Source organism: Pezoporus occidentalis, unplaced genomic scaffold, assembly GCF_034315485.1.
Source record: "Pezoporus occidentalis ecotype Australia unplaced genomic scaffold, CSIRO_AGI_Poc_V1 ctg11, whole genome shotgun sequence".
Taxonomy (NCBI): Eukaryota; Metazoa; Chordata; class Aves; order Psittaciformes; family Psittacidae; genus Pezoporus; species Pezoporus occidentalis.
The window spans coordinates 11,498,369-11,636,662 of NW_026912886.1; the positions used below are offsets into that span (position 1 = coordinate 11,498,369).

The window sequence follows — 138,294 nt, forward strand, 5'->3', positions numbered from 1 at the left end:
TGTGCATATGTAAGGCTATTTTGAAATAATCTGTACTTTAAAAACAATTTTATAGATAAGAATTCATGGGCAGAATTTGCCTGCTCGTTTACCGTGGGCCTGTGCACCATCTGATCATTACTTCTGCAAATAACTGTTTAGATATTGAGCTGTTTATTGTCACACAGAATTTAATTGTGCAAGATGTGACTGTTAATGAAGGAAGAGCAAAATCCCTTCTAAATACCTGGACCTCTGCTGATACCTACCATCTCTGCATGGCAGCAAATCTTCCCATCTCTCTTTATTTTTAGATGAATCAGGGCAGTCCCCTCTTCTCAGCTACAACTGTAGCATGCTGCTTTCAACACCCATCTCTTCTACCACAAGCAGCAAGAACATGGAAATTCAATGTTCTACAAGCCTCTGAGAGGTATTCCTATGAACAGCAAACACCTAACTAACCCACCCTGATATAATTTGTCAGAAGACTAAAAGAGAGGACAAGGACAGCTCCAGAAACTTAACACATTATGGAGGGTATAGGTGTTTGTGCAATACTGCTTTGCTGCCCATTGGAACAAAGCACTGTGATGATTATTGTAAACGTAAGAATGAAGACATAGACTAATCGCCTTCCCTCATCTATAAAGGGTGTTGGTTGTTTTCAACGTTCTAGTGTTTGTATGGCTTGTGTAATTCAGCAGACTGTGCTGAAAGACTGAATGAAGAAGGGAGATGGTTGTGTTTGGCAGTAAGATGTGCCTGATGTGTCTTGTTGCTATGGCTTTGTAGGATCACAGAAGTTAACATATATTAGATCATGTATCAGGCTTCCCCACACCCTCTCACTACTTCTGCTAGTCCAGTTAGTTCCCTAAAATCCCTTTTTAGTGTTTTCTCAGTTGAACTTTAAGTATTTCAAGCGATGATATAGCCACCCTTTATTTTGCCCTCAGAGATTTCTATGATCTAACACCTTGCAGAGCTGTGTCTGACTCTCCTGCCTGAAACCCTTTTCTTTGAAAGCCAGGTAGCCATTTGCATGTGATCCACACTCACTAGATGGAGAACAGCACTTCATTTTCTTTGCATCCTTTATTTGGCTCTTGCTTGCCTCAGAGCCCCGAGGGCCGGTCACGGTAAAGCCATTACCTCTGTGCACGTGCAGACCACATGCCTTTCCGTGGCAATTTCCACTGTAACTCAGCATCAGCTGCTTAACTCAGTGGTTGAAACAAGAACAATGAATTAAAAAATAGGGTAGCAGGAAGCATTATTAGTCCCCAGGGAATTTGCTGCCTCCTAAAGCATTATTTCTTGAAGCTTTTGGAGCAGTTCTTCCTGCTTTGGCTTTCTCCTGATCCTGCTGTCATAAGGAGCCCAATGTCATTTGCACTTTTTCCATCAGTTACTCCCATCCAGCCAGCCACTGCCTCTCCTTGCTGCTTGCTCTAGACAGACTCTTTAAACCAGGCTTACACCCTACACTTGTGGGCTGTGCTTTTAGCAGTGCTCTTCACAGGGTCCCCAGGGTAAAAACTGTTATAGAAGATAGACACTATTTGTGAGTCTGCAGGGGCAGCAGGACTATCACCTCTGGTGCTCTGATGCAATAGGAGCAACAGACAGGCTCAGTTCAGTTTTATGGGTCAGAAGTACCATTCTTCAATTCTGTAAGTTATTCCATAGCCAGCACTGATGGTGCAGCATCAGTTGATTAACATTAGTTCTTTACTCAATGTGCCCATGCCACTCCCTGGTTTGAATTGGAAAAGGAGTGACTGCAAATGTACAATATCCCCAAGGAATATAAATGTTGATAGTCCCCTGTGGGCCTAATTTTCTATGGAAGGGGACTGAGAGTTTGGACTTCTTGTTTGCAGCATAACATGCTGTGGATAAGTGAGCTACCGATCTCCAGAAATGAGATGCTTATGCAAAACAACTGAGATGATAATACCTGTGCTGCTGCACATGTCCTTTCTATTTAGGGGTGAAAAGGAAAGTGGTAACTGCGGATGATTAGCTTCTGTGCTTGGCACCACCTTGGCAGCAGGTTGTGAAGTCACGCTTTCAGTCGTTGAACTGGGAATGAGATTATGCAAGGACATAAATGGGAAATGAAGTGACCCACCTACATATCAATGATAGAAATCAGTTAACACTTTCAAACATGTTGGAATAGCTAATCAAAGAAGCCAGAATTCCTGAACAGATAGGTAAACTGAGGCAGAAATGAACCTTCGCTTCACTTAGCTTCTAAGTGTTCTACAAAGTTGGTTTCAAAACTGAGAGTACTCCAGGCTGGACTGAATCTACATCCAGCAGCTTCTTTGTTAGGCAACACGCTAATTCAGTGTCTGGATCCCAGAAGGCCCTTTGGGAAGGCATCTCCCCCACACATACACACCCTCTGACGACTGCATTTCCACTTGGAGCATGGAAGGAGGTGTAACATCAGCTGGAACAAGCTGAATGTACTCAGCCACATTTCGTTATGACCGAGACAGGCTGGGGCACAACATCTCCATCCGAGTACGCTGTGAAAGCACTCTGTTCCTCCTGGTAGTGGAAGTAATGAGATGATAAAACACAGGCACAAGGAGCAAGTTTGCCTTCATAAATCTAAAAGGCAGACATTGAAAAAATGCCAGATTTCTGAAAAAATAACACCCTCTTTCATCATCTAATGAAAAAGACCCCTCTGTCTCTTGACAAAAAAGACCATTTTAAGCTATTCTAAAACATATTGAAAGCTATTTAAAGAAATTAAGTTGCTTTAAAAAGAACTGTTGACTTTACTGATAGTGCCCTACTTGTTTTTTCCACATTGGTGCCTTTTTCAAGTGTAGCAACTGGCATTTACAGTCACCTCTCTGTTTATTTCGCTGAAGTAAAGGCACAGCTCAGCTTCATATTCACAGATTCAAGCCATTTTGAACATCAGAGGCACCTCACATATTGCTCCATCACTGGGTACATACAAGCAGACCGGAGCTGTGAAACTGCAGCAGGGCAGCAATATTTTTATGAATTTCAATATTCAGTCCTCTTTATATATCTTTTTTATATCATCTTAGTAAACGCAAAGAAGGTTAAAAGCTCTGACAGGGGTCAGCCCAATGCAACATCATCCCAGGTGGAAGCCATGGACTGCAAAGAGGGCAAAAGCAGAGTATTTGGGGCAGGAGAGCAGACCATACCCATGTGAAAGGTGGCCATGTATTTTAGGTTACCATGTCTGACATACTCCAGATTTCATTTTGCTTGCTTGCTTTATATTACACAGTTTTAAACCTATCTGGGTTGGGGTGCAGTAGCCCCTTGGGAGCCTGCATTTACTAGCACTGGTTACTGACGGATCGTCTGGTGATGATGGTGAGTTCGGAGGCAAGGAAGGGAGGGACACAGCCACTTACATCACCCCTTTGCAGTGAGCAGAAAGTATGGCTCTGACCCAACACTTTGCAACACGCCTGAGGATCCTGGAGCCAAGACATGACACCACTGAGAAGAGAGGAAAACACACACCGGAGTTAGGAGCATGCTTGGAAGCAAAGACCATGCCAGGGACCTCAGCCCTGGAGTTGTTTTTAAAGCATACAGCAGTGGCCTCTGCTGGCTCTGATCAGGACATCAGTTTTGTTTCTTTTTGCTGTTTTTCTCCCTGCTCTGATGTGGCTGCCTGCAGCAATCACCAGGCTGTGCAGGGAGCAGGTTCCCATTTCCCAAGGGAAAAGCAAGAGCTGGAAAGGAAGAAGTGAGTTTGCAGGATATCGGCACCACTAAACTAACATGGCTATTTTGGCACATCCAAAACGTGACTGGGGAGGGATTTGACAAAATTTGGCCCATGTTGCTGAATAGTTACCTGAAGTGAACTTGTGATGTGCTGCCTTTTTGGGCTGAGCAGCCAGGACCTTTGCTCTGCAGCTTTCCTCGTGCTTGTGCCCAACCTGAGCCCTACTCCAAGCCTTGCCACTCAGCCTGGGATCAGGCCCTACGCCACAAGTGTGGTGCCAGCCGAGTCCAGCTTCCTCCCTAATGCTCCCCCTGCCCATCCTTCCACCAGCACATCTGAGGGATGGGGCTTTCAGGAGCTGCCTTTTCCTCCGAAGGACCTCCCAGCCCCACACCATGTTTCTGCCCATGCTTCCTGCATTCACAGAGCAGTGGGATGTGCAGGCACCTACTTTCATGTGCACATCTTTAGTTGCAAGTCCCATTTCTAGAATCACTACTCTGAATCACAGGTCCTTTGGCCACTGACTTTCAGATAGCTTTAAAAGCTGCTATTACTGACCTTCCTGGCCTCATTCTGCCATCGCCATGGGGAGCATCCCACAGTGCTCTGTGTCTTGAGGCGAGGCATGGGCAGGTGAGTGCCATGTCCAGCATCACCCAATATGGAGGGGAACAGCAACCAGAGCCCCCAGCTCCTTATCAATGCCTTGCCTGCTCCTCCCACTACCCGCCGTCTCTGCTGTGACCCTCTCAAGAGCACACACCAGGCACCTTCCAACAGCACTAACTCCTTTAAGACCACGTTACTGCTGTATTTGTGTATTTATGACCAGCCCAGAGCAGCTGATAAACCCTAAACACTAGGGCTATAGGCAGACAGGCAGTCACACGTCAAAGGCTGCCTGCATCTGCTTCCCAGCTGCTCACTCCCGCAGCCATCGGAGAGGATATTGGGTAACATGGCTAAAGGCTTGTGGGAGAGCTGTAGCAAGCTTCTCTCCATATTAAGCAGTCCTTAATTCGGCCCTGGCTGGGAGGAAGTGACAAGGACAATGCCGAGATCAGACACTCAGAATTTTTGTGCTCAGTGTGAATATTTTACATGCTTGTCAAGCTGCGCAGTAAGCGATGAAGGGCTGTAGCCAGCTGTAATTTAACACAGTGGGATCAATCCAATATGAAGAGCAACAGACTGTATCTTTCCTCCATATGGACATCTAAACAAATGTTTTATTGATTGAAACATTTCTCATCATTTATGGGAACAATTTATCACCATGGGCTTTTAAAGCATCTCATTTTGTACTTTAAAGCTGTAGATGGGTTCAAGGATCATACAAGCTTTTTCAACTTAAAATGATTTAAAAATTGCAGCAGAACAGGGGATGGCCCCATTCTGAGGACATGTGCATAATTATTGCTCTTAATTACTTGCTTTGCACTGAAGTTGCTTTTAGCACTCAATAGGACAAAAAATTGAAGCAGCTCCAGATCCAAGTAAGTTGCGGTTGAAACAGGAAAGCTGGAGCAGATAATGTGTATGGGTCTGAGGGCTGCGAGCACTTGGGACATCTGTCCATCCCTCTGTCTGCTTTGTGGGACTCCAACACAAGGCTTCCTACAGCAAGCATGGCAAATGTTGCTGGTTTACATGCACATCCCGCATCTTCTAGAGCACTGATGTACCAATGCCATCCACACGCTCTAACCTCAGGACAGAGGCAGGTTATCTACTGGGCTTAATTCTCTTTCGAGGGAGTCTCAGTCTTCACATTTTGAATTTCACTGCTCTTAACACAAAAAAGTGCTTTACCTTAGCTACTGAGCCTGAATGTTCTCCCTTTGCTGATATATCTGCCAGGACAAAGCAATGAAAACCCAGCTTATTTACATTCCTGTTTTCCTTCTGCAGCATCTTCTCAGCTGAGTCTATATTTTACCTCTTTAAGGGTCTCCTTCAGCTGCTGGCAGGTTCTACTTCCCAAAATGTTCAAAACTCAAAACTCTTTCTCCAAATAATATTGTCTTAGAAATTACCAGGTTTGAAGTGGTTTATTTTCTTCATAGGTTTGAACCTGTCCCACTCACAAGCTTTTCTTCTTAACAGTAAGGGATAGAAACCTCTATCAAAATCAGAAGGTGAGTTGCCCACTTAATCCCATGGCTCCAGAAGCTGGGGCTTTAAGCAAGGAAAGCAAACGCTGTGAGGCTTGTGATAACATTGCAGGAGCTGGCAGCAGCGCTGGTGCTCAGCTGTGGGTGTTGCTGTGAATTCTGGCTGCCATTCGGCTTCACGTCTCGGCAGGGGATGGAAAATCCGGCAAGATTCTTTCAAGTGTTTTCTCTGCCTTGTCTGTTGTTGCAGGAACAAAAGTGTAAATCACAAGTCCTTGGCACCGGGTGGGATTTTGCGCTCCGCTGGGTCCTGGTGCTAAATTACATTCCCTCAGATCATTTGCTCCCTTGTTCATCAGCCAGCAAGAAACATGAGGCTCTGAAGGGTGTCTACACGTAGGAGTGTGTGTCTGTGTGTGACTGCCTGTTTGTCTTTGGTCCCACACCCAACGTGGTCATGGCCAAAACGTGTTAGAGAAGTGTTTAAAACTTCCAACTATTGTAACTTGGATCACTTTACCTCCACTACAATAATAACAACACCGGGGGGTGTAGCAGTGGCCTGTTGGTCCAACCAAGAGTTAAAACGTGATGCTGTGCAGTGATAATTGGAAATAGGCAAGTCTGACCAGACCCAAGGCCCTCCGTGCATTGTAGCTGTGCCACTGCATCTGGCCATGGCATAGGTGTCCAAAGAGTGACTGAGGTGTCTCTGGTCCAATCTTAAAAGGTGACAAAATCTTTAAACGTGACACTCTGAAGGGCCTTTTTGCTACCACATCTTGCTGCCCATAGGCATGATGAGGTCTCCTTATCCATCCCTGGCAGCATCCCTGTGACATTTCAGTGGGCCAGCATTCCCCCTGGTAGGGGCAGGCAGCTCAGGAGATGCAGCTCAGCCCTGTCTGTGCAGTGTCCAGGCTACTGCTCTGACCCAGCCCCACTTTAATCCTGTTATTCACTTGAGCCCATTTTGCCACAGTTGTGTTTAAGCTGCACTTTGGTACCTGTTAACATCTGATCACTGGCCAGGAAAGATGAAATCTGAAAAGATGCTCTGAGTGCAAGTAGCTAACACCAAACTGGAGGTGGCAGAGGTCCCTGCACCTGAACTAGCACCATGCAAGGATGTGAAATAGCCACACTTCTCAGTTAAATGTCACTAAAGACCTGAAGGCTGAAGAAGGAGCCAAGCATATCATCCCACCTCACACTAGACACAGCAGCAGAAGCAATAGCGATGCTGGCCTAGAGAGAGCAGCCCCAGCTGCGGACACTGGCTGGGATGAGCTGGATAATGTGATTATCCAGTCTTTGTTATTATTTTGCTGTTTCTTCAGCACTGAGCTCACAGCCCAGCTGTGCCAGGCACTGCACGCACTGAGAAGAGGCGTTGCCTGTTCAAAGCACAAGCAGTCACAGCAGAGAGCAGAGCAGTATTCCCATGGGCAGGAGAGGGATACCTGGGTGGGCAGTGAGCAGACCCCTGCATCCAGATCCCCTCTTCACCAGGAAGAGGCAATTTGCAAGCAGGAAAGAATTGCTGAGTGCCATCTGAATATAGAGCTAGGAATGAATCCCATGTGTTCAGCATCTCTGGTTGCCTCTGTACCCCTTCAGACACCAGCAGTAGCAGGTTTTGGAGTTCAGGTAGCACAGGCACAGCCTGATGGGAGCTCATTCCAAAGTGACATCATTTGCCAACAATTCCTAAGAAATAGGTCCCAACTAGCAGCAAGGAGTTGTGCCTCCAGGCAAACAGATGCTGGTTCAAGGCTGTTATCAGGTAAAGCATGTGGGTGAAAAACCTTCCCCGCAGCTTGTCTGTTGCCATGAGAAAAAGCAAACAAAGCAGGGACAAGGCTGAACTCCAGGCAAATGAGGCTGATGAGTGGCTGGCCCCATATCCATGCTAGAGACGGTGATGAGATACTTCCTTCTGATGAAGGCTAGGGCTATGCAGCATTGAAGTGTCTCAGCTTTGGACAGGAAGCTACTCCAGCGAGGGCAAGCATCTCCAGATCCAGGGATCCAGCAGTTCTGGGAAGATAACTGGTGCTGAGATGCTTACAGAGGGAAGGAAAGGTGGAAAAAAGTTGAATTTACATTTGCTTCACTTTTCTATAACTATACACACACAGCAGCAGCAGGGCTCCTGGGCACTGCAGTGATGGGAAGCATCAGCCATCTGTTCTTGTGTTCTCTGTTCCACCCTGTGGCATGGTTTCCACCTCTCCTATCATTCATGCACTGAATTGCTGCTGAATCATGCTGAAGACTGCAGGTCACCACAGAGGCGTGCAAGTCTCCAAGCAAGCAGATTGATCCAGCGAGCACAAACTCCAGCTCTGTGCTTGTGTCTTGGCTGAGAGGTTGTTAAAAGGCACCAGAAACCTGTTTGTGACCTGATCTGTTGGTCCAACCAAATTCATGTTTTCACGAGGGCATTTTGGAGTCAGAACACCTGTTTTTTTTTAACTTAAACAAAAAAGACAGCAATGAAAACTTGTTCAACATTTACTCAGGGTTGACTCTTCCAGCTCTTTACCTTCAGGCAGCCAAGACATGGGGGGAAAAAAGCCCAGAAAGATGTTTTACATGTGGATACAACACACTGCAAGGATTGCCAGCAGACTACAGGGCAGTGATTTCAAGCAGCGGGAGAGGAGACACCCCTCCTCTTCCTCCCCTCTTCCCTTTGCCTAAGGAAGTGCTGTGCCTACAGAGGAACATCACAGCTGATTGTTTTCAGCGCTGGGAAACCGTGTGCGTTGGAAGTAAAACTTCTTGACAGCAAGTACACATCTGGGCAGATGCACACATATGGTGGAGGGAGATGATTAAGCAAGTGGGGATAAAGGGGGTGGGACTGGCGCATGATCTGCTTCCCAGCCTGTTAGAGAGATTGGCAGAGATGAGGCTGCAAGCGAGTGCTGGAGAGGCCGGGAATTGAATCGGCAGTGCTCTGGCGATCCCACTGAGCTCATTTTCCTCGTTGAGTCTCCAAAGCCTAGGAAAATCCATCTGCTTACATGGCTGGCAGGGGTTCAGCTACTTAGACCAGGGGACTCAGAGAAACCTGGGCTGATGGGGGCTGATAGGGTCTGTTTGTCAGAGAAGGATAAGAGCATTAAGGGCAGTTTTGGCTGCAGTGACCATGAAATGATGGAGCTTTTGATCCTTAGGATGGCAAGGAGGGTGCACAGCAAGCTGACTGCTCTGGATTTCAGGAGAGCAGACTCCGGCCTCTTCATGGATCTGCTTGGTGGAATACCATGGGATAAAGGCCCAGAGGGAAGAGAGCAATGCATCCAAAGAAAGAGGAAACCGGGCAAAAACATACAGAGAAACTGTCCTAGAAGTTAGGGATCAGGTTAGGAAAGCTGAAGCTTTGATGGAATTGAACATAAAGGAAGGACTGGATGGGCTCACCTGCATGAGAAGATTGGAAACTATTTCACCAGGAGATGGGGAATCCACAGAGTGGGCATCATAATCCCACCATCAGGGGGGTTGACAGGGACCCTGGTGCCTCTGGATGACATGTATTCACATCACATGTGCCAGGTCATGTCATGGGGAGCTTTAAGCTGACTATACTGGATCTGTGCTATGTTGTAGCTTCATGGAGAGTGTGCTCCATGGTCCATACACAGGAGGAAGGAGAGGAAAGATGTGAGCTGTGATCATGTCTGGGAAAGATGGAATCAAACAAAAGCTTATCAAAAGAAGCTCAAAGCATTTGATTCCTTGGGAAATCTTGTGTCTTACCTACTGACAGGGCTGAGTCCTTGTTCAATTGGTACTCAGGTATCTATCAGCTACTATGTCCAAGCTCTGTTTTCCATTAAGCACGAATACTCGGTTGTTCTACAGTGGTGCTGCACTGTTTAAAGAAGCCATCTACATGATGTGGAGCATCTGCCAGCTACCTTGTCTCCCTGAGTACTCTCCCAGTGACATTCAACCGTGGACTGCACTCAGAGCTTGAGCCAGGAGCAGCAAGCCAATGGATGCTCCAGAAGCTTAGAGCAGGACTGGGACCTATCTCTAATGTCATTTCAGATTATGTGATATGAAAAACAAGGTCTGGAAACCACATCAGAGCTAGTTTCTCATGGGGTATCCGAGTCCTGCTTCCAACTGGACAAAAGGACAAAAGCGTCTCTATCACCATTGAGCAAGCCTGTGTACCCATCCCTACCTAGAAGATCAAGCCCTGTGTGTCTTGGCAGTGGTGTTTGTGGTCGCATGCTGACCTGTCACACTGTGTAATGAGAGCTTCTGGCATTGTGCTTTTACATGTAGCCAGAGAGGATATAACCATGAGGCATGTAACTCCCAAACTGTGTGTTTTCTTCATTAGCTTCAATGAAGAGCCATCACACACTTGGCAAAAAGCCACAGCCTAAAGCTTGTGGGTTTCCTTTTCTTCTTGCCTTGGGGGCTGGGTGAAAGGAGGAGTCTATCTAATTCCTGCTAATGAAATGCCTGTTGCAAAGCCCAGATGCACTTGCAACTGCCATCCAGATGGATCCCAAGGATGGGGAGAACACCTTTTGGGGAACGGTCAGCTAATTGTGGGGCTTTGGAGAGCAGTGAATGGAGTCTTGCATCTGAATGGCTGGATGGCTCCTCATTACGTTTGTTTATATGTAATCTTAATATTATATAACATGAGTATTGTATCAAAACCAGACTGAAAGTAGGAAATCAAATCTCCTCCCTTTTCTTGAAAGTAGCTCATATGCTGGCCCAGGATTGCAGCCGAACGCTTGTATTCCCAATGCACCACATAGTCTGATACTAACAGAAACATCGCATTCAAAAGATGAGCAAACCTGGGGCAGGGGCTGAATTCTCAGCACAGCCCCACTTGGTCTTCCCTTGCTCCCAGCCCCAGGCGACCGTGACTCCTGGGTGCTAGGACAGAGCTATTGAAATAACTATAAAAGATAACAGCTAGTGCCTATCTGCTGCCTTGGTAATGTAATGCTTTTGTCTGCTTTTTATACTGAGTGATCTGTAGATTTTGTGACTTTTTTATTATATAAGATGAATTCCCTGAGGCCTGTGTGGTGTCCCACATGCCCCCATCCACCCATCCATCCATCCATCCATCCATCCATCCATCCATCCATCCATCCATCCATCCATCCATCCATCCCCAGCTCACTTGCTGCCACCTGCTGAAGGCAGGTCCCCACTGCAGCAGACCCGGCCGTGCTTGTGGTTTCATCTCTGCTTTCTCCACAGAGATGCTCAGGATGCCGATGAAGCCTGGTGCACGTTAAACGCAATAAAGTCCCTTCTGATGCAGCTTACAGCAGCCATGTGTATAGGATGTGAGGCAAAGACATGAATAAACAGCTAAGGTGTTTTTTGTTCGAAATCCCAAAGTCTCCTTTTTTCCTCTACTTTTCACTGAAGAAAGGAAAGGCCCCTCTGCTTCCCTTAAGGAAATTCCACAGAAAAGGCATTTCCACACAATTAGGAAAAAAAAAAAACAAACCCAAACCCTACCTTCCTCCATCTCTTTGCATCTCGAATAACAGGCTTGCTTTTAATTCCACTGTAATGTAATATAGCACATTTTCTTACACCCTTAGATGCCCACATCTAACAATGCTCCTGAAAACTACTCAGATGAAATGAATGCTGTACACCAGGCTTAGATGATTTGCTATAGTTACAGAGTAATCATGGAAATATGGAAAGGCTTTGCAAGTGTAGCATTTATGGGCAATTTAAATTGAAAAACAACCATAGCTCTGATACTTGGAAAGCCACTGACAATGCTGATATCTATTCTGTACAGGGGAGCAGGATGGAACTGGCTATAACCATTAGCTGCATTACAATGCATACAGAGGAAAAACAGGTTTAAGGTCAATACTTATTCAATGTAACATGTAGAATAAATCTGTTTATCTGTATATATATACACAAAAGAGAAGAAATGCTAATGATGTAGGATTCACACTCTTAATGTACTTAGTTGTATCACTCATAGGAAACCTGGATAAAAGATGTGAGATAGAAGTGTCTGTGCTAGGAATGTGCTAGGAAAGTGTCTGTGCACAGTCTCCGCTCTTTCTCTGGGATTTCTATGTCCTACTGTTGCATGAATAATCATGAATTTGCAGGGGATATATGCTTGGTTTAGGCTCTTAGATTTTCTCCTTAATTTCTCATAAAATTAATACCTATGTAGGCATATAAAGTGAGAGTCAGCAAGCAATAACATTAAAGAAATCATTTGGTGAAGAAAGCCACAGAGTTCCATTGGGGTAGTTTCTTGTATATATTGTACACTATACATAAATGCACAGCTTCTTGAAAATTGGGCTGCCACACACAAAACCAATGGCTTTTCTATCTTCCAGCTTCCACTCAGAGAAATCCCACAAATAATGCTTATTCAATTCCAAGATCGCCTGACTCAGCCCTCTCTGAACAACAGTCAGGCATGTACATAACAAAGGATGTTAAATATTAATGCTGAGGGTTCTGTAGCTGATTGCGCTATTAATGCATAGGGAACCATTCATCCTTTCCACATAAATAAACTCCACCTAACGCATTAGAGCCCTGCAAAGTCAGAGTTAACCTGACAGTGTATTCCTTCATTTTGAAAGATGGAAATAGGGGAAGAAAGAGATGCCATTTAATGGTTCACTGTATGTGTACTTGGGATTTGAAACCTGAACTAAGAGAACCATTAGAAAAAAGAGGAAAAAAAAGGAAGAAAATGAAAGATAATGTTTAAGGTGATCCTGGAAGATGTGACTGTCAGGTGGGGCACTGCCTTCAGCAGCAACAGCGCTACACTTGAGTGGCTCCAACACTGTCAGTACAAGTCCTACCGTGCTCGGTAGCTTGGCCTTTGCACCAAGACCTGCCAATGTATCCATGTTTTTCTGCTCAGGCCTGCCTCACAGAATGGTTTCTGCTGGATTAGAGAAATTTAAGCACCCTTATCCCTTTACATGCAATGATTTAAAGGCAGTGATGCTGCTGATGGCCATCATTGACATTGCATCTCCCTGGCCTGTCACAGCCCACATCAGTGGCACCTTTTAAGTTAGGTGGCTCTCTAGAGAACCAAAGCTTCTATGTTACAAATAGTTCTCAGCTAAGTGCTTACTCTTATGCTCATTCTCTATTTTTCTGGCTTAGTACAGCCTCCCCAGCTCATATTTTCCATCTCAGGTAAATTGATACTGCCTCAGTGGCTGCACTTCTGCCCCGACATCTCAGTGTCAGTGGGGTTGTGTGGGTTTTAGATGCTTCAGGGGCCCTTTTGGTTTGGAGGGCACAAATGTGCATCACATTTTGAAGCCGGTACTGTCGTGAACTGCCTCTCTGAGGAGGCAACAGGGCTGACATTCAGGCGTGCAGGCTGTGCTGGGATTCCCTGGTCCTCCATAAGCTGCCGACTCTGCAGCAGTTTGAGTTGCTATGATAATCAGGAGCTGGTTTCAAGCAGAAAGTGGCAGGCTCATTTAAGGGAAAAACTAAGGAAAGTATTATTATGCTTTGTGAAAACAGAACCTTAGTCCAATAAGCTCATAATTCTAGGGGAAAATATAAAATGCACTGTGATTTTTCCCCATTTCTCCTAGTTTCTAGCAATTAGTCTCTCCTTTTAATATTTCTGTGCAGCATGTTAGTAATGTGGGTGGCAAGTCTCACGCTGCAGGCATTACAGCACCCAGTGAGGGTCTTTTTCTGCTTCTGACGAGCACTGAACATGCCCCATCCAATAGTTTTATTGTGTGATGTATATATCCACATTGACTGGGGGCATGGAAAGCTTTCACAGACCCAAACCCTGACTTCAGCATGATTTCACACTGCAGTGCATTCAGTGTAAAACCCCTTTCTGCCCACAATTAACCTGTTCATTCCCCCAAAGCACGCAGCAGCTCTGTCCTTTTCTGGCAGAAGGCAATGCAGCTCAGCTCTCACCCCTTGCTGGTTGCTGTGTTTGTGGGTCTTGGCAGTGTAATCCCTTTGCAGCGAGCCCTGTGGTGCGGAATGGCTGACAGCTATGTTCTTGATATCCAGATTTCTTCCATGTGTGTTCTGCCTATGTCTGCCAGCAAGCAGGCAGCAATACCCATAATGAGACTTAACACTTGTATAGCTTTTTACATTGTATTCCTTATCCCTATTACTAATGCAAATTATGAGGTATAATAGCAGCAGATGCAATCTAACACTGCCTGGGACTCTCCCTTTTGTTAAGGCTGGATTCTGGCTTTTGTAAGCCAAGTTTCATTAGCAGAAGTGGTGGAGGGAGGGGAAGGAAAGCCTGTTTCTGGATGACACGCTATCACCAGTGGAGAGCAGCAGCCACCAGCTTGCTGCCACTACATACCTCAGAGAGGTGGCGATGTCCAGCTCCTGCTGCAAGCCCTGTCAGCGCAAGGATTTACAATATCATCCCTCAGACTTGCTTAACCCCTGCTAGGCATTAAAGCTGGCTTCTCCTGGATCCTGTTTGGATAAGGACATCTCCAGGGCCAGGGTGCAGGGGTGTGCGCTGTCACAACTCAGCACTGTTCTTGGGATCCTTGTCTCTTTGTTGGGGCTCCTTATGCAGACCATGTGGAGAGGGACATGTGAGTGTGCAGGTAAGTGTATTCACACACACATGCCTATGTGTGGAAGGGACCCTGAAAACCAAGCCCCAAAGCCCTGCCCTGAATGCGTGCTGGGCTCTCAACACCCTGTGATGCTGAGTGCCTCTTGCAGCAAGCGCCTTGGTGTGTAAATGATGGCTCTGGCAGAGCCATGAAATATGCATTGTTTGTGTGGTTTTGGAGTCATACTTTTCCTCCAATTATCCTCCTTTCACTTGACAGCCCGCAAGCCATGGAAGAGGCTGCTCCTTCGCCCCTGTGTAACCATGTTGATATGTATACCTGCATGATCAACATTTACTGACACCTATTTCCCTGCAATATAAGAGCCTATATCATTTTATCCATCTTCATGTCGGGTCCTTACACATCAGAGCTCAGCTTTGTTTTCCATTTACTTCTTGCAGCTCTGGATTGCTGTGGATTTCATCAGTGTGCTCTTTTAAATACAAATATGTTAGGCCTCCCTATCCTGCTGCCTTCAATGCTGAGCAGCCTGTGAGGCTCAGGTTCCCCACCAGCACCATATGGCGCTATGGAAAATGGTTCTCTGTCTGAGATACCTGGATACGGCCAGTAGTGATTAAGAGAGATTCACTGTTGTGCCTGGGGTGCAGAGGTAATTAGAAACGTTGATAATCACAATGCAGTGGTAAAGAACGTCTCCCAGATTTATTGCCTCCCTCCCGCTGATCCTGCAATGAGATTTATACAAATTTACCCAAGCTAGAGCTATCCTGCGTAGGAAATAGTAAGCAAAGTGGATACAAGGACTGATCTTGGAATAGAGAAAAGCCTTGCAGGAACATTGGGGTGCTTGTGTGACCAGTCCACCCCATCTTCCTGCACTTGCAGAGGAGCAGAGTGGCCTTCTCCTAAGGGAAGCTGTGATGGAGCTTGGAAAGTATCTCCAGCCCTGTCCCAAAGCCCTCTCCAGGGAAATGCAGTTAGGAATGGTGCTGTGCTTCCTGAGCATGACTCATGTAAGGTTCAGTGGGTCTGATGCACACAAACAGAACTACTGTGATTTGAAGAAGCTGAAGTATTAATGACATGGAGAACACAGAGAAATGGTGATAGACAAGCAAAGTGGCACTCTGTGCACTGTGACAGGCTGGCTTGCTTTTTAGTTTTGCCAAGGCTTTGACACTTGGCCTTTAGCATACAGGAGTACTGATACTAATTTGACTTGGGAAATACTCCCACATGAAAGCAATCAGTGCACTGTACCAACACAAAATGCAGTTTAACTAATGTGTTGTGGGAGGGAGAATAAAGCTGAACTTCAGATTTAAGTTCCAATTTTTAAATGAGTGGGTGTGAAAACATATAAATTAATTGCTCACTGCATTCTCCATATAGAAGCAGTACCAGCAAGGAGTCAGATAAATAGAGAGTTTTCAGGCCCAATTTGTAATGCTGTCATCAATTACAAACACCTGAGCTAGAGATTGAAAGCAGGTGAGCTGAGGGGAAGCAGACTATAAAATGGAGGTCAGAAGGGAAAGACAGAGTTTAGGCCTGGAGGAGCCCTGGAAACAGCTGAAGAAGTGGTGTCTAGCACTGTCTTTCAGGTGGGTAAAGTGAGGCATAGAATGAGAAAATAAGTTTCTAGGTGTTTTCTGCTGATAGAGACAGTATGGCTGGATGGGCTTTTGGTTTCACTTTTTTGCTTTATGTTTCTGGTAAGTGCAAAGGATTCATGCTGTCTTATAAATCCACCCCATTCACTTTTCAAGGAGCCTGTGGTTCTCTGTGTATCTTGGGTTTAAAGTTACCAGAAGCAGCCATGGAGACCTTCCAATGGAAATCTATCTCTTCCATGATTGGGTTAACTTGGGTATTGCTGCAGTGGGAGATGCTGCAGGGTGTGGATGTTTCTTGCCATGTACTCTGACAATGCTTTCTTAGTTAGGAGCTGTGTGCTTTCTTCCTCATTAAGACACTTCTTGTGTTACCTTTATATTGTGTTTAATAACGCAAACTCATTGTGGATGGATTTGTGTAGCAGACCAAGTTTCACGCTGTTCTGTCCAATGTGTTCTTTTGTAAGAATGAAATTGAATGAACAGTAGGGTTTTTCCTCCTGCTGCTCTTCTGCCAGTGGACTTCTAAATCATAAACAAAGGGAATTTTAACTGCCATAGGCTTATCCTGCAGCACCTTTCCCACCCTCGCTCTCTAGCCATCCTGGGGAAGTTATCTTGAGTGTAATACATGAAGGGAGAGGGATGAATTGATACACGGATTGACTCCACAACTCATTAAAGTGGTAAAGTAGTATGCTTCATTCAGCTGCGGTGCATGGGGGATAGCTCCTCCAAAGGCATGCGCACCCCAGCGTTGTTTTCCCTCTACACTTATTCTCTAAAGTGTTACATATGCAATAGGTTACACAACACGCCTATACATATTCATATCCTTTTCCTGCTTCATGTTATAATGAGCTAAAGCTTCCTTCACGCCTGCGCAGTGCCTCCTGGTGGTCGTGGGCAAGGGTCTCGAGATGAAGTAAACGAGTCTTCCTCACCCTTGGACTTTTCACCTCCGTCTTGCACGTATGCTCACTAGTCTCCTGGCTTCGGCTCAAACCGAGTTCCAGTCTCAGCTGGGTCTTAACCAGATGGATGGTGTTGCAAGTGGAAACTTTGACCACCAGTTCCCCTTATCTGATGTTCTTTCCTTTCTTATACAAGTTTACATTAAACACCAGCTGCACTTTTAGGCAAATATTGTTAACTAAAGAGATTAAAGATAATCAGAAGAATAACATAGGTTTAGCATTCGATTATTAATTCAGGCTCCCTATCAGAATGATGCCAGCATACCACCCAGTCATGCTGGGATTCCTTTCTACTTGCAGATAGAAACATTCCTGTATGACAGCAATTAAAGAAAGGAATCCCCCATCTAACAAAGAGAGCCGCAGCATTCAGGCGCTGGGTTGGATTTTATTAGTGTGATGAAATAGGAAAAGGAGAAGCTCGTGCTGCTCCTTTTAAGCAGCTGCTTGTTCTCTCCCCTTCTCTTTGGGTGCCTCCGCATGCTCCCTCCCTCTCGCTTTGCCGTTGGGGTAGGGATGCAGGTAGGACAGGCAGCCCTAGGCTTCCTCCCTGCCCCAGGCTTCCTGGGCTGGGATCCCCTGGGCTGCACCATTGGCATGCGGCTCCCGGCAGGACTACATCACCGCTAGAGGAGATGCCAGCGCAGACCCGCGCTGCGCCGCATGCAGCCCGCAGCGCCGCCGGCAGCTCGGGGTCCCCAAAGGTAAGAGCGAGTCGTTCCTTCTGCTTCACTGGAGAGTGGGGAGAAGCTGCTGCTGGAGCAGCCTGTGGGGTCTCGGTGCTGAGAGATGGACAGCCGGGAGGCAGCTCTAGGGTCAGGAGAAAGCTCTATTAAACTAAAAGATGCTGCTGAAAATGAGGATGCTCAAGGGCTCGGAGTCAGTGTCCGAGTTGGGATGGATCGGTGGGAGCTATCAGGGACTCTGTTAGCTTAATGGGATTGGAGGGGTCAGAGCAGTCGTGAGCAAAGCCGCAATTTAAACCTGCCCTGCTGCTCTGCCCAGCTGCCCTTGTCCTCTGCGGAGTGCGGAGGAGCTGCTGTGCTTCAGTTTCAACTCGGGCTGAAGCAAGCTTTAAAGTACTCCGGGTGTGTGTCCAGGTTGTAGTGGGCTGGGGGGGGGAAGAAGGTTTTTGCAGGGGGTATGTTGTGTCCACGTGGGAGCTGTGTGTGATGGTGTGGTGGTGGCACCCAGGGGCATGGGGGTGTGCTGGTGCCACACACCCACTGGCCCCAGCATCCCGTTTTAATTGTCCTCCATTATCTTCCCCAGTTTCCAGGGGAGCATAAATGCAGCTAAAGCTAAAAAGTACAGTTAGTCACCTCTGTTAGGAAGGAATAAATGTACAGTTAGTCGCCTCTGTTAGGAAGGAATAAATGAAGCTACAGAGAGAAAGGGGTGATTTGGGGAGCTTGTGGGGCTCACTTTCTGAAGGGCAGCTGTTATGGGACATGGATTCTCTGGCAAGAAGTTCCTGTACGTGTGTGCCTATAGAACATCAACACATCCAGACGCACATCTCTGCAAGGACTGTTTTCTTTTAGAGGACAAGTGTTGTTCCAGGGAATTTTTTATTAAGTGTGTCAAACTGCAGTAATAACAATATGGTCAATAACACCAAGATCCCATTAAAAATAATGGGCAGGAGCTGGCTTCACAAGGATGTTACTTGTCCGGGATGACCTCTTCTCAGGAGGGAAAAAAAAGGGAGTAGCAATGTGGTCATTATAATGTGTAGGTGAGGAGCATCACAGTGCTCTGCGCTGAGGGGAGCCCTTGCTGTGTTTAGTCTGGTCACTTGTAAGCACATTCTGGAGTTTAAAGGGGTGCTCTGCCATGGGGAGTCATGGCAGCGATTTCAGGTAGGATGAAAGTAAGTCATGTGTCTGACATGGCATAAAAAATGCTGTTTCATCACTCCTCTAGAGCCCCAGTATTGGGGGAAGAGAAAGGAAAAGGGTTAATTCTTTGGCTTATCCAGATATTGTATATTCCATAACGCTGTACTGAGCCAGACAACTGTGGGCACCAGCTTCTGAAAGCACAAAGTGAATGTGAAAGGTCCAATAAGGAGAATAAAGGCACATGATCTAGTGTTGGTATGGGGGGGTGTGTGTTTAGTTTCAAAACAGGAATTGATCCAACCTGCACCTGCAGGGAGAACTCGGGATGCTGAAGATGCATCCCTTTCTTGCCTGTGATAACCTCTAGGCTGGGAGCATTGCATTTGAAGCAGGAGAGGTGGAAAAAGCAGGGAAATCCCGTGATCCATGTTGATGCTGTTGTGTCCAGCAGTGTGCTGTATGGGTGCAATGTGGTGAGACAGGTCTGCACCTGATGCAGCACAAGCCTGGTTCCCTTCCTTGCTTGTGCTGAGTGCCAGCCCCCAGGTCCTCCCTTCTCTGCCCAGGGTGGTCTTTTCCTGGCCTGGCCACAGAGTCCCAGGCTTGCTAATGGTTCTGCTGGGGAAGCCAAAACTGACCTTGAAAATCCTCTTCCTGCATCGTCAAGTCAGCAAATTGATTTTCCAGATCATGAGCTGAACCTCTGGAATTGTTCTCTTCTGAAAAGATTATGGAATTACTCCTGTGCTAATGAGTGCTTTAATGTTAATGTGACTAGAAGTCCCAGGAGGACTTTAACAGCCAAGAATAAAAGGCACTGTAGGAAAGGGGAGCTTGTGGTGCCTGTGTCAGGCCTTTATCATTTGGGGTAGAGGGGAGGAGGAAGATGCCTGAAGTTGGGAAAAGAGGAGGGTGAAGGGTGATGCGTGGTCTGCTGGGAAGCTGATAAATCCATCAGGCATACCTTCCACATCTCCCATCTTCACCCCTCTTTCTGAGAGGGAAAGCAGGGAAGGTAACATGTTACCTATTGCTTTTCCTTTTCACGAGCTCTCTGGCAAATACCCATTCCCTCTGGCAGCAGGGATAACCCAGCTCTTGGTGACCTGCTGGGACAGCCCCAAGGACAGACAGAGTCAGGTCACCATCCCCAGCTCTCAGGCAGGCTGTTGCAGCCTGCAGTGGGATTATCTGAGTTCAGCACTTACCCTTCTACCCTCCCAATGCTTTGCTGTCAGGCTCTGTAGTTCAGGGCCATGATACTGGTTTCCAAATACACAATAAGACTTTCAATGCTGTGACCCCACCAAGAGTGTGGCATTTATTAGGGAGAAAATGTGCTTTTGGGGAAGAGTCTGCCATGATCCTGCTGGCTTTTAGAGCTACAGTCTCTCCTCTGCTTTACTAATCCCAGTTTTACTGCGTTGTAACCCCATGGGTTAAAACCAGGTTGTCCCAAATTTGAGCCAGAGCAGAGTTAACCCCCTAGAGATGGGAGGGTGAAGTAGCACAGGGAAAAGGTCTCCATGCCACACAAGCTACAATGCAAGGGGAAGGCTGGCCTATATTTAGGTAAGGGCTCTGCACAGAATGGGTAATCCTCTTTCCCCGAATTATCCAGCCTGGGGATTAGACTGCTTTAAACTCCCCCAGGGCTCAATGGAAGTGGGGGTGATGGATAGAGGGAGGGAGGGAGTGCAGGCAGGCTGCTGGTGACTCATGTGGCTGCTGTAGCCAAGAGGTCACCATGGGCCCAGACGCAGAGTGACACACGAGTGACGTGCAAGGCGAAAGGGAACATTATGGCACCCCGATTAGGAAAGAACATGGAGCTTTGTAAATGTGGAGATGAGGGAGTGTGGCAGCAGGTAGGAGGAGGGACAAGAGACCTCAAGCAGCAGATCTCCAAAGTGTAATATCCTTGCTAGACTTTTTCAAGCTGTTTCACCAGAAAAAGGGATGCTTTTTGCACTGCAGCTGATCTAGCTGAGAAGATGTTCCAAACCCACCTGCTTGGGCTGGCTCTGCAAATACAATTATGGGGGTGCAAGTAGGATTAATCAAGTTGGAGTGCAAATGGATCACTGTCAGTATTCCATTAGAATGTTGAAGGGCGGCCAGTGACACAGCTCAGGGACAGTGGGGGAGAATGGGATGCGAGGAGGCAGGCAGGATGGATAGTGCCCAATCCTGAATGTTTGACTCACAGTTATGGAGCAAGTGCCCTGTGCATAGAAGAGACAGATTTCTGTCCCTTACGTAGAGCACAGTGGCTAGAATAAAGGAGTTCCTGTAACTAATCTCACCCTGGGGACTTCTGTGTGCCACAGACAGGATATTCTTGTCTCCCTTGCATGTGGGTTTTGGGTCTTTTGATAGAAAGAATGATGAAAGGCTGTGGCTGACACCCAGCTGCAAAGGGGCTTTTCCTTCCAGTCCCGAAGGTAGCAGAAAAGGTGTGTTTGTGTGATCCGTTTGTGAAGCAGGAGCAGAGTCCTTGTCTGGGAGCCTGGGATAGCTGACACTGCTGACTTTGTGTCTGGGTTTGTGGTGGGACCACTCGTTTATTTCTCCCTTATTCTCCAGAAGCTAGGAACTGTCTCAAAGATGTTCTGATTGAAGATTGATGCTGGGTGAAGGAAGATGCGATTTATCTGCTTTCACTCAATTTACCAGGCTTTGACTGGGAAATCAGTGCAGGAGTTTGATTTCCCCAACTCCCTTCATATTGCTGCCTGGGCATTTTGTCTCCTTGTTCTGGAGTTACACTCTCCTGTGGACCCTTATAATACAGCTGCCATCCTCAGGTTCACCCTGGCCACCCTTGTCAGAACTGCTGAAAAATCAGGTTTATTCAGTGGGAGGTGAAATGCACAAAGGCACTTTATTTTTCCTTCTCTTAAATCAGTTTATCCTGTCTACTCCTTATCCTACATAAACCAAATCGGGGTTTCTGTCCTGTTGTATTTTACCCCGCACAGAACTAGGACAAATTGAAAGCCTTGTCCTGCTGTTCAGCATTCCCTCTTACTTACATCTGGAGAGTGTCATTTAAATAACTTCAGGGAAGTCTGCATTGAAGAGGGATTAAATGACTGGTGTCCCAACTCACTGCTAGGACGGGAAGTGACTTGTCTGGCAATACAGCTCCTGCCTCGCCCTGCCACACAGAGTCAGTGCAAACCCTTGCTTGTTTCTGCGTGTGAGGTTAGAGCTAGAAATCACTGGAGGATGCCTGCATGGAGAAAGGGAATCAAAGAAGGGGAAAACCAGGGAAAGTCTTTGCCTTTAATATGTGCCAGTGTCTTTCCTCCCTGTGTCAAACATCCCCAATTTCCTGTTTAACTTAAAGTCAACACATCTGTCATGTAGCATCTCTCGATGCCTGGTTCCCCCAAGCCACCCCCCTCCCATCTGCTCTCCCTCCTGCCTCCAGCCTCCCTCCGCTCCTATTGCCTTGCGGCTGCGGGGGGGTGTCTGTGCGTGCGCCTGTGTTTGCTGCTGCCTGATGGACTTTTCCATTGCTTCCGCTTCAGTACGTGGATGCAGTCGCAGCGGGATGATTGGCTTGGCTTGCAGAGCATTTACTTCTAATCTCCGGCTTGTGACATCCTAGCGGAAAGGGGAGACCCTTTCAGGAGCAGCTCCACAGGGTGGAAGGAGGGGAAATGGCTTGTGCATGGCTGTGGTGAAATATTTCCTAGTTCTGGTAAGTGATACTTTTCTCTTTGGTCCCTTTCTGGACAAGCAGTGTGGATGCGAAAGTAATAAGGCTTAATGGGGTAAAAAGCAAAGGGAGGGGAGCTGAAAAAAGAGACAGAAAGTCAATGAAACACATTTGGTTTATACTGAAGCTTTTCTAGAGGTCAGTGCTCATTAAAGCAATTTAATTACTGTTAGCAAGAGGCTGGGAGCTGAGCAGATCAGACAATGCGTGTGCCTCAGCACTTGGAGCAGCTTTCACTCGCATGTGTTTTCATCACCCACTCTTCTTATTTCCTGTGTGATTTCCAGCTTGGTTTGGGGTACGTTTGGAGCTCATGGCCAATCACCATGGGGTAGTCCTAGGTGAGCTGCTACCTGACTACTTCTTTTCCTGCCCTGTGCTCTTTCCTGCTTGGAAGGTCATGCATGAATTCTTGCCCTTAAGCTGATGCATGAAGCCCCTCAACTTTTCTAGCTGATAAACTGCCTCCATTGTGAAGTCCCAGTTTTCCTCGGAAATCAGTTTGCTGTGTTCTGAGAGTAGCTGATACATACAGAGGTGCAGACAAATATGTTGGGTAGGAAGAGGGTCTAGCTGGGCTAACACACTGCTGGGACTGTGAGCTATCTGATGTCCTGGATATTGCTTTACTCTCAATCAGAGGTTTGTGAGTTGGTTTATCTTGCATGACAAAATGGGTGTCCTGCTTCTAAGTTGAGTGACGGTAGAGCTCTTACAGTAGCGATGAATTTAGGGACCTTGTTTAAAGAGGATCAGGGAATAATAAACCTAAGAGCAGCCTCTGCAATCTGGCTGTATTGAATCTGCAAAGGTCTGTACATAACATGCCTCTTGACAGAAAAACAAAGGCAAAATACAGTGGTGAAGCTTTGGTAATTTTGGTGACAGGTACAAAGCTGTGACTCTTGACAGACCTGTGTTCTACCCAAAAACTGGTGCAAAATTTGATTTGGGGATCAAGACAAATTCTTTCTGTATTTATTTATGAGTTAAAAATTACCCCTGGAGAGCACTGCAGAGATTATTTGTTTATAAAAATATTCCTCTCATGATGTATTCATCCAGAAACCTCCACTTGCTGAAACCTCACACATTTTCTACTCTTTGATGTTAGAATCTGTGGCACTTAGGAGTGGGGCACTGTGATTATTGTGCTTATTCTAGAGAAGCCTTGAAGTTTTAAGCACCAATTACATCCAAAGAGAAAGATCTTCCTCTCCTAAGCAGCAAGTTTGGATTTGGTTCATATGTGTTTCAGGATGAGCTTTTGTGCCAAATCTGTGCCTGGCGAACAGTGGGTGAAAGGAGCACAGGGAAGTGGAAGGGGTTTTGCGTGACTCTAAATCCCAGTGCTGTGCAAGAAGCAGAATGCAGGAATTGCCAGACTGGTTGTCTTTGAGGGGTTGATGATTATATCTGCGAGGAAACCATAGATGGGGCATCTTTTGCTTCCTCTAACAGGAAAGTCATGGTTTGCTTTGAAAGGTTAAAATACTTTATTCCATATTTCTTAGGGAAAACACTTCTAAGCACCAGTAATTTCTATTTGTTCTGTTGAATTATCTTCTAAAACATGCAGAAATGTCATTGTCAGCATCTTTCCTGTTAGTTTTGTGTTTGTGTACTTGACTTTTCTCCCACATGGAGTCTGGGATGTGGGGTAGTGGTGACTGTGCTTTCCTGGTCCCTGCTGCAGTGCTGCCTGGAAGGGTTAATTTCCCCTGTTTAATTAATGGGTCTGTAATATTTATAAAGAGAAAATCCTCATACCCATCTGTGGTAATTCTGCTGTGTCTGCCAAGATGAAATTCTCGGGCCAAATGAATATTGCAATATGCTAGATGTACAGATTTTTATAGCATCCTGAAGTTATTTCCTGGGAGATGCTGGCTTAATGTTGTGCAAGAGAAAGATTGATCCGAAAGTCTTTGTCTCTGGATGGAAACAGAATTGAACGTGCTACAGAATTAATGTTATGACTTCTAATTGAGTTTTAGTCTCTTTTAATGGATGTTTGGGTTAAAAAGGGTGGATTTCCCATGTGAATAATCACTTGGTAAGGACAGGGAGTTGTATGAGATATTAAGTGAAGAATAGTCCAGATTGTTTCTGTGAAGACACTTGGCATCAGTGTATCCTCATCCCTTCAAGACCTTCAAGGTAATCAAGGAGATGGAAGATGAAGCTTTCCCTTGCCAGGGAAACTTCCACATGATTTAATCCAGTCACCTCATGCTTGGCTCTCCAGATCTTTACCGCATCTGCTAGATTACCACCAGCTATTTGCGTTTTAAATGAGGGCTTCCTCCCGCACAACCCATCTGCTCAGCCTGTTTGTTTTTCCCTTGCAGTCACGACTTTGAACACATTTATGTTGGTAGAAACACAGTGGGTTTTGGGGGAGAAGGACGAGGGGAACAAGGAGGCCTCACAGATTCCTTTGGCTGGGTTGAATGTGAAAGAGGAGTTGGGTTAAAAGAGGGGGAAGAACTTCTCACAAAGGAGAATTAAGCCAGGGCAAGGGAACCACGCAGTTCAGGCCACTTTGAGGACAAATCTTCTCTTTTACTTTATGATTAATATTTATGATTAGATGTCATAGACCCTCCCACATCTAAGGTGAGGCGGCTCACCCGGGCGTGTTCTTCACTTAATGCCAGAGAGGAAGGAGAAAATAACGTAGAATCATAGAATAGTTAGGGTTGGAAAGGACCACACACTCATCCTGATGGATGAAAGCTCTTTTGGATTTACAAGTTGTCCTGGGGGGGTAGATCCTGAGTTTAGTCAGGGTTGTAAAGCCAGTAAAAGAAGCAAAATTCCTCTGGGTTTTCACCAGAGTAAGAGATACATGGACTATTACAAGGGATATGGCACCTCATAATGCAATAAACACAAAAAGTGGTCATTCTGCTCTCTGTACATGGGCCCCAGGGTGCTTTTTGCCCTGAGACACATGAAGGAAGAGAAGAGGGGGGCGATTTGTACTCATGGCTGCTTGAGGCCACAGGAGGTGTGGAACCTCTTGCAACTGGGGCTGGTTCTCAAACACTTTCAGCCCGCTTTAAGGGAGGAAATCTGACCCAAATTCCTCTTACCTATTCCTGCTGAAGCTCCGAGTGGGCACTATTGGGACTGGCCACTTCTTGACCTAGTGTGTGTTAATTATGAGTGAGGCCAACACTGTGCCCTTGTGGGGGGATGCATTTGTCCAAGATGATTAAGGGAGTGGCATCTCCTGCATCCCCACACCACATGCACTTGCAACCCAAATTCAAGCATGTTTTAGCAGGGCTGTCTTATTGCAGGGACCTAGTGTGTGTTAATTATGAGTGAGGCGTTAAATGATTTATACATGCACCAGGACTGAGAAAATCCCAGTGGTTTCTTCTCCTAATATGTAGCTGCTGTTGGCAATTAGTCAGGTTTTCCTGGCATTCAGGCATTTTTGCTTATGATACAGACCCAAAGTTGCTGGGCTTCGTGGAGGCTGAGCCTTCCTGGTAAGCCAAGGCTACCTGTGACCAGTGTGAAAGGAGTGTGGACCCATTTCCATGCATGACAAATCCTGCCATCACTGCTGCCATTCATTAGCGCTCTAAGGATGGTGGTGATGCTCTGACATCGGGCGCCCTTGGGAACATGGGGAATGCCTTTTGCATCCTCAGACCCAGAGGATGAGAATTCAGAGCACAGTAATTTTAATTAATCTTGTATTTATTATTTAGCACTAATTGAATATGCTTTTGGTGCTGCTTTTTTTTCCCTTCTTTAGATAAGGGTGTTTCTGGTTGGCAATTAGTACTTACTTTATAATGCTAGCAAGATAGGATCCTTTATTCTTAGGAGCTCACACGCTGCAAGTCATGAGAGATACTGCCTTTGTTGTAGCTGTGCTTGGTGCGGTCCCCATGGGTGCAGGGCAGCACAGGCATCTCCAGCCCTGGGTGTCCAGCAGCAGAGGAGAGAGAAGCCAGAGCTTTAATGGGTGCATGGGCTGGAGAGGGTACAGGACTCGGGTACAAAATGCTCATGGACCATTTCAGACCAGAAGGCATTTGGTATTTTGACCCTTATTGAAGCCAGGCATGACCCCTGACTAAAGCAGGTCACTTTGGGGTTCCTTCTTAAAGCTCTATTTTAAAGCAACTCTCCTTTAGTGTAGTGGCTAAAAGCAGAGACTGCACTGAATGCAGCAGAGCCAGCCCACTAAGGGATGATGTCCTTTAACCCCTCTAATCCCCCTGATATACACAGGACAGGCACTGAGGGAATGAGGAAAGATTAGGAAAAGCCTGAATTTGCCCCCACACACGCTGCAAGTTCTGCAAAGCCTTGCCTGGAGCCAAGATTTACGCCCTGCCTGCTTTAAAGCCAGGAAGAAGTGAGAGAGAGCTCGAGTCCTGCTGACTTACAATTGCAGGGCACTGAGCACAGCAATTTCCCAGCCATCAATAGGAAAGTAAGATTTACACCTGGGAGGCAGCTGAGGAGCTGGAATTGAGGAGTGAAAAATAGGGTGTTTCAAAGGCAAGCTTTTGAGAGCTGCCTGGTCTGAATCAGGGCTCCTGTTTGGATTTATACCTTAGCGAGTTTGGAAAGGAGGTGATGCTCAGGATGGAGGGAGAGGAGGATGGAAATGCTTAACCCCCTTGTCTGCTCTGTGCCAGGCAGCTGCTGGTCCCTGCTCTTTCAGGCCATGCAGCTGATTAAATATTGAAAGGGTTTGGTTGCTGTTGCTTGAAAGCTTCTGTCTGGATAAAAATGAAGTTATGTGAGGGCAAGTTTGTGCTGGTGCAATTAGACTGTTTAAATACAGCTGACTATGAACAGTCCAAAAATAGCTGGGTAGGTTTAAACATCAAGGCACCATCAGGATGTAGGTTTGGGTTACTCCTCTTCAGAGCCAAGGTGTGGGAGAGCTCCAAGAGGAGGGTATTGCAGATGGGGGTCAGAATAAGTTATCAGAGGGACCCTGTGGCATTCAGAGGCTGCTGTGGGTGCTCCAGGGCTGGCTGAGATGGAATCTAATGCCTGAGGTTTGCATGTTCACACAGCAGCCTTGCTCCAGGCTCACCTCCCACACACCCTGGGTGAGCTGGTGATGGATGGAGATGTGGAGAGTGGAGAGGGCGAAGGGATTTGTGGTGCGTTATAGGATTAGGCAGGGGTAGGAGGAGAGTTGGGATTATGGGGAGGGGCCCAAAGTGGATGGGAGGGTATGATGAAAATGCTGATGTTTTTGCGATGCTGCTTATAAAGAGCAGGAGAACTCTATGGAGAATCAGGCACTGGAGACCTAAATTAACTGAGCAGTGGTAAAAGCAAACCGAGGGTAAAGGAAGGAGGTCCTTTGCTGACTCGTGGCACAGCCAGATCTCAAGCACACACCAGAAGAGTTCCTTTCTTGCAGAAGGAGAAAACCTGACCATTTTTCTGCTTTCCAGCCAGGCCCACTGTTGCACACTCATTTATGAGATGATGGGGAGTCAGGAGCCTCCTCAGCTTTATGGCTTGGTACCTTCCCAGCAGAGCAGCACCGAGTACTAGAAATTTCCATAGCTTTTGCATAACATGGGTAATGTAGTCGCCAAAATCACTACTAACACCCATTTGTGGTTTCATGGGATCATTCAAAATTGATTCTTTCATGCATCCAGCCCCAGTGAGGATGCAGCGATTTCTGTCTCTTGTGACATTCCCTGCAGTACACAGCCCACAGAGTCAGAGCAGCAGGGCTTGGCTAAAGGCATTTAGTCAGTGAGCAGCACCCAGCAGGCAGGCAGGGCATCTAGCCTGGGGGACAATAACAGGCTGGGTAAATAGGTGCTGGTGCCAATGGATCACACAGAGGAAGAAGGGAAAGTGTTTCCATAAATGCATTGGGCTGCATTTATTTTGATGTGTAATCATCACTGAAAATTGCATTCCAGTTTTAATCTGTAAATTCACTCAAAACTGCTCTAATTCAGTGGTAGCATCCTATGGTAGAGGAGCCCTGTAGAAACTCCTGGGAGTAAATGTGCAAACAAAGCTTTGCTTACTCACAATTTAAGTGAACTGGGCAGTATTTGCTAAACCCAGCAAGGAATTTAGCAGCTGATGTTTTTCAATGGACAGAAAAAAAGGCTCGTATTTATCTTTCTTGTTCTGACCGAGGGGCTGTGTCTGCAGCAGACTTTGCTGTTCCCATCTTTGTTATTTAGAGCTAATTGAAACTTGATTTCAAAAATTACATTTATCAGTTCAGCTTATAGCAGCCATTAATCAGCTCCTAAGTGGTTCTTTTAATGGTGTTATGTGACAGTTGCTAATTGTACTTGATTAGAGGAGCATAATCACCGCAGAGCTGATGGATGGGCTCTCAGCTGAGCAATTCTGGATGAATTTACAGCCCTGAGGTTCTGATCTGTAACATATTTGGAATCGGATTAAAAATCCAGACTGGAGGTGTTAGACTGGGATGTGTGTTTATGGTGAAAGTAGTTTGATAGAGTTTTGGCACCTTTTGTTTTTTCAGAGCTTCTACTGTAGCTGTTCAGTTTCAATTATTTTCTTCCTAATTGTTACTTGAAAAGTTGCCTTTGCACTGGGAGATATTCCATCTGGAAGGTTTCCAAAACAAAATATTCCCTTTGACATTTAAAAATCAAATTCTACAGCAGATTTTTATTCCTACTAGATTTAGATAAACCATTTGAATAAAAAACCATCCAGAATTCCCATCTCCAGTGTGCTGTGAAATGCAGGACCTGATAGTCATAATTTAATTAACCATTGTTGCTGTGTTTTTTTTTCCCTCATATGTGCTATGAAATAATGATTTTTGGCAGGTTTAAAGCATCTGAGACCATGTGGCTCAGCAGAATAGTGTAACATGTAAGGAAGAAATATAGCCCAGTACATCTGTGCTACACAGGTTTTTCCTCTAATGGGAAATAACATGGGGTCTGCCAGTGCCAAGGAGTTGTGATTAGAGCTGCCCAGGTAAACCATTCAGCTCAGGATAGATGTTTCCCAGGGATCTTTATTTCCTCTGCCTTTTCCTTGTGGACAGGACTCGCTGAATAAGAGTTTTTTTTTCCCCTTTTGATGCTTTGTGAAGGTTACTTTGGTTGTGGGATGCCCTGCTGTGCACAGCCCACTGCTCTCACCAAAAGATGGTCTTTAACTCCCACAGAGGCTTCGGCACCTGAATTGTTAAAGATAATCTTTGTCTTTCAGTTAGTAAGTCTAGCTGCTGCTCAGCTTCTTCCTTGCTTTCCAGTTTTCTTTCAGTTTAAGGTGCATGGGAAGGACTCGGTGCAGAAGGATGAGAGGCTATCGCAGAGGGATGGCTGCTGGACCAAGTGATGCAGGGCTTGGGGCCATCCACCCGCTGACATCCACACCCCTGCTAGGCAGCCAGCGGGTGCTTCAGTGACCTTTTCACAGTAGCAAACCCCAGCAGCTCCTTACAGCGGGCAGGGTGGTGGCAGCTGGCAGGTCCCTGCCCTGTGGGGGTACAGGGGATAATGGAGTTGCTTCCCTGATTAACTCTGGCAGCGGCTGCTGTGTTAATTAGTGGTTGAATATGGGATGCCAGCAAAAGGCATTATTAATTCATCCACAAATGCAGCTTGGAGCTGCATAGGTTTGGGGTGGATTTCATTCCTGCTGTTAGTGAAAATAGGTATCCAGCTCTTTCAAAAAGAGTGTTTGAGCAGGACATGCTATGGCTGTTTCCACTGTGAGGGTCTATCATGGGATGCTATGTATATGTGATTTCAGTGCAGAGTCTTCCTATGTGACTTTGTTTCCCATCTGTGTGGCCCTGTTTGCCCCTGTCAGGATGGTCATTCAGGTTTCCTCTTCCCACTAGGAAGAGGAATCCTACTTCCTCCGAGTGAGGGAGACCTGGTCAGGCAAAAGGGGCTCCTGAGAAGTGCCTAGAAGTAATTTACTGTGGTTGCAGAAGCAGACGCTTGCTATGACCATCCATGTGTGTTAGAGCACAATAAGGCAGTGATCTCTCAGGACCCAGCTCGCATGCAAAGGACAGATGGGATCCACAAAACCTTTAGTAACTATACAAGGAGCAACCATTCAGGTTTGCACGTACTTGGAGCATCCCAGTGAGCATGTCTTCCCTTGTAGCTGGAAAAGAGCCATTAGCAAATGTTCATTACAATAGTAACCATTTAGCCATTGGCTTGTCTCCATGGTAAGATCTGTGCATCAACAACTGTTTCCTGCCAGTTCCAGGTAGACAGATGTTTTTGTTGGGGGTGTTATGGAGACTGTAAATGATTTGGATCAGGATATTGTCTGTGCTGTGCCTGCTTTCATCAGATGATCTTTCCAAAGGACCTTGGAGCTAATATCTCCTGAGTGGGTGATGAGAGGGGGGAGGAAAAGGTGGAATGGCAAGGGAGAAAGGGTGAAAATGGATTTGCTTGTTCAGGTACTGAGCAAGGAGGAGGGTTTGACTTTTCTCAGTGACTGCTGAGTCAAGTTTGTGTAGTGAAGTTTACTGAACAAGCCCATTCTGCATCCTTATGCAAAACCTTGCTTGAAGGCAGCCAATTACAGTGCAGGTACATACTCGGCTCTAGGAGCCTGCCTCGCTCCTATCTATATTTCATGAGTTTCAATGCTCCCTGAGGCTTCCTGCTCTGTGCCTGCAGTGAAGGGCTCCTCAGCTGCGAACGTGATGGTGACTCAAGAAAAACAGATGAAGTTCCCTGGATTTACCTCCCCTTGGCAGCCTTGGCCTTATCCCCTTTATGCTGGGTGACATTTGGATGCACTTTCAGAGCCTAACAGCAGTCAAGCACATGCAGTAGCCACCAGCTGATGCTCAATCTACCTGCCATTGAGTTGACATAGAAAACAAGCTGCTTCTTGCACCCTGTGCAGGTTGGTAGCCAATAACAGTACTAACCCCCTCCTGCCATGCTCTGGTGTCTTTCCCATCTTTAATTCATGGAAGGGTTAAGGCAAGGTCTCTTGCATCTTCTGGCTCAGTCATACAATCAGTGCAGGGCTCACTTACAGGATATTTCCCAGCAGGATGCCTTTGATTTTCAGCATCCCAGTGATGAGATTTCTGTCTTTCCCCTTAAAGTCCTATCCTTCAGCTCCAGAAATATTGCTGTCGGGAAGCTTTGTCTCAACTGCAGCAGCAGCTTGAATTCCTGGCTTTCACATCTGCTGCAAATGTCCCAGCACCTGGCCAAGCTCATTGCTCATTGCATGTCACTGGGAATCAATCGGCAGCAGTGCAGTGCTCCAGCTCGCTCCCCTGGTGTATTCCCCATGCAAATGTGGCCAGCTCTGCCTGAAAAATAGGCAGGGTGGAGTTTCACAACTTGTTGACTGCTTAGAAACCCTTTTTATTCCCAATTGAAACGTCTTTCCAGTCAGTGCTCATTCTTGTTCTTGCATTCACATTAGATCCTCATCCGTGGCTCTCAGCGTAGCTGGGTCCAGCTGGACAGTCCATTTGCACTGTCAATGAAGCCAACTGGTTAAAAATCAAAGAGAAGCTCCCATGTCTCTTGGGAGAACACGCTCCTTCCCTCTGGTCAGAGACTGTTCAACCAAATGTTCTTAGAAGAAAAAAGATATTTTATGGACAAGTTGGAAACATTTTCTTTTTGTCCATTTGCACTGAAAATGACTAAACCCGCTGCAGAATTCTGAAACTTCCAGGAAAACCTGCTGAATTTTGAGGAAAAGTATTGACTGATAGGAAGAAAAAGCTTTTTAACGCCTCCATTTTTCATAGAAAACTGCTTTATCTGCCTGAGTGAAACAGGCAAGCAAAGAGCAGAAAACACTTCAGATCTTTAATATTCAGGGTTATTCTACTTGTTTCTCATAGATTCCCCATTTTCTGGGCTCTCTTAGTCGGAATCATAAGGAAGAAACAATGTCTGTTCCTATCAGCAGAGCTGTATTTTTAGAAGAGATACAGAAAATAGAGGTAAGGTTGTATTTCTTCAAGTAATGTGTGGGCTTCCAGTTGTGCTCCCCCTTCTTTTCTTACTTTGAATTTAGGGTTGAAATGCTGTGGGTTTTGAAGAGTGTTTGGACCCAACTGTGCCTATGTAACTTCTTTATGTGGCTTTTATTGTGGAAAGAACAAATGACTCATCAGAGTTAAATCTTCAGCTTTGTATTCTTCCAGCTGGGATCAAGCCAAAGGAATAATCATGTTTATTTATGCAATGTGCATCACTCAAATCTGCAGTTAGCATTGCTCTGGGGTCCAAACCCAGGTGATTTTATGACAGCTAATAACTGCTGTAATTAGGAATGTAATTAAATATCTTCTGATCTTACCCCTCTTTGAGCTGATCAGCTCAGGGGGCTGACTTGGGTTCTCCATCTCCACACAGTCTCATATAGCAAGTAAAGCACAGATTTCTGGCATCCAGATACCAGATACTGCTCATGAGCATCCCAGAGCCCAGGGATGAATAGACCAGCAGCACCAATAGTGGCTACAAACTTCCTATGAAGTATACTGAATGTGTTAAATCACACAGAATGACTGAGTTAGAACAGGGCCAGGAAGGGCAGGAAAGCTTTGCCACCTTCCAGCAGAGGAAGTCAGCAGTGCCCCAACCATCTGTAGCAGCACAGCAGATTTGTCAAGTTAGTGTTAAAATGACTCTAAGAAGGATCTAATCCATGGCTTGGGGCAGGTGCTGAGGGTGCTGTACGGAAGGATCAGCAGTTTTGCCTTCACTTGGCAGCCAGGGTTACTCTACCAGAAGGAATCAGCACTGTCCATGAGCCAAGGGAGCTCTCTGTGTGATGTCAAGCTGCAGAGACCATGGGCAGTGCTCTGCTCCTGTGAAAAGATGAGAGAATCAAGACAAGCTGGGCAAAATTCCCTGCTTGTACTGGGGGGCTTTTCTGCCTTAGACTAGGTGTCAGGGGTAAGTGTGGACCCTGAATGTGCTGGGCAGAAGGGGCTGTTGATGTGTAAGAACAGAACTGAGGCACCTGGGGATTATAGTGGGCAAATATCAGGCATGAATTTAGTTCATAAAGCCCTGCTGTGTTTTGCAGTCACTGTAATGAGTAGAACACTTGTGCTGGCCGCTGATGTCTGACCATGGGTTTGCTCCCCCAGGTTTGTTACACAAGCAGGCTGGGGACTCTTGTAGAGAAACAATTCTCAGTTTCTAACCACTGAGGAGACTAATTTCTAAGAGATCAGGTGGAGCTATTTCCCAGAAAGATCCTACTCATCTCACAGTAGAATGTCAAGGTTCACTGCTTGCCAGGAAATATGTTCTCAACTCTGCTACCCTAGATTTAGGCACTGTGCAGCTGCTGTTGAACAGAGACCTCCTTCAGAGCCTGGATCTCCACCAGCCTTGGAAGTCCAATCTAGATGAGGGTAGCTGGGCAGGTGACACATAAGCAGGTAAAGCTGTTACCTGCCCTTTGTAGGGGGTGGACACTGCTTTTAGACACCAACTTTTGAGATACATGGATTTATTAAAACCCCCCTAGAAGCCACAATGCACCAAATATCTTGCCTAGATGATGCTGTATCTGGCCTGAGTTTGTCTGGAGGGTGTGTTGTGCCTGTTTATACCTCTCTAGTTCTAGGGAAAATATATTGTATGTGGATGCTGTGTGGTGGGGAACAGACTTACACAGCAGCGTGTGGCAGTGCAAAGCAGTGAGCTGTAAGCATCCATGTGTCATGTCATGCTGGGGCAGCTGTGGCATGTGGCCCGCGAGTGCCTCCACTAAGGGCTATGGGCCAGTCCTGGGGGAAGGTCTGGGCACCAGCACTGCAAACAGTGGAGGTCTTGGCAGGACCTAGCCCTGGTCATGGTTTATTAATATCTATGGAAGCCTCTGTTATTCAAGGCATGTCTGACCCTCTGCTTCTCCATGAGGAACTAAGAAATGTGTTGTATTTGGAAATAAAAGCTCTTTCCACAGACCAGTTCTAAAACCCATCTCATCCCAATCACAGCAGCAAACCCATTTACTGTTGAATAGAGGCAAGCAGTGCTTGGCCCCCTTTCCAACACTGAGCTTAAAACACAACAATCTCATTAATGCCTTTTGCTCACAGCTCTGTGCCTATCACTGTGGGTCTTATGCACACAAGAACAGTAGAGAGTCAGAGCTGTCCTTGTTCCATACTCATTACCTGGGCTCCTCCTATCTGTGCCTTGCAGGTGAAAACTAATGAGTGAATTTGGTTTCAGGCAAAGCACCAACTTTACAGCCCTGAAAACCAGCCTCCCCTGCAGCACAAGCATACCAGCTCTCCCAAGAGCAGCTTTGGGCTGCCGTTGTCCAGCTGAGATACAACATTGCCTGCCTCTCTTCCCATGCATCTCACAGCGCATTTGAGAGGTAGGAAGGTCTCGGTTCCATTCCCAAAATGGGCAATAGAGGCAGAGACAACAATCACAGAGCCTTACAAAAATTCTGTTGTGGAGAAAGAGTATTATATTTAAAACATCCAAAATTGATCTGTTAGTCATGGGGCCGTATTTCTCATCCCACCATACTTCCTTCCAGGGGTCTCATGCCAGCAAGAGAACTGGCCAGCTCTTGCCCCTTCTGCTTTGCTTGCAGGGATGGGATCTATTACTGCAGACTTGGCACTGTTGGATACTGTGCTCTGCTTATTCCTGCATAACCAGAATGATTCTGCAACCTAGCAGATTTTGCATTCATCGCTAAAGTGCCATCAGAACAGTCTTTTTCCTTAGCCAGTCTGGGTTAGATGAAAAGCTTGATATCCACCCACTGTCTGCAGGCCATTCCCTGGCTCCCTGTCAAGTAAGTCTGATGTTACACTTTGATAAATAACTTTTGATGATCATCTCCTTCTCGCCACTTTCTTCACCTGGGATATTCTATCCTCTTTCCCACCAAGAGGCACTGGCATGATATGCCTTGAACTATTTGTTATCCCCTTGAAATCTGCCAGCTAATCCCCTCAGGCTTGTCATCTGGAGGACACCTGCTCTCACACTCCACTTCTTGCCTGCCTTCTCCCGTATATCATCCAGGTTTCCTGCTTCTAGCAAAAGCCTTGAACTTATTTTATCTTAGGTTTATTCAGGATGTGATAGACTGTATTTCTCTCTTCCCCCTCGGGAACAGAAGCCATTTGCTATGACAGCATTGTCTTCTGGTGTCATTTCTCTGTGAATAGTACTAATGAAGCTGGTCAAGGGAAAGTCATTTCAAGCCTTCCTGTTACTGCTACCTAGAGAGCCCGCTAGCCTGGGATCCCCTCTCTGAGAGCGGGCACCAGCAAGTACATCAAATAAACAGTTACAGAATAGCCTACAGCAGAGTGAATTTCTTCTGATGCTTGCCTGATGTCTTGAAGAGCAACTTTTTTCTCTGGTAGGAGAAAAAGTGGTAGAAACTCTAATGAAACTCATGTTCTCCTCTCCCTTGCATCCACCCAGCTCCCACTTTCAGTGCTGCCAAGGCCTTGCCCTTTATTCCCTAGAAGCCTCACAGGTTAGCATGTAGGTAGGGATTTCCTTGTCCAGGATTCCCATCTCTTGCCTTGAAATTTCTTGAATATGCTGTTGTCTCTTATTATGAGACCAGAAGTAAGTGCATCTCATTTACATTTTTAGGACAAAGAGACTGATTTTTTATTCCTTTCTTATTATAAGAAACAATTCTCGTGTACCAAAGCATCCTTTGAAACAGAGCCCAGACTAGGGGTATGGAGGGCAGATACTGCTTGGAGACCCCTTACCAAGCCTGCTGCCTCGTCGTGCCTTCCCTTCTACCCAGCATGGGGCTTGTGTCTGTGCACTTGCTTAGCCACCCATGCTGTCTGCCAGCGGGTATCTTCACGCAGCCCTGAGAAGGCATCTTGCAGAAGTGTTGCCAACTGACTTGGGGTTGAAGGGAGGAATGAAAACAGAGCTTTGTGCAGCGGTGCAGGACGTGATCCCTAAAGCTAGGTGGGGATGAATAGTATCAACAGTAGGAGTAAGTGTGAACAACACATCTCGGGCTGCACTGGGCTGCAGACGCTGCCAAATTCAGGAGTTCCTCTATGAGTACTGGGGAAAGCAGGAGCTAGAGGAAAGCTTGCACCCTCTGATCCCCCTCATCTGCTTATCAGAAGCCCGGTGCAGGGATACTGCTGTGGGGGCAGTTGGCAATAGGTGTTCTCAAAGCCCACATCATGGCAGGCAATCCTTAGAATGCTTTCCAAGAGTAGCTCTCCATGCTCTTTAAAGCCCATTGTGCCTGGCTCCGCAGCACACAGCATGGCCAGCTCTCTTAAATCTCAAGTCTACAAAATGATGGGCACACAGCTACAGCCTTGAGTCCTGTCTGTTGATGACATGCACCAGGGCACATTGTGACAGCAGCGGTGCAATACACCATGCCCCTAATTCCCATCAGGGAGGAAGATCTTAAGTTCCACATGGCTTATATCTTGCTAAAAGCCATATTCCTCCATTAAACTCACTTTCAGGAAGACAGCAGCTGGAATTTCTGCTGTACAGCCCTCAGCAGGCTTGAGCTGAGTAAAAGAGACTGGGCTTTGGGAGGGGATACAGGGATTCCCTTCTTTTCAATATCTGCAGAATGGAGCATGCTTACACCAGGTTCAATAAGGACTGGTCCCCAGGTCACAAGATACCTGCCCTCCCTCTGTGAATGCCAGGGCAGCTCCTTTGCATGGGGATGCCAGGGTTTCCATTGACTTTCCATTTTTACAAAGCCTGATGACTATGGGTGTCTTTAGTATGTCATCATAAGGTAGAGCAGAAATAAGTGGAATGGAAGGACAACTATGAACCTATATCATTGATTCTGCTTAGAAACAGCATATTGGAGATCATTCAGAGGAGACTGTGTTCTTGCAAGCATAATTTAAAGATCACTGTGGCTTTGGTGAGGACTATCTGAAGTCCGTAAAGCTGAACTGTTGAGCTCTGTCAGGAGTTACAAGATGCACTTTCCAGTTATGGCTGTATTTTCCCTACACTGTCTGTGACAGGTAAGGAAAGTAAGTTATTACAGTTATTTTGCAGACAAGGAACCAAACAGCAAAGTAACTGTCTTCTCTAAGGTTAATTGAGCCATTTCTGCCATAACGAAAACTGTATGGATTCTTGATGCTGCCCGAGACATTAAACCATCTTTCCTGTAACCAAACCTGAGCCTGACAAATGGCTGCATAGGCATGTATTTTTCAAGCTGTTTCCTTACCCTTTTTCATATTTTTCAGACAAATTACAGGTGAAACATAAAGAAGTAGCCCGAGTTCAACTCTCCTGGCATAAATTACACTGACAGCAATTTGACTTTCACTCCCACCCGTGCTGCAGTGCCCCTACCCACAAGCATGAGTCACACATAGCAATAAATAACAGCCAAATCCTCCTGCCTCGACAGGTGATTTTGAGGGTTTTCTTCCTGCGTACACTTGAGCTATGGTGCTATATCCTGGTGATGTATTGTAGCTATTAATTTGGGGAAATAAAGCTTTTTCATCATTAGTGCCCAGCCTGAGCATGAGAATTTATTAGGCTGCTTGGGAGGCAAATGTGGAGCCTTCTCACTGCTACAAACTCATACGCCTAATTGCTCTTTTTAATTCTCTCTTACTGGCTCAAGGCAACATTAGTTTTCAAGACTGGGTACTCCAGCTACTGTTATGCCTTCTCCCTTCTTTTCTGACCTTAACCTTACCATCCTTGCCTTGTCCTATCCCCTTTGCTGTATCTTACGCTTTGCTGTTGCTTTCTCACTCTGGCATCTGCAGTATTTCCTCCTTATTTCAGTGGTTTCATCCTTTTCTTTTCCTCTCCTTACTGAAGAGGCAAAAACATCGTTTCAGAAGACTGAGAGACAGTAGATGACCATTGGCACAGCTGAGAACCACACAACTTAAGGCTTTCAAGATACTGCCCAAACCTAAGGCTCTGTGTAGATGAGCTGCTTTTGCAAAGAACTATACTAAAGGCTTCTGCAGGAACAAGAAAGGAATATGGGATGTTTAGGAAAAACTACTGCCAAGCAATCCACCTTTTCATAATGTTAAGGGGCCCACTCCATGTGCTCAAATTAGCCATGCTCCTCTTCTGCTGCATGGTGCAAAAGAAACTGCCGTGGGCTCTTTTGAATTGAAAGTCTCCATATGGGTATAAAACACAAGTATAAATGTAGTGTTGCTATATGTGAGGTCTTATGGTACTGTTAAGTCAGTGCCAACATATTCCAGGTCCCACAGTAATTTTAGCTTGTGCATCTATTCAACACAAATACATGTATTTTTGGTGATTTTTCTGCAAGATGCCTGCTTCAAAAATAGGTTCGTCAAAGATCTGGGAATCTGACATATTCAAGATGCAGTCTCCCAGCTAAGACAGGTTTTGCAAATTGCTGTCTTAGAGAGGAAAGCGTCACTTTGTGGTTTTGTTTTATCAGTGGTGTATGTGATGCACACGGTGAATTTGATAATAATGGAATCTGTTGAATTACCATGGATGCTACAAAGTTCAGGTTTTCTGTAGTATTTCATATGCAACAAAAGGGCCAAACTAATCAAAGCGCTCTGAGAATGGATGGAGCAAAAGCAACTGCTCCAGTGTTTTCCCTGCTACATAACCTTGAAAGGAGCGTCAGAGTGACCATCTCATTAAAGCTGTTGCTGCTTGCACTTGCATTTCTCCACAGACAAGGCGCATAACGAGCGGTGCATTTGCAGTTTTGAAAGCTCTTGTGACCACAAAGCAATCATATTGCAGGGCTTATGCAGAAAAAAGAAAGAGGCTGAATTTAGTTTGAGAACCACCTCTCTTATAATAATAACTTATAATAATTGTGCTCCTCAGACTTGGCTGTTGAGCAGCCATGAAAGGAAACCTAAGCATCAAACCTATTAAAGAGCATCCGGAAGCATAAGGCTGGCTGTGACAGGCTGTAGCACAGGGGATTTCTTGGAATGAGATTGTATTCTGGCACGGTTAGTGCCTTGGTGTATGCTTCCCTGGAGCTAGCAAGCAACTGTCTCTAGAGATGGATGCTTGAATGTCCTGAGCTGGGAAAGAGCTCTTCCCAATAGCAGGAACAGTTCCCTGCAGGGAGATTTCTCAGCCTTTGGAAATGTCTCTGCTAAAGCTCTTTCTTAACGTGCTCTGATACCATGGTGGAAAACGTGAGGCAACCTTGAAGGGCTGCTATGAGGTGCATGAAATGATTTGTCCTTCCCTCTCCAGTTTGTGGTGAGTTTCGCTGGTGCCCCAGCAATGGGAAGGTAATCATGGACAGTAACTGAGGATGCTTTTCAGTACCTGAGACACTGCAGCCATTTCCCATTGGAGACAGGAAATAAGATGATGCATCCTGGCCACAGCAGTGGGGTAACTCTGGGCAAAGAGTGATTTTGTGGCACAACACATTGAGGGCACTTTGCATGGAGCCAAAGGAGAGGGGAAGCTTCAGCAAGGAGGGAAGGAGTGCTGGGGGGTCCGGAGGCAGGATGAGCAGAAGCAGCAGACCTTGCTCTATCAGAGGCTGGGGAAAGAATGAGGTATTTAATAAAGACATTTGCAGGAAAAAGATCCCTTCTGTAAGAAAGCAGCACTCAGAAATCACTCTGGGCTGGGTCTGCTTTCATGACACCGTCACTGGAGCAAATCTATTCATCAGAGCCATATATTAATTAGTTAATTAAGTGGCTCATTATTTAATAACACAGGTTGCAAGTGTGATGAAATTAAAGTCCCCTTTATAGCTAGAGGCACGTTTTGCCAATAAGCTAAGCAGTTCACAGCTAATCAGGCATGTTTGCTGTCTGGCACAGGCAGAAGCTGCTGAGTTGCAGACAGTTTATTTCCAAGGTTATTGCTTACACTCATCTCTGGGAGCTTGTCAGGGCCTCCAAGCCCCGTAAGGTTAGACCTAATAAGCTGTCCAAGGGCAAATGCACAGAGAAATGCTCATTAAAAGGCACCAGGGCATCTTTGTTTATGTATACATTAAATTACCTCTTGGTTTATGCTGCCAGGTGTAATGCTGATGGAGGGATTGGTTTATTAATAAGCAGTTAAGCCTCGTACTCTTGTACTCTGTGGTACTTAAAAAGACAAGGATGTAACCGAGGCATGTGTTGGATATTTGGCACCGATATGGCTTCTCCAGGTAATTTTGGGGAAGTTTCTTGGGGATATTCCAGAGTATTCCCTGGTATCCAGGTCAGGGTTTGTGCCTCAGCTCCACATCAGCAAAAGATTTATGGGGCAGCAATGCTCACTGTTATCTTGGTTATCGTATCAAAGGTAGCTGGGAGTGAAGGAGAATCAGATCTTAGCTTGCTGGTCTGCAGGTAAACTGGGAGTATGGGACACAATGCACAGCGTTTCCCGTTTCAGCGCTCAGGTGAAGGTTTAGCCTCTCTCTCTGTTAGGTCATGATGTGCAAAACAAGCATAAGGACTTTTCCCGGCCTTTCCCGGGAGGGGTGAGCACTGTAGCCTTCTTAGGTACTGTGACAGTGGGAGAGGAGAAGAGGGAATTGAGAGATCTAGGAAAGATTAGAGACCATGAGTATTTTCTCAGCTAAAAGACTGTTAATCTCCGAGGGTCAAATTCCAGTTCAGGCATACGCCTTTCTAAGTTCTCTTTGGGTAAATTATCATTTCCACAAGACTCTGGCACTTGAAACCAGACAATCCTCTCTCACACCCTCCATGGTTTTGTTCTTTTCCCCTTCACCACCTCCCTTCTGACTAAGCTCTCAGCTGTGATTTCTCCATGCTTTTGCTCCTTGAAGCAAGTCTGTTCATTATTTATTAGCTACCATACTCTTACACCATCTGTCTCAACTCATTATCCATATTCAGCTTGTCAAATTGACCTTTTAGGGCCTTTCTCTGGAATTCTAATGTGTAATCTGTCCCTCCTTATATAGCTTTGTGCTGCTAAGCCATTGCCTTCCAACTCCTACTGTTAAATGTTCCTGTCTATCTCACGAACACCCAACTTACTTGTCTGTGTCCTTATCTTCAGAAAAGCTGTTTATTCTGCTTGACTGATGCTTGTTCCTTTTTTCATCTGCTACACATTCACTGTGCCAGCTTGCTGCAGCACATACTGTCTTAGATATGACCTTTAAAGCATCTGCACCAAGAGAATATCAGGCTTTAAGATATAATCTCCCTTTAACAATCTGGAGGACTTTCTGTCCCTTTGTTCATAACAAAGCATAGCGGATTACAAGTTAAATTCAGCCCACAGCCTCTTTGCTGGGGATGTCACCACCACATAAGGCAATGGCATTTTAGTGCCCAATGTGCTGGAAACCAGAAACATCCCCCAGTGCACTCAGGATGGATTAGTATGAAAAAGTATAATGGCTTTAGAGCAGTACAGACAGATTCTTACTTATCATAAATCAGGATAGTTCAATCAAACAACTGAACTGTGTGTTCATACCGCATCCGGCTCTGCCCCCCGATTCATGAGGTACTGTAGATGCCTCATCTTCAACCATTATAGCTCCTCTTCACAGAAAAATGTGTTGCTGTAGCAAAGTAATGCAGGACTCTAGGACAAAATTACACAGTAGGTATTTTATTGTGGTGGAACAAAACACACACACACTATGCACCTACACAGAAACACATAAAACCCACCACAGATCAATAGGGATTATCCAGAAGCCGTCAGACAGCTTAAATTCAATTGACTCTGTAGCAGAGAATTTGGAACTGAAACGCTTTTGTTGTTAAATTATTAATCTGATCTGCTGGCAACACACTAAATTGCTTCAGCTCTGCTTTCCTCACTTGTCTCAATATACCAGGGCTGCATCAGCACCTATCTTCTTTCAGCTGACAGCATGGGAAAAATGAACAAATGAGTCTCGTCCCAGAGCCCCCAGCAGCATCTTAGAGCAAATCAATGAGCTTTACACCAAAAATGGGACTTTTACCTTACATGTCCTGTCTGTGCTGCAGAGGAGCAGTCATTAGGTGCCATCTGAACTGCTGAAAGTCAGTTCTTTGAAGCAGATGATTTCAAGCCAATAACTTTCAAATATCTTGCTTTTCACTCACAGCTACTAATACGGAATCTGTGGCGCACATAGCTTGCTTAATAAGCTCCATGGAGAGTTTTTGAACCTGTGTTACACATCTATTTAACAATAAAAAATAGTCTCAGGAGAAACTTGTTTTTATCCTTAGTTCTCACTTAACGCAGCGCTTTCCTCTGAAGCCATGACAAAAGACACCTCTTTATCCGGAGTTCAAAGCAAATCCTTTTCAAGGTTAACCTTGCTTACAGACTTTGATTTTTAAATCTCTTGTTGTCCAGACCCAGTTAGCTTCCTGTAAGTATCTGCAGCCATAGTTGATTGCTGTAGCCATTAACACATAACTTTATGCCTGTAACCCATATATTGACATGCCCGCACCTATAAGCACTGTGTCTTTGTTTTGGCAAAGTGGCTCCATTTTGCCTCTAGCTACCATGTCACTGAATAAGGGAATCAGAAAAGTCACTCATCCACCTTGGTTTTCCTGAGCAAGAGCAGAAAAGGGACTTAAGAAAATACATCCAGAGCTGACGTTTCCAACCTGGGACTGTGATTTAGTCCTCCCTCAAGAATGCTTGCCTGTGGTTTCTTTTGGATATTAATTGCAAAGACAAATTCTACTGCCAGTCTTGTGAGCCTGGAGAGGGAATGGGAGGAACCAGAAGGCATTTTTATTTGGGGCTGCATGTAGTGCTCCATACTAGGCTCTAATCATATATAAACTTGCTTCCCAAGGGCTGACCTGTATTTCCAAAATAGAGACCGTATCTCCAGCTGCTTAAATCACACTGATTCAGTGGCCAGTGTTCAGATCTGAGAACACCCTCCTGGAAATTCCCCAGGGGCTCATTTCTCATCACCACCATCTGATGAAGATATCTTATAGAAAGGCAAAGTAAGGAAAGTGGCTGCTGAAGACCTGCAAAACACATGACCTATTTTGGTACAACCACCACCTTAAACAGCAGTCATTACTTTTATTTCCTCACAGCTATCTCCTTCCTAAAGTGTTTTGGAGTTCCATGCTCTGGGACTTTCTTCCCTGTTTATTATTTTGTCAGTGACATAGAGTTGCAAAAGGTGAAGCAAGAATTAGTAAGAATTAGGGCTGAGCTCTAGTAGGGATGGCCTGAGTTGGGGTGATAATCCTTAGATATGGTGAGAACTGCTGTTACTCATAAGCAGTGAGTGTCTTTCCCCCCACAGTTTGTGGATCAATAATATATCATGGCTTTCATCCTTCCCTGCCCATTTCCCCCTTTATTCTGAGCATGATTTGGACCATTAATCCCTGTCCTTGCTCCTTGACTTTCAGTTTCACTCGGTTTCTACCTCTCTGCATTGGAAGCCTCCTCATTTCTTTTTTCTGACTTCCCTCACATATATATTCTCTCCCGATGTGGCAGCTTTTCCCTCTGCAGGATCGTTGCCAAGAGCCCAACCTTGCCGTCTGCCCAGGAAAGTGATGCTACTGCTCAGCTCCCTTCTGGATGTTGTGTGGCTGCAGCAGCAATGTTAATGTTAGCAAAAAAAAAAAGGGGGGTTATCAGAGCCCTGTGGAAGAAAAGCCCCTTTTCTGCCCCACAGCACAGGTACTTTCAGCCATATGTGTATAACTGGCAGGGTTACTTTCCCTATATTCCTTCTCTGTGTTGCACCTGAGATAATGTTGTATCCGTGACAGTAAAATGGAGAGCTTCCGATGCAACTTTTCTTAGTAAGAAAATGCCAGTTTTTAAAACACTGTGTTTTTCTTAGGGGAAAAAAAATCAGTTTCAACAGCTGTTTCCAATAAAAAGTGGATTAAGCAGCAGCCACACTGGCATTTCTTAAAGCAAATGTTTGGGTTTTGGTTTGAAACAGCTCCCCATGAACCCGCTTTTTTTTTGTGCCAATGAAAAGGGCAACCTTTTCTAGTATAAGATGAAATATTTTTAATGGATGGTGATCTGAAAGTGTTGTTTTTGTGAATTATAGGCTTGCAGGCTAATATTGTAGAATTTTTTTATTATTATTTATACTGGTTGGAAAGAGGAAAAGTTTCAGCATTCTCCTAAGGGAAAACAGCACTTTTGTTGCTTAATAAAAGGCAAGAATTCAGTGAAAACCTGACAAAAACTCTGGGCAAAACATTTACTTTTCCTGGGCCTCAGCTGTAAAGGAGGGAGCACAGGGACCTGTTTTCTCCAGTTTCTGGTTTATTTAGGCTTTCAGGGGTACACATTGCCATCTATTCAGCTGTAAAGGGTTTGAGTAACTGATCTGCAATTCACACCAGAGGAAGGCTGTGCTGTTCCCATTGTGCAGCCTGGAGAGACACAGAAATGCCGAGAAGCCAAGGGACAGACCCAAGGATGCTCAGCCTGCAGCACAGAGCAGTGTCCCGGGCACGGCAACACTTCACCTCCATATAGCAACATGACCATCAGACATTGCTACAGTACTCGGTCTGTCTAATAATGTTTGTGTGATTGCTGGCTGCCTGCCTGAAATCCAGGATACTGCTCCCCTGGGAGCTGTGAGTTGTTAAGCATCTCAAAAATCTGGCCCTTCGTGTGTGCAAATGGATCCCCTAATTGCATCCTCATTAGGAGGCTGAGATTGGAATTTCACAAAACCTTATCTGCACCATTTCCTTTCTCTGTTCGCAAGGAAAATTTCCTCTTAGGAATTTTTTTTACAGTCAGCTTTGTGACTGCAGAGTGTCCTTATGGTCACTGTAAGATGTGAGCATCTTCCCATCCGTGCCAGCAGAAAGCAGCTCTGGGGGTGAGGGTGTTTTGATAGAGCAGTTGTCCTTCAGGCAGAATACTAAACTGCTCTGCCATCTGTTTTACAGGGGTTATTCTGGTGAATGCTAAGGATCCCTGAAAGCATTTTTATAGTAGCCCTGTACTGCTTCTTATCCTTAGCAGTCACATAACCTCTCCCTTCAGCTGCTGACTTGTGATTTTTCCCTTTCCAAGTATGCAAAGAGAGGGATCCATATGTCAGCTCCAAGCCTTGGCAGTCTCCCCACTGCATACATATGTGCACCCACACCTCCCTTCAGGCTCTGGCCTGGCTCCCACAAGACAACAACCTTACTCTCTTTACCTTCCCAGAAACTCCATCATGTTCAACATATTTCATAACACATCATGTCTTCATAACTGCCCTGCTCACTGATTTGCCACAAGTTCTGTTCTCTGCTAGAGCTCAGCTCTCTAACAAGATCCAGACTCTCTTCATTTGATGCCAGCTACAAGAAACTCACCCTTCCCAGCTTTTCTTCTAAGCTCTGCTGCCCCTCAGCCCACAGTTTATTACCTGGGCATGCCAGGCACCTCTGTTATGTACTCTTTCAGGGGCAAACATGGGTGTTAAGCTGTTCTTAAAAGTCCCTTTTCCTACAGGAGATGCCATTTCTCTCATGAGTATATCCAAACTCTAGGTTACTACTTTAAACTGCAGAGCTCAAATGAATTCCTGGCTAAGTATGCAACATCTGAGCTGACTAAAGGGCTTAGGAGTGCAAGAAAACTGCAAGGTGAATAATGTGTATTAAGGAGTTGCTGTTAAAGTGTGCAAGATACAGGACTAACTGAAGGAATTACAAGTGAGGAAAGGAACTGTATTCCCAGTACTTCAGGTCTTTGTGTCCAAAGCTCAGTTTAATGGGTTACTTTGGGGAGACCGATAATGAAGCTTTCCTGCCTCTCCCCTCCCTCCCCTGCAGACTTTGCCCTACAGAGCCTTAACGTTTGTTGTGTGTTTAAACTTTGCTTGCATGCTTCAGAAAGATAACTTGGTTTAAAAGGGTCCAAGGTTGTAATAGAATCATAGAATCATTGAAAATGACCTCTAAGATCATCAAGTCCAACCATTAACCTGGCACTTCTAAGCCCATCACTAAACTATGTCACTAAGGGCCTCGTCTACACATCTTTTCAATGCTGCCAGCGATGATGACTCCACCACTTTCCTGGACAGCCTATTCCAGTGCATGACAACACTTTTGGTGAAGAAATCTTTCATAATCATAGAATCATAAAACAGTTTGGGTTGGAAAGGACCTTAAGATCATCAAATACCAACCCCACTGCCATGGGCAGGGACACCTCACACTAGACCATGTCTGTGTCCAAGCCGGCCTTGAACACTGCCAGGGATGGAGCATTTACCATCTAAATCTCCCCTGGCACAACTTGAGGCCATTTCCTCTTGTTCTTTCGCTTGTTACTTGGGAGAAGAGACTGACACCCACCTCACTACAACAGACTTGATGTGATGTGTATATTTGTCTCAAGCTCTCATGCATCACTGTGAAAGGTAATTATAGCAACTCAAGCCTGCAACGTATATGAGAAGTCATGATTTCGTATCTAAATACTAAATGGGGCTGCTAATATGAGTGAGTGCAGCTCAGCTTGAGTAAAAAGTCATTAAAGGATCAGGCCTAGAGTGAATCAGCCTATGGGTACGTGGCAATGAAAGGAAACAAGCAGTGTGAAGTATCAAAGTAAAGCATTCAACAGTCTTAAATTATAGCCTGTCTCTGGGCACTGCCTGCCTCTTTTCCCAGGGTGATCCCAGGAAATATCCACCCTACAGAGTGGATGGGAGACCAGTGAATACTATTAGCCACAACCTTTCTTCTGAATTATATGTTCTTCCCAACACAGGCGGCTGTCATTGGTCTATGAGAATTGTCAGCTCATGCCTTTATTTCCTATGATGCCTAAGGTGTAAGTGATCTCATATGGTAAATAACAATTTTTGTGTACCAGGGAAAGAGTGTGGATGCTTCAGTGGGTCTTTCCTAAGTTTGTGATCTTCTTTGGTCCTGTTGTTATGAGAGGTAAGGATTTCAGCTTCCAGCCTTGGCAGCTGTTTAATAGGGAATGAAAAGATTCCCAGCACTTGGCCTTCAAGAACATACTTTTACCTTTAGAAAAAGTAGGGGTAGGGCCTGTGGAGACCCAGAATCTGATCAGTTCTGTTACTGATCATTGGTTTTCTTATTACTTCATTTCCTAACATGAGTTTTCGATCCACTTGTGTAGCGACCAGAAAGGGACAAACATGGTGAGGTCACTGTGCTTCCTGCTCCGATGTTTGAGGTCGCTTTGACACATAACCTGCCAACACATGATGTTTAAAAACTTCCAAAGCAAGACCTAATGTTCCTTAGCACATATTGTTCTTTTTTTCTGTTTGGAAAAGAAAGGTTTTTCCTCTTACTTTTCAAGAGAAAATGTATCTCTTTGGAACTACATTTTTATTGCCTTGGAGAACACGATGTTCATTCGTGACACAAATCTTTGTGTAAACAAGAAAGTTACTTCAAGACTGGGAGGTTCTGAGAGTCAAAAGTTCTGCTGGATTTTTGAACCGTTAGTGGTGACGCTCCAGCATTGCAACTAAAGCTGTAGAATCTTCTTACATGCTTCTCATGGCTGTCAGATGTATTAACTCCCTTGCACATTAGCACCTCCATTGCAGATGCGGAACTCTCTTTACTGCTGCCTGCACCAGGGTCTCCTGGTCTTTCTAACCTGATCAGAATACCTTTGGGATTTCTTTATTTATTTATTTATTTGTTACTTTATTGATTGCTCTTTTTCAGCCCTGGAAGAATGCCCTGCTGCCTTTTTAACTTCATGCAAAATGTATTGTGTGATTCAGCATGAAGCAAGGGAAGAGGAAATACATTGAATGCAATGACAAATGGCAGAGAGGTCAGAGAAAAGGAAGATACTCTGGCAGGGTCTGCAGAGGATGTCTTGTAATTATGTGCCATAAATATATAGGTCCTAAACAGAAATGCAGAGGAAGGTTTTATGAAGTTTCTTGGAACAGCGTAGGCAAGGCATGGCCATGACTCCATACAGACAAGTCTGCTCTTTGCTCATCCTGAATGTTTGGGCTGCCAAAAATTCACAGCGTTTGCAGAAGGAGTGATGTCCTCCTGAGAGTGTTTCTACTGAATTTCTCCTCCAAAGTCATTTTAGCTGCATGTTACCCATGCTGTCTGCCAAACAAGATCATGAAGTGCAGAGGTAGCGCTGTTATTTACGGTGTGTGCATTTGCGTACTCTTCTATAGGTCAACTGACTGTGTAGGTAACAGTGCCCACGTATATACAGACATGTGCCCAACCATGTCATTTCATAGCTCATTCACGCTTTATTTAGGCAAGTAACTCAAAGCTTAAAGGGAGGTCCACATTTTGTGCATGCCTACGCTGTGCACGCTGTAGCGTGACTCTACTCAGTTTCCCACATGAGTCTCTTTGCAAACTCCTTGTCTACAGCTGTGTGTAGCAGCAAATGCAGGAGAACACTGGAGAGCCAGCTGGCTGAAAACTGCCTGAAAAATAATGGAAATCAGGTGTCAAAAATGAGAATGTGCTTAGATGTGACTTGGCTTCCCTTGGTTTTCCCTGCAGAGAGCAGTGATTCTATATTAGCTTTGTTTTTTGCTCTCTTTGAAAATCATCCTCCGTTGATGGGTAGATATGGGAAGAACAGAGCTTGGTGTGACTTTCAGTGACTTTATCTTGGCAGACACTGCATGCAAGTTGTGCATCTGTCATACAGACGGAGAGACACTAGGGAAAAAATGAAGCCATTAAATAAGATTAAGTTTGGGATCTGGATGAAAAAAGAAAACCAAACTCATCTTTTGTGTCATTATGATATTAGGCAGTTGTACGTCCCCGGATAGATGGATAGAAACCTATTTATCAGTCTGAGAGGTCTGTTCCAGCAGCCCAGCCCCATACTGTTCTGCTCTCTGTAGCAACCAGGACCACATGTGGGAGGCAGGATTTCTGGGAATGAAGAAATTGGGATGACACATTACTTTACATTCTGCTTTAGGTTTCCACTTAAATTGGTCATTTTTAATGCTCTTTTTCATTCTAAGGCTTTGGGTTTTGATGATGCAAAAACATTCCTCAAACACTTTGTTGCCATTTTTTTGAAATAGAAAAGCGTGTATTCAAAACGTTGGGTGTTAAACTCAACACGAGTGCTTGCAAAGGTTATTGCTGCCTCACTGCTATTGTTTCCTCTTTCTCAGGACATGACCTTCACCACCACAATGAATCAGGAAAAACCTGTCAAATCCTCCTAGCTCCCGGGCTGTGCAATTTGCTGTTCCTTGCTGCTCACCAGACAGCAGCTCTTCCCACCCAAAGCACAGAAGAAGCCAGCAAGTTACAAATGACAGCTGAAAAGTGAAGCATTATCAAAAGCTGTGTGAGACTCTGTCAAAGAGAAACTTTATATAGTAATTCTCCTTCTGAGTCTGGGAAACTGTGTATCCCGTCAGTTCCAAAGAACAGAGAGAAGATATGTTCAAGTAAGCAATACCAGAAATTGCTCAAAATAATACATATATTAGAGTATCTACACACAGTGATCTACAGCAATTAGAAATTTCCAGTCAGAATGGATGATGGATATAGAAACACAAACCTCTATCAAGGGGGCAGAGATGCAAACCAAGTCTCAGATGACTACAGGTACCAGGATGGTAACTACGAAGGGTATGCACCCAATGACGGCTACTACCGTGGTGGGGATGAGCCTGCTCATGAAGAAGATGCCCAGAGTGATGTTACGGAAGGCCATGATGAAGATGATGAGGTCTATGAGGGAGAGTACCAAGGGATTCCACACCCAGATGACATTAAAGAGAAGCAGAAGAAGCGAGCTCCTGCCATGGCTGATGAATACAGAGACCGCTCTGACCTTATGGCAGAGAGGATGGAGGACGAGGAGCAACTCGCCCACCAGTATGAGAACATCATTGAGGAGTGTGGCCATGGACGCTTCCAGTGGACTCTTTTCTTTGTTTTAGGGTTGGCACTGATGGCAGATGGGGTGGAGGTGTTTGTGGTTGGATTTGTTCTTCCCAGTGCTGAAAAGGATATGTGCTTATCCAGTTCCAACAAAGGGATGCTAGGTAAGTGCCACATGCAAACAGCTCTTCTATGCAGTTAACAGTAGCTAGAATATCTTGTAGTGAACAGCTGATTTCAGGATCTTCTGGTGTCTCTTGTATTGCATTTCATACATAGTCATGGCTGGGTGGATCTGACTCAAGGGGGATTTGCATGTTCCTGAGAAGGCAGCTACTCAAAAGCAGCTGAATTTCACCACATCAAAGCCCACCTTATGAATGTGCTGTGACCCCAGTACTGAACAAGGCAGCTCACAGTGAGCAGGTCCACAAAGCAAAACTCACAGGGGTGGTCAGGGACAAACCAGTGAAAGGTTAAAGGTGGCTTTTCCTACTTGAGGATTTTGTGACTCAGATTTCAATGCATTTAGAAACAACACTGTAATGAGAAGTCCACACAGCAGTACCATCCAGGCATGGCAGTTATAAAAGACATGAGTCTGTTCACTCTAGATCAAACATTGTGGCTCTTGATGCTCTCCTGCTCTCCAAAGTTTTCCACTTTGCCCAGGTTTCCCTTCTCTTTATCCCAAAGTCCCAAATGACTGATGTGTGCAGTCTGTTCCTTCTGCACACTAACTGCTCAGTCAGAGCAGTTTGCTAGTGAGTACTGGATCAGAAGTAGTGGAGGTTTGTCTTAGGTCTGTGGAAGGCAATTAATGTGCTGAAGCTACTGGCAACACCCTTTTTACATAGCCATTAACATCTCCCTATGGTGAAAATACAAAGGCTTTGTTATTGGGAGTGAAACTGAATGGAAAGGTTTGGATGAACAAGTTTTTCCCTTGAACACTAAGCCAAAGACAGCAAAGCCTCCCAAATCTCCAAGAATCAGGAAAGGATCCAGCATGGCCCATAGTGAGAGCCAGCTGTGCAATAGTACAGCACATCTGGAAGGAAAATAAAGAAGCTCTCAGAAAAACCTCTTTAGGAAAGGGAGAGTGTGTCTTGATGGACATGTACTGGGGTTGTGGGGAGATCATCAGGGCCTGTATTTCATACAGTCTGGCCTAGAAGCCCTGTCTAAAATGAGGTAAATGCAGATTTTGGATTAGACTCTAGCCCTTGATTCAATTGTATTTGCATTGTTTTCGTATGACAAAGGCAATGGATAATTATCCATATATAAAGCTCTCACCTTGGGGTACTGAGGTCCTACATACTTTTCTGTTTCTCCTTTTTTCTTTGCACTGGAGGATCAGGATGTTGTTTTCTATAGTTAGCGAGGTTTGGACTGAATTCTGTGCCTTAAAGGTTTTACTGGTTTTGGTTCAGAAACCACTTTAAAAACCTAGCTCAAAATATCTCAGGTCAGATATCTAAAAGCAAACTGTTCGCAGTTGAGTCCTGGTTTCAAAGGGACTTCCTAATTCACTGGCTCCCTGTGGGACACTGGGCTGGGTGCCTCAGTGGTGAGTCCTTCTCTGGAAAGCAGGTCATTTATTTTGGTGTCTGTATGAAAGCTGAGATCTTCTGAAACCCTGACCCCATAAATATCCGTCTCTGTAGAGCTCAAGCTCTCGCAGGCACCAGAGTCAGAAAACTTCGAATGTCACAAGAAAATCTCTCTTTGAAGTATTTCTGGCCCAGCCACAGGTAAAAATGAACAAGAAATCTCCCCAGTGAGCTCGTTCTGCTTTTCCCAGCTTAATATTTCCCAGGCGGAAAGTTCAGGGTGTTCTGATAAGCACTGTAGGAGAAAGGAGACATTTGGGTTCATATCCAGTCCTAGCTCCAGCCTCCCGCACACCGACCAAGCTAATGTGGAACGGCTAATTAGGGGAAGAACAGTCTTTTCACTGCCTTTCCTGCCCACTTTTAAAGACAGCTTTTGAGAACCTGGTTTTGCAGGACATTTTCTTCTGTCCTTAGATTGTTCTTAGGGGGATCTGCTGCCAAAGCTTGTATTTGCACTCTTTTGTGGATTAAGTATGAGGAAAAAGAAGAATTTTCTTAAAAACAATAATCATCTTAGTTTGAGGCAGAGTGGAAAGTGGGTATTTATTTGAGTACTCAGTTGTTACTGATTGGCATTGTACATGAGGCAGCTCTCTGATTCAGACCATTTTATTTGTTAAACATGCTTTCTTGTCTGCTGGATACTTCTCTGCTGTAGGTTTCCTCTTGGATCTGAGGTTTGTGAGATGTGAAAATGAATTAAGCATGGCTTAGAAAGCCTTAGATTGCAGAGTGATGCAGGGGTGTGAGTAAAGAATCCCCAAGGGCATGAAAAAGTGAGGGTGTGAGGAGGATGGAGTGGGTATGGGGCTGCCGGAGGATGTAACAGGGAAGAGTGCAAGCCACTGGGTCTGAGAAGGACAATGAGAGCTTTCCGCCAAACTAAGGGCAGCAGCAGGGAGTGGAGGGTGTTGGAGGTTTGGCAAGCAGCAGGGCAGTGCAGGGACACAAGGTCTGGTTACAGACCTGCCTCCAGCACAGCCTGGTGTGCCGAGAACTGCCCCTGCAAGAGGGTTTCATTCCTTTTCTGAGCAGCTGTGGGCGCACAGCATGATAAGGACGGTCGGATATCAGCCTCTGAAGGGAAAGGGTGGGAAAGTGCTACTGATGGAGACAAGAACATCATCATCCTCAAAACCTTTCCTAGATTAGCTTCAGCGCCCATCCACATGCAACTAGAAAAAAGGTATCTCCTAACATAGCTCTGAGCCTCCAACACATGCTCATTTCCCTCTGTTTCCATTTCCTCAACACTCTGCATGTTGTGCTATTGCAAATTTATCTTGGCAATGCTCAGGGTTCAGTGACTGGTTGACTTGGTGGCAGTCAGAGCTCTTCACCTCAATTTCTGCCTAATGTCCAGTAACGATCTTGCAAAAGTGTGTCTGCACATAATGAACGGAGGGACTGATCAGAGAAGGCACAGATTTCCCTCAAATCATCACGAGTTTTTAAGGAAACAGGGTTGTTATCCACACGTGATTACTGCCCCTTTATTTACCCCTATGTACCAAGAAATATGTACAGACAAACTGATCTTTATTCCCAAGTGACTGCTCACCTCAACACATATTTTGCTAAGGAAACATACTGAGGTTATCCCAGGTGGAGTTAAGATTGTTTCCAGGCAGCTGCTGAGATTTAAACACACAAGAAGGTCTCAGCCATAATAGGAGAGACCAGGAGGGGAAAAAATGGGAAGTAAGTCAGATAAGTAATCAAACCCTTGCAGGAACAGAAAGGAACAAATAAGAGAGCTAAAGTAGATACCCCCTAAAGACCAATCTAGTAAAATTCAGCTTCTACTAAGAGGATGCTTTGCATTAAATATTCTGTATAGTGCCTATTTTCCCTCCTTCAGAAAGCAAGAATGGAAAAATATCAAGCAAATTATGGCCAAATTATGCAAAAATTACAAATAAACAGATGCCCACAGTGTTTCATGAAATGTGTGAAATGGATATGACACATCTTAGAAAACGTTTACATGTTGTTCTGAAAATAAACATCTCACCATCAGATGCAAATTAACAGCTATTTCAGCCCTAAATATCTCTAGCGGGACAAAACACGTAATTGGAGTTATTCTGTTACATGAAATGCTATTCTGAAGACGATTACAGGGGTATTACAAAAAAAGAGAGAAAAATAAACAGTAACTGTATAGATTTTAACACTTTATTTTTCATTGATTTTTACCACTAGTTGTTAAGAATAAGTTTTGTGCCTTGTAACAACGTTATTTTTTCCATATTCATTGGCTAAATCTGCTTTGTTGAGCTTTCACCAACAGTAGTCATGCTACTAATAATAAATGTCTGAAATTTACTGGAAGAGGATATTCCTTTTCAGTATAATGCATCCTGCCAGAAGCAGAGGGGTTTTTATCAGCTAAGGGTAATCATATGAAAAGTCATATGATTTGTAATTATTTACTTGCTGAAAGGCACACAGTATCATGATTTGGAGAAATAGCATATAAATGTATATCTTCAAGTGCTTTTAATCACCTCTCAGAGGACTAACCATTCTATGACTAAATATCATGTTTACAAGCGTAAAGCAGTAAGTACGCAGCAAGTATAAAAGATGGTGCCACAGTGATGTTTTAAACTTCTTCACATCCTGCACATAAAGAACTCAAGGCACAGATAAAGAGTCAGCCTTTCCCAGATCCCCAGTTGCGTTATCATCGTTTCACAGTTCAATAAACTGAGACAAGAACATTTTTAAGGGCTTTGCTCATAACTGCAAAACAGCCACACCAATGCCGGGAATAAAATGGAGTTTTCAGGCACACAGCTCCCTTTTCCTTTTTATGATTTCATAATAATATTTTAAGGAGAATATCATCTTACAGACTCTTAACCTCACAATGTTAGATAAAAGTATAGGAAAAAGATCCTATTAGTAATTACGTAGTTAGGTAGCAATTCAAGCTTGGCTGTGTGAGTCAGGTTAAATAGGATGTGTAACTATATCCCTGCTTTTAGTCGTGTGAAGAGGAAGTTTTATTATCAGCTGAGATAAATTCCAGCCTCAGCTTCTCATTGACCTGAATTCACCTGATATTACAGTAAATCCTAATCCCTTTGCAAAGCTTCATGGATTTTCTCCATTTCTTGATTTTTTTCTTCCCTGGATAAGCACAGACAAGCCCAGCCGTGGCTCCCTTGCTCTGCCATGGCTTGTATTGCACCTTCATAGACACAGATACCCACCACAGCAACCAGCTAAACCCTGATGAGACCTGCCCGTGTCTGCATCCCAGACATTGGGCATGAATTCCTGGTGCAAATTTGCTCTTGGGCAGAAACACTCCCAAGGAGCATCATCACCTTGAATAGCAGGGACATATTAGGGGAAAAAAAGGTGGTTTTGTAATTTGGGATCACCTTGTGCAGGTCTGGTATGGGGATGGCTGCATCTCCATTTATATACACTGCAGGAATTTCATCTTAGGGGAGCCAGCACGAGCAGGTTTTCATTTAACAGCAAAGGGTTTGTTTGGCTTCCTCTGTTGAAAACTTTGCTTTAGCAGAGGGGTTGGGTGGGGGGAACCAGATGGTCCCATGAATATTGTAGTGATGGACAAGTCCCGTGGGGGGGACTGTGAAGCTGGCTGAGTGTAAACAGCCACCCACAGCCTGCTGGCAACGCCGGCTGAAGCGTTGGGCGCGCGTTGCCTCGCCAGTGCTGCGTCAAAGCGCGCATGGATTCATGCATCCACCTTTGGCTTCCGTGTGCAGAATCCCCTTGATCTCAGCAGCCGGATTCACCCGGTATCCACCCCCAGAGCTCTGAAAATGGAAAGCTGCCTTTCGCATGGGTGATCCGTTTCTCCGTGGCAGAGTCATCAGCTGTAGATGAAGTCTTTCTACTTGTACTTAATCAAGAAGGCAAGCGCAACGAGACAGCCTTTTCATTCTATTTCTATTTACAAGGTCATGGGGAAAGCACTGATAAGCCTACAAGGAAAAGCAGATTAGGAATTTCACGAAGAAAGGGTGAAAAATGCTACTCAGCCCTCAGGTCATTCTCTGCTGATACTGTGCCCTGTTCTGGGACACTCCAGCCATTGCTAGAGCACAAGGCAGTCAGGTGCATCACTGGTTTATTCCTCTCCTTATATTACTTATGGACAATCAGATCCTGTTCCTTGCCTCATCCCTCTCCCAGATTGCCCAGACCTGACCCTCTAAATTTTGTGTCCATAAATTGCACCCATGTATAACAGATTCTACACCAGTAAGAGTGTTTGGAGTTTTGTTCTTATTACAGTTCAAATTGCAAGATATATAAGGTCCTAATCCTTCTCTGTTGTCCAAATGCTTTCCCTCTTTAAAAGCCTTCTGTTTTTTACCATAGGGCTGTACTGATAGTAGCCTGGGCTTTGAAAGCAGGTAGGGGCTTCCACATTCCTGTGGTTACTGGTTCCATGCAGACCTGTTAGCAAAGGCGAGAAAACCTTGCTCCTGGACCCAGGCAGCCTCCCCACCTTCCTGACAGCCCCAGGGACTGCAGGATTAATTTGTCCCATTGAGCTGGGTTCTTTTCTGCCCAGATTTTCCATTTATTCTACAAGTCTGTCCTGACATGGAAAGGATTATTTTCAGTTGTGCCTTATTTTTAAGAACTTTAATCCCATTAACTGTCCATGAAAGAAATTCATGCTTGTGGTGGAGATTTAGGTAGATTTTGAATATTTTGTTTTCTTTCCTTATAAGTATGCATTTAATCATACTGAAATAGTAAAATGCTAGTGTATTTTACTATTGTGTAGCACACATATAGCTGTATACTGTATCTGCCCTTCCTTATTCCTAGAACTTCAGCTTTTAAGTCCACAATTCCAGTCTAACATGGAGCACACAACTTCCATTAAGGCTAATAAATTTCTCAGGGTGAAAATCCTGTATGTGTTACCTCTTTTCTAATGGGGAGAAGCCCAATCCCATATTTCCCTTATAACTTCAGCATTGTATGAGTCATAACCTGAAATTTATTCTTAGAATTTCTGCTCTTTGGTTTTCTACTGATTTCATGGAAGGCTGTTGCAGGCTTTCCCACGGGTATACGTTATACTCCATTACCTGTGGAATACCCTGCAAATAATGGCTTATTCAGAGTTGTCTTTAGCATTTCACCTAGCATTGTATGTGTTAATTTGAAAGCTGAGCCCTCATAGCACAGCCTAGATCTGCATGGTTTGAAGCTAAGTTTCTGGTACAGGCTGTTGTGGTATTCTATAGAATATTTGGTGGACAAAAGTAACACAGCAAAAGAATACCATTTAGTGACCACTTTTCTTGGTCTAATTCTCCTTAAAATAGAGTTTCTCTGATATGATCTGGACCTCTTTCAGAGGTAACAACCATCACTGTTCTCTCCAGAAGACTGTGTCTCCTGCATAGAGGCTGAGTAACTATTCCATTCTTCCCTGGGTCCCTGCCACTTTATTGTTAATCCAGGACACATCAATCTGCAAAGCCTGACATTGTTCTGCACCTTGGATCCCAAGATCCACCAGATGACAGTGTTTTATAACAGCTGCCCCAACAGTTTTAATGATATTGGCCAGGACATGCAGGCTTCCCAGAAGAGACCTCTTCATTACAATAAAGCATCCTGCTGATTTTGTTTCAACCCTGAAGAACACATTTTTATTGCCAGGATCTTTCCCCTCATAAACTGGCCAAGCAGACAGCCTCTGGTCATCCCTGAGGTTTCTCTTACTATGGATCTTCATTGTTTTAAATTTCTAGGTGACAATGCATCCGTCCATTGATTTATCACATACAACAGCCAATTAAAGCCACATCCTCTGAGTTCATAACATTAACAGCTCTGCTGAGATTTATGTTGCTCACTGTTTCATAGAATCATAGCATGGTTAGGGTTGGAAAGGACCTTAAGAGCATCTAATTCCGCCCCCCCTGCCATGGGCAGGGACACCTCACACTGAACCATGTCACCCAGCCTCTGTCCAAGCTGGCCTTGAACACTGCCAGGGATGGAGCATTTACCACTTTGTGGATGCTGTCTTACAGAGATGTAATCTCTCTTCCATCACAAGTCTGGGCTCTTCAGTGAGAATCTACAAGGGTTTGCTCACAAAAGCAGCTCCACTTCACTTCTTGATGCCCTGTTTCAAGCACTGCCACATCCCATGTGGGTTGGGCTGTGCTGTGAGCCACTGTGCTGGCAGTGCTCACTGTCAGATGGGTGGCTGTGACGCACCAGTGAGTACAGGGTGCATCATCACTTCTGTCTGCTGGCTGCAATCAGAGCTGCTCTATTAAATGTAGCTCAGGAGCCAGAGTAAAAGCATTAAGCCTCACAGCACTGCATTAAAAGTTGTCCTTCAAAACCATTTTGGACTGAAGCAGTTTTTTTATCTCTATTGCTTATAATTTGCACTTCAGCAACAAACTGGAGGCCAAAGTTGATACAGAAAGTGATCCCACATTCTCAGTATGTATCTTCATTCTACTGAATGTACCTACTCTGATTGCTGCAGATCAGCATGTGAAACCTTTACACACCTTCATATTACCTCACCAGGACAGTTTGGGTCAGGAGGGAAGGGCAGGGGATGTGGGTATTGATTGCACAGAGCACCATGCTTATGGTGGAGGTACAATTGCACTGGCAAAATCCTGTGCTGTGGTTCTGGTACAAAAGCTGTTAAGAGGCGAGAACATTTATTTTGCCTTTGACACACAAAATCCTGCTTGTCCATTTGACATGGTGTGGATAGGAAAAAAGTAGCATTGTTCATGGAGAGGTGACCTCACCACCCTGCTATGGAACAGGAGGGATTTCAGAAGTCCAAACTTTTCCACTTCTGATCGGTGTGAGACAAGCATCTTTCAAATGCTCAGTGGATCTCTGCTGTATGCTTTTAATTTAGTAATGCATTTCCAGTCAAAAGAATGGCTGCCAAATAACCTTTTGCATTAGCCTTTCGCTAGCTTTGCTGCATGCCACAGAAGAGTCTTCAGCCATCAGAATGGTTGCCTTGTTTAAACATCAATGAATTGCAAAAAAATTCATTGTCACCTTCTTTTCCAAGAGATGTACTTGGCAGAACAGGCTGTGGGGAAGATGTTAGCTCTCAAGTCAACACTTGGTTCAAGGTGAGGAACAAGCTTCCAAAGGGTTGTTCTTCAACCATGCCTGGAAAATATTGCTTTTAGCTGCACTTCTTCAGTCAGTGAATAGGAATGTTTCCTATTAAGGCACTGTATTTACTTGCTTAGCATCCGTTGCCTTTACTAGGGGTCAGGGAAACAGGGACCACTGCTGCTTTTCTTGAGTTATGGTATTTCCTTCAGCCTCTGCTCAGCTGGGTCTTGAACCTGACATGCCCCCAGTCTCCAAACATCTCCAAGACTAATTTTTTTCCTTCAAGAATTCCCTGCACTGCAAATTCTGCTTTCCAGCAAGCAGTATTCCTCCATCCTGACATAGTTCAGCTCCTCTGGATCATATCCAACCATGATCAGGTCCCATCAGGATATACACAGCAGGTATGTGTAGCATATAGACATAGACTATCATCCTGCCTGAGGTGTCCAAGATGATACAAGAGGCTGGGAGCTACCTCCTTCTGAAGGCAGTGATGGTGACACTGATCCTACTCTGTGGACCACTAGCTTGCAGGAGACAGCTCTGAGAGATACACAGCTTAGTAGCCAAGGAGCTGCTGATGCATTAACAATGTTCTCGGGTATGCTGCCCCAAACTTTCCTTGTCAGCAGCTGTCAGAGCCATTGGAGCATGCAATAAAGTCCCCCAGTCACTAAGGGTTTTGGTCCTGCCATGCTAAGGCAGAGGCAGCCACAGCCATACACAGCAAGCAGATAAAGCATGAAGGGCTTTGTCTTTTGCACTGGACTTCAGCAGCATTAATCCACCCCTTGACAGTCTGACTCCTTGTGGTCTTGCCTCATCTGGGCTTTTCAGAGGAGCCTTGGAGACATATGATCCTGCCTGATCCCTTCCATCCTTACATCTTTCCTGGCCCAAAGGAATGAACAAAGATTTGTTCACAGATGAGGCTAAAACAAAACTCTGAAGCCCAGAGGCCAATACAGCCTTCAAAGACCTGGTCCATAGGGAGCCAGATGCTGCACTCATCAATTCCCAGATGTTGTTCCTTAACAGCAGTATAAATCATTTCATTCTAGTTGATCAGTATTTCCAACCCTCTGGCACCAATTGCTATCACATTTTAAATGCTTAATATCTGATCCTGTTGTGCTTGCCAGCAAAAGGACCATAACCTGTGACTCTTCCTAGGACTATTGCTCACTGAAGCCTCTACATCTGGAAAGCAGATAAAATAAATGAGGAAACAAAAGTGTTCCTGGACCTTTGAGCTTTTATTAATTGGTGCTAGTTACACTGGTGCCCGCATAAAGGAAAAGGCATGATGACAGGTAACCCTTCTGGTGGCAATGTCAGTAGAAGAGCCAAGGACAGCTGCTGTGTTTTCTAGGCCAGAATCATAAGCACATAGTGAGGTGGGTACAGGGAACCTATACTTTTCCATTCAGCCTGGCACTAAATGTAGTCTCTGAAATGGTCTTTTGAGGACCCCATAGTAGAGGATCTAATGAAGTCAAGTTAAAAAGAATTCATTTTCTTAACAATGTCAGAGCAATAACTCTACAGAGCAAACTGTCAAGACAAGTAATAGGCTCTCCCTTCCTGAAATTCTCAGCTCAAAACTGCACTCTCTTCCTTAAGTTGTCTTTTAGTTAGGTGCCAGATCTTGGCTCAGTAACAAAAGAAGTAGTTGTACTACACAGGTGAGTCTCAGTAACAGACTGATCCTTTCAGATAAAGCTAGGAAAAAGAGTGGAAGAGATGATAGACTGCAAAGGAATCGTGTAGGATAGGTAATGTGCAAAGAGAATTAGCTATGCTTTAGCACTCTGCTCTCACAGCATTCTGAGCATAAACATCAGCCAGAGAGAGCCCCACACATCTTCAGTCCCATTGTGCTCAGGGGGGTTAGTGGGGTTAAGACACCAGACTCCCGTTGTACTGTTGGTGGCACATAGCTGGGACACGTGCATCCTAAGCTGCTTATGTGTGGCCATTGCTTACGTGCGGGGGATATGTGAGCAGCAAGGTTGGGAAAGAAAGATTTGGGTCTAGTCAAATGAGGTATGTCTGTATTGCATGAAACAGTGGAGTTGGAAGTGATGCACGCTCTTGGACACAAGGTGGGAAAGCTAGGTTCCACCAATGGACAGTTTCTGGCACATGAAATAGCTAATTTGAGGGGATAGGAGTATCTCCATGTTATTGCATAGTATGGCAGCTCAACATTGGGTACTATACACGCACTTTAAAATCTGCTTCTACATTGCATGCCATTTCCACCTGGTTACCAAACTCACTGTCTCTCTTTCTCACTTCTAGGTTTGATAGTCTACTTAGGAATGATGGTGGGGGCTGTCATGCTGGGCGGCCTTGCTGACAAACTGGGAAGAAAGCAATGCCTCATCATATCACTTGCAATCAACGCTGCCTTCGCATTCCTCTCCTCCTTCGTCCAGGGATATGGATTCTTCCTCTTCTGCCGCCTTATCTCGGGCCTCGGGTGGGTGATTGGTGAATCCATCCCAAGTCCTAGGGGAGTCTCATCATGGGTCAGCAGTTTGGATGTATGGGGTGGGAGAAGGAAGGCTGATTGGGTGATGCATCTCTGGTACCAAGCCACGATGGCACTGCTGTTTAACATGTGTGGTTGCATTGCCTCACTCTTGACCCTTAAGGCATTAGTGGTAGGAAAATTTGGTCATTGGCATTCTTCTGGTACTGTCCAAATTGTGCAGTTGGTGAATGAGACTGATAAATGCCCACCTCAGTTTACAGTTCTCACTGCCAGGGCCTCCAGTGAGGCCCTCAGCAGTTCCCATTGCCTGCATTTTGCCTTCCTAAAATGAGTGATCACAAAATAACACCAGAGAAGATGTCTAGGTGAAGAACACTGCCTTTATATAAACTGTACAGGAAATTCATCTTTCATAAGAAGGACCTTGTTTATCTTTGATGTCTAAGGCCAGTCTAGCCAAAGAGATATGCTAATTTTCCCTGTAAGTCCCACCTCTGTGCACTCACACTCTGTGAGTGTGACCTTCCCTCTTTACATGTGCAGTCCTACCTACAAAGACATTGAAGATGACTCTTATTCTTCCCATGTGCTGTTTTTTCTCCTCAGTATTGGGGGTACCCTCCCTATCGTGTTTGCCTATTTCTCTGAATTCCTATCTCGTGAGAAGAGGGGGGAACACCTGAGCTGGCTTTGCATGTTCTGGATGATTGGTGGCATTTTTGCCTCAGCAATGGCTTGGAGCATCATCCCACATTACGGTAATTGGTTTGTGCTTTTGATTTTTGACGACACCGCATTCCTGCATCGCTAAACTACCCCAAAACCCCGCACAGGTAGCATTATTCAGTCCTTACACATCCCAGCATAAACAACACTGAAAATAACAGATACTTGAAGTGCACACAAAAAATCTGATAAATAGACTGCAGATTGATTGACTGATAGTAAGGCTGTAAATAGGACTGATGAGGGCTGCTTTGCATCAAAAGCTTCAAATACACCTCTGGAATTATACTGCCAGAGCCTGAGCTCTTAATCTAAATGTCAGAGTACCCAGGGAAAACTGGACTGAGATCTTATTGCAAAAAAGCATCCAATTATCAAGAATAAGTAACTTTAACCAGGAAATACTGGGTGCTATAAATGATTGCAGTGAGGACAGTACATATTCTTCTCCTTAGCCAAGTGTCAACACTCTCAGGGCTGTATATTTGGCAACACATCTTGCCAGCATGTGACAGGCTGGAGTCACATCTGACTTCCCCTAAATGGGTTTGGGAGCGGAATGGGTTCTCTGCCCAGAGCTGGAAGTAGATGGATGTACTCTGGAACACATTGGTGCTCTGGGGAGCAAAAATTTGCATGTTGTGGTTTTCCTTGTAACTCACGTATACCCCAGGAAACATCAGAAGCAAATATCTGCTGGAAAAGATTAATTCCCTTGGTATTCAGTGACACCAGCTGTTGGCAAAATCCTGTTTGAGGAAAGTAGGACAGGCCACAAAGACCATGAAGAAGAAACCACTAACATACACCTATCAAAACATTTTTACCATGTTTAAAGTGCACTCAGCATAAAGAAATATTCATGCTTTTGATTGATTTGACAGAGACGGTTGGAACAAACAGGCAAACTTCCTGCAGAGTGGTGTCAGGTTGAAAGGGTTCTGTTATCTGCAACTACACTTGCTTTAAAAAGCCCTCACGTATTTCCATTACATTTCTTTTTCAGATGAGTTTTTTGTGCTATATTTTTATAGCTTCTCTTTTTGATTTCCCATGTTCCACCTACTATTTTGGAACTTGGTGAAATGAGTAGAACACCATGAGACTGATTCAGATGAGACCTCTGCAAAAAACATCCCTCGATGGTTTCCTCAGTGCGTGGATAAAAATGTTTATAGAAAAGAATAGAATTAAACATTCCTTCTAAGATTTGAGCCTAGGAAAGATAAAAGGAGCAATGTAAGAATGATGCTGTACTTTCTAGTCCTTAGAAGGGGAACAGCTGACCTGGTTAGGTATCAGGAAAAGAGAAGGAGAGGGGAAATCTCAAATGCAGGATTAAGATCTTGAGTCTTCTAAGTTTGAATCCCAGCTCAGGGCTTGTAGGTCTGGAAAAAACCAAACTTGATTTCCTAGCTTGCTTCCATGAAATGTGAAAACCATGTGTGATGTAGCAGATGGAAAGGAGCTGTCTCTAACGTGCCTCTCAGATCAGAGAAGCTTTAACCTTTATAAACTTTTTATAACATCATCGAGAAGCAATAAATTACGGCCCTGATTCCTCTACCCTTTCCCACCTTTACTTCCCTACATCTTCATGGAGCTATTCATATCACTAGCTGATTTCTAAGCTCAAAGATAAAAGTTTGTTCAAAGGCAGAGCCTAAGCAAGTATGTCCCATTTTCTGTAATGAGCATGAACTCAGTTGCTGTTACCTACTGAGCATGCTATTGAAACTCTAAGAGCCATCATTACTAAGAATAGCAAACTTCCAGCCTGTCCCCATGTCATACAATGCTCTAAAGTTCAGAGCTGCTTTCGCAGAGAAAAACTCAGAATGCCTTTGTCAGTATTGTTACTTTTTGGCTTTTTCTGTTTCCAGGTTGGGGGTTCAGTATGGGAACCAAGTACCACTTCCACAGCTGGAGAGTCTTTGTGCTTGTCTGCTCTCTGCCCTGTGTCGCCTCCCTGGTGGCACTCAAATTCATGCCTGAAAGCCCACGGTTTTTGCTGGAGGTAAGATGATTCATCTGAACGTGGCAGTCTGATATCAGCACAGGATAGCTGGTCCCTAATGCGTCACCCTCTGTCTGTCTTTGTTCCATCAAACATGCATAGCACAAGCTCAGAGGCAAAAGGGTCTATGCTAGCTCCACAGATTGCTTAAGCCCCAAAGATAACAGACTATGGGGTCAGTCACAGTGGTTAGTGGTTTACTGCCATGTGTGGTACAAAAGAAGGCGGTAAGAGCTGGGAATTTTGTAAGTCAAAGGCATTTTGAAAACATCTCACAAGAGTTTGGGCATGTAACTAATGAATCCTGGTGGAAAAGCAAAGGGCGGAGTACATTTTACTGAGTAAAACATAAATCTCAGAAATCTTTCGCAACTATTATTTATCCCCATTTCACAGATGTGAAATGTGGCAATACCTAGCGCAAGTTAACCCTGCAAGTCTTTAGCAGAGGTTTGGTTAGAGCCCTAAATCTCCTCATCCATCCCCTTTTATCTAGTTTGAAGGCTCTGTCCCTGACTCCTTTTCTGCCTCAGCCAGTTTTAGGGTAACTCATTTCCTCAGCACAGAGAGGCTGCACTCTGTGAATACAAGCTGTTGTCAGCTCTTTGCCTTAATGCAGGCAGTGCTGTATGTGTGCTTCTCCACTATACTGGGCCTCTAGAATTGGTTCTATGCTTTAATAAATTACTGAGCTGGAAACCCCAACATCTGTTTCCCTTTCTTTGGTGCTTTCAGATAGGTAAACATGATGAAGCCTGGATGATCCTCAAGCAAGTTCATGACACCAACATGAGGGCCAAGGGCGAGCCAGAGAGGGTGTTTACGGTGAGTTTAACACAGCCATCAGTATGTAATAGCTGGACTTACCTTCTTCAGCGCAACACAGTGCCAGTTTATTCCTCCTTAAGGTTCTTTTAATGTAACCTCCCCTAGTAATCAGAAAAAGGACTTTGAGGCACATTTTATGTACTTAAAGGTAGATGTCAATCTGGCTTTATTTCAAGGATTAGTCAATCCTGTGAATTGCAGTGAATACTCTTCATTCCTGGTGTTACTCTACAGCATATAGACCAGTGAATTTCCAATTACACACACAGGTAATTAGTCTGCTTTAAGAGACTAAAACCAAATAAAAGAGATATTAACCATGTGGGAGATCTGAGTCACTCCTTTCTCCATTCTGGCTTCTAATCAAACTCTGATTAAACTTCACTTACCTTCTAATGAGCTTCCCAAACTCCACCTGCCTCATATCCAGTCTTTAACCTCTCCAAGGGAAAGTGGGATGAGTGGCTATTACTCATTAGTCTGCTGCTTGTTGTGAAAAAGGTCACATCAGTGGCCTTTGTTAATAGTAAAATCAGGTAAGAGGTCTATGCTGGGGTTAGGTGCAAATTACTGTTATTCAGTTGTAAGCTCCCAGTGAGCCAGCCAGGGAATAGCTTTTGAGTTATGCTTTTAGAGATGAGAGGATGTGTGCTTTTAAAGGATGGAGAAAAGGGGATATGGTTATATGTAAAACACCTTTTTAAGGAAGGAGAGCAGAGTTCCATGCTTAAAATGGTTGTCTTGAAACAGGGCTCCTCAGGAGTGATCCTTCAAGAAATTAAAGTTTAATATCTGTGCATGACAACTGTGTGCAGGTTCAGGTGGGTACTTAATGAGCATGGGTCGTTTTTAGGCTACCGGCCATTTGACTAATGTGAGCCTTGATAGCAAAGAGAAAACGTCTCTTTAAATCCCTACTTGGCTTTGTTGTAATGCTGAGCTGGCCAGTCCTGCTGCGTGGTGGGAGGAAAAGAGGACTGAAATTCAAATGTGTGTGTATGTGTGTGCATGTATACATATCTATATCTCAGTGTATGGCACTATGAGAGCCTGAGCTGAGTAGGAGAATGAAGAAGCAGCTGTACAACACCCATTAGTGCTCATTACTCCATCCAGCAGTGTCATGACTGCTACAGCATGAGCTGATCTCAGTATCACACCTCGAGGTGTCGCGTACCGGCTGACTCAAGATGTACTGACATCCTCTGGCATGGGCAGGCAATCCGTGCGGCTGGTGTAGCACAAACTGTCAGATTCCATGTTTTTCTGATAGGCCAGGAGTTGTCAGTTTGTGGTGAGTCAGCTGGTGCCGGGACAGTTCCCAGATCTGACATTTAAACGGTGCCAGCAGTAGGAAGAGCTGAGCCAAGGCGCTCATTCATACATGGAGATTTATTCACCTCCTTCTCGTATTTACCAACAGCTCTGGTTTCCCTGAATGTGTCCTTCATTTAAGGCTACTGAGCAAATATTTTCTGGGTCCTATTTTTAAAGGTTCTTGATCAGTCCAGTTCAGGGGCTCAGCGTTGAGAGTTCAGGCTGGTTTAGTGAAATGAATTGATTGCGTGGTGCGGGCTCACTTGATGACAGGATGCATTTTCAGATGCTGAGATTCCCATCTACACATTCATTTGTCATAGCAGTTCTGCCAGTGGTGCTTAAAAGGTGCTGAATGAGAAACATTCCTGCCAGTTGTCTTTAAAAAGATCCCGAGGGCACAGCTAGATGCAAATACAAGCGGCTGATCTTGGAGATAACTTTTACTGTAATTGCCTGGTCCTAATTTCTAGTGTGAATCTAAGGCATAGAGAAATAATAAGGTAGCACACAGACACATTAGCCAATGAACTGAGGTGGATGTGATGCACTGAAAATATTTCATGGAAGGAGAGAAAGAAAGGGTGGAGGAATGGATGAAAGAAGGGAAGGAGGACTGGCTTATTTCTGTACTAAAATCTCTTGCTGTAATTGACTCGGTTAGCTCATTTGTTAGTGATAACATTCAAGGAAAAGATAGTATGGGATATCGGGGGAAATCATTGCCCAAGGGACAGTGGAATTTAAATCCACTGAAGATCAGTTGTAGAAACTTTGGTCCAATTTTTCTTTTCCTCTCCCCCAGGTTTCCTATATCAAAACTCCAAAGCAAGTGGATGAATTTATTGAAATCCAGAGCTCAACAGGGACCTGGTACCAGCGGTGGATGGTCAGAATCTCAACTACTTTTAAACAGGTAAAGAGAATTAAAAACATCCCACAAGGGCTTTTGAGCTTCTTGAGGCTCCAATGCGTCATTGCTTCAGGTCATTGTGTCTTGAAACCCTGATTCTCACTCAAGAATATCTCCTGGTGTTTGCAAAGGGCTGTAATCTGATTGCACTTCCAATGCAGACTGGTGAATCTGCAAACTGCCACGCTACCAGCCAGGGCCCAAAATGCCTCTGTGAGCATCACAGTAGTCCTGCTGTGCAGAGCTTCCAGGACAAGTGCCAGGCATTGACTCTTCTGAGCAGATAAATATTGATTTCCTCTCCCCCAAGCCGAAACGAATTTACCACCCACAGTGGATTCAGAAGAGTGTTTGCACCTTGTTCCTGCTGAGGCTGAGTTTCTAACAAGGTTATACTGTCTCTTCTGCTAATTTAACCTGTCACACATGCTATGCTGCTTACCTACGCCCATGCAGAACTTGATGGAAAATCTTGCTAGATACAGCATAGGAAGATGAGCTTAAAGTAAAGCAGAGTCTTTCTTATTTAATAGCAATAGAGGTGCTGTACTATTGCTATATTTATGTAGCAAGTTAAGAGCATTAGTTGCATCCCCTCATATTCTTGGCAGTATTTTCTGCAACAGGTCAAGATGAGCAGGTTTTGGTCCACCTCCTGCTCTGCTTGGCTCCATCCTGGTCTAAGTTAATCTTATCCCTCTTAAAGGGCCAGCTGCATTTGGGTTTTTGCTCTTCAGTGAGCTCTGGAGCTTGATTTGAAAGCTCCCCTGAGACCATGCATGTATTTGAAAAGACAATGTCAGAGGGTTTGAGAAAAGGCTTGTGTCTGCATTTACTGACACAACCTGAGAGAGGCACTGCATTACCCAGCTCAGCCCAAGTCGTGCTCATCAGAGAGGGTTCAGATCAAGCACCCTGGCACATAGCTGAATAAATGATCTTTTTATAAGCCATTTATCTTGGTAAATATAATTCTGAACAAACACTGAACATGAGCCACACATCTGAGCCTTTTGTGAGCCCTTTTTACTGGCGTTAGATTTATGATGCACTCAGAGTCTGCTAGGGTGTCCTTGCAGCTCATTCTTTCTTGTGGATTTGTAGGTCTGGGACAACGTGCTATATTGTTTAACAGCCCAGTACAGGATGAACACACTGATGCTGGCTGTGGTTTGGTTTACAATGGCCTTAAGGTAAGGTACTTATTTAACTCAACATGCTTTTGAGATAAGCTGAGTGTTTAGAGCAGGGAGACACTTTGCTTGGTCCTGTGTCAGAGCTAAGCAAGAGTTTGTATCAGAAATGCTTTTGCATTAGGTGTTTAACAAGTTTACATGGTATGAAGTAGGTCATTGTAACTTGTATCCCTAATGTATGTCTCCCATCCTACTACAGTTACTATGGCCTTATTGTCTGGTTCCCTGATATGATCCGGTATCTCCAAGAAGAGGCATATGAATCCCGAATGAAGGTCTTTGATGAGGAAGAAGTTTCACACTTCACCTTTAATTTCACTCTGGAAAACCAGATCCATAGAAATGGGGAATACAGAAATGATAAGTAAGTGAACAGAACCTGGTTTGATGCATGTGGACTGAAATTCATTTCTAGAAATCTTTTAGATAGAGAGAGATTTTTTTTCCACCACCTTGTAAATCTGTTGTTTTTTTGGACACAGTCTGTATCTCTCAAATCCCAAAGGCAGTTTTCCACAGACCAAATATCCTTTTTATCCTGGTTTTCACACGCTCTGCCTCAGACACTCCATCTCCAGATCCAAAGGGGTGCGTGTGAGGAGTCCTGCTCCCAGCAGCCCCGCCTTGGGAGCGGGACGGTGGGAGCCCCGGTTGTGCTGGGTACGCTGAGGTGACTTCTCTTTCCTTAGCACACACTGACATCTACTGGTTTTGGGCAGCAGAGCTCATCACTTGCAACGAAACTGCTCTCTGCTGCATTGCCAAAACGAAAAGCTATTCTCTCTTGAAGTCTTTGATATGACTTATCCTGCTCTCCATCCTGCAGCCCATTAGTGCGTGCTATGCCATGGCCAGTTGTACTGGTGTGCTTCTCCCACACCGGCCAGCATCTCCCCACAGAACGAGTGTGTCACCTTCTCTTAGTGCTCTAAAGTCAGTGAAGTTGCTCTGACAGAACAAGTGTTTTTCTCCCTTTCTTCTATTTGGTCTGGGCCTATTGGTGTTTTCTTCTGCATCCAGCCTAGACCAAATCACTATAGTGATTCCACACTACCACTACAGTGGTTCCATACCACTATAAATCCTAGTGATTCGTAGCAGGCTATTATTCCTCTTCTAAATACCAATAAAATGGGTGGGAAAATACCCCTATGTAAATTCAGTGGAGATGTCATTGCCCCAGGCTAGACTGGGTGTTGCTCCAGCTGCCTTGCACTATGTGGGGAAGTCCCACGGCATGTTCAGTGTTACACAAAACATGCATTGTTTTAGTCTTCACAGATGAAACCATACCTCATCATCCAACCAGGTTGTTCCTCTCCTCTCAGAAAGTATTTGTCTCAATTTGCTTGGTATATATCTGATAGACATTGGTGGGGCACCCCAGCATGTGTCCTCATGTCCTTCCAGAGACCTTCCCTGCAGCAGGAGCTGTGTTTGATTGTGCAAACCTAGCCCTCTATAGGTATACTCCCCTGCTTATCAAGCAGCCAAACAAAGTCTAGTAAGAAGTGGATGGTGGTCAAATTCAGGGATTGGGGACCCTTATCTTATGCCCAGAGGAGGTGTTTAGTTTAACTAACTTCATTGAGAATTAAAGGTGTTCAGCATCTTGCAGGATGAAGACAAAACTGTGTCCATCACTATTCTCCTGCTTTGGTCCTCTTCAATTCAAAATCTCAAAAGCTGATGAAGTTACATTCCAGTAATACCCAGAGCACATCTGAGTATGATTTATAGCTGTGTTTTCCCTCCAGCCCTTGGCTGTGAGATAAAACTCCATTGAACACTAGGCCATTGCTACATGACTCTTTTAAAGATGGGTATTAAGAAATCAAACTGCAGGAAAAGGGGCTTCTAACAGCCTTTGGGAGTAAATACATCACTGGCTATTACTGAGCAAATGCAGAACAGCTTAAGTTTTCCTGTAACCTCTAAGACCTTCTACATGGAACAAAAGACTTGAACAGTCTTCTTGTGGTATCTTGTGCATTAATAATATCTGTTAGTAGCTTCAGTTAAGAAACCCTGCAGTGCTCACTTACTGGTGTAAACAGCCATCATGCTACAGCGCGTTGTAAGTGCCCAATTCAATTAGGATTCTGGGTATATGTTAGAAGGTGACAGGTATATGTTATTTGCTGACAGTTGTGGCCTCTTTACAGCAATAACAGTTGTTCTTAATAGCTCTTTACATCTTCCACACATGCCTGTGCATTAACTAATACATCTTCTCAGTGTCCCTGCAGAGTTTCACAGGTAAATCAATATTGTGTCATCCTTCAGGCAGGCAGGTCAGACATGTCAAGCTTCCCATCAGAGGAGAAATCAATCACCTGACACAGCTGATTATTTTTAGTGTAATCTGTTTTCATTACGCGAGAAGCGATAGTGCTCAAACAGAGATGGTTACAAGCAGAACTCAGATAATCTTCCCACTCTCGAGAAACATTTTTTGCTTAAAAATCACTTCAAGCTTAAACAACTGTCAGAAGGCTTTCACTGAAGAGCTTAATGGGCTCCTGACAATGCCTGGGTTTATTTATGCTGGAGGAAGGGGCAGAATAAAGAAGGCAGCAAGGTCAGCTCACAAAGAGAATGCCATGCACTGAGTGAAATATGTCTTCTTCAGATGAATGTGTACTGAATGTGAGAGGATTTCTGTCCACTCAGCCCTAGAAGCACATTAAAGGTCCATCTCTCTTTAAAAAAAAAAAAAAACCAAACCCTTTTCAAACCCTTTTCTCTTACTAAAATACAAAATATGTAGGTATGGAGCTGCAAGGACATTTACACATCCAAGCAACACCTCTCCTGTAAATGACCCTAGAAACTGCCATTATGCTCTGTCTTTTCAAACAACCCTCACATGCTATACAGTGTAGAAAATGTCTTAAAGCACAGGGTGAAGTTCTGTTTCCTGCTCACAGATTTATTGGCATGAAGTTCAAGGAAGTGAGATTTGAGCATTCATTGTTTGAGGACTGCTACTTTGAAGATGTGACATCCAGCGAGACCTTCTTTGAAAACTGCACCATCATCTCTACTATCTTTTATAATACTGGTAATGAGATTCCTGCTATGGTCTCCTCTCCATTCCTAGTAATCAAGCACTGTTTTATCAGACTCTAGGGAAAAGGATGATAGGGATCTGTGTGTTTGTGTGTGTGCTGGGTAATGAGAGTGATGATGGAAAAAAGAGGGTGATGTATTTGGAAGGAGTTTTCAGGTTGCTCTACTGGTGTTTTTAACCACGTGGCTTCTGGCATCATTGGCTGCCACACCGGAAATGTGAAAGACTGGGCTCAGACTTCGGTAGGTTAAAGTAATGGCAAAATGCTGAGCACTTTGGCAGCTCAATTGAACAAATACAGCTTAAAATACAACTTTAGCCAACCTGTGTTTGATGATCATTAGCAGTGTAGCATTTATTAATCTATCCTGAGATCAGTCAAGCAGGATTAAGACTTTGCCTCTTTCCCTCACAGATCTCTATGAACACAAATTCATCAACTGCAGGCTCATAAACAGCACGTTTATGCATGAGAAGGAAGGCTGCCATCTGGACTTTGAGGAGGACAATGATTTCTTGATCTACCTGGTCAGCTTCCTGGGCAGCCTGTCTGTGCTGCCAGGCAACATCATCTCTGCGTTACTCATGGACAAAATAGGGAGGATAAAGATGATCGGTGAGTGGGCCTGGTGGGTGCATGGAGCAGGTCATGACTCTGCAAAGAGCCAAGGTTATTGTGAAGGTCTCGCTACATCTGCGCACACTGATGCAAGCAGAGATGTCTCAGGTGGGGATGACTTGTTCCCATATCAAATACAGCAGAAGGGTCAAAAGGCTTGAGGGTGAGGCAAGGGATATACTCTGTCAGTGAGCAAGCTACTTGCTCCCCATCTCCTCACCCTGCTTTTCTGTGTATCTGTGACATCCTCCTTTTTTATGTTAGCTTTTATGTCAAAGCCTGTATGTTTATCCAGTGCGCAGCGCAACGGGGTCAGAACTGAAGCAGGACCCCTTGGTGTTGTTGAGTTGATGCTGACATTCGTAGCACTCTGTATTAATAAGCCCTTTGCTTGTAGCAATGAATATTCACAAAGATTATTTGATGTCGCTGCTTGACAGCCCAGCAGTTCCCTCTTTTGGTTTTCTGATTTTCAAATGATTTTACAAACAGCTTCAGAGAGCATGTGTTAGGTTAAGTGACCATGCCACACTCAATCCCTTTAGCATTATGGGAAGAAGTTATCACCTTATCAACTTTATGGTTACTTTGGGGACTTCTGGTGTTGTTTCCCCCAGGACTCAGACCTTGCTCTCCAGGTACTATGGAAATCATGCCTCGAGGGACAGCCAAGTGAGTTTAATAAAGTCAGTGATGTAGCTCAGGGGTAAGGGATGAATCGCTTTCTTGAGCTCACCTCTCTTCTGAGAACAGGGGCAAGTTTAGTTAGCTTAGCCTCACCATCAGTCAGGCTAAGGTAAGCAAGGTGACCCCACCAGTGTGTCAGGAAGGCACCCTGAGCAGTCATGTAGTGAATTTGGAAAAGACCCTAACAAACCAGAGGGTCTATGGGAAATAAAGCAAGCTGAATGGGAATCAGATTGCTCACCCTGCGAACATGTCAGCATTTCAGCGCTTTGATCTGGAACTGAGCCGACAGCTGGAATCCTAAATGATTATTTCTCCTGCAGAATGAAATGTACAGGGCAAAAATTAGTAAGGACACACTGAAACGTTTCACTGTGGAATTTTCAATTGAAACAGCTTTTTGGCATCCCACCCATATCACTCTGTTGAACGTATTATTTCTGGTCAGCTAAACATGAAAACTGAGTTTTCTTTTGCATTATGTGCCTTGCTGGGACTTCGGTTTTATTACGTTGCATTAAATCCTCCCCTGTGCCAAGGAGCAGATCTCCTGGTGCCCACATGGTGGCCCTCATGCAGCACTGCACAGTGGGGGATGTAGTCTGGCCAGGTACCATGGAGGAGAAGTGGGTGTGGGGTCCTGCCCCGCAGCTTTTCCTAGGCAGAGCACCACAGCAGGCAAGATGCAACATCATGTCCAAAAGGAAGCATTTCAGTTCCAGTTCAGCATCCAAATAATTCTGGATGGTGCCAAATGGATTCAAAAAAACCCAAACAAACAAATTGTTTGGTTTCCTGAGAGCAAATGGAGACATTCCTGCAACAACAGAAATTTCCAGTAAAAGATATTTCAACTCAGCAAGAGTTGCATCTTTCAGGTGGAAATTCCCAACAGGGTAGAAGGCAGGGAGGCCGCTATCCATCTTTCTGAATCTCAAATGTGCCTAACTGAGCATGAACGCTCTCACTTTCTCCCTCAGTGGTATTCATAAAATTATGGCTCCTGTGCAAATGTGCCATGAAATCTAATGATGTTCTGATAATTAAAAGAGACCTCAAGTATTTAATACAATCGACTGTAAATTATCCTAATTGGCACTAGAAATGTATCAAGTGATTTCAGTAAGATATGAAATGCACAAGCTCTTCACTCAAAACTCATGCTGAAAAACCTTCACAGTGATTCTTCCTCCCCATTGACTTGCCTGTGCTCTTCTTGGGTCCATCTGGAAGCTTGAGATGCTGGAAACCTGCCTGGAAAAAGCCTGTCTTCAGAGTCTCCATAGAGAATACTATCAGCAAAATCAGATGGTCATTGAGAACATTTTCAGGCTGGTTTCCAGCATCAGAGAACGATAGATAGGCAGCATCAAGGTATTTTTTGATTCTTGAAGATTTAGTTCATTCTGGGATGAAACACCATCACTTGAAAGCCATCTTTATCAACAAATACGTTTGCTCATCTGTAGACAGGGGAAACCAGTGCCAACATTCTTCTCTTGGTTGCCCCCCTAGGTGGCTCGATGTTGATCTCAGCAGTGTGCTGCTTCTTCCTCTTCTTCGGCAACAGCGAGTCGGCAATGATCGGCTGGCAGTGCCTCTTCTGCGGAGCCAGCATCGCTGCCTGGAATGCCCTGGATGTGATCACTGTGGAGCTCTACCCCACTGACAAAAGGTGCTCAGAATATTGCTTCTTTTAGTCTCCATCCTCTGACTTTGTCCTTTTAGTGCACACAGAATCATTAGGGTTAGAAAGGACCTCTAGATATGACCTGGTCCAACACCCCTACCAAGTCAAGTCACCTAGAGCAGGTTACACAGGAACACATCAAGGTGGGTTTTGAGTGTCTCCAGAGAGGGGCACTCCATGAAAAAGCCACGCTAGACACATGTAGATGGGGAAGGATCTTCACCAGTCCTTAAGGGCTGGGTAGTTCTGCAGCTCTACTGGATCTGCACAGACATTCATGAGCATAATTCTGTATGCATGGTGGCTTGTACACAGGGAGTCCTGTGGGTGTATGGAAATTATAGGCAGATAAAATACAGAGTCTGTCATTTCCATGGATGTTCGTGGAGGTTTGGCCTTTCAGATGTATCCTCCAGCCTCTTGTCATAGCGCATCGCTGTGACAGCCTTCCCCTCCTCAACCTGGAGACAGCCTTGTGCAAAGATTGGCTTGAGAGATGGGGCAGCACAGGAAACTTTGGGAGATTGTGCTGCAGATCGTATCTTTCCTCACAACATCATTATAAGCCTTTTTTTGCCTTTTCCAGGCTGCTGGGAGAAGCCTGAAGGGAAGGAGAAAGACTGTGCTTTGAAGGCACAAGCTTTTGGGTGAAGCAGGATTTGGAGGAGAGCTGTTATTGGCTCCCTGGTGACAACCCACCCCTGCCAGCACTTGGAAGGGTTTTGACAAATTCTAGAGTAGGTTGTGTCCTGCTGTATTTGGGGAGGCCAAAGGCTGACATAATGGGGCACTGCAGGACTGGGGAGAAGCTAAGATGGAAAAGAGAAATGAATACATCCAGGCATTCCACTTAATCACACAGACATGAGAAACAGTGATATCTATTTATCCCTTTATTTATTCTGCCTGGCTTTTCTTGCTAGAAGCATAGCCTGGGGAACACAAGAGCGTTCACAAAATCACCCATCCAGATCTTCTGTAGTTACACCTGCTTTTCTTTTCCACAGGGCAACAGCCTTTGGCATCCTCAATGGGCTTTGCAAGTTTGGTGCCATCCTGGGGAACTCAATCTTTGCCTCCTTTGTAGGGATAACTAAGGTGGTTCCCATCCTTCTGGCTTCCTCTGCTCTGGTTGGAGGTGGCCTGCTCGCTTTGCGCCTGCCAGAGACTCGAGAACAGGTCCTGATGTGATCAAGTGAGTCCAAAGAGGTTGGGGGGGGGCAGATGCAGAAGAACTGAAAAGAGCCATATTTGGGGAAATCAAAATGTCCATTTCTACATTGTTCTGTTGATACCTCAAAGAAGACAATGGAAGCAAAGAAGAGCCCAAAGGGATAAAAACACTCCCCCTAAAACACCATTTAACAGTCACGACTGGTGCATGCAGCTACCACACATCCCTTGCAGAGCTTGGGTTTAACCTAGCCTACGCTGGGAGCCTGCCCTTTCCTCTACACCCCAGTGTAACAACACAAGAAGAGAACATCTGTTTCATGCATGTGTGAGCGTGTCTGACGGGAGAACAGATCCTGACCCCCTCATGCCTTTGCTGAGCTGTGAGATGCTGCCTTGCCTGGTGCTCCTTGGCAACTCTTATCAGCTATGCTCAGACACAAAGGGCATCTGGAGTTGAGGCAAGCGGCAGATCTACTGTAGGTGAGCTCCAGCAATAGGGACTGGAGCAACAAATGTGGCTGGTGACCCTAACTGTCTTGATTTGGGGGTTACCAACTAAGCCACCTGCAAGAGAGAATCCTGATTTCTGGAGGATGTGAGGGTGGATGCTCAGCTCTCACAGAAGATTCAGAGTTTCAAAGCCCTTTATTGTCTTTACTCGGGCATAGAGAATCACTATGGTCTGGGAGAGGAATATATACATAATTTTATATATATATATTTACACATACTTGCAAATGTACTCACATATTGAAGTCATCAGCTATTGAAATTTGCAATTTTTAATCTCAGCACGGTTAAGATCTTAAAAGAGACACTAAAAAGAATCCTAATAATTCAAGATTATCTGCAGTCATAACCAACTTAGTGACACTTCATTCTTTATATCCAGACACCAAATATTTAAATGTATTGATGGCTGGGAATATATATTTCTATGATGATTCAGAGGGTTTTTTTCCTGCTGTTTTCACAGAGGATGAATTGATAAGATGTTGGAGCATTCCACAAACCAAATGTGTACATATTATCCAGTGCAAACAGGGGACTTTTTGTCAAATACCTAAAGTATGGTAACTGTGAATTTACCAGCATTTTAGCCATATTATTTAAAGAATATGATGTTTGATTTTCTTATATTCTTGGGTCTCATTGAAGCACTATAAGCACAGTTACTTAAAGCCATTTAACTTGTTACACAGGGAATGCACGCAGCAAGCTTTCACTGTACAGAACATTAAATTCTCCATTAAGTGGCCCATTTAAATTTGATATCCTGTAAAGACCATTTCTGAAATTCATATGCTCTTTTTATCATACAGCTTAAGTCCTGTTGCATCTAAAAGCAGCGTGAGTTGCGTAGTTTGGGCTATATTTTCTTGGGAGGCGAGAATGAAATGCATACTGTTAAACACACCAGTGCTCACAATTGATGAGATAATGCTAATTAAACCCTTTTAACAAGCCCAACAATAGACCACAATTGATCACAAACTGTCATATAATGCAGGAAATTTGTCTCACCAGGATATTTAGTGACATAAAAATTTCTTTGTACTTTTGCTATTGATCTTCCCATTTATCTTTCTTTGGATCCATTTTTTTCTTCCTTTTTTCCACTTTTCTGTAAGAAAAACAAGCAAGGCTAGGCTGGAATCCAGCAGGTCTGAAGTCTAACACCTCTGCCTTCAGCTGCACAGAGAGCCAAGTACATTAGCAGCACAGGACCAGTCCCATGCAACAGCGGGGACAGCCGAAGGATGAAGAGCGTGGTTAGAGCACAAGAAGCAAATCCTTTGCCGATGAGGCAAAACCCTCTAATGAGCATCGCTTTTACCCTTGTGTCAGTCAGGGATAAACACTTACAGAGCAACTAGGCTACAATGGGCTATTTGGGATGTTTGAGATTTATTCTGAAGCTTATGAAATTGATAGAATCACAAGCTGCCATAATAACCAAGCTCATTATTCCTCATTTCTTCATTTTATGGGTAGCTTAGGGCCTCTTTTGATTTGTCTTCAACACAGCAAGGTTCCTTCTCTAAGGTAGGAGTGAATGTAATTATGTCCTTTGGCAGCAGTTTACAGCTTCTGTTGAGAATCACAGCCCAGAACATGGTTTTGGTGGTTTTGTTTCTCTAAGAATGTCTGGTCCCTTTGCATGGTGAGAAGCAGCTAGATACATATTTCAACACAAAAGATGACAATGGTCTTTAAGTTTCATCCATTTTGCTGGGCTGTGCATACCAATTACCACATTCCAATGTTTCGTTTTCTGGGCTGTTCTGTTGCGCCGTTCTCTATTTATTTTATGAAGCACTCTTATGTACATATCACCCAGTGCTCTGACAGCAAACCTGACCCTTTGTGTTCTCCACTGACATTGTACAGTGACAGTAATGACGTCATTTATTTTGCAAAACTTCTCTGTTAATTTTCAGAGAAGGAAGAAATTGCGGTCTTGAGGAGACGGAAATGGCAAAGTAATCATAGAATCATAGAATAGTTAGGGTTGGAAAGGACCTTAAGATCATCTAGTTCCAATCCCCCTGCCATGGGCAGGGACTCCTCACACTAAACCGTGTCACCCAAGGCTCCGTCCTACCTGCCCTTGAACATCACTGTAATGGTAGGAAATATCCAGTCTTAGAAACCTTTCTTCTTTACAGAACGCCTTTCTCACAGGCTGCTAAACCTCCCCTTCGAGAGATTAGCTGGGACAGGGTGAAGAGCAATAGGACCTTGTTGTCAATGTCACACAAGCTACCCATACTGCTGCAGAAACCCTTTGCACCCCTAAAATCCATGGGTCAGTCACTTGAGGGCTAGAGGACAATGCAGGTGTGTTGTGACAAGGTGCCTGTCCCTGACGAGAGAGTTTGTGACCTAATAGGAAAGGGCAGACATACACAATGGCCTAGGAAAGGACAACGATGAACAGAGAAGGAAGAAAGGGAAAGCTAAAGAGAAACAATATCACCTAGCCTTAGACATCTATAGTTAGATGTCGGGATCTGAACTCGTCTCCCTGTGTTCCCACTATTCTCAGCTGAAACACATAGGCAATATATGTGACCATGCTCAGGCACATTGCTGAGAAGATGGCTTGCCCTGGATAGCTCTGCTTTTCTCCTTCTGTAACAGAGAAATCCAGGGCAACAGCTCCAGCTCAGGCATCAACCTTTTTGATACCTGGACTAACATCTCCTGTCCAACTTCAGCGTGAACAAGGCTTAGTCAATACTCCTCATGTGTTTGTTTATTGTCCTTGTCACGGTGTAAATCAGTGTAGGCTTCACACTACTGCTCTCCAGAACAAAATGATCGATGGATGAAGTCTCCTCAGACTGTGCTCTGATTTGCATCTCAGTTTCAAGCCATGAAATACCTGCCAGGCTGAGCCTGAGCCATTGAGCCCTGGAGCATCATGCAGGGGGAGATATCGCTCAGGCTCCTCCTCTGATGGCTCAGCTTTATTTCTACTGCAAAATCAGCATTATACCTTCAGTGCACGGGACCAGCATGCCTCCTCCATTGGTTCCTCCTGCCTGTCTTTGCCACAGTGAACAGTCTCCTTGTCTTGGATGCACTGGACCATCCACAGAGAGAACTGCTGACCACAGGTCCACTGATGATCTCTGCAGAGCACTGCTTCCTTGGATTCATGAACTTTGCTGCAACAGGGACACAGAGAACCAAGACAGGGGACTTGCCTTAAATCCCAAAGACCTCTTCCAGAGGAAGCTGGACCTCTTCATGCATGCATGGCACACCAGTACAGCCATGCAGCCAGGAACTTTGTGGCGTGGGAAAGGTGGGTCTAGGGAACCCAAACTGGCCTGCTGTGATTTAATGTCTTTAGGGGTACAGCAATGTAAGAGGGTCACAGGAGGAGTTCATTACTGAGTTTCTGAGCATGCAGAAACAGGCATTTAGAGGAACACAAAGCACTGTTGATACTACTATAAGACACCAGTGGTATTACAATAAGAGTTCTGCCTCCTTATCTTTCCTGTTGATTTAACTGGTTGTTGTATACCTATTCCTTTAATTCAGTTGTGCAGGACAGCTCCTTTCCCCTGCCTTTGGCTCTGCTATGTCCTACTGCTGGTGGCTGCAGCCTGTGCTGGGTGGGGTGATCCCTTCCTTGCCCATATGATCCTTATCCCCTTGGAATGTTCTGTGACTTATACCCAGTGCTATATGGATCTTTTGGGCTAAGAAAAGGGTCACTCTTGGAAAACCTGTATCCAGATCCAGACGTTCAGCATACTGGGGAGTGGTCAGGCAGCCTGATGTCCTTCGGTGATACCGGAGAGGCGCGCTAAGGGATATTCCATGAGCCTGGAAGTGGTCCAGCCCCAAGGCTGGGTTCACACAGGGGCACAGAGTGAGGCTGCATGGAGTTGAGCTTTCTGCAGATGTGCAGGTCTTCTCCACATCCTGCTTTGAGACCTCCAACAACAGAGTCTACTCTGATACTGTTATAAGGAGGCCCTAGGTCCATTTATGTTCCCTGATAATGCCCTTTGACTTTCCAAAGGACATATGAAACCTGAGAGTATATTTTTAGGTTTATGTAGATTTGAGCCCCATCTGTTGTATTCCCATCAAGTTTCTCCCTCGGTTTCTTACCCTCGTATTAGCAAACGCCGCTTTTAAGAAGAATCAAACCTGGGAACTGTGAAGGAAGCAAACTGAAAGAAATTTCTTTGCTCTGTGTGGTGTTAGTGCTCTATAAATGTACACACACTGCAAGTTCCACTGTAAATAACACCCAGTGTTGTGCATTTAATGAAATGTTTCATTTAGATGTTCTGTCGACTGTGTGTGAAATAGACAATTCCGGTCCCTTGGTTCCTTTTCATCAATTGAAACCTTTCTTCTTCTATGAGTTTTTTTTTTATTTGATCTGTGTCTGGTTGTCACTGGAAATTGCAGCTGTTTCAATGGACTTTGGTTTTGTTCTCTCTGTCACATTAAAAAGCTGGAAATAAACGAATGACTCTTGTAGTGTTTGTGTTTAATGCACACTTCGGTTCCTTTTACAAGGGCTGCTGCGAGTGACTTCCCCAGCCTGACAACATGGGGACTTCTGATGTTGGCTACTTGTACATCCTTGCTCTCTCAGCTAATCCCACCTTGATTAAGTCTCACTTCTGTCACAGTTCTTTCACGCTGTGTACTTCCTAACACACTACATGGGAAAACCTTTATCCTGAAAAGGTTTTTGGTGGAGGAAGCATGAAATATTTTGAAGTGCCATGCAAAACCAGATTATGTCCTAAAAAAGTGCTGTTTCTCATAACTTGGCACATCATTTGACTATGGTGTGTACTCTTATGGATGTATTTCTAAGGATGTGTGCTATTTATTTGCAGCTGTTTGTATAAACGTAATCATCCACCCCATGCCTTCAGAGCAGGATGACAGAGACCTGTATAATGTTAACAGCCTGGAAGAATCGCTCATGGCATAAGCAATGGAGGCTGCTTGGCAGATGATGGGGACTGTGCAGGTATTTCAACCTCATGCAGCGATGTCTCTTCCCCCAGAGCAACCGAAGGTCAGTAGGGGTTTGATTCCAAGTCAGCTGTGGCTAGTTTTTAAGACATTCAGGTGCTGAAAGGTTGTCAGGTCAATCAGCATTTAGTCCTCTCTTGATGTAACAATGCTAAAGTTAATATTCAAGTGAGAGGTAAAGAGCCAGGAGATCCTGGAAATACAATAAAGGAACCATGAAGGTACCTCCATCATCAAGAGGCTACATGAGGTGTTTTTCTGCATCTGAGGTTCAACCAAGTCCCATTTGAGCTGGGGTCCTGCTGAGTGAACCGAAGCCAGCAGCAGTCTGGGGGAGCTGGTAAGGATTGGTCTCAGGTGGGAAGTGGCAAAGACAGGTCTCAGATGGGAGCTGCCAGCTCTGATTTCTGCAATGCTCATGCCTGACTGTTGAGTACAGAACTATAGAGTCGACGGTCTGTAAGCCTCTTCCGTGTGTTCTGCCTTCATGTACGAGTCGGTGTATTAGCAAACACTGTCAAAAAGCTGTTTTCTATGAAGTGGGCTTTTAACTAAGATCAGAGATTTGCACTAAAAGCCTAGGAGGTGCTTTCAAGTGGTCCTTAGCCCAGGCTAGTTGACATTCTGCGTAAGGCTGAAATCTCAGGAAAATCCCTTATTTGAATGTTCAGACAAGCTTGATGATAAAAACTGTGCATAAAAAAGCCCGACTAATTTTAAAGTAGGGCACAGGGAATTTAAGAGTAGGATTATGTGATACGGCTGCCTGAGATAGCATAGGATGGACTGGATGATAAGAAAACCCTTTGAAATCTGTGTTCCTATTTTTCCATATTGATGATTCTACCTTGACCATCTCACATTTCTCACTATGTGGAGTTTCCAGCGCAGATTCCCATAGTTACTGATAAATGACCCAGATTCCCTGGACATACAGGTTCATCCAAGCTGTCACAGAAGGTTATAGGGTGGAGGAAGAAGGCTGGAAATGACGGCATTCCATACAGCCACTAAATCCAGCAATAGGTCTGAGTGATGCTTCCAAATTCTTAAGTAACTCGATACTGGGAGTAGGGTTTCAGTTAGATTATGGTAAGCAGCTCCTATACCTTAAACCCTGGTTTTGAGACTCTTAAAGTAGAGCTCAAACTTAGGAATTTGAGCTCATGCTTGTTGAAAAGTCAAGGGAAGAACAGCAACTTGTCCAGACGCTTATTGCTGGGAAGCGGAGCCCTGTTTTTCCAGCTTGTGGCAGAAATTGCTGGACACTGAGTTCCCTGCCAATTCGCAACCATTGATGTGACTTTGTGACTGCTATGGGGTAAGGCTGTGTTTCTCAGACCAGCTTCTTGTAATCAGAGCTAAATTATTACACCTGACTTTACTGATCCTGCCCCAGCTGTTTCGGGCCCGAAATTAGTCCTAATAAGGCCAGGAGATGGCAGCAGTTACACACAGCATAAACTGCGGGTTCCGGGTTATATAGCATTGACTGCTGGAGGCTGCGCCTAGGAGCAGGACTCGCTGCCGGGACCCCTTCATGCGCAGACGGGATACTGCAGCAGTGCTATCAGGTACAGTCACAGGGATCTGACCCCCAGGAACCTCATGTAATAGGGCAGTGATTGGAAAGTTTAGAGAAGAGCGAGCCCTGGTTAGTACTAAAGCTTTTGGAATGGGAGATGTGCAAACCTGAACAAAGCAAATGTAATTATGGGGTGAAAATGCGAGAGTTCAGTGGACTTGTGCAATTCTTTTCAAGCTTTCTTAGCCTGCTGCTCTTATGTGTTTTCCAAGGGAGATGTAAATTCCTTGTAAAAATATGGTGAGACTCCAGTTAGAGGAGAAAAGCTCTGGGCTGGCCAGGGCCTTACCCATAGGAACCCCTCAGCACAAGCAGTGACCCCTGAGGCAGCCTGTTGAGATGCTGCAGTGAATGGGTTTCATAGACAAGATCTCCAGCCCAGCTAATTACGGCAAGATATCACCAGCATTTCTTCCTAGGTTCAAGCCTCAAGCACAGGCAGAACCTTCTGCAGTCAAAATCTGAGCTCTTAAAATGAGAAGTTTCTTCCTAGGGTGGTTTTATTAACCCTTCCCACATCCCTGTGTTAGAAATATAAGACAAGGGACAACACATATATTCTTAAGTGCTATTGCTTATCACCTCAAAACAACCTGATCCTCAATGCCTTCCCTAACTGGGTGGCAGGTGATTCAGACCAGAGTACTGAACCTGCTGAGTATTAACCCAGTAACACCAACAAACACTGCAGTTTTCCTTCTTGCAGTGTGGAGCGAGCACAGAGCTCAGCTTGAGACCTGAGATGTAGACAAGCTGGGGCTTTACCCCAGCCTTATGAGCTTGCTCCCATCACAGCTGGATGCAGCTGCTGGCCACCGTGGGGTTTATGCTGACAGCTTCTCTCTGAGAACTAAGAGTTTAGGATTCCATGGAAAGCTTTTGCTTCACCACAGAAAACAAACAAAGGAGCCATCCGGTAAATGCAAACAGATCTAATTGTGTGGAGACCAAAGGTGGATCTCAAGTGCCTTCATTCCTCTCTTTGTAACCCTGGCAAAGTAAAGAGACTTACTCCAGGGATCTTCCCGGGGTTGCAGCCTGTCTCCATGGTGGAATGCCACAGGCAGGACAGCAGCGGGAGCCGGCTCCACACCAGCTGTGGGATATCAGAAGTTGGTCATATTTCTCCAGAGGGAGCCCTTTCTTCATCTTGAAATCTTCTGCTCCAGCTTGGGATGCAAAGGTTGTGCTCAGCCTCTCGAATACATCTTTGAATGACAAATTCAGCACTTGAATTCTTTCTTATTCAGGATAAGAGCTCTGAAAAATTCCCAGCAGCCTGTTCCTTCCCTCAGACCCCTAAATAACAAACTGCTCCTCAGGAACCAGGCATGAACTGAGCACATAGGCCTATAAATATTTCAGAGCAACTTCTTTACAGCCTTGTTTAACTCTATCCAAAGAAGCCACAAAGAGTCTGCAGTCCTGGCTTGGTCCAGCTGTAGGATCCTGCTAATCACTTTGTCCTCTTTCACATCCCACCTGGACAAGGACAGGATTTGTCAGGTTTGTGTTGGTCTCTGGGCCAGATGTGAGTAGTGACTCTTGCTCTGAGTGCTGACCTCTGCATCGGGGCCCAAGCGACCTTCTCTGGCAGATTTTCAGAGGTTTTGGGATACCGGTTACCATTGAATGTCCTGAAGCTCTGTTGCTTTGCTGGCTTTTATCTCTGGTGTTGCAGCATGTCCCTCCTCCAGGTCAGTCAAAACAGCTTTTTCTTTGAAGTGGTGCAAATTTAGCTCCAGGTAACCAGTTCGCTTTTCTCCTTAGGTCAAGGTTCAGTATAAAACTTAAGTGGGAGAAATGCTGGTTAAAGAGAAAAAAGAAGTTACTCTGGGTCAATGTCACACTCACCACAAAGAAGTTCAAGGCTGAAGTGTATCCTTAAATCACAACCATGACTACTGCACCTTTCTGATGTCCACTGGGGATGAAATACTGCCCTAGATAGGCTTTAGAGGTAGGATTTTACAAAGAAGAAGAAATCCAAATGGGAGAATGATGCAAGGAAATGTTAAAATTCAGCTTTTCATGGCCACTCCACTTCAGCTCTGGGAGAAATTCTTATCTGGAAATTGATATCCTAGTCTGCTCCTTGGCAGTGCACAGGTAGCCTGAACAGCCTGGTGGTTCTTGTCTCAGGATGCTCAATCGACAGCAGTGAGAAGATAAACCTCTCATACCACCTGAGAGAGACAAGACCAAATCTTATATCCACTGTTGCAGGAGTAAATGGTGTCACAGAGAAGTTGGCTTCCCCACCTCAAACCCTGTGCTCATAGGGGAGAATGTGTGGCCAGTTGTTGGAAGTCTTATTCACTTAGGGATGGTGTTTTGAAGAAATTCATTGACAAGAGGAGCAGCTTTGAGATTGGCTCTGCTGAGGGGAAACTTGGCAACCTCCAGTTTGCTATCATTCCTTTTTCAGGACTGGCTTAAGACTTTGGAGCAGGCTTAAGTAGGGATTTTAACATGATATTGTCTGGATGTTATCAGAAATATAGAACATTCTATTCTCCAGGGTTGTCTTTCTGGTTGCATTTGCCAGCAAAGAATGCTGAGCCCTTGCAAAGAAACAGAACAACCTCAGATAAGAACCACAAGTAATATAGACAGAAAGCCTGTATGCATGAGATAGTTGCCTCTGATGAAGTGGGCATGTGATCTTAAACAGGGTAGCTATTCACTGGAAAGCTGACAGTTCTTTCTCTTCAGAAGAAAGACTTTGCAAGTTAGATGTCTGTGGTGATTCACAGCACGGCAAAATGACTTTCTGTCTCCTTTTGTTTTTCTCTGGTTTATGTCTTCATCTTCAGGTATGGCTTCCCCAAGTATCCACCTTCATTTGATAAGGCTGGAATCTGGTGACATGATGCAAACGCAATGTTGATATTTAGGCAAGATTATGTAAATCCAATATATTCAGTCACTGTAGTCCTGGGAATTCTCTTATCAGCAACATAATTGAGAATGCATTCCTCTGGTGTGAGAGAGTGGCAGGGAAGGAATTAGGGCTGAGCTAATCACCAGGCATCTCTCAGCCAGGATTTCCTGATACATGACAAGGAATCGGCACAGGTGAGAAGTTTGTACAACAGAGATTTCCACTCAAGGGCCAAGCAAAAGGCACACCAGTCATTCTTGTGTAACTGCACAAAGCATTAAAGCCAACATGGAGTAAAGCCTGGATCTTTCTCTTGCTACATAGGGATCCCAGTTTAGTTTGGTGTCTGCCCTAGATCTGATTCAGGGAGAAAGCATTACAGTTTCCTGTTCTGAGCTGCTCTGTGATTGTAGCCTTAAGCTATTAGTTCTTGTGTTCCCCTTTCACTCTGTAACAAGAACCTGTTGCCAGACTACATTTACGGGTAAAGTCCTTGGATGGTGGCCTGATTAATGTGGTTTCAAAATGACACATGGGTGATGATGCTGTCAGTACCTACATTATGCTCTTGCATCTTTCTTACTACTTATCTTCGCAATAACAGCTCACAAGTGACTCCTTTGTTTTCCTTTGGACATAGTTGAGCTTTATTTATTGTCATTGTTGTTATTACTATTATCAAGGTAACCTGGCTCATGGACTTACAGGCATTTGGTAATGACTTCTGCAAATAGCAAAGAAAAATGTACCTTCCAGACTGAGGCATAAGCAAAAGAAGGGCAAGGTGATGATGGGTTTTAAAGAAGTGTCCTTTCAAGTCAAAGATTCATTCCAGATTGAGATCATCATACAGTAAATAATGTACCCGAGTCTTTGACAATAGGAAACAAAGGCACCCTGTTGCAAATATACTATCACTAACATAGCAACTCACATTATTATCTGAGAATAATTATTTTGTCCAAGGAAAGTATAGACCTTCAAAGGAAATAACATCTTAAGTCGCAGCAGATTTTAATTTAAATTCAAAGTGTAGGAATGCACATAATGCCCCATCGCTGTTATCTGGCTGGATTGGTGTCATTACAGTGCTTTAAAGACAGCCCCAATAATTGAACTAAATACCTGCAGCCTAACACTTTGCAATTTCATTTTCTCCTTGTCAGGCTGTGTAATTGATATTTGTACTGGAGGTAACAAAACAGAAAATGTGAAGGTGTTGATAGCTGCCATTACTGTCTCTTAAACTGCCTGAGAGATGGTGAGGACTGGATGACAGTGAGGAACTGGTACCTTTATAATAGGATATAAAACCATTAATGTGGCTAAGCCTGTGGTCAGTGCCTGCCTGGATTAGGATTGTTATGGATCTGATACTGATCTTGTGTGATAACTTCTGCTAGCAGGAAACCCAGTCCTGTAATGAACCAAGAGCATTGACCTCAAGCTCCCAACTTGCTGCAGAATGAGACTGGGGTTCTAAGTTTCTTGAGCTCACCTCTGTGTCTGCAGTTTGCAGCAGAAACCTTGTTAACACCGCTTCAGAAACATAGAATCCCAGACTGGTTTGGGCTGGAAGGGACCTTATAGTTCATCCAGTTCCAACCCCCCTGCCATGGGCAGGGACACCTTCCACTAGACTGGGTTGCTCAAAGCAGCTGGAGTTAATTCAGTTGATCACATTGGAAGATCTGTTTTGACTACACTGATACTGGTATTCCTCTTTTGCAACACTGGTGCTATCTATGCTCGTGTCTGGAGAGAGTAGAACGGATGCCTTAGCAGGTCCTTTCTAAGGAATCAGCTATAACATGGGCCATTCTCCCACTCCAGAGCTAATGTCAACCCAAAAGCTAGTACCTATCTGCAGACTGCTGCTTTTCCAGGTGCTGCAGCAAGCTTTTCCTTAGCCATCATAGCTCTGAAGCTGTGTAAATGCCCGAAGACTTAATCTTCTCCATTGCTTTCTGATCCTTTTAAAGTTTTGCTTTCAATGGGGCTGATGGGTTGTGGAGATGCAAATGGCCTGCAGAGGTAACCCAAAACCTGAGGACTTTGAGAACCAGGACTTTTGTGTTTCGATTATTTGTCAGGAAAACAAAACAAAAGCAAACATCACCCCACTCCCTTCAAATGTGAATCGTTTGTTGAGAACCTCTTCTGGGCTGATAGATAATTGCTATCTGTTCTGCCTCCAAAGCAGCTCAAATCAACCAGGTGACATTTGTCTCAAACGGAGGCAGTTATTAATAGGCTGCATACTTATATGGCTTCTTTACAATGCAAATTGCTTCTTACTGAGCTGCCTTTATCCCAGCTTTTGGGCCATTTTATCCATATATTCCTGACATCTCACTCCTCAGTGTTGTCTGGGTACCCACAGAGGAAAGAGGAGTGAAAGCCCAGTTGACTCCACAGCTTGAGGCAACACCAGGAGCTCTGGGAATGTCTGGCAAGGGTGTAGGACACTGCTCCAGCAAGGATTTGAAGGCCCTGGTGCCTCCTTCTGTGGTAAACCAGTTACCAAAATCAGACCCAGAATATGGCCAATATACTTGTTATCCAGTGCTCAGAGAACAAAATGCTTGTACCCATCCACTTGGCAACACTGATTCAATAGAGAAGTTTAATTTATTTGGATTTTGGAGAGGCTTTGGCAGTATAGAGTGGGGATCACCTTCTCTTCAGCATTATATGAAATGTATATTCCTAGCACTTCAGAGCTAATTTTTCAGGCATTTCCTGGCTTAAAGCCTCTCAGTTTCAAAAAATAATCAGTAAAACGTTAAGAAAGGCTGAGGGAAGGTACCAGGGATGGGGACATGGGGACAGCTGTGAGCGCTTGCTGATGTTCCATGTTGATTGCTGTTTTCATCCTCAGTGTCAGGAAACCAAACGGATAGGAGAAAGCAAATACAGTGCAGACTCCAAACAAAATATGTAAATGCAAATCAACGTAGAACAGTAGCAATGACCCAGAGGCAAGCATTTGAGGGAGATTGGAGGCTTTCAGGCTCCAGGATGAGATTTAAAAATCCAAGTCCTGAGCTCTTCTTGTCAATAAAGGTTTAATGAAAGGGACAGGCACACTGTATGACATGGGAAGGTATCAGAGAAGTAAGTACTGAAATCCTGGCTGTGTTTTTGAGTGCAGCACAGTATACTGAGTTGCTCTAAGAATGGAGCTTTTGTTTCTTTGAAAACATGCCCCCACACTGAAAAATGCCCCTGTATTTATGCACTGATGTAATTAGACTTACTGCAATATGTATATTATATAAACAGATGCTGGTAGCTCTTGCGGTCAGATGTAATTTAGAAACGCAGATTACTATTATTACTAATAACTATGATCATGACCAGCTGGGGTTTATAACCCAGGACATGCTACTTCTGGCAGTCTATTACTAATGTATGTGTCCTGATCATTATCTGATAAAAAAGCCAAACAAAGTGCTATGCTGCATGTAGGAAATCATCTCCTCTGCACTGCTAAGTGGACTAAATGCATAGGTACCATTAGTCCTCCATTATGTACTCTTCCAAGTACAATTAAGCACAGAAAGGGGCTTAAACTAGGGCCTGTTGTTTTTCCCAAGTGCGTGATGTAGGTGGAGTTGGTTTATTATGCCCATTTCAGTTCTTGGTTTTTGAAAGAAAAATGCTAAATGGTCTCATTAAAACCTCATCGAGGAAATTTATTCATCCTACTGAAATACTTTTGGGCTCTTCCAAAACCAGTAATCGGAGTCTGAAGACAGTCATCTGCCTTGCTAATGGACAACAGTTACATGTGTAATTGATTAATTAGGGAACGAAAATCACTGCTGAGACCAAGGGAGGAATCCACAGCTTCAGCAGGCATTGAAGTAAAATAGCAGCTCCTCCTAGGCAAAGCAGCTGAGTTTGTTTCAGGTATTTTTGTTCTCTTTATATTACCTCACCTTTTCCATAAAGGTTCTTATTTAGTATCCCAGTGTTTGCTGTGTGTAAGAAATAGGGAAAACAAGAAACATTCCTCCTTTTCCAGCTGGCAGAAGGGTATAGTTTGATGGAGCTTTAGTATGAGTGTATTTATCTCCATGTGGTCGTTCATTGGCTTTATGTGCGTGAGCAATAGTGTACGTGTAAAGAGGCAACAGAGAACTCAAACAAATGAGCTCTTTGGCAAGCTCTGGGTGAGCATGGTGATGTCTTATTCCTTGCAATCTGCGTGTCATGATTTATCTCCTATGGAGGTTGTTCCTCCTGCCTCACTGCTTGTTTGGAGCTTCACTGGTGCCTCGTAGCAAAGGTGTCTCACAGGGCCCTGGCTGATGAGATTTCACACATGGAAAGAGCCAAACATAAATATCTCAGCAGATAATTTGAATGGGGAAGCGGTGCAAATTAAAGCCATCTCTGGCAAGCCCATGGTGAGTGTACTGCTAGGCGGATGAATTGTGCTCTGTGGGAGCTCTTTCAAGGCATAAGACTTCTTCAAGAACCGAAAGAAGTGGGACACTGAGGGATGCTGCCTGTAGATGGCTCAGCAAGTGCTGCCTCCACATAATATCTGACTTGAGAGTCTCCTTTTGCTTTGAACACTTTCTGGTCTTTTCAGTGATATGGGTATTAGTGGCTGCATCTAAGACAAAAGACAATATTGGTTTAAGTGTTTCCCATTACCAAACTTATCGATTTTCTATGGCTCTTGTACACCTCCCATTCCGGGTTTGTTAGCTTAGCCTGGCACAAAGCTCCAGGAAGATCCAAAGATCAGGCAGAGATTATAGTGGGCTAGAAAGAGCCCAGGAGTGTTGAAAATTGATGAAGAACCCTAAGCCTATATATTAATAAACATCCTGAGACCTCTAATAGCCGAGCCATTGGCAGTTCAGCCAGGCAGCCCAACCAAAGCCAGTTTTTAATAGTTAAAGACCAAGCTGTTCAACTTGCTCTCTTCATCTGCCCATTAGACACCTCTCATTAGGCATTACCACCCCATTTGTGCACTGGTCAATGAACTTTTGGAGAGCAGATGGTTCTTACAAATACCACAGGCAAATTCAGACCAGAAACAGGCAGGTTTCGTTATTATGTTCTTGAGCATATGTAGACCGCAGGTACAGGTTTGGACTCCTCACTCCCCGTACTTTGGACCTGTCATAGCCAGCCTACTACATATTCTTTAGAGGTTATTTCTGCTGTTGTTGATGTGCTAGTGATGAGTTACCTCAGTTGGTCATGACATGTCAAGAGACTAAATGAGGTAACAGATGGTTTCCACCCAAGTTATCTTATTAGATGATAATTTTCAAGGGTTGGAAATTGTCTGTAAGCAGCTACAAAAGAGCATCCCCAGGTTACCCTCAGATTTTGTTGAATGTAAGTTTAGCTTTTGGGCAGATGAAATGTAAGGAAGTCATCTGGGGTTTATGGCAGGAATGAGCAATTTCTATCCTGAAATTCTTAAAACCAGCATTTTTGTGCTTTTGTGGTTATTCTGAAAGCAAATTGAACCTTCTTCTCTCAGCTTTACTCAGATTTTGCTTGTGAGTGGCAAAGATCTGAAGTCATGTACATTTCCCTAACTGCACCTTAAGGTACTTGCCCCTAACTGCTATGAACAACTGTAATAAGCAACTTTTTGGAGGTCATTTAGAACAGCATTACTATCCTGTGTCATATCAAGATTTGACAAAGCACTATTCATCTGGGCTGAATTTTAAGCATGATATTAACTGTGTGATATTACCAACTCTGCTTGGTATCAGTGGGGCTAACAATGAGTTTTAAATGCTACACTGAATAAGGATGGATTCAAGCAGGTGCTTATTGTTAAGCATGCACAAAAGCACCTGTCTGATTCAGGACCTAAGAGAGATAAATGGAGAAAGTTACAGAGCAGCTGGTATCTCTGCCTTCCTATCAGTGTGATTTCCATTCAGTGAGCAGGTGAAAAGGGAAAGGAATCAAAAGATAAAAAACTAGATTAAATTAAAGAAGGAAGACTAATAGGTGTTGGTTAGGTCATGGGCATGTTCAGAGTGACACACTCTGTCTGACAGGCCCCCTTGTATGGCTATGTCCTTTCTTTGTGAGGAGCAGATCTATCTTATGGTTATGAATGATGGTCTAATAGAAGGATCATCAGGATAATTATTCATAGTCCATAAACTAGCAGAGGAGAAGCTCCTGGTCTTCTGATTTATGTCAGCTTTGAGACCAAGCCAGAAAACTTGTTATTATGGAGCAACTTTGTATGCGTGTGCACGCACGTGTGTGTCTGCGTATGCAAAACCTGTCACTGTCAGACACAATAATGGCATTTTATTGGAAAAAAATTAAACTTCCCTTGCCCTTCTGGGCTTGGATTCATCTTGGAGAGGCAAAAATGAGGGACCTGCCACCTCAGCTTCGCTGACTTATGATTGAAGCTGATTTTATTGTAGATTTTGTTTTCTTATGCATTCAGATGATAACATGGTTGAGAAGGGAGAGCACAAGAGTGACAGTCAGAATTCCTGTGTTTTCTTAAGGATAATGTAGTTTTCTGTTGTTTGATCTCTCACACAATTTGACTTCCATCCTGGATTTCTGTTTTGCCTATAAAGTGAGAACAGTGATACTTCTCTATCTACCTAAGAGGCCCCATAGTATCATAACACGGTTTGGGTTGGAAGGGGTTGCCATGGGGGTTTCACTAGACCATGCTGCTCAAAGCCCTATCCAGGCTGGCCTTGGTACCCTTCAAATGATGTGGCATCCATAACTTTTCTGAGCAATCTGTTCCCATGTTGCCCATATCTGCAGTTTTGTGGGTTTCCTGTCACCCCAGGATTGTGGAGCTGGGGGCTGCATTGAACTGTCATCTGCCTTTTCTCTGGATGGGAATTTGTTACGCACACACACACAAACACCGCTCAGTTCATGCTCTCGTCTGTTGGGAATATTTAGTCTTCTCATGATACCAAACCCAATTCAAGGAAATCAATTCATTCAGACTTGTGAAGACGAGGATACTGCAGGGGGGAAATAAATTAGTAGCGGATGTTTAGTCTAATGGATGATGGAAAACTAAAGGGTTTTAAATATTAATTTATTACCACTGAGACTAGCAATGGGATTTAGAGGCAGGAAGAACTGAAGCTCCTGAGTTAGATTGTTTTCTTGCTGACACCTCCATTCTTCCAGTTGGAGGCCCAAGGTCTGTATCTGTTGGTTAAAGTGGACAGTGTGTGTAAGGCACAGCAGATAGCCTGTAGGGTGTCTACTTAAAACCATCAACCTGTAAAGACCCTCATTCTGCTACTATCTGAAGACAGAATAAAGGTGGTATATAACTGTTTAGGACTGAAGGCTAAATCAAGAGAAAACTGAATGGCGGATAAGCAAACAATGAAGTGACAACAGTGAACATGACAGGCAGGGACATCTGCAGAGCAGCCTCTGCAGTCCTGATCTGCAGAGGGTAATCATGGCAATCTTTTAGTTCATCCTCATGCAATTATGATCTGCTACAACAGATGTAGTCTATGGTTTCCTTGGAGCTGTTCCAGCCTTCAGAGACCAGCCTGGCAACATCTCACAAGCGTTTGATAGAGCATGGGGCACTTTGATAACACAGACATAGCTGCTGTAGCTTCTTCTGGTAAACTGCACCTTTAGGAGCATGTCTCCTTTCGGATTCTCTGCAGAGGTAAACGCAGTCATTCTGGCAATACTCTGGCCCCTGTAAAAGGTTTTAGAAGTGCAGTTAAGCACTGAGCCATTTTACAGCCTTGACCATCCCAGCTACATTGACAAAGATTAACAGTGCTTTTCTGGCCTTTATTTAGCTCCTAAAAGAGCAGACAGTAGTCTCCTTTGTGGCCCTAGGGATGTTCAGTGGATCAAGGTGAGACATTCACCCCAGCTATACGCAGGGATTTGGCTAAAGAAGCAGGGACACAGATTACTGGAAGTTGATGACTCCCATTGTCTTTTGATTCTTTATCTACTGCTTAAGAAATGGTGCAGTTACAAAGTGTTTGTTGATGGTAACTATCAAAAGCACAGTATATGAAATACTCAGACTTGTAATTACTTACTGCAGTAAAATGCAATTAAGTGCCCAATTCCCTTCTAAGCACCTCCTGCCTTCATTCTGCCTTCCTCCCCATCCTGCAAAGCACAGCAAATTAACAGCAGGAAGGGTTAGATCATAATAATGTTCCAGTGAAAACCCTAAAGCAGTGGGCTACATTAATGTAGCTACCTGAACTCAAGCATGGGCTGCTGGCTGCTCCAAATACAATTTCCTTATTCTTACTTGACATGTGCAAAATTAAGTGCTAGACAACCTGCTTAGCTTCACTAAATGGACTTTATTTAACAACATCAACTTTGTCTCCTATTCCCTTTCATTGCACCCCTCCCAGAGTCATTATGTATAGGGGTGCATTATTTTGCAAGTAGGAGCCAGAGAAAAAGCTTTTTGAGTGTTTTCAAATTTAACTGAGTTTTGCTTGTTGTATAGAGGGGTTTGGGCTAGGAACTATCAATGGGCACACACCTTTTGTGCGTTCCCTTCTCCTGTGAAGCGTGCAGGAGTCATTGCTGAGAGGCGCATGGGCAGAGCTGGTCCAGCTGAGTCCTCTGCGCTCACTGCTGCTCCTTCGAGGTGTGTGGCTTGGTTCCTACGCAGAAAACCAGTCATCAGTGATGGCTCAGAAGAAAAATGCTCACATGTTAGGAAATGTATTATTAAACTTCACTTGTCAGCTTTAAGTCTGATGCTGATGTTACTGCTTTAAAATGAACTCCTTCATGCTAGTGCTTTAATTGTTCAACAGTCAACTGATCTGAAACAGCACTCAGACCATCAGGGACCACCAAGATCAGTCCAACATTGCTGCTTTGCCCCACTGGGGATTTGGGTCCAGCCTCTGGGTTTCTATATCCATGCAGAACTAGTAGCGTGTTGTGGGCATCTGATGTGTGAAGTGTGGTGCGTTCAGCTGTGCCCCTGAAGAGGTATGTTCTGACAAACATAATATTTGGTGTCTGCTGAGACAGAGACTCAGTAGAACAGACTGGCCACTTAGGCAGTACATTGTGTTCAATGTACTGTATATAGGAGTCCTTTTTTCAGCATATATCCTATTAAATTAACTGGAAATGAGTGTTCATCAGTCTCTGAGGGAAACAGCCTGAAGCCTTTTCTTTCCTCTTCACATCAGGCATTCATCAGGCCTTTGTGACTACATTGGCTTGCAGAAAAGGTCAGAAAGCAGCTCTGCAAATACAAGTCGGATTTCCAAGGGCCAAACCCTTTAGTCCTTATGTGGGAATTTTTCAGTACAATAATGGTTAAATTCCACAGGTCAATCCTGTTCTTTTTATTCAGCCAATGCTGTTGGGGTTGTGGAGAGACTTCAAATTCCCCGTTGCTTCTCTCCAAAAGCGGGATGGATTTGGAATCAGGGTAAAGTTATCCAATTTGTGCATGCTCAAAACCTTCAGGTCTCTCTTCTTATTCCAGACACCCTCTTCAAGAAAATTCATACTGATGATTGTCAGATATTCTTCCAGGTTTTGGCAAAGAGCTAAGGGTTTACTTTAGAGAAAACTGCTGGCCTCAGAAATGCTTGTGAATACTTCTTGTTATTTCTGGTGGAGAATGAATATTTCTTCTGCTTTGGTGACAAGGTTAAAGACACATTTAGAGCCATTTGTTGTGACCCCATTTGCTTAGGGACATGGAGATAAAGCCCAGGTTTGGTTTTGTTCAAGTGTCTCGTTGTAGTGCCTCTTGTTATACTATACTATTCATACTACTATATGTTATAAAATTCTACGGAATTTGAGACAGGTGAATCTCACTTCTTTGTGATTGAATTAGGTGGCAGAGTCCTGCAGAAAGCACAAGTTCTGTTTTCCTTCTCCTATTTGTATTTGTGAAATAGATTAAAAGTAAACTCCTGGACCCAGGCTCTGGAGAGAAATTTAATGCCTCTCTTGCAATCTGCATGTCCCATGTTTGGTGAGGAAAACCATCGCACAGGCTCCCTGGTTGATGACACCTCCTGCAGTTATGTCACCATAAAGGGGTCTTTTTTGTGCCTTGTGAAGCTTTTCCAAGTGATAAATGGTGCTTTCCTGTCTCTCCATATCCATCAAAACCTCTTAATGAATTTCATTGCACTCTGAAAGTGCACTATTGCCATAGGAGTGAATTAACATTGAGGGAAAAGTCAGTTTTCCTCTAATTCACATCATGTTTTTCATTTGTCACATTATCTCCTCAACTTTAAAATCCTTAATGCTCTGGGTATAAGCTACTGATAAATGACACAAACTTTCCCCATTCATCTGTGCACTTGTATAGAGCATGAAGAGTGCAGGGCAAAATCAGTCCATCTATAGATCTTCTCTATAATACCCTTGAGTCTCTGCAGTGACCTGCAGGAGCAGATGTACTTTGTGGGATGTCAAGGGTGAGTTAACAAGTCTGAGAGAGTTCAAGTGAAAACTCGTCAGGAAGCTGAAGGAAGAACACCACTGTCAACTCCTCCTTTTGAAGTGAGGACAATGCAGCCCAGTTTCCTTTAGCAATTGCAATCCTGATGATACAGTGCAAGGAAGGTTGGCTCTTGAGGTGAGCGTTTGCACTGAAAACCTGCAGAGCTTTCAGGGCAGCCTTGAAATGCTTTCAGAGCAAATCCTCTGGCAAATGCATATTTGGATTAGTGTTTGTGATGGCTTTTTATTCTTATTAACTTCTTGCATGCAGAAATCTGTGTAAATGTTTGCCAAAATCAAATCTAAGGGAATGAAAGCACCAAAACAAAGGCTTCTTCCTCCAAGGGAATGGAGCAGTGTTTCCAAGACTCCAGCCAGGAGCAGTGTGTAAAAGCATATGTTGCAGTCCAGGTTGTTGCTTGTCTCCTTGAGTTAAGACTCAAACAACACCCAGATTTTGGGCCATTGTATTGGCAAGCTATACTGGGTTTGTGGGAAAAGAAAACTGAAAGGCAGTGGTACTTGTTCCCCTTACTGGATGCCTCATCATTAAACAGCCCTGTCTCTCTCAACTGCTCTAAATCATCCTTCTGCCATACTGACTAATGGGGACTGTGGCCATTTTTTCTTATTTCCAACTAGATCCAAACTCAAGTCTCCATGGATGAATAAATGAATGGATTTATTTTATTGCAGCACTTGGCCCTCAGTAAATGTCAGAGGTAAATTGGGATTGGATTGGGGTTTCTTTTTTTATGTTCTTGGGTAGGAATATTCTGGGCATGTGCTGTACACGTGCTTCCTGAGGAAATTAATTATTGTGTTGTTATTATTATTACCATTTAACACTTGTATGGTGCTTTACATCTTCAAAGCACTTTGCAAACGTTTAGCTAATTAATTAAAGTGCATTTCATGCAAATCCGCTTCCATCTGGATTTACAATCAGCCCTCCTTCATGGGGAAATTATGTCACACATAAACTAAACTAGAAAGCTTGCTGGAGCTGGGAGCAGTAGCTTGTGTGAGCAGTGGGAGGTGGAAAGTAATGATGCCTCTACAGCTGCCTCCCTCGGCTGGGGTCCTGGTGGCTGCGGCATAGCTCGCTGCTCTGGACAGCCCCTAACACCAAGAGGCTCACAGCGAGGTGCATGCTCAGCACAAGATTTAGAGGCAGCCCAGTGGCTTTATTTCAGAGGTGAGTTCTGAAAGCGTTGACGAACATCTGCTTTTAACAATGTTCCTCTGTCCTGTTTTTATCATGGGATTAACAGCAGTTGCTTCAGTTTTACCCCAAGTCAGAGTGATGGCAGTGACATCCTCTAAACGTCTCTGTCCTGGAGACAAAGATAACATTCACAGATAACGTTCATCTCAAAGACTTTTTTACTCCCGTTGGAGCTCAGTGAGGCTTGAAAGACACCGAGTGCGAGTGAGTAAATGGGAACATTGCTTTTGACAATGTGGCATTGAGGAACCTGTGGTACTTTGGTCAGCCTTCTCCAGCACCACATGACAGGTTTGGCTCTGCCTGCCAGCCTGTCTGTCTCCCACATCAAGCTGGTACAGAGAGAAATGTGCTCAGGCATTGGGATGAGGGGAGGAAAGAGCCCTCCCTGAACTCACCTGTGCTGGCTCACAAATTATCAGTCCTGGTTACCACCAGAAGAGGCTTTGCCTCTGCAGCATTTACTAAACAATCAGCATAATCCCCTACCAGATACAATTCAGTGGGTGCAAATAGGGTCTTAAAACTGAAGAGCTCCTGCTGACTCAAATAAATCGGGCCAAAGCCACCACTTAACAGCCTAAGCTAAGGACATCTAGGTTTGACTGGCATCCTGCTTCAGTGCCAGCTGCTGCAAACCAAACATGTGTAATATATATGTGTATATTATATATTATTTTTCTGGAGAAAATAGTAAAACGGAATAAATGTCAAATGTCAAAATGCCAGAAAAAAAATCATTCTGAACACAAGATCTTCCATTTAAACAGGAAGAGTAATTAAGCAGCAGAATAATTTAGTGTCACAGGTGTCTTTTACTCCATGCTCTTGAAAACAAGACTGGATGCTCCATCAGAAGTTTTGCATTAGCTGAACAGCAGCTTGTACCCTCAGTTCAACCTAATTTGATGAAGATTGACGGTGTCTGACATAAGAAGTTAGATAAGAACATTAATCTTTTGTCCTTGAGCTCTGTGATTAGAACACCTTTCACACAGAAACTGGTGTAAAAGAAGTTCAGCATTGGTGGGAGGATTGCTCAGCTGACAGCAGGACAGAGCATGGCTCCAGCCCCTAGGGCTTTGCTTTGCCAGGCTTGTGGTGCAGCAAGCAGCTCCAGCTCCTTTGTGCAGGAGTTAAACTTACTGGGATGAGCTTTTCTAGGGAAGCAGTAACGTTGGGAAGGGATGCTCTGGAGCTGTCAAGGGAGGGGAGAAAAGGAATATAGTTTGTACCAGTGACCTGGTAAAGATAATGCAGAGGAAAAGACTTCATCAAAGAGGAAAAAACTCCAACATTTTTGTCTTCTTTTTGTCAGAAAGATTTATTTTCTTTTTTAATACTGAGATGTTGATTTTCTTACAAAGACATTTTCATTGCTTTTTCCTATTTTCTATTAAGCTAAAATTCTGACAGTCAATGGTCAATATTTTCCAGCTGAAAATTAAAATATTCTCTTTCAGGACTGCAATTATATTTTTAGGAACAAGCCTGAACTTTGAAGGGAAACATAGATACGTCCTTAACATTTTTCCCTCCAGAAAAAATGAATGTTCTCTTGAGAAATAGGTTTTAATGAAAAACTTAGATTGCTGTAAGGATCTGTACAGTCATGATAACATAAGAAGCATGGTAAATTGTGTCTGTAATAATTTAAAGCTATCCTGTTTCTCTCCTTGCATCACTGCTATTGGGTTCTGTGGCCATAATCTTATGTGGCTGATAGTAATTCAACTATTGCCTCAAGTCCATGAAAATCCTTATCTGTCATTCAGGCAAAACCTGAAATAGTTTTTGACCCCTGGTGTAGTCAAGATAGCTGTGCTTTCCCTTACAACCTGTTAAACATGTTTAAGATTAAAAGGAGTGGACTAGAGCAAACAGGATCGCAAAGCAACCATGGCTGTGTTTGCTTTTTGAGTTCTAACACAGATACTGCAACGTTAAATTCTAATGCACCTTTTCCTCAAAGGGAAGAGGGATCAGGTGAAAGTTAGCTATGAACAGACATTCACTGCATCATGGCAGCATTCCAGAGGAAGCCTCCCCCTCCCTCTAATGATGCCCTTTGGCTCTTTAGTTTTTATCTAGGTTGGTTTTCCACTTTGATAATTTCTAAATTGTCGTTTATTATTGTAATATCAGTTCTTTGCAGAATGCTTCAAGCAAGATGTTTTAAAGTACAAGGCATAAATGCTGTTGGAACTATTACTGATGATCTCTACCATGCCCTCAAGAACTTTTCCAAGCTGGGTACTGAGGTACTACCAAAGCTGTGGCAAAAGGCAGAGTTCAGGATTCCCCTTGTCTGAAAGTTTTTGGGTGCAGAAAAGCCTATGACCAGAGTTTTATGTCTTCAGAAGACACAGCAGAACTCCTCACACTGAGACCTGAGTTGGCTCCAAGAGCCACACAGCCCCATGGCTTTGGCTCCAGGGGAACCACAGCAGTTCCAAGGTGACAGCCCTGAAGTTAAAGGTGCTCTACAGAGCTCTCCAGTTTGGCTGGGCTTTCTGCACAGCACATGGGTTGGGAGAGCTGTTTATCTTCTATCTATTCCCTCTTCAACACTACTGACATCTAAGCATCTACTCCTGGTAGGTGAACATCTCAGTGGCATCGGCTCACCGTGCACTGACTGTTATCCTCAAGGTTACTTATATGTGCAAATAGTGGCCCAGACTGAGTTTCCTTGTTTGCTAACAGAACAGCTGACAGGATTAGTCATGAAAGAAATGGCTCAGCAACATAGTTCATACTTGGCTGCTGGGGTTCCAAAACCTGGCTCCCAGTGGGTTACTTTCCTAAGCACAGGAGGGGAAGCTATGCATGGGTGGTTGGTTGGAAAACACTGCGTTAGCTAGAGAAATCAAAGGGGAAAGTGAAGAAATAATTTTCTTTTTCCTCTGTGCCTTCCTGCTTTCTTGCCTTCCTGACACTCAATTTCTGTAGCTGAGCTTTGGTTTTCAGCTCTGTGGCACCTCTCTGAACTAAAGATTGAATACAGTGTGATAGAATAGCTGCAGAGAGATTGACCCATCAAGTTCAGATCTTGCTTTACCTTCATCTGCTTCTGTATTTTGAGATAGCTTGATAGTCAAAATGCCTGGTGAATTTTCAGGTTGTCAAAGTGCAATCCAGGAGGTTTCTTCCTCCTTCTGCTTCCTTTTCCTACCTCTCAAGTCAGAGTCCAGCTAAGGTATTTCTTGAAGTTGCAGCAGATTCTGAGGGGCAGATCTAGGCAGAGCATCAACATGATCTTCCACTTTGTTTCCATCCCCTTGCTTCACCTGCTTTTTGCTTTGTTCTTGAATGCTGGATTGAACAGGGCATGTATCTTCTTCACATTTGACCCCCTCTCTTAAAACTGATGGAGGAGGCAGTAAATGAAGATTTCTGTGGCCCACACTCTGCTTTAATGTAATGAATGGATGTCACATGGGAAGAGTCTACAGTGACTGATGCCATGCCTGGCTGGGATCATCTTTACAGATGTACCTATCAAGGTATCCTTTGAGGAAAGGACTTTGTAAATCAGTCATCACCATCTTGATAGTGCTTGTCCATCCTGACCTCAGGGCAGGATCACAGCACCTCAGGTTATGCAGAATGTCTCTGCTCAGGGGTTATTTTCATTTCTTTAGGCTGCCAATATCCTGTAATACTCCAACAGCAAAAGAACTATTTGTTCTTGGGCACCATTTCCCAAACAAGGAGCCTGTCAAGTACATTTGCATGGTTTAATTTCAATGGCGCTTTGTTTGTTTAAGCCCTGATCTCCTTCAGGTTTTGAAAAGTCACTTTTTCCCTGCGTTTGGTAAAGGCTGATTTGTTCCATCCCTCAAAATAACCTGATGAAGCTTAAAATGAACCTTCCTTTTCAATCCAGAACAAACAAACAAAGTTTGTGTCCTTCTGTACTCAGCTGCCTGCTGCATTCTTGGAAGCAGGTTTGTTGGTTAGCTTGCACTCTTGGACTGGGTTTCTCTCTTCCTCCAGCAAACGGTGAGTGCAGGCACAGTATTTTCAGGGCTGGCACAAACAGGCTTCCTGGCAGTGCTTCTTGGTGGTAGGTGAAGGGGGAAAAAAAAACACATGAATTTATGGAACCTCTTTCCTGCCATTTTGTGTCTGCTGTTTGGATTATCCTGGGTTTAATAGTCTGGGTTGCAGCTGAACATGAGCCAGCAGTGTGCCCAGGCAATTGAGGCATCCAACAGCATCTTGGCTTGTATCAGAAATAGCGTGAACAGCAGGACTAGTGCAATGATTGTCCCCTTGTACTCAGCAATGATGAGGCTGCACCTGGAATCCTGTGCTCTGTTCTGGGCTCCTTACTACAAGACAGACATTGAGGTACTGGAGGGGGTCCAGAGAAGGGCAATGAAGGTGATGAAGGGCCTGGAACACAAATGCGATGGGGAACAGCTGAGGAACCTGGGGTGGTTTAGCCTGGAGAAAAGGAGGCTCAGGTGGGACCTTATTACTCCCTACAACTACCTCAAAGGAGGTTGTAGTGAGGTGGGTGTCAGTCTCTTCTCCCAAGTAACAAGTGGTGGAACAATTGGAAATGGCCTCAAGCTGCACCAGGGAAGGTTTCAACCAGATACAAGGGAACGTTTCTTCACCAGAAGGTTTGCCAGGCATTGGAACAGGCTGCCCAGGGAAGTGGTGGAGTCACTGTCTCTGGAGGTATTTAAAAGACATGCAGATGTAGTGCTTAGGAGCATGATTTAGTGGTAGACTTGGAAGCACTGAGTTAATAGTTGGACTCACTGATCTTAAAGGTCCTTTCCAATCTAAATGATTCTATGATTTTCCCATCACTGATGTGCTAATAATAGCTCTGTCTTACACTGATTCTCTAGTGTCTAATAAGGAATTCTGGTTCAACCCTAGTATCAGTCTGAAAATAAAAACAGATGCTTTCTGCTTGCTGGCCTATTTCCTTCTGGGAACTTAATATGTCTCAGAGTATTCACGTCTGGTACAAATCAGCCAGTGGACATTATAATATTTAGGGAGCCATAGGCAAAGAGACAGTCGCATACATGGTGTGGATCACAGAAACCTCATTTTCTCAGGTATGATCTCTAGGAACCATCTTCATTTGCTTGGCTGCAGATCCATCCAGGCCTGCAAGAGTTCTGTTAATCAAGACTTTGTCTTCCCCATTACGTTTGGTGACATCTTCTGCTCTCTTATCTATAAACTACAGTAGCTTATCAGTCACTGCTCTTTTCTACCACAGCTCTGGTTAGAAAGGGCTGTGGTTAAACCATCTTGCTTCTGTCTGTCTGGATCTAGATGTTCCAACCCATTGTCTTCAAAAGAAAAGAGAGAATCCCTGGCTCCCTTTTCCTTTGGTCTGTGTTTCTAATTCATTCTTAAACCAGCAGCAAATCCCACCCTCCTCAGCCCACTGGGCCCCAGAGGAGCAGAACACTCTTAATTAATTCTAATGAACGTCAGCCAGCCAGCTCCCCTCTCTCTGCACTGGGACAGGGGTTACTTTTATCTCCATCATTTTCCTCCCTTGATCTGATTTCCCCCCAGCTAAATTAAATCTCCATCCTCTGTTTCATTGATTTTTCTTTTCTTGCTCTTTTTAACTGAAATAAGTTTACATAAATGTAAAAGTAACAAGGTAGGGGCTCAGAACAGACACGTCAGCTGTCTAATGTGGCCCAGGCTGTTGTAAATCAATAGTAGCATAGTTTAATCTGTATTTTCATAACTCATTCACTCCCCCCTCCCCTCCTAACCCTGAATGCTGAGTTTTATTTAATGTCACAAGGTCCTGGGAGACTTGGATGGAGCGGCCTGGCCCATTGGACCATTCATTTGATGCAAGAGCCATGAAAGGCTCAGATTTATGTCACAGAAGCAGTACTTCTTCCATTAGCTATTTATGGATTTATGCATCTTTGCATTTCTCAACTGTAAATAAAATAAATAACAGGCACTGAAAGCCTGGCAGCATGACAGGGACCTTTATAGGATGCAGAACAAGGACAAAATTAAAAGCAGAGAGAGTATATAAATCTGTGACAGGGCTTCTGACACTTGCGTGGGTAATTGCTGCACTCTGTGCTTTACAGTCCTCATTACATGTGTGTGGGGTCAGAGAGAGTATACATCCTCCAGAGAGGATGAGATTCTTGCTGTAACGTTAGACCAGCCTTTCATAGGAAAACCTTGGAGAGACTTGGCCTTGTGTAGGCAAATGTGATGGCTGCCACCAGCAAACTGGCTTAATTATTTGTAAGAAAGCTTTGGGGGGTAGGGATGATGAAAGGCAATATTCAAATTCATTTGGATGAAAGCAGAATTCAACAAGCTCTTTGGATTGTGGACAAAATTCAGACAGAGATGGCCAAGGAAAGCCTCACTGACTTGTGAGACCCCTTGAAGGGCACAGCAAAACTACTTGGCTCGACTTGGTCCTATGTGCATGCAGCACCGGCACTGGGTGGGAAACTACAATGGAGGGGCAGTGATTTGCACTACTTTGCCTTTCATCATCTGACTGCTCCTGGCTTGCTGGCCGTGCCTGAGCTCCCAGATTTACTAGGATAATAAGGTTCCCATCAAAAAGCAACTTTAAGCATGTGCTTAACTTTCACCACATTCAGCTTAACTCCATGGCCTTCTTGCAACTTAAGGGTGCATTCTGTTGCCTTGCTGAATTTAGGCTTGAAGTTAGAACAGATGTGTACACACAAACAAATATGTATGTGTGCATATATACCGACATATAAAATGCATATAATACTTGCTGTCATTATAGCAACAGAATGTCTGTGTGCTGCTGATGCCTTGGTAACAGCGTCTGTATATGTCTACATATGTGTATAAGGGCTGCCATGGGGTTGGGTGTAGCATATACTTAAATAAAGCTGTAAAAAGCATAGCAATAGGAAAACATAATGAGACATCTATCTGCCAAATCATTATCCCTTTTACACGTCCTTACAACCCCTGCCTCCAGTTCTGCTCTTTGTTATAAGTAAGGAAGAGTGAAAAGTCTCTGGAACATCCTTTTTTTTTTCCTGTGTTTCTCCCCAAAGCCCAACATGTACTAGACAAAGGATGGATAAAATTTGGAGAAAAATAACAGTATTACAACACATTGACATGTGGACAGGAGTGAAACCTGTTTTCTTTGGTGAATCCTTTACCCCTGAAGAGTGAGTGCAACAGATCGTCAGTAATAACGCACCAGGGAGAAGGAAAGCAGCATGAAGTCAAATGTATCTACCTTGGTCTAGTCCAAATGGCAAGAAATAGCTGTTCTCCACAGCAACCATAACAATTAGACATAGTTCTGAATCCCTGATTTTCTCATCTAATAGTTAACACCAAAAAACACCTATGCCATCATTGATATCTAAACTGTTGCAGTAAGATTAGTGAATTTGTTGGGTACCTTCTGAACAGAAATAAGTCGGCATGCTCATGTTCATAGCCAGAATTTGAGGCACGCATTGCTATACTGGCTCCTTTCTGAAAGCCACCTTGAATAATTAGATTTAGGTGTAGCCATAAACTATCTTGAAATTAAGTAGTTTTCCAGATTTCTGGATAAAAATCCCAAATCTCAGACAATAAACAATAAATCATTATAAAGAAGCACTATAGGACAAATAACTGTGTGAAGATCATGAGAACACTGTTCATATGAAAATAAATCAAAGCTATTATTTCCATCCTATGTAGTCATGCCCATGAACTCGGGGATCCTTGAAATTCCCCTCCTGCATTTTCCTGCATCATTCGCACTGGTTTTATTAAACTGGAAGTCTAAATCCTGACCTGACTGCTATTGCATCTCAGTCAGTAAGAAATCACATTTAGCAGTGATGGAATTAATGCCTGAAGGGGCACAATAAACCACAAGGAGTGAAAGACAAAAAATATCAGGGAAGAAAAGAATAGCAACAGAAAAAAACCCAAGGAGCAGAGCTGCATTAGCCTGTGTTTGATTGCAAATACGACTCTGATGTCAGCGCTCTGCATATTGTTGTTCCAAGCTTTCACGCAATCAAAATGTGGGAAGTGTCCCTTTGGAACAGTGATGAACTCCTCTGCAAGGCTGTCTTCAGCCTTGCTGCATATGAAATGCTTTTTTTTCATGTTTCAGAAAGCCTGATTAATAGCACCTGCCTCCACATCTCTGCTGGTACCAGCGGCAGTGTTTTACAGGTGGACTCATTTGCTGGCAAATTTGGCTGACAAGCACTGCACTTGCTCCATATGGGCCGATCAGAGCCCACTCCCTGATCACCATTTTGTTTACCAGTCCAGTTATTGTAAAACACCAGCTTTCCATAGAGAACCATGTGTGATACCAGTACCTGGAAGCTTTTTCTAGCAGCTTATACCAGTAATGCACAGGGCTGGAGTTTAACCAAAGCCTGCTAACGAAGGGCTCTGTAATGTAATCCATTGAGCTTTGCAAGACCTCGCTCTAATGTGATTGCATATGTAAAAGGAATCTAATTTTAAAAGTAAAGAACAGTTATACGAGCGTGAGGAAATTCTTATGAGAATGGCTGGTTTCTGTAGACTTCTTCAGCTCTTATGGAAAAATTCTGTAGGAATCCATAGGAAAAAAATAATAAACGTCTCTGAAGAAGTTTGCGGTGAGGAGGTTAATAGAAAAATCATATCTCTGGTGTGGAATTCATTTTCTTCCAGTCACCTCAGTATAGCATTCTGTAGGGCAGCTAAAAGGGGAAAAAAATCTATCAAAAAGTCATATTTTCTAATCTAGTTGACTGCGGTTCTGGCGCACAAAGAAATGAAGACTCTCTCATCCCATGAATCTAGCGACTGTGAAAAGCAGATAGGAAATAATTTGTCAATAGATTTGAAGATATCAAATGGATGCGAGAGGTCAGGACAGGCACAAGCCTCTGCACAGAGCCATAGCTCATCTAACATTTTCTTTAGCAGTTCAGGGAAAGCAAATAGTTTTCCATGAACCTTTTCAGTGGAGGGCAATAAAGAAACAGGCTCTCAGCAGCTGCTGCCTTTAATTGCTCTTCAGGTGATCTCAACACTAGCACCTTCTGCCTGTTGCAAGGACCACAAACCAGGAAGATTTCCAGTAAAGTTTCAAGGAAAAAAACAGTTCCACCAGTTAAGAAGGCTGTTCAGCAAGTTTTCTGTTGAAAACAGGGTGTACTTACCCAAAGTTTGCATTTGTAAGGTAAACCTCGGCAGCCCAATAGCTAAAGTAAGTCAGTGTGAGCACCTAATTCCTTTGGCCTCTTGCACAACTGCTCTAGGATCATTCATCCAACAACCGAGGCAGTGCCGGAAGCTGGTTCAATCAAAGCTGTGGTTTAAGCTACTATACAAAATTCTACACTTCAGTGATTTCATCTGCTCTGAAAAGAAAGTCCTGAGCACCAGTAAATTCAACAGGCATTAGCTTTCCCTGGCAGTAAAATGTTGTGGGTTTATTTATAGCCTATTAGTGCTCATGAAAAGAACAATAATCTAAAACAGAGTCAGGGACCGTGCTGCCGGTTAGAAAGTGTGCCACTATAACATTCCAGCTTGCTCCTGAACCAAAACCCCTTGCCTTTTTCTGCTCTTTGCCTGTCCATTCTCATGCACTTTACAACCTCACATATCCAGCTGGGCTAAAGGGTCCAAGCTCAGGAAATTATAGATTGCTGTTGAGCAATTTAAACCAAAACACAGGGACTACAGAAGTACTGAGAAGATCCAGGGGGTGATCGATCTTTCTCAGGAATATTCTGGTAGAAGAATATGCTAAATAAATAGAAATAGAAGTATTCTGCTGCAACAGGCAGCACCAGCCTTCTTTTAGGACAGGATGAAAGAAGAGTGAGTCATTCTTAATTATTAATTGAATAACTGAATACAGGCTCACCAGAAACCCCAAGCCTGGGTGAAATGATGCCCAGGTAGTGCTGTCTGCTATGGAGGAGCTTCCCTCCTCTCTGTTCCCACCTCCAGGAGAGCAGAAATTAGCCTGACTGCCAGCAGCTGCTGTCCATCCACATTAGGCAGTGAAAAGTCAAGGGAGGGAGAAGTTCACTTTTGCTCTGGAAGAGATGCTGCTGCTTGTTTAGAGTCAGTGTCTCTGGGTGGCTGTTTCCTCTCCTGCAGCAGAGGCTGGATGTAGTTTGTGAACCATGCTAGGCTTGGCCATGTACCAGATGACTTTCCTAGGGGTGGCAGTGAAGATGACTCTAGACTCAGCTGAAACTTGCTGGTGGGCTTCAAGAGGAGAGGAGCAGCAGGGAAGAGCTGGGCAGCTTATACATCTGCTTGATTAAGGTTCAGGTAATTGCTATGCATATCTTTACTCCTGATTTTCTAGTGATACTTAAAGTTTTAAATAATACTAATGATGGTAATATTCAAGACTTTCCTGTTTCTAATATCCATCTCGCCTGTCTTGGATTGGATTGGAATTGCCACCCTTGGCTGGCCCAAGCCTGTGTTACAGCAGTCAGTTAGAGCAGCAGCAGACAAAAGAGCAAGAAAATGAGTCCCCCTTCCCTGTGGACTAGAGTAAAGCTAAATGCTTGGAGTCTGTGTGCTTTTGGCTTAGAAAGAGGACGGAGCAGCAGAGGCAGGAGGAGACATCATATCCTACTTTTATTGAGCTACAGCCCAAAGGCTCATCTGTGTGCCAGAAGACATCTATACCACATCCCAAGGCCTCCAGAGTCTTGTTCTTCACTTCAAACTAACCCCTTCCCTCTCCCACTAGTGGGAATAAGCCTGGCTAAGTTCTCTTCTGTACACATTTGTTAGAAATCATGGATTTGAATTGTCCTGGAGCTCAGAGTTGTCTGGCACCTTTAATTGTGATCTAGGCCCCATAGGAGACGTTGAGCTTGTGGAGAAATAATCTAAAATGGGCAGCTGGGACCCAGATTCTGGTGACTGGTGTGTTATCTGTGTGGTCCACAGGAGAGAATGGTTTGACTGCCCCCATTTAAGCAGCAGTGAGCAACAGAGCATGAGGAAAGGAAATACAAGGTCTTAAATGAATCCAATTACTCATGCCATTAATTTAGATTTACTTGAGTAGCTGGAGCATGCTAAATAAACAACAATTGATTAGTTAAATCATGTTCATTTGAAATTTAACCATGAGTGGGTGAATATTTATCTTGCAGTCTAATTGTAAAGGTTTGCCAATGTGTTTCAGTTGATTTTAAAAGGTCACTCAAGAGTTTTTCATCTTGGATTTGCAACTATTCCCAAGACCAGTTCTGTCTGCAAGCTTTTTCCCTGGGTGAAAGCGCTGTAATGATGACAGTTGTAGGTGACACTTTCTTGAATGTTACACTCAAACTAGACACACACATAAGAGTATGTGTGGAATTAACCCCAAGGTTTGCTTTTAGCTCTCACAGAAGGAACTGACTCTAATTTTTACATTTAAGAGTATTGCAAGTATATTATTACATCCAACTATAATGCTTTGCACTATATTTGAAACTTCTATCAGTTACAGCAGCTGTAGCACAGAGAGAGAGCAGAATCTTCATGGCTTTGCAATGAAACCAAGCCAAGAAAGAACTGATGTAGTTCTGCTGAATAGTAGTTCAGTACCAGCTGAAGAATAGTAACTCGTTTCTCATTGACTACATGACATCCATTAGGCTGTGGGGAAAAAAAATGGGTGTTTTCATTTAGCAACAAGGAAAATTCCCCTTCTTCCCATGTCCTTTGATAAAATCAGTGTATTTCCTGTAACAAACACATCTGGAGGTAGGGTCCTTTCTCTCCCTCCAACATACATAAAAAAAAAAGGATGCAACTTTATTCAACACTTCACCCTGACCTGTTCTACCTCAACCTTTTTCCTATGTAAAATACAGCAAGGATTATCTCCCCTCTCAATTGCTCCTAAGTACTCAATTCCTGACAAAGAAAAGAGTGAGAAATCAATCCTTTTGGAATTTACAATGTTAATCTGAACCCAGGTAAAATGATTATAAAGTAATGTGCTTCTTAACCACATTACTAGCGGCCAACATTTCCTGTCTGTTAATAAGTTTCTGAGATTGCTGCATGGATGGAAATGGAATTTAAAAACTAATGTATTATTTCCTCCAGTGGGAACAGAGTTAGGAAGTAGGTACATGTAAAAACAGAACATTCTCTTATGTCTGGGGGGGGTTTACACAATATTCTCTCTCACAGGTACATCTTGACTTTCATCAGGCGTTCATGTACCTTTGTGTTTTACTCTCTCCCTGTATTCAGTTCCAGTATGATTTCTGTATGCTGGTTTTATGATGGAAATGCTTTGACAATATTGAGATAAAGCCCAGTTTTCCCAACCGTGGAATATGTGTGTAAAGAGGTCAGAATATTAAAATAAGCTCTGCCTTGGGAAACACGGCAGCGTTCTGCCCATGGCTTATAGAAAAGTAACAAAGGTTTAGATGGCAAAACTGGGCTGTTTCTTTGCAGATTTTATTTGCTCCTTTCATTTGATGGTCTTCACTGTTTATTTATTCAGTTGTTTTTATCTTTGATGTTTTCCTTGTCCCTGGGTACCTAAGTCAGTCTTCCTCAAAGAATGCCCTTGGAAATGCAATATTAGCTTCTCCAATGCATTCTTTAAAGCAAATTAAGTGCTCTCAAGCTGGAAAAACAATCAGATCTGGCAAGTTTGGAATATTTCAGTTGTGTCAAGTTGTATTTCAAGTAGACAGCTGTATGTGCAGTCTTCTAATTAAAATGAGCAGATATTATCAACTTATTAAATTAGCTTCCTATCTGGTAATTTTAGTTTTTAAAATAAAACTTTTTCTGCTAAGAAACAAGATCTGAAACCAACATAAGTGCTAAACTGATCTTGATACTGCCAATGCAACAAAGTCTTCTGAATGATGAGGGTGACATTGGTGTAGGGAAAAGGGAAGTTGATAATCCTTATACTAAGTCTAGTAGTAGAGGATAAGGACTATTTGGTGAGGAAGGGGGTCACAATGATTCTGAATGTTTTACTTGCTGCAGATCAGTGTTTACTGTAAGAGTTTTTCCTGATACTCCCAGCATCCCTCTTCCATTGCTGTGTGAGTCTTATGATTCCTGCTCTTATTCTAAATAGGGCAAGTAGATTTAGAAATAGATGTATCTTATTAATGTATATCACATATTAATAATTTATATGCCAAAAAGGAGGGAAAGTTCATTTAAATAGTCACTTTATTAAAAGCCATTTTCAAATTCCTTAGCTCACTTTTGGTACCTTCTAGCATTGGCAGCAGTGGCCATTTGGTAGGTAAGGTGTGGGTTCAGGTTTTTAGGCTTGGTCTTAACTTCATCACCATGTGTCCCCCTCAGACAGGGATGTCAGGAACGTAGCTTCCTTGCAAGGTGTGATGCTACAAGCTGCCAGTACTGAGCCTGTGGTCATGCTTGCCCCTGCCAGGGACAGCAGCAGTAACACATGCTCCAGAACAGTCCATGTGATTCTCCTCTGCTTCATCCCAGCACTAAGGGCTGTGCTGAGAGCCACTTTGCTGCTCTCTTCAGCTGCACAGGGACAAGTGCCCGCCCTGGAGTACTACTCCCAAGGGAGAAGAGGACTTTTTCTCAGCTCTTATTCCATAGTGCCCTGAGCTTTTTAACAGAGGGATTGTCTAATATTGAAAAAGTAAATACAAAGAAACAAATCCCAGGGACTCTGGGGTGAAGTTTAACTGCATGAGTTTTCACTTACAAAAGCCTAAAATAAGGCTGAACTTTGAATGCTCTTTAATTGGATTAATTCTTCTCAGTTTTGTTTGCTTGCATCTGTGGGAATTTGTGTGCACAGCTTAAAGCATCTTTTTTTCTTATTTCTTTCTTCCTCTCATCTGGAAAATCACTTCCTGATGCTTTGAAGGCTCCCCAGGACTGGAGGCTCAAGGTTTACCCAATACTGCTCTGGCCAACCAAGATATTGGAGATGACTGGTTCTGCAGTCATTTGCAATATGTTTCCATTGCCAAAACTTACACTGCAAGGGAGAGAGAGTGGACAAAATAGGGGTCCTCAATCCTGAGTATTTTTTGAATCAGGAATTTCTGGGAAAGCAAAATCTAATAGATAGCATCTGCTGTACCTGGCAGCAGTAGTCTAGACCAGATTCAAGTTCTTACAAGCTTATTGCATATGACTCAAAGCCACCCTTCTGAAGATGCAGAGGCTGTAGGGTTTGTGGGAGAAAGGACTGGAACCAAACATACCAGTTCTGGGCAAGTAGTGTGACAAGGACAGATCCATCATGTCAATGGTCTTCATTTTTTTTGGCTTCCCACTGCCTGGAGACAGTAAATAAGGAGCAAAATGACACAGGAATAGCTATGGCAAAGCATCTGCTGAAGGAGAAAGGAATGTAACAGGAAGAATTACTCAGATGGTCAAAGGTCCTCAGAAAAATACTGCATTCACTTCTGAGAATGGAGATGCCTCAGTTGAGACCAGGCAGGGGGCCATAGTGTAATGGGCAAGAGCAATCTCACCCTGGCAGCACAGCCAGCACCATTGCATAGTGCTCACTGCAGTCATGTTCCTGTGCTAAACTGTCAGCAAGGGGCAACAGCACAGGCTGCACCCTGACTTGTTGGTAGGTTTCTGACTACACTGATCCTTGTGATAGCAGCTAAAACCAATGTAGTTTATACTGCTGATAATTTTGCCCCATTTTTGCTGTGAGGACAACCCACTGAGATTACTATAGCAGCTTAATTCTGAGTGGCCCCTAACAAAGCTTTCCACTATGTCAGAAGAGCTGTTGTGCTGTGCTAAGAGAGGAGTGATTTTTAATTCCGCTTGCTGTTACACTTGTAATGCACATAAGAAATAATTAAACGTTTTCTTTTTCCCCTTTCTGTGAGTGCATCCATTCAGTGCAGATTCAGAGGAATGTGTCTCCTTCCAGTTATGGGTCCTGGATAAAGACCTCATTGCTCCTGGCTCAACAGGATGAGGCAGTAACGTTACTGTTGAATACCAAAGCAAAAAAGAGAATTTTAGCCCTTAAATTATTGTGTTCAGCTCCCTCCCCAGCAGCTCTGCCTCCACAGAAGTGGTAAAAAAATTGGAGAGGAGCATTCTGTTGGCAGATGAGGCAAGAAATTCAATACAGATGACATTTGCTTTGCAAAGCAATAAAATAAGCTCAATCTGTTTAACTGTTAGGTACTTTAAGATGGGTTTTAGCACAGAACATTTTCAGAACCCCATAGCAATGTTAAACAATCAGCCCCTAGGACAGATGTGTGGTGGAGGTAAGGAAATGGAGGCAGAGAAGTTGAGAGAGACACCTGTAAGTTAAGCTGTGGCAGAATTGTAATTAGGACTCTGGGACTTTGGGGGGTTAGCCCAGGGGCAGGTTATGTCTAATCCTGCCTTGCTGGGTGAGGAAACCAGCATGGCAAGGACTAATCAGCATTTCAGCAGCAAGCTGGGCATCTTGGTCTTGTGTTCTCCAACACAAGACGAGTGAGACCTCAGGCTGGTGCTCCTAAGTAAGCCATAACGTCTCACACCTACCCAACTGATGTGGCGTCTTGCATCGTGTTCTCCTGTCTCAGCAGTACTGTGTTAATGACTAATGTTCCCAGCCCTAACAAAGACATTCCTGCACATGACACCGATGTTCCTGTCTTTGCTGCTTGTTCTTTCAAGACAAAAGCACCAGAAATCTGTTTTTAAAAGGCAGCTCTTTCCTTACTTCAGCATCATGTGCCAATGTTTAACATGTCAGGGCAAGTCATCCCCACAAAAATGCACATCTGCTTTGTGCTGAGATAACATGAGATCCCCAACTCACGCCTGTGTCAGGAAATAATTCAACTCTTTGTAACTGGATTCAAAGGGCAACACTGACTGTGTAGGTCAATGAGGTCCAACGAAAAGCTACCACGAAACCAGCCAGAGCAATTAGCATGTGAGCATCCAATAAGTTGCTGCAAAATGGCCTAAAATACAAAGCAGACTAAAGCTTTGGCATATGTTATTTCTGATACAAACAAAATCTTCCAATTAATATTGGAATATGCAAAATGCCTATCACAGCTTCAAGGATATTCAGAAACAACAGCTGGTCTTTTCATGAATGCTTGTGGTTGAGACCTAGCACAGGTTAAAAGTTCTTTGTTTCCATTATACTATATGTTTATGTATATATACACAGCATGGATGTTTGGTGAGGGTGGGCACATCTATTAGCATTCACTTCCTAGAAGGGGTCCCTGCCTGTATGTATCTGCTTGATGGAAAGGTCTTGTTCATTAGCTCAGGATGTTCATATTATGTATATTCTATTAAGCACATATTGAATATGCATCTCATTTTCATTTCAATTAGGATCTGAGGGCTGATTTCATTCATGACTATTGATTCCTTCCAGGTCATTTGCATTTTATTCTGTTCATTAGTATTTATATGCTCTGTGCTGAGTAATTTAAATATCCCTCTCCTGATTGCCCTCAAGTGATGAATTATATACCCTCCTCTAAAAACCAACACAAGCCCTGCATTAACCCTCTGATTTTTCTCTGTGTATTTATGGGGCTTTGTGTACTTGGGCTTTAGTGCGTTCTGTTGGGTTAGGAGCAAGTGATGCATTGCACAGTGAAGACGATTTACTGCGTGACAAGCTATCGTACTGCCTGTGGTTTTCCAATAGAAAGACACATTTTGCCCCCAGCTCTGGTGGCTCATATCTCCCTGCCCTGTCAGCATGCAGGGTCTCCAGGAGCGGTTGACAACATGACAGCTGAATCACAGATACCAGCCCTCCTCAGAAACAGTTTTGTCTCTAACTCGGGAATGAGAACAACCAACCCTTCACTTCCAAACCCTCTCCCTCCCCAAGGACACCCTTTTGCCTGACATTTCATAGTGTCATAGGATTAATGAAGTGTTCTCCTCCTGTTTCTATATGAAGGCTGTGTCCTTTTAGATGAGATACTGTGGGTTAAGGGTTTTTTAAGAGAGAGGGTTTAGTTCAGTGGTTTTCATTCACAGATGTGTGTGGCTGAATTTGCCTGGTCCCTGAACTCCACAGGGATGAGCGAGGAACTGGAGATTCTTCCTGACAAATGGAAGGCTCCCCAGTGCCTTTTGATGATTTAACAAGTACTGCTTGAGATCAAATTTGCACAATCCTTAGCTTGGAAATGAGCAGACAGGAAACTTCAAAAGAGCTGAAATTGCAATTTAAATTGCAAACAAATTGTGTTCTCATTGGAGGAGTTATGCAATAATTGCTTACTTAAATGTAGGTCTACATCTGAAAAGGCTTTTGGGGGCTTTAAGAAGGTCTTCACATTCATTCTGACAGGAGCATATGCTCTTATGTTATTTTGATCTACCTTAACAGAGCTGGAAGGACACAAAAGTGCAATAAAGATAAAATTCAAACTGAATGTTTCTAAGTGTAGAAGAAAGTTGTTTGCTTGATAAGGTTTGGATACAAACAGATAAAAAACTCAGGGGAAAAAAGGCAAAGGAAATTATGTTTTCTGTTAAGAAATTATCTCCTATGTCCACAGTTCAGGCTTTCATCCACCCATCAGACAAGGCAATGGCATCACAGCTCATGTGCAGTTTCTTTTCAGAATGGAAAGAATAAAACCTTGGCTATCAGGTCTGCTGTCGCTTTGCTTCACTCGCTTGGGGAGCCCTGTGCTGTGATATTAAGGTGTAACAGAAGGCAGAGAATCCCAAGGCACTTCTCCAGCACGTACATATTAAGGACAAGTTTAAGCTGGACAGATGTTATCTAGAGATCATATTTTTGTCTCTCTCATCACCAAGTTAACTGAGTAATAAGTAGTGTCCTGGCTACTCCTAGGGGGGATGAACATGGAAGGAAAGAACTCACAGTACGAGTGCAGTTTAAGTGCTGAGGATTCCTTTATAGACCACAGTTGTGGGGGCAATAACAGCTCTTCAGCCCATCGGACAAAGAGTAAAGAGAGAAGAGTAACAAAGCTCTCAAAAACTGTGCTAGGCATCCTTAAACAGAATAGGGAAGATGAGATGTTGGCCAAACTTTTAGTTTCTTATGGCAAAAGGTGCATAAAAATATATATGTATTTGCATTTCTCCCAGTAAAATTATTCCAAGGAAAACCAGTAACACCTGTAGTAAAATATGTTAAGGTTGATGATCAAAGCAAGCCATTTCACAGTTTTCTGTCCTTAACTAGGTGGAGTTTTGGCTATTTATTTTTATTTAGAAAGCCTCACCTGTCTTGTGATTTGGACCTATGTCTGACAGACACTTTTCCTCACCAGGCTGCTGAGTGATTACAGAGCCTTCTAAGCCAAGCTTTGTTTAGCTCTTTTCCTTAAAAAGAATGTTTAAAATCCATCCTGTATCTCATTGGAAAGGCAGCACAATCTGCACCACTGGCCCTGCTCTGCAGTTATTTGCAGCTATTGACTATACCTTATCTGTACTTCAAAAGACTGATTTGAATACATGGGAAAACTGAAGTATCCTGGCTGTAAAGGCAGGCAGAAAAGTGAAGCTTTTGTCTTTAACCAGCAGATGACAATGTGGACTCAGCTGACAGAGCGAGACAGACCTGTAAAACTGTTATCTCTTAAAGGGAAATTTGCTAAAGGTTATTTTCAGGACCAAAGACCTGATCCCATGGGTGATTGTGGACAGGCAGGTTTTGCCCTGATTGGGATTCCTGGTGTAAATCAGAATTGGATCCCAGCCTCTATCTGTATCGCAAGTCAGAACCCCATCCCAAACACCTGGCTATAAGGATGTCTGTAAATTACCAATGACATTATCAGGGCTGCTTAACTAATTCCCCTACTGCAACAGAAGCAGAATGTATGTGATGTACAACACGCAGTCTCACCCTTGTCTCATTGCCTGCTGCTTGCTTACCTCAAATTAAGACACTTTCATGTCAGAGCACCGAGATGCCCAAAACCCTGTCGTGAGCTCAGAGAACTTCTAATATGGGAAAAGGAGGGAGCAAGGGTTTGATAAGATGCCCCTGGAATTTGCTTTTGCTGCATCAAGCCAGAGAGTTAGTTTCTAGAATTCTTGTTGCCGGTTGTCAGACACATCTGGCTCAGAAACTCAAGCCAGTTTCCAGGGCATGTTAGTGAAGAAATCCATCATCTTGTTTGGATTATCAGGGCCTTGTAAGCCAGGGCAGACTGTCTTAATTACAAACTCCCCTCATAAAAGTCGCCTATTCCCAAAGCCATGGGAGGGCAGGGTTTATTTCCACGTAAGTCATCAACTTTGCCTGTACAGAGCTGCAGCTGAGAAGCTCCCCTCTTTTCTGCCAGCTTCTGCGATGTGCCCAATGAGTCTCTGGGAAGATAAGTTTCCCTATATCATTGCTGTAAAAAAAGAGCCTATTTAGCTTAATGAACACCAGAGACTACTCTTGATAGAAGTCAATTATGTTGTACATACCCCTTAAAAAAAAAAAGGTTTGTGCTTCTTTTGTATGTTAACTGCGTATTCCCTAATTTAGCTTGGAATAAATGCTATTAAGCAGCCTGTAATGCAGCAAGGCAGATAAAAGGGCTCTGGTCCTTCCCTCTCTGCGACAGCCACTGCAGATGGCAGAGAGGTGCACCCTCCCCAAAACCCACACTGCTCAGTTCTTTCACTCCTTAAGTCTAAGCTACCACCACCATCTGCAAAGGTGAAACTGTGGGCTGCACGATGGAGATAAGACCCAGAACTGAAGCACTCGCAGATGACAGTCGCTATAGAGCAGCACCAAGGATTCTTTAATTAAGTCTTCCCTTCCCCTTATTAAAATTCAGGAAAGATTATCAAGGAATTTGTACTGTATCTGGAAAACAAATCATAACAATTACAGCAGCCTGCCCCAGGCTGGCTAGATTGTAGCTTATTATTCCACAAAGGCTTGATAAATGTGTAAATTTATATAGAAGGCTTCTGCATGCCATCATTGCTGTGCAAAGACTCCCTGCTTTCCATATCCAGTTTTAGAAGGAAGACCAGCTGGCTAGAGTCCCTTGAATTATTTGCTGTTGTTGCTGAATTTTTAAAATACATATAAATTATGTCTCCCATCTACAGTTTATCTACAAGCTGTCAAATCCGGACTCATTCATGCTCTTTTTGATGCCTACTGAAAAGCTGCCTAGCAGCTCAGTTCCCCCCTGGCCCCACATCCATTTGAACATCACAAACCCCCCAAAACAATGGCTTTTGGATTTTAAACATGCATTTTTAAATGCCAGAGGCCTCTCTTTAAGGAAAGAAGCATACTTTAAAGCATAATTGTTTTATACCTACGATTGCCTTATAGGCATAAACCAGGGTGATTTGTATATGTGCACATCTGTAATGTCAGCCTGTGCTCCACCCCCTAAGTGATTAAATGGAGGGTCAAGGAGGGGGGGCTGGGTGAATCAACAATTATATGCATTTACACTTTAAAGGGGAGCTTTGAACAAACAACATCGGGGCTAGATTTGTTCCTCTTCATCACATCCTTTGCGTCTATGATTCTGTGGTGAAGTCTGGAGTGATGGCATGAATTATTGACAAGGCTTATGGATTATAATGCCAGGAGGGACTGCCGAGATCATCTAAGCCAACTCCTCTGTGTAAAACAGAGCAGAAAATGTCTCTGAATTAACATCTGGATGAAGATCAGAGCTTTGGAAAACATGTCCACTCTTAATTAAAATATATCCATCACTGGATAACCTACTAACAACCCTGGAGAAATGTTGCAGGTGGCCACATTGTGTAACAACCATCTCTTAGTCACAGGACAGATAGAACCAGCTTCATCTCTTAGCTACTGGATTTTGTTCTCCTCTAGCAACAGAAGAACACTCACTTCTGAGTTTTAATTCCACCTGCAGCTATTGGAGATGATGATGTGTTGCTCTTTAGGCTCATCAGAAATACACTAAATGGATTAGATGTTTTTTGTTTATAAACCATTATCAGATTGTTCAATCTTCACATCTTTTCTATCTCTAATTTTTCAGTGTCCTTGAAGCAGGAATATCATACTGGGACATGGCACCCACTTGAGCCAACGTCTATGACTGATACAGCCTTTCTAATTTTACTATTCTCCTGATTTTATACCCAAGACTTCAGGCTACAGGGTTGCATAGGGAGCCCCTTCACTAGGCTCCCGCACATATGACTATTTTTACAAGTTGAGAGTCATTTATCTGAAGGTGGTTCCATGTGCAAGATACCTTATGTTTGCTCTAAAAAGAGGAAAATGTAGATATTTGAAAGATAGTGCTTACACATTCTGTTTCCCAATTAAAGCAAAATAATGTGAGGTCAGCTCTCCAATTGATATGTTACCAGGCACCTCCAGCTACTGCTCAGAGGTTTCACTGGGGATGTCTTCATGGATATAGGGATCTCAATTCTGCGTTTCAGTAGTCCTTCCTATTCTAGGCAAACTTGTACCTCCTAATTCTCTTTTCTTTCTCATGAGGCTGTGGTTTTGCCAAGACCTCAGCGTGTTTTGTCACTGCCAGATAGGCCACCAAGATCTTTTCTGGGGCTATCACGTATGAGACGCTCTGATGATGGTGTCAAACTACAAAGATTAGAATTAAATGCTAAAAATTCTTACTCTAGTGTTTTCCAGGAAAATGGGGAGATTACTTAAGTGAATGATTTGTTACATCAGTGGTACACAGCAGTTTTTTTAGCCATGATGTGTAAATACTGTGTAAAAAAAAATGGGGTTTCAAATCCCAGTAAGACTAAGGATGTTTTTGTGGAAGTTACTAAACGTAATGTAGGAGACATTTGGTTTTGGCACAGCAGTCAGTTGCTATAGTCAGTCCTCTCCTCTGGTTTTTGTGACCTTTTCTTGCATGATACTAAGCACTCAAATGCACACAAACCCATTTGCAAAAAACATAGTAGGGACTTCCACAGTGCCTGAGAGCTCAAAGCACTATGTGAGCACTTTGCAAGTGTTTTAATTTCTGGTCATTTAACTTCAGTGATACCTTGAAGACAGGACCCCAGAGTCTCAACCCACCATGCTGGCAGACAAGCTTAGCTAAATCAAAAAATTCAAGCTACAGCACTCCACAATCTGCAGGTAGAGGGGTGGGCTGTAATGTGATGTGACCAAGGGAGAGCCCTTCAAACTTCCCACAGGAGGGAAAAGGACATAAGGACTTCTCATTTTGCAGTGGTTTTATTTCCTTTTTGATTTTAAACTACATTTGTCATTGCATGTCTGCGTAAGTAATTAGAAGGAGATACTCAGCAACCTACTCCAGATCTAGTCCTTATTGTTCCTTTTATTCAAAACCTCTCCGCCTGGGTTTGTCCTATGAATCAAAGTCACCAGTTGATCATGAAATTAATAAATTAATAAATAAGGTGACATTAATAAATAAGGTGACACGTTTGCTCTCCACTGCGGATGAGATTTCCCATTTCATGCTTCAGTTGCCTGAAGTAAGAATGCAAGAGAGAGGTATTTTTTCTTGTGGTGGTAAGGAAAGCTGATGAGAGATCACCTTAAAATCCCTCATAAAGGATGAACAAGCAAAAGAGGGCTTTTTTTCCCTTCCCTTAAGCAAGATAAAGGCAAATAAATAAATAAACCAGAAGGGGGAACACTTTGTATTGATTTTCCTGGTTCTGCATTAAGGCATCATTCTCCTGGGGGCTGCGGGGAGAGACAAGCTCAGATGAAGAGATGAACAGATGCCACCGGCGTGTGGGCTGGCTACCAACATGAAGTGCGGATGCGGTGACGCTCGCCTTGCTGCCCACCTACGCCTCTCAGGGCTTCTGTTTGGCAGTCCTGCCCAGTCAGGTTTCTTCAGTGAGCACTCACAATCCTGTCCCTAAATATGTGTTAATTTAGGAAGAAGGGAGGCCTCCTGTGCTGAAATAAGGAGAAAAAAAACCTTGTTGCCAGTTTGGAGGGGTTTTGCGTACTCTTGCAAAATGTGGAGGGTTAGAAGCACATTGTGAATTTCAGTGGGGTAAAGGGGCCTCTGGTTCCCGAGCTAAAACTGTTCTGCAAAGCTGTGGAGTGCCATTAAAAGGCTGATGCACTTCAATGGTTGGAGAATGAAATTCTAGCCCAGGCACACGTTCATGAGTATACAGACACATGACCCAGCCATGCATTCCTTAGTAAAATTATCTCATTGATAAAGATGTACTAAATGAAATTAATATCTCAGTCAATCAATATCTCATCAAAGTAACCTAGGCTTCTTTCTTTTAAGAAAAGGGAGACAAAAACACGTTCTTTGCAGGGATGAAAGCATCTGAGAATATACAAGCGATCACTACTGTCGTGGTTCAAACCCAAGACAATTACTATCCCTTAGAAAATGGCTTAGTCGTATTTTTGACTGAATACATTCAGCATTCTTCAGCAGCTCATAGATTAGAGTTTCTCCTTTGACTTGGTGGATTTGGGATGTCTGTCCTATTAGTGGAAGGAGGGAAATGCTGCATTATCCTGTAAAGTGTTTTTAAGTCAATGGGAATTTCAGAAATTCTCTCTTTAACCTGCAGGGCAAAAGGAAAATTGAATATGGTCAGTGTTTCTTTGTTCAGAGTACCAGATTGTTCACTGACATACAAATCTGTATCAGATATATATAGATATATATATATGTGTATAATTAAGAAATAGTGTTTTCCTTTCAAGAACAAATGGAAGCGGTGGTGGGAGATCATAGGGACCAGAAAAGCCGTCTCTAAAGGAATAGATACACATTTCCTTTGAAAAAATGAGAAGGGAGAGAGATGTGTGACCACATGAAGGATTTTGGTCTAGAAAAGAAAAGGTGCTGCTGAGAGGCTGACTCTCTAGAGACTATTTCTGCCTCCCTCTGTACAAAACAACAGTTACTTCTGGCACACAAAAAAGCAAATTTATTCATCAGAAATGAATGCTTGTTAAATGTTAATTTGTTGATTAGAATGTGCACTGAGTGTGAGGGTTCTGGTAAGCTATTTCTGAGAGACTTTGACACAGAGGATATGGATAAGGTATCAGTAAAGTCACTGAAAATCAGTGATTTTGAGAAAATATTTGGAAGATCACTGTGACCTGAATCGTGCTAAGAATAAGGAAATGACGTTACTACAAATGAATTAGCCAACCAGTGGAATAATGTATCCCGAAAGTACTGTGAAATAACGGTAAATGAAGATGTAAAATCTATGATACCTTTCTAGAAGAGATTGGAATATTTCCCCAAGATTTTGTTGCTCTGTTCTCCCAGACCAAAGAGACTGTATGAAAGGTCTAACAAAATGTTGGAAAAGCTTTCATTTGTACTAGTTCTTCTTTGATGAAAAGTAAAAAAGTACTTCAGCTCCTCATTTTGGCCTCTGCTTAAAATGCTTTTACCTTTCTAATTTTAGCATGGTTCATTATAGGCATCATTAGCAAAAATGACAAGGGTTAACTTACTTTTCCCATTCTCGGCCTAACCTTAATATCAGGAAGAGCATGGATTTCTAGACTCTCCTTCACCAGCAGCTGCATCCTACAGCACAAGGCTCATTATCACTCACTGCGGTGACGAATTCGTGAGCTGAACAGAAATTTCTCAGCTGTTGAAGAATGTATTAAATGCTCCCAATATACATTTTAGCAAGTTAATGAGTATATATATGCATGTGTGTGTATAAAAAATGTTAACTTATAAATATATCTTTCTCCTCTCTGTAAGTCTTTATGCCACAGTAAGTTAACCACGTAAGCCCTGGTTTATATTACTTCATAGAGTTTGGGGTCTCTTTTCCTGTTTATGCAAAAGGAATTACCCTGGGCTGGGTGAAATTGGGGGATATTGTGTGTATAGTTCATGTGAGCTTCTTGGAGGCTGAATGTAAAAGACAAAACTGAAGTTAACAACAAGCTGCAACATAAAAAGAGACCAGGGTGAGCCATGGAAAATCCCTGAGCTAGACTTGGCCTCCTTTTTATGTAGCCCACTGTTCATAAACCAGATTTCAGCTACCCGGCTTGGGGTGAGATCCTGGTGAAAATAAGACAGACTGTACTTTAGATGTAAAACTCCTTCCTCAGACTTAACCCTGCCTTAGAGCTTCATGTGTCTCACAGACACCTGAAGTCATCTCTCTCCTCTCTAATAACAGATAAAGTAGAACAGAATTCTTAGGTTTGGGGTTTTTTTCCTTTCCCTGGGTTTTATTGAAGCCTCAGGGTTTTTTCTTCACAAAGTGGAGCATAAACCAATGAGCCTTTTCCCTGTAATTGTCACCAATAGCTGTACACTGCAATTGACAGAGCAGAAAGCAGACGCTGTCTTTCCTGTAGTTTGATCCCATCCCCTGCATGCTGCTGCCTGCAGGAGATTCAGAGGGCAGCAAGGCTGCGAAAACTGTGTGGGATGAAACCCTAAACAGGAAAGAATCTGTTGTGAAAAAAAGCCTTTTGTCAGCTGAAAATTGCACTTGTAAAAAACCCAGAAACCCCAAAGCTTGTGGTTAAAGAGTAACATCTTTAGCTCTAATTTATACTGGCAGCACAATAGAGCTATTGCTCACCTTCTGTCTCCTCTTGCCCCATCACTGCAAGGGTGTTATTAAGTGATAAATCAATTTCTACAAGGCAAACTGGAGATTAAGTCCCTATACAACATTCATTTGCAATTGAAAGCAAATAGAAATACCCTGGGACAGGGGCTCAGTGACCCCTTTTCAAGGGCTAAGCTTGAATAAACACCCCACATGGCATCACAAGCAGCGTTACAAGTCCAGAATGAATGCTGTTTCTCAGAATCTGGTCCACTGATGGACTCTTTAAATTAATGAAGCCTTTAAATAACTTGGCTTTAAATGGTCACTGCGGGCAAAAATGTCATTCTTTGGATATGATATTAGATCTCAGCTGTTGGAAAGCAATGCTCAAATAGCCAGGCCAGCTTAGACCAGGACCTGTCTCATCTCAGATCATGTGGCAGCTGAGGGGCAGAGTCTGATAACTCAGAAGATGATGCAGGGAAGCCTGGCAAGGAGTCAATCCAGAAGAGATCCATGGACTCCTTCTCCAGGTATAGCACAATGTCTGCCATGTGAGATCTCCCTTTAGGCTTTTGCTGCAGTGGTTTCATACTCTCCTGCATTCAGGTAAAGCTGAAGTGGAAAACTCACTACAGCTATTTAGAATCATATATCATAGACTCACTATTTACAGTGCTGTTAATTAAAACTTAAAGGAAACAGGCCCCCACCCCAGCTGCTGCTCACCAGTTTAACTAGTGGGGCTGAACACTGAAGGGAGGTGGGAAGAAATGGGAAATAAAAGGCTCCTTGCATTCAGCTTAGCAAGAGACTTTTGGAGGGGCCTCCATAACAACTCACTTTGTGGGGGAGGATTCAAGCGCTCAGGCAGCAAGCAGAGATGGGAGCACCTGTGAGCCATGGGATGGCAAGATGCATGCTTAATGGAAACGCAATTACTCAAGATCAAGGTGAGCTTTCAGGCTTTCTGCTTTCTTCTCCCTGCCAGTACCCCTCCAGCAGTGCTGGAGGAGGTGGCAACACCTATCATCTTTTCCCTTGGAGTGAAGCCAGCTGCTCAAAAGATGTGATTAGCCTTCTCTTTTGGCTCCTCTTTGCTTTGAGGAAGGATTTTGTTAGCATTTTTCTCCGTACCAGTTGTGCTTTCTTCTGGTTATGTGACCTCTGTAGCATCTCCCCTACTTAGAAATGAATGATGAACATCTTCAGCCTTTGCAGGAGTTCAGAGATGACCTCTGGGTCAGCTTTAGCTCCAGGTTTAATCTCGGCATCTTTCATTAAACCAGGTGAATTTTTCTTTCTTTTGTTTTTTTTTTTGTTTGTTTGCAAGGAAGCCTATAACTGATCTTTCTTTGGTTTTGGAAGCTGTGCAATAGTGAGAGAGCAGGGAAAAAAAAGCTCTCAAAGTTTAGGAGAATGAAACTGTTTAGTTGCAAAGGGATTAGAGGTTTAGAGGCAAAGTCATTTTGGAAGGCATCAGAGAGGACATCTTCGCTTTCCACCTCTCCCTGGGTATGCTGCTTGCAAAAGTACCAGTCATTTTGTGATCCCGATCATTGCACACTGCAATGGGTTAGACGGGGGTCCCATGAGCTTTTCATCTGGGCCATGTGAAGGGGTGGCAATCCCCGTGTGTTGGAGGCTGAGTGGAAACTTCTACATCTGGTGCAGAGGATGTGAGTTGATGGCCTCTGGAAACCGCGGGTGCTCAGCTCCCTGCAGGCTCTTCCCTGTCATTAACAGGCTCTGTGTGCTTGAGTGGTGTCATTAACAATGTGGCAGCAACACGCAGTGAGTAATTCAGTGCCATTGCTGCAAATGGCACAGCTTCAGATTGTTACTATAGATTGCCGTAGCGTTACTCCTCTCCGAGCCACAGTTTCGTTTGAGTTCAACCAGATTCCACCCGATATTCAAACACAAGTAGATACTCAGCTGCAGTGGAAAGGGGTTTGCTGGTGGTAAGTCAAGGCTTTCAAAGGTTTTCATGGGTTTTCAACCATTCCCTCCATCCCTGAGGTGTTAGTTTATTGCTATCTACCAGCAGGGAAGACACAACTTAGCAAGGAATGGGGGAAGGAAAAGGGAGCAAACCTCTAAACCACAGATGAGCAATATGCAATGCACTGTGTCCCCAGAAAACAGTTTTTAGTGATTCTTCCTCCCTTAAAGCTGATTATATTGTGATTTGAAATGGAAAACAAAGCCATACCCTCAAGTTCTGTGGTTGGTGCATTTGATCTCTTTTCAGTACATGTCACACAGACTAACTATAGATTAAAATAGTTCTTATTGGTCCTCAGCACTTCAAGCACTTCAACCTTGAGAAAAATATTTTTCTTTTCTCCAAATACTTGTTGTCTGTATGTTTCACTGTTGGTGCAAATGCCAGGTTACTGCAAACCAGCCGATAAACCTCCTGGATAGATTGGCACAAAGGGGACAGTGAGAGACTGGGACGCGATAGCATGCTGGGAGCCAGCTGAGGTTGGGTCCTACAAGAGGAGCTGGGAGATGGGGCTGCTGCTGCCCTAGAAGCCCATAGCCCCTGGCAGAAGAAGCAGCAGCAGCCCTGCTGCTTACCCAGGAATGGCAACACAGCAAAACTGAGGGCCACATTCAGGCCATCTTCTGCAATAGTTAGACTGCACTCAAGATGTGTCCAACTTAGACACCACAGCTTCTTCACTGTGAGAACAGGGGTGGGTGGTCTCAGAAAGTAGGTGACCTGAAACCACCAAGTTCTTGCTTCTGGGTTCAGGGCATGGTTATTCACACCTCCAATTCAGCAGCAAAACCAAGTTGAGAAGTTGTACCACGGTTGTTGGTCTCACACTGCCATCTACCACCCCCTCCACTGGGCCACCAGGGCAGAGTGGTGATGCGCCTCCTAAACTGCATTCACCTTCAAACCATACTTCACGTAGCCACCAACCCAGGCACCTTACAACAGCAACGTCTAAGCCTTGGAAAGGCTGGCAATGTTGTGGCACAAATTGTCTAGGGAGTACCTTGTAGGACAAAGCACCAGCATCACCTCTGCTCATAGCAAGTCCTTTATCAGAGATCCGGTCTTCCCCATTCATGTAATTCTGTGATGTGTTAACCAACAAGTAGAGGACTGTAAATAAAAAGCACAAAAAGAGGTGGAGATATGGAGAACAAAGGCATCTGAAGACGCTGCTGCTGCTGGAAATAGTAATGTGATAGCATTCTAGAATGCACGAGTTTGAAGTTTTATATCTTTGTGTTAAGAAATTCATTGCACAAAAGGCAACGAAGAGATTCAAAGCAGTTTTGTCCCCATTCTCTTCATGATAGGAATCTGTTTCTTTTTGCAAATAAACCATGCTCTTCCCAGCTCATCCCTCCCTGGATGGGGGGAACAAGCAGAGAAAAATTTGTCATGTTTACGCTGCCTATTTGGTTTTTGCTCATTGCTCTAAGCTCTTTTGTGACCTCTCTCAGAATATTTTCATCCGCTTGTTTAGGGAGAAACTTTCCTCCAGGCAGGAATGGAGGGATACAGGACATTACAGCAAATTTCTTCTTGTTCAATAAAAATAATCCAAGGTCTCCTATTTGGATTGCCAATTGCTTACCTACAGAATGATGCTGTTATCTCCTCTGTGAAAGGAAAGCCAATACCTTGCACATAATGTTTTTCTGTGGTCTGTCTATCCTCTGCATTCTAATTTCCACTGTTAACTTCCAGACACTTCTAATGTTTCATAAAAGGCAATGATCCATCTCAAATTCCTTGGGACATGTCTCATTTTCTGAAAGATGTGTGTTGTTTACTGCTGACTGAGGGAAGGAAATATAATCTTCCTTGCTGTTGGCCTTTATATCCCAGAGTTTATGTCTTTTTAAATCCTGATGGAGAAAATAGGAAAGGTGCTGACCCCCATTTTATGGAATTTCTATCCAATCAGTTTTTCTGTCACTGATTTCTTAGGGTTGATCTTACATCCTGCAAATGATGGTCTCAAATTAAGGGCAATATTTCTGTAATTGTAGCTTTCAAAATGATGCTTGTGGTCCTGGCTGTGTTTAGTGACTGTGTTTATCTAGTTTGGCATCTTGGTCTCAGCCCTGCAGAAGGGCTCAGAGAGTCTTTTATCTGTTCTTCTGTTGTACTGCCACAGGTCTGCTTGGCTAATTTAATGTAAGGTACCACTTCTCCCTCTGCATCTTCCCTTGCTCCTTTCCTGGGCAATATTTCAGATTCCTGGTTATTATTCAAGGAATGCACTTGAGCTTCTGGGCAACTTTTCCCTGGTAAGGTTTTGCATGGATATAAAAGCATCCCTTTTCCCTGGGACAGATCTTGACCTTCCCTGAAGGAGGTGGAAGTAGAGTTTACAGATAATATATTCCCTGCTTTTTGGTGGAAATGTCCTGATATCACCTCACTCATCCCAGTGGAGCCTGCACAGCCTTTTCCACTTACTCTCAGGGAATACATGCTGGATCTGCCCAGCAGTGGAGAAAACAACATCCTATAAAACCCTGCCAATGTTCCAGGGAATGCTGATGCCAGAAGGGCCTGAGCTCTCCTGTTTCATTCAGTACGGTAATCAGAGCAGTACAAAGGGGCAGGAAGGACTCCCTTTCCCATAGCAGGCACACAGCAGGACTTCTCTGGGAATTATTGATGGAAATATTGCAATCAAGTTGTCTGATAGAACAGGGCAACTAAATGTCAGGAGCATTCAGACAGGCGAGGAAAGTCTCAGGAGGTCCCTGAATCACAGATGATGCATATCCATTTGGAATTCCCAGCATGGCGTGCCCTCCACAGCCCTTGACCTTGATGAAATCACATGGCTTGCACTGGCACAAGCATGCATATAGAAATACAGAAAGCCAACACCAGCTTTGCTGTTCTGTGCCATTACACCTCGCAAAAAACAACTCTTTACACCTGCAGTAATGCTCAGGCATCAGTCAAATAAGTACCAGCTTTATGGAGGATTTTATGTATTGATTTGTAAATAGACAAACCAATTTTGCCTGACTCCCTTAAGACATTATTGATATTTTCTGCTGTAAAATCTTCCTTTCTTTTGTGTGTATTTATCAAGGACAAGGCAAATAAATGACAAGACTCATGTTTTGTAAGAGTAGCTCTGGAATGAACTGTCAAGGATTTTGTTTCCTTATTCATTTGATTGAGTTAATACTTAAACTGATATTATATAGCAGTGAGTAGAATTCTGTCACCCATTCTTTATTAATTTGGTTAAATTTGGGATTGATCCAAAGCTTTGGTAGTTACTCAGCCTCCCAAAGGAGTCTCTTGGATTTACAGGTTCTTACTTATTCATACAGAACCTGTGACCCAGCATAAGAAAACAGAAATAAGAGTTTGGATCTTTAATGACCACAGGTTGACAACCCTCTGGTGTGGGGAGGCACATTACAGTGCAGGAGACCCGAGGTCTAATGATCCAGCTCTCAGCACCTTTGTGTGATTCCTCTATAAACAGGGAACAAAGTTAACCAAATGCAATAGCGCTGATTATGGAGGATGCTCATTTGCTCAACCCCCTCCAAAACCTCATGACCTGTGTATATTAAATCCTAGCCCTCTGTGATCCTGGCACAAAAGATATTCCAACTGAGAATCTCCCAAGTTTTTGCTAATGAACCATTGCCAGAATTTACAATCTCCAAAGTATGAGTGCGATTCAAAAAAAAAGCATTGTATTTTAGTTCATTTTAATGCACCTTCTTCTTAAGCCCTAACACTGAATTCAAGCTTTTCTGTGCAATCCTGCTGGCTAAAAACATACTCCTTCTTCTTACCAGTAGCTGAGATTTCTATCTAATCGTGCATCTGCAGGAGTTTCAGTGCTAAGAAAAACATGAAATATCATAACAGCCAGAGAGTTTCACTCTTTTTGGCAGTGAAGAAACAAATTATATTTCTATCAATTTTCTCCAAGATGAGGGTTTTGCTTTATGATTCCAGGGTATTTTGATTTATAAAAAAAATGGGAAAGGTCTTTATTGAAAGGCCTTTAGTGAAAGAGATTCTTACAGGTTATTCCCAACTGATTTGAGATCATACACAATTCAAGTTAATAGAAATCATCCCACCGAATAAGCAGGACAGCACCAAGCCCTGTGCGGGCAGCATCCCCCCTGCAGAGGTCTGGGTAGGATCACAGACTGTTTGACTGGTTCCCCACCACCTGAAACAGCAAAGTGACTTCTTTTATCTTGCTCTTGCCTCTTGTGGGCCAGAATTAAATGCAGTTACAAGAAACTTCAGCAGCCAAACTCCTCAAATCAGAGAGAACACCAGAGTTTGCAAGATTCAGGTGCTCCTTGCTGCCAATAGCTCACAGACAATAAAAGAAGGCAGAATATTTTATCTGCCTTTGGACAATTAACTAAGGATTCCAAGGGGATGGAGAAGTTAAAACCTGAATGTTGATATTCAGCATGGCATGGTCTGTGCTTTCCTGTTTCATTATCAGCTGCTTTCTGGTGGGGACAAAATGCCTTTTCATCTCTTGAAGATCTCTGTCCCTTTGCACACCACCGCTTTAGTTAGCAAGGTGTTAAGGACTGATATGGTTATGTCGGTAGGGGTGACAGGTTCAGTATTCATCATCTCCTATTTATGGAGCAGTCGACCTGGGCTGCTGGAATGAGATCACCCATTACACCTCTGTTGGGTGATGGTGAAGTACCTGTGCCTAAAATCAGGCTGGATCCATCTCCCTGTCCTGGCCTGATTGTGTGAGCTGTTTTTTACTGAAATCAGAAGCAAATAGAGACCACAGAAAATCAAATTCATTTTTGGGAGAGATTCACAAGCTGAAAAACTTTACATTAGACATTTTTCATCCAGAAAGGACAGCACTCGAGGCCACCCTGAGCCACCTTTCCATATCAAACATGCTGTTGGTTTTATCTTTCCCAAGCTTGAAGGGTCTTTTAGATCATTAAAACTGAGGTGAAAGCAATCTGAAGGAGGGGAAGGTGTGGTGGAGCCAAACTCCTTTCCGCAAGGCAGCCGCATCAGAGCACTACATAATTGACACTTGGAAGTGATTTCTTCAGAATCCCCAGAGCAGCTTAAAAAATAATGATGACCTTCAGTCCTTCTGCTCCATTACCCTCCACACGCTTTTTCTTTCACATGGATACATGCCATAACACGGACAAATAGCAGGCAGAGTTAGTCTGCGGAAGAAGTGCAGTTTAAGCCCAGTGTTAAGCCATTTGCACATGAGCAGACTCCGAGGTACAGAGGAATCGCAGATGAGGAGGAAGTTAGTTATCCTGCAACATTCATCAGCATTGCCAGCACTGCTGTTTGACTCAGAAATAATTTGTGGGGTCACTGCTCTTGGCTGCCAGTTTGGAGCTCATCAGGTGGAGGTAAAGATGCTGTGTGCAAAGCAGTACACAATGCATCAGCCGGATTTCACTCCCTCTGATGATGGTCACAGAGAGGTGGAAGCAGATTTGGGGTCCTGCTGATTACTGGGATGTGCTTCCAGGGGAAAATGGAGACTAAGATGGATAGCTGCTGTTAGCAATGTCTGCTTTGCTTTCAAAGACTGCTCTTTGCTGTTGATGTTTTTGGTCACCTGTCTCATAAGTTCAGAACAGCCACCAAAGTCATTACATTCAACAGGAAGTGTGTTTGGGCCATGGCAAGCTGGGGCTGTTTAGGAACTGGCAAATGAAAAAGAAATCTCTGTATGCTGTTTACCAGCCCTCAGCACCTCCCATTCCCTCCCTCTCCTTCCTCCCCACATTGCCCTTTTTCACACAGTGTTGTGAATTGTCATTGATGGATGGTATCCAAACCCAGGTCCTCTCCCCACCATGGGATGTGAATGTCAGGTAGATCATGACTGCTGCACAGAAAGTGGCCTCAATTTTAAACTGTTTGACCAAAGCAATTTGTCATCCATGACTGAAAAGAGAAGAAAAATGATGGTTTATTACTGTGGTTTTGACTTCATGCTTTTGTGGTTCCCCATGCTGGCTTAGTCACTATCCTGCCCTGGAGGTTATTGCCAGCTTTCGGGAGCGCGGGGCTGATAGTACAACCACCCTCTACACAGTCCTCCATCAGGCTCTCCATTTTCTTCATACAGGACATTTCATCAGCTGTCATGAAAGGAAAAAATGCTCTCATCAAATGTAGAGGGTCTTCTCTGCAGCCAGAGGCTTTCCTAGCACCAGCCTGAGATGGGGATGGGTGCTAACAGGGTGCCAGGAGCTCCGTGCAACAGGGTGAATGTCCATGTTCTAGTGCTGTATGAGGAGACTCGTTGCCTTATATTCAAAATCAGGTGGTGGAGAAAGAGAGGACCTAAAAATTGGTAGAAAGAAGAATGGAAGAATGGGGAGGGAATGGTGCCTGGAGACAGCAGAAAGGAGTAATGAGGGGATAATGCCTGGAAATAGCAAGGGAGGGAGAACAGTGGCATAATGATGGTGGAGAATGAGGTGACTGTGCCCAGAGCCAGGCAGGAAGCAAATGGGCTGTTCAGAGTACACTTGCTCTTTTTGGCTCGTAACACAATAGATAATCTTTTTTTAATTGGCTTTTATTCTTCTTCTCATCGTTTGGCCATACCTTCAGCCCTGCTTTTAATCCTCAGAAAGGTAACATTTGGGAATAGTTTGCCAGCCAGAATACTGGGGGTGAGAAATTTAACAGGTTTCAGGATGGAGCTTGCTAAATTTATCAAAGATATTAAGCAGAGGATGTGCCTATGAGATTTGGTACCCTTGGAGTCCCCTTTGGGCCTGTTTCCTAGGTTCCCATCACAAAGCACTCTGCAAATGTTTAGCCTGTAAGCCTCAACAACTGGCAAGCTGATATTATCGCTTCTGTTTTTTATCTAGGGAACATTAGACACGGAAAAGAGTTGGTCAAAAATATTGTTGCCAATGAATTTATTTGTAACTAAATTACTAACTGCTTAAAGAGAAGTACATGATTCAGTGCTCAGGGTCATAGCCTCCCTTGTGCTCACTTAGACCCGTTTGTGCCTTACAAATGACACCCTCTTAAGATACCAGCTGGTCCCTTGGCTTCCTCAATGCTTAATGTGACCTGTGTTCCCACCGCTGCCTTGCACATTCCCAGTCAGATGGCGTTGGGCATTTTAATACCTTTGACGGCTAGAGAGGTATAGGAATGCATCACGCGTTATTCTTGATAGTTAATGGAAAACTAATGAGACAACAGCTGACAAACGCCACCACTTCTCCTTTCTATGTCTGTAACAGCAGCACATCAGCGGCAGAGTTGGCAACTATGGCAGTATGTGTTAGGGTACAAAGCAAGTACCTGGCTTTGGAGCAGAGTAGACCTTCATCAGAAAGCCTCTGCTCTGCAGCCATATCATTTCATACAAGTGGATTTATCCAGCTGCCTTGCAGGGCTTGTGCAGCACCTATCAAGGACAGTGTGAGCGAAAGCAGAGAGGGAGAAACCCGCAGAGCTCACAGCTACTTTTACACTAGTCAGGAGAAGGAAGTGTTTTGTATGGCCACAATAACAGTGATTAAGGAGAACCAGAAAAAACACCCGAATTTTCCCCCTTCCTGCTTGTTCTATGACTTTTTTCTTTGTGGTTGTCATTCCTATCACCCAATGCGGAAAATACAGTCTGGAGCTCCATAAACGTCCAAAGCTCTTCACCTCCCAGGATAGTTACAGCATGTTTTTTAGGATGGACACAGACCTTCATTTCCACCTCGTAGAGTAAAAAATGCTTGTTCAATAAATTTTACTGCTGTAGCAGTAACTGTGATAGTAACTAAACTGGTACAGGAGCTGACAGAATGGCTGGATTGGTGTTCTGTCAGGAGGAGAATGTATTGCCATATAGGAAACTCTTTTAGATGTTCATGAGCAATCAGCCATTAGATATTTTTTAAGGACAATAAATTAGCAGCATTGAAATATTTGTTGCTCAGGGCACCTGACCTGAATCCTATTATGTAGATGTATTTCAGCTTCCCAAATCTCATTTCTTTCCTTTTTAAAGTGGCACTGTGCATATCCAGAACCAGATTTGCCCAGGTAGCTGGGGCTGGACAATCTGCCTACTTGCCAGGGCTGTTTGTTCAGGTTTACTGCTAAAAACAGCAAATAGATGGTGGAGGATTATTTCTGCCAAATTTAACAGGCAGCTGAACTCAGAAAGCTTGAAGATAAAGTTCCATGTATTTGTTGCAAATATTGGTTCAGTCTTATGGCTGCTGCTCGTCCTCTGTGGCACCAAAGCAGAGAAGAATTACACTGTCTGCATTACACAGAATTCCATTCTGGGTGAAAACTGGAAACTTTTGGAGGTGAAAAATCAGGAGATGAAATTTCACTGCAGCACAGACTTCTCAGAATCAGATTTTGGCAAGTTCTGAGAAAAGAAAACGACTCCTTGCCTGTAGCTGTTTATGCAGGTATGTCTCTTCAGTCATCTTCTGCAACCTCATCATTATTTAGTTCTTCAGTTAAAATGATGCATGACCATTTTGCATCGATCCACTGGCATGTCCAGGGTAAGTCATAAGCAGCATGTTCAATTTCCATCATTGAATTCTCAAGCACAATTTACGTCTTGATCTTATGTAGGCAGCCCTGTAAAGCCTCCATTAATGAAAATTGGCTACTTGCCCTCAGATTAAGCAAAAGGGTAACAATTTATTTAACACCCTCTCAATCTGTCTGCTCAAAGGCCTTTTCTTTTTGTATTTACTGTAGATAGAAGGCTCTGGGATAATCAAACAAACTGTTGGTACTTATCCAAATGGAACGAAATCTTAGAAACTTTCTTTTCTTGTGAGCAAAATCCTGGCCACGCTGAACCGAAAGGCAAATTCCTGTCACTTAAATGGGGCCTTGGTCATTCAGTCCTCATGTTCCCAAGAATTACTCCTGGCCTTCCTTTTTCACATGGTAAACTGTTCCTTGTTCAAGACACAGAGGGGCCCACGTCCAAGTGTGTGGGGTGAGCATGGGCAGGAGTGAGTGAGGTGGGCTGTGCTGAGCCAGCCCTTTTGTGTCCAGATACCCTGCATTGTGCCTGAGCAAGCAATAAGGTTTGTTGTTTGAGAGGGGCTTTTCTTCGGAAACTCCTGAGCCTGAACAAAGTTATTTGCAGGCTGTAAACTCTCAGGGCTGGCAAAAAAAAAGAGCAGGTCTGCATAACACTACTGGTGGTTGGCATCCTGCCCCTTCTAATGATGCTCTAGTGCATCGTTATCTGCATAGGGCAGCAGAAACAAACTCAGAGCAGCCTGTGGAAAAGCACCTTCCTTTATCATGTAAATTCTAGTCCTTGTCACCAAATTAAGTGAAACAACCTATAATAACGATCTAATAAATAGTGGTACCGTATCTTCATAGTGCTTCATGAGCAGTAATTATTGATTCATTAAAATAATGTGCATCTCTTGTTTTTTCCACACAGTGCAGCTTGCGAAAGCAGCATCTACCTTGAATATTAATGGATGAATCATTTAAACAGTTTACAGCTTCAGTTCAGAGAAACAATTAAGTGCAATCCATGTCTTGTTAAAGTAAATGGAATACTTGGATGGGTGAAGACAACATTTTGAGTCATGACTAGGGTAAAATCAGGGAATATGGGAATAAGATGGGGGGGTGGGGAGGAAGGGAAGAGGAAAGGGAAGAGGGAAGGGAAAGGGAAGGGAAAGGGAAAGGAAAGGAAGTGTTTTGGGAGCTTTCTGAGTCAATCTATGTCCTCAGCATCCAAATCTGTTGGGTGCATAGAAAGGTGTGTATATCACCGAGGATAAGTCTTTTCCTGATGCTGTGTAAAGGCAGAAAAAGTCAGCTGGTGGTTTTCCCACAGCAAAATATTTGCCCATCTGTCTGGACACAATCTTCTTTCTTATCCAAACAAGGTTGTGAAGTGTCTTCCACTAAAAATGTAGCTGCCTTTAGTAGCTGTCTTTAGAGCTGGGTAAAGAACGAACATTTATGGACACACAGAGAGATTTGGCCAAGAAGTCCTTTTTCAGAGACAATAAAACTTAAGAAGATTTAACATGTTATCTTTTCATTGTCCATGGCATTCAGCTGTGTGCAACATTGCAGAGTTCCTTTGAGCAAAAGCCTCTAGTATGGTTATTAAACACCATTCCTTAATCAGATACAGTTTTTATGTATAGGTCTTCAGTCTTCTCTGTAAATGGTCCCCACCTGTTACGATGAACACTGGGACACCTGTGTCCTCATCCATAGGCTGCATTGTGCCAGTCCCTAACAACAGTCTCACTGCATCCACATGAGGAGATGAGAACCAATACAATGAAAGATTCTGCTTTAGTGGCTAATGGGATGTGTGGGTTTGTGACTGTAAGCAGTTTGTAAAAGGCAGAGATCATGAGTTTTAAGTATTAGTAAATCTTAAGTAAATAATGTTATTTAGTAACTTTTTTACTTAGCAAATCTTTATTTTACTTAGGAATCATTTTATAGGCAAGAAATATTCACCAATGTGAGCAGTTTGATCAAACTCAGAGCATAATATTCACATTTCATGTGACCATTTCTAAGAGAAGTGTAAGGCAAAACACAGAAATCCCTTGATTCAGGTGCTACTGGATCAAGATTTCTCCATGGGGTCCAAGATTTCCTGAACACGTGGAAGATCAGGCTTGTGCACTTTAGTGAGTGCACTGGATTTGTTGTGACATGAACATGCCTGAAATGCCCATGTGCTCTGGACAGATATTGGACAAACAGATTTCAGCTGTCTCCAGCCCACACTAATGCCAAAACCCAGCATTTTCAGTTGAAAAAAACATACCCATAAACTGAATTTTCACCAGCTTTTAGGGATTACATAAAAGAAAACAACCTCTTTTCTCTCCCATCCTGAGGGATGCCACTCAACCTCTCTGGAGAATACACATGGCTAATCAGCTTGATGAAGACCAATGAAATCATCTGCTCTGAGAAGCAATTACAAACTGATCTCAGGTGTTGTCCCCAGCCTTCTTCAATTAAGGAGGGAGGAAACCAGTTCACACCACAGTGCTTTTAAAGGCCAGTAAGGCCACCTGTAATCACTTGAGAGCTGTGATCCATGAAGCACTAGCAGAGGAGGAAAGTGCTGAAGCCAGGAGTTGGGAGGGCTGCTGTGGTTCAGCTCTGGTGAGTTGTTCCCACTTATTTTACAGAGCTTTTTCTAACAAGTGGTGCTAAGTCAGTACCTTTTTCTCTTCTTGATATCAGTTGGGGAACTACTTATTGCCTTTCTGGATCTGTGCCTTGTATCTGTACTGAGTAAAGAGGTAAAAGAGCTGTTCTTAGGTCGGGGTAGTGCCTGTTGGAGGCTAATCTTTATATGCTGTTACTGGTGCGACTGTTAGTGCTGCTGGAGGACCCTGCCCTACAGCAGTGCATCTCACTGTGATGTGCCTGTGCTCCAGAGTGCCACAGTCTATGAGCAGAGTATTAGCAGCAGCTGAAATGAGAAGTGGTTTTTTTGTTTTCTGGCTGGTGTAAGCTACAACTGCTCCAGCAGAGGCAGATGGCTGCTGCGTCCTTCCCAGCTGTGTCTGACTACAAACATTCTTCAACTGAAACAGCAGTAAAAACTTCATGGTGTTAAGGGATGAAATTGGTTTAGCATCTCATGCTCAGCCCTAGGGACTTGGATGCAGTGTGCAAGGTAGGCTGTGGGGGATGCTTACATATGGGTGACTTGAACTTTGAACTGGAAGACCCTTGGGTGTCAAAAGGGGGAAAGAAAAGCACAGCTCTGACTCCAGTTTAATGTAAGGGGATGCAGCAGTAGCATGGAAAGTAGGGTGGCTAAAAGCCCCTGCCCTCTTCTGAAGCTGCAAATAGGGGCTTGCATAACTTATTTTTCCTGCCCACACCTCAAAAGGGATGGGGGAAGTGGGATATGGATGGGAGTGATGCCAGTGTTCTAACAGTGCCAGCTTAGGAGCTTTATCCTTATTTTCAAGCTATTTTATTTCTTAAGCCTGTTTTGTTGTGTTTTGATATTTCCCTTGGAAAGCACCCTTCCTCCTGCCGAGAACTAAATCAGTGTTTAATGTGTGCTCTAATGAAATTACTCACTTACTCTGGATATTTCTCCTCTGTAACCCATTGGTCACAGCTAGAGTGAAAAACATGTTTCCCTCAACTTCTGTTGTCACCAGTAATAAACCATAGAAGTTGTCTGAACAGATCCAATAATGACCTGCTGTGAAACTTAAGACCCTGGAAGGGACTATTGATTTGAGTGTGCTGCCTGCAAGTGTTAACAAGCCTAGGACTAATGCAGTGATGTTCTTGGCCTTACCCTGTGCTGCTGTGTGCAATTTACTCCTTGAAAATCGGAATATCCATTCTCTGACTGGGTGTCAGGGCCAGGTTTTTTCTATTTCTCCATGTACCATGATGCTCTAAAGAGCTGGGATCAGATCTCATGTCCATAGTGGATGCCTGGGGCTACAAGGTATGCAGAAATTCCCTTTTCCACTCGCTTCTGGTTTTCCCTGCTTTTCCTCGCACCAAAGCCTGCAGGCCTGCTGAACTTCACCTGTTTTCTTCCGTGAGAGGAAGCTCATAGCTCTTATAACTTGTCAGGAATAATTAAGAAAAATGAGAATGTGAATCTGAGCAAAAGGGATAAATCAGTGTAATGGAAAGTACTTAATTTGAGGGAAAAACAAAAACCTTTGCCAAGGTTATTTATATGCTGTGTATCTTAAGCATCAATATCTTTTTTCTCTTAAGAGGTCACACATGCTTCCCTGAGGACAGAGACAGGAAAACATCACCCTCTTGGGACTGGTCAGTAGCTATTGTGCTGGCTGTTTGCTTTCCCAATAGCTCTGTTTCCCAGTAGCCCCTACATATGGGGTTGGCACATAACAGTGCTGAATAATTGGATGTGTTACACATCAGGAAAGTGACCCCACTATCCATGCTGAATGGTAAAGGCCAGGGGAAGAAGGGTGCAACACAGGCTTACCCTTTCCACCCCAACCTCTGTGTCTGGTCACAGGAGCCCATCCTGAGTGATATTTTAGGGTTTGGACCGATAGCCTG

The 138,294-nt window shown here is 43.9% G+C and overlaps 1 protein-coding gene and 1 long non-coding RNA gene across 5 annotated transcripts; both read left to right on the forward strand.

The window, feature by feature from the left end:
• The first annotated feature begins 17,515 nt into the window (after window positions 1-17,515).
• Window positions 17,516-77,705, forward strand: SV2B (synaptic vesicle glycoprotein 2B). Of its 3 annotated transcripts, XM_062630859.1 has the most exons (14): window positions 17,516-17,756; window positions 47,346-47,408; window positions 49,747-50,634; window positions 61,525-61,705; window positions 62,327-62,478; window positions 64,330-64,463; window positions 65,199-65,288; window positions 67,414-67,524; window positions 68,626-68,714; window positions 68,917-69,081; window positions 71,648-71,781; window positions 72,206-72,406; window positions 74,612-74,771; window positions 75,794-77,705. In XM_062630859.1, exons 3-14 carry the CDS (start codon window positions 50,118-50,120, stop codon window positions 75,975-75,977), a joined length of 2,118 nt encoding a protein of 705 aa, XP_062486843.1. In that variant the 5' UTR covers window positions 17,516-17,756; window positions 47,346-47,408; window positions 49,747-50,117; the 3' UTR covers window positions 75,978-77,705. The 3 variants fall into 3 exon arrangements, with proteins under 3 accessions (XP_062486843.1, XP_062486837.1, XP_062486848.1); XM_062630853.1 differs by lacking the exons at window positions 17,516-17,756; window positions 47,346-47,408 and adding an exon at window positions 22,374-22,605; XM_062630864.1 differs by lacking the exons at window positions 17,516-17,756; window positions 47,346-47,408 and adding an exon at window positions 32,432-32,590.
• A 5,279-nt stretch (window positions 77,706-82,984) lies between these two features.
• Window positions 82,985-105,164, forward strand: LOC134167148 (uncharacterized). Of its 2 annotated transcripts, none has more exons than XR_009966107.1 (4): window positions 82,985-83,059; window positions 97,082-97,161; window positions 99,823-100,124; window positions 103,465-105,164. It is a non-coding gene; the product is annotated as an uncharacterized LOC134167148 (long non-coding RNA). The 2 variants fall into 2 exon arrangements; XR_009966105.1 differs by having other exon boundaries at window positions 99,823-99,928.
• The last annotated feature ends 33,130 nt before the right edge of the window (window positions 105,165-138,294 follow it).

Excerpts from the sequence above, each read along its gene's own strand:
- SV2B (XM_062630859.1), top strand. The coding sequence starts at position 50,118 with ATGGATGATGGATATAGAAACACAAACCTCTATCAAGGGGGCAGAGAT. Across the intron at positions 61,706-62,326 it reads CGCCTTATCTCGGGCCTCGG|TATTGGGGGTACCCTCCCTA; the intron begins GTGGGTGATTGG and ends TTTTCTCCTCAG. Across the intron at positions 74,772-75,793 it reads CTCTACCCCACTGACAAAAG|GGCAACAGCCTTTGGCATCC; the intron begins GTGCTCAGAATA and ends TCTTTTCCACAG.